Consider the following 129,163-nt stretch of genomic DNA (forward strand, 5'->3'; position numbering starts at 1 on the left):
GACAAATCTCAGAAGTCAGAACTACCTTTCAGACAAAAGACATGAAAAACTACATTTATTCTCCTACAAGTTTTCACATACACAGAATTACCAAACTTGAGATCCAAGCAAACCCTTTTTATAGTAATTCCAGTACTCAATAATATTTATTTTTCAGGTATAGCTTATCTTTCTGTCTAAGGTTACAACAGTATACTAATTAAAGATGTGCCTATATATATATACACGTATAATAACTTGTGTTACTTTTGTAATGCATGTGCTTTCGGGGCAGAAGCCTGTGCGAGGAGAATCTCTCATGGGTAGTTGAACTTGTGGCTTCTCGCATGCAAGGAGATACCACAATTAACTTCATCATCCCAACCAAAACTCTTCTCATGTTAACAGACCAACTGTACAAAGATTATTCTTACAGCATTAGTTGTTCTAACACACTTGATACTATATTCTTTTATTATTCTCGCTACGTCATCTGGCCGAGTTTAGCATTATTTGCATGTTTTCATTATAAAAATGCAGAAATGGATCTAAATAAACTATGGCAAATCAATTGCAGAAAATGATCAAGTCTATTGTCTTGAACATGCAACTACAAGAACTCGATCGATCACAGTGAAAACTGCCTCTCATTTAGATCTCATATTTTGCCTGTGCTGCCAACAAATACCCAAGAAAAGTTTTCTTCCTGAAAATGTAATCACAGAGAATGTAGAAGTATAGCTAATGTACACATTGTGGTACTTGACGTTACTGTCTCTGAAGGACAAGTTTTTTGTAAAGATCAAGAATGTCTTTCTTCTTGGGCCTCTTCAGCTCAAGCAACTCAGAAACAAAACCATGTTTCATGAGCTCTTGCCACAGTTCAGTCACAGTAAACTTGGTGTAATCTCCTGAATGAGACTTCTGGCTTTCACTTTTATCTTCATTTGTCATAATTGGAGAATTCATGTCTGCTACAATCGTACATCTCCGAGGGGTCATTGCCCTCTTGGGCCTTTTTGATTGCTCAACCTTTTCTTCATCAGAATCCATGCAGACAAAATCAGAAAATACTTTAGGAGACCTCAAACGTTTTCCATCAGAGTTACTTCTCTGCTCAGAATCCAGAAGAGTTTCATTTTTAGAGTTGGTACTCAACTCCTGCTGAAGTAACTTGACTTCTCCCTGCACGGAATAAGGCTGATCGGATGGGGCTTCCCTCATCTCATTTGCCACTGAGTACGCTGCACATTCAGGCCCTGAGCTACTCTTAAGATTTTGAAGTGAGCCAACCCCATTCTCATTTATTAATTTCAATAAACTCTTTATTTCCTCTTCTCTCTCCTTGACCTTTACTTCCAGTAATGCAGCCTTAGATATGGCACTCTCTTCTGAGACTCGGCATCTATCAACTTCACTAGCCAGGGGCCTGTTTTCTCTCTCCAGGCTTTCAATACGCAATTGTGTTTTTTCAACATGGGCAAGCCTTTCTACTGCCGGCTGTTGAACACCAACTGCTTCAATATCACTAGCAAAATCCTTTTTGGGTGCAGTGCCTATAAGTTCACTTTCTACCCTCACTTCCTTTCCTGAAGCTTTACACCTTTCATGAGCTTCTGCAGACCTTTCTAACTCGGAGTGGTATTTCTGCTCTAGATAGTTTTTCTCCTTTTCAAGCATTGTGGCTTGTTTCTTCAATGTTTGAGCAGAAGTGTTGACAATTTCATACTTGTCAACCAACTCTTTTATTTGAAGCTTCAAAGCGGATGACTCCGATTCATAGTTCTTTATTCTTGATTCTGCAGCCTGCATATAGTAATAGCGCAAGAAAATATGAAAACTCACATGCATGCCAGCAACAAGGTAGTTTTCCTTAAGAGTCCATATGGTAATGACTCGCGGAGCACACTCACAGATGCTCACCTCTAACTCCAAACTCAGAGTGGCCACACGTTGCTCAGCGTGCTCAAGCTTTGCTACCTTGTCCTTAATTTCGGTATCCTGTCACTCCAACAACCATTGAAAATAGCTCAGTACAGGTAATATAAAAAGAGAACACAGCCAAAGATAATGAACTGGGGGTGGTGTGCAAAGAGAAAGATATATACCACCTTCTCTGCCAAGGAGTTGAAGAATACTGTCCTCAGAGAATCTTCTCTGCTCTGTGCCTCCATAGTTGAGCTTTCCTGATCAATGGCGACCTTCTGCAAAGAAGCCTTGGCTTCTTCAACAGCAGCTTCATATTTGTTTTTCCACTCATCCACCTCCTTTTGCGCTGACTGGGACTGTTCATTAGCTGCAGCAACTCTTACTTCAGCGAGAGAGATCCTGGACTTGAGAACTGCTATTTCTGTGTTAAACTGATTGTCAGTAGCTTTCTCCTTAGTCAACTCCTCCTCATACTTGGTTTTCCACTGCAAGGTTTCCTGTGCCACAGAGTCGAGCAATTTTAACAAAGAAGAACACCTCTCCTCCGATGATTTAAATCTGTTCTCCAATTCCGTAACTCGGCTCCTATATGGATCAGAGAGCTTTTTGATGTCATTAATGGCATCCTCATAACATTTCTGATATTCATTATTAAGTTTTACACTTGATTCCAGCCTTTTGGTCAGGAGTTCCATTTTATCTTCAATTGAACGGCATTTCAATATGAGGTCATTATTCTCTGATGAAACTTCTTCGATTTTCTTCTTGGCATGCTGGAGTATGGGACCTTGCAAACTGAGATTCAGCAGCTTTAGATATCAGTTAGCTCAACTCGATCAGAGACTTTACAAACACTAGATTTCCCAAATGCATATGGTAATACATAAGATGGAAGGACTAAGAGTTTCATTTTACCAGACCGGATTATTGCCAGTTTGCCACATAATTGGAAACAAACAGCACATGGAGCACAAGACATTATGTTGTAACATGCATTCCAGTGGCATCAATTGACTGATATACAAGAGTTGTGGCATAGGATTAATGCTTCGGCCCACCCTTCCTAACTGCACAACAGCCCTGCTCCTGCCCCCAAACACCCCAACAAGGAAAAGAAAAACAAAGAAAAGAACAAAAATTAACCTTTGTTGCATGAAGGACGAAAGATTCAGGCATTTTGAGGGACCATGAACTGAAGCTTCAAACTCTGACAGCAGACTATCAAGAACCTGGGAAGTGTTATGATGACCAAGCATGAATAATAGATATGCTGAAAACTGAATGTAGACTTGCGAAAGATAAGACAGTGTTGGGTCTAAATTAACCTTACTAGCAAGTGTACTAGTCGGCGACTACAGCACAATGATAAGCAAGGGTCGAATCCACAGGGACGGTGTTATGTTTAATCCAAATGTCTATTTGTATGTATATATGGACAATGCAATCAAAAGTAAAATTCAACTCAAGATTGTTTGGTTTGGTAATTAAACTAAAACAAGCAAAGAGCAAAGTGTTTTTGGTATTTTCTTAGAATTAGGATGCAACTAATGCAAATGAGATGATTTAACAAATATGAGATGAACACCAAGGCTTCGGAATCCCCCTTGGGAAATGACTTGGAATGACATAAATTCACACACATATTTGCTAATTCGGGCATAACGAATCCGTACCTAAGTCGGTTTTAGCGCACTTAAGCCAAATCTCCCTAAAATCGATTACTAGCCATCTTATTGGTCTAGGTCGGATATTCCTAAATACATTCTAGCCATCTTATTGGTCTAAACATGCATAGGAATTTATGGAGTTCTATGGAGATTAGGATTCATACAAAATTGTCACCTAATTAAAGGGAGACACATTCATAATCAAGTGTTTCAAGAAGCATAATCTACTTGACATATTATTGTCTAAGCAAATTCTCCAAACAATTTCATCCAAAAACCTAAAGTGTTGGCCAAACACCACAAGCATGAAGAAATTGCAATCAAACATAGAAACACAAGATTTATACCCAAATCAACTCATATATATGTAAATCAAGTCATAAACAAAGTCATCAAACCCAAGGCTTCATCCTAGCCTTGGCACAAGAGATTTAGTTACACATAATGAGAGAAAAAACACAAAAGGAGAGATGAGAAAATCATGAATAAACCCAATTAGTTGAGTAGATCCAAGTTGAGCTGAAGAATCTCTCCTCCTAGCTCCAAGAATCGCCTTCCCCCTCTGGTTTCGCTCCCCAGAAAATCAGTTCTAGGTTCAAAAGTGTCCTGCGGCTCGGCAAGTTCGCGAATTAAAACATCCCAAAAAACTGTCTTGTGCGCCTAGGCGCGTTGTATTCACGCCTAGGCGCACCACGCCTAGGCGCACGCCTAGGCGCACGCCTAGGCGCACGCCTAGGCGCAATCCTAGGCGTGCACAACTTCAAATTCACGCCCCAACTCGCTGGACTGGGCGTGCACAAGTGATACTGGGCGTGCACAAATATTGCGCCTAGGCGTGGAATGCTTCCAAAATCTCCATACGACGTCCGATTTGCACGATTTTAGCGTCTACGGAAAGCTTGAGATGTCTAGTTTCCAAAGCCTTTTATTTCGCTTGATTCCGATAACGTGACAAAAAGTTATAAGTATTTGAACACACGAAGGTCGGTGGACATTTTCTTCAGTTCAGCCCTTTTTTTCATCACTTTTCATCCAAACCGCAATCAACCTATCAAAAAATACAAATCAAAACATAAATACACTCATTATTTATTTAAATGAAGCTTAAGAGGGGGAGATTCCTACCAAAAACAATAGGTATTATCACACCTATCAAACACCCCACACTTAAACCTTACTTGTCCTCAAGTAAAACTAGATTAAGTACATGTACCACTAACATCTTAACTCACTAACGCAGGAATCGCGGTTGCATTTAGCATATGCAACAAGCCTTTAAACCCCTAGGTGTCCCTAGTGGAGGAGTTGTGTCTCCTGAGGGCTTACAAGAACGACACCCACAAACGTTTCAGTCCCAAGATATCAAACACCCCACACTTCATCCGCATGATATACTCATGGAAAATTTTCAGCCTACTCAATTAAATATTTTTTTTTTTTTTTAGATGGCATGCAGTGCTAAGAGGAAATGCATAAAAATGTGGCTTCCAAGAGTTTACACATGCTAAACATAGTCACATTCCAAGAATCCCAAGAACAACCAAACAATGATACCAAGGCACATTTATTTATATACATACTACTCTGTCTAAAGGTTTTCTCTTTTTTTTTTTATCTAGAACCGTGCAATGCTCACTCCATTAAACTTTCTAGTCAACCCATGTAGCGAGTTCTCAACCAATGACTCCCAACCAGTAGGTTTAGGGCATTAGGTGACAAAGCACCCCTCGGATCAATTTCTCGAGTTGACAAGGTTTCGAAGTTAAGCAGGCCTAGTATGTTCATCATGACTGCCTCACCTTTTTACGCGAAACTCAAGTTGGTTAGACAAGAGCCCCGGTTACTCAGCAAAAACACATGAGCGGAACATGATTTTCATCATTTTCAAGCTTTTTTTTTTTTTTTTTTTTTTTTTTTTTTTTTTTTTTTTTTTTTACTTGTATACAAATAACTAGTGCCAATGATATTACTGAAATGATGTTCTAGCTCATCTAAGAGAAAATCCACATTCAACACATATATCCAACCAAGTCATACCCCACTACATTTCAATGCAAGTGAATCAATTTCGTAAATAATCAAGTAGGCATCAATGATTCCTCAAGCATATAAGGGGACAAGATGGGTTCGCAACTTAAATATGAAACATAAGGGAGTCCATCCACGCACAGATTAACAGAAAATAAGAGGGCATCATCCATAGTACTTGACCTTAATAACAGCAGCATAAAATAAGACTACCCAACCACCCCACTGTTAGAACAAGCTTTGTCCTCAAAGCATAAGAGAGGAATAATCGGGACAAAATAAAATGGATGACAAGCGTAGAACAATACAACCTGCAGGGGAAACTACTGAGTGGGTCCACCAGAGGTCTTGCGGCGAACATAAGTGAGATTTTTGTCGCGCCGCATCTCCTGGAGCATGGATAGGACATCAGTAATCTGCTGACCCTGAGTCTGGAACTGCTGCTGGACATACTCAGCATGAGACTGGAAAGTGTGCTCAAGACGAGTCAGCTGGTCGCTCATCTCCTTGATCCGAGTATCATGATCAGCAGCATCGGCATCACTCGGAGCGGTATCCTCCTCCTCGCCATCCTCGTCCTCCTCCGCAAACTGCTGCACACCCGGAGCATATCGAGCTCTCCCAGCAGGGGCAGAGCGAATACGAGCTATACTAATACGCCAGTTGCTCAAATCATACGCCTCCATGGGAAGAGAGACAGACTGCAGAGTCAGAGGTAGCACCTGGAGATATGTCAGCAAGCGAGTGATGATCCGCGGCAGAAAGAGCCTCTTCACCTTGACTTTGGTGTCCTCCACGCTCCTACGGATAGCCAAAAAGGACTGAATATAATAGTGGCCAAGATCAAACCAAGTACCAGTCCAGATACAATAAAGAATCTCCAAGGCCTCCTCCCTCCTCTCACTCTGGTGCCCAGTTGGCCATAAGTTACCATGCACTAGCCGGTCCACAAGATACATAACCTGCGGAAGAGCAGATTTCCGAACAAATTTTCCCCGCCGACCAGTAAAATGTTGGACCATCCACTCATGATCCTCCAGCTGGGCAGAAGGAATAGGTGGCTGGAAACCACTATCAGGAGGCTGGGAAGTAGGATGTCCAATACTGGCACTAACATCAGCAGCAGAAAAAGTAATCATCCCGGAAGGCAATATAGCTTGGTAGAGGCCAGGCCCTGTTGCTTCCACGGTGCGATAGAATGCACGCACCAGGCTTGGATAGACCGGAACATCAGCAGCAGAAGAAACATCCGGGGTAGCAATGAAAGAACAAAAGTGGCGGAGCCGGCCGAAAGGCTCACTTCTTACCCCAACCTTGTTCAACAGATCAGCAGATAAATATACCTCCGGCACAAGAGTAGCAATGTCAAAGTAATCAATGGCAGCTCCAGAAGTAGACCCCTCTGTTGCAGGAGGTGGCTGAGGTGTTGTGAACCGAGAAGTGCGCTTCTTGCGCATGGATGCCACTAGCTTTTGACGCGGCATAATTACTGCAAAAGCAATGTAAAACAATTAAGAATAGCAGGGATAATCATTAACGCAATACTGCACAGAAAGATGACAAAAGATGGTATGAGATAAGACCAACTCACGCCTAGGCGTGAGTGAACCACGCCTAGGCGAACTCACGCCTAGGCGTGAGTGAACCACGCCTAGGCGAACTCACGCCTAGGCGAACTCACGCCTAGGCGTGAGGGAACCACGCCTAGGCGTGGTCCCTTCTTCCCCAACACGCACGGGTTGCCATGGCAACCCGAGCTTCAAGCACCAAATCCCACACTTTGTACACAAAAACAGCAGATCAGGCAACCAATATGTCCTACATGACTCAGAATGAGAGAATCAACCAAGATATCCCATACTTTAGCCCTAAACTTCCAAAAATTAGGAGATGCCATTGCCAAACTTTGCAATTCTCTCACTTCAATTCTTGCTTGGAATAGAGCAAGCATAGAGAAACTATTACATACCTGATGCGCTTAGATTGTCGCTTAGGCGAGGATTGGAGAGGTGCGCCTAGGCACGCGGTAGAGATAAAGCTCGGCGTGGGTATGTGACTGTGTACAGATTGTGTGGTATATAATGAAGAGTTTTTTTTTTTTTTTTTTTTTTTTTTTTTTTTTTTTTTTTTTTTTTTTTTAAATAGACACGCCCAGGCGTGGATTGTCCACGCCTAGGCGTGGTGATAAGTTGCGCCTAGGCGTGGATATGCACGCCTAGGCGTGGTCTGGCTGTAACATATTGCCCAGAAATTTCAATTTTCCTGCAGCCAGATTTCAGCACATGCAAACTAACATCCACACAAAATTTTTGCCAATAAAAATAGAATGATAAAGAAGAAAAGGATACACAAAAGGATATACTGCATTGGGTTGCCTCCCAAATAGCGCTAAGTTTAATGTCTTCAGCCAGACGTGGCGGTGCTAAGATCTTCAAAGGGATGGAGGATCTTCCAAGCGTAACTTGTACTTTTCCATATCAAAAGAGGTCTCAAAATAGGGCTTGAGGCGGTGACCATTTACTTGCTGCTCAAAACTTGTGCGAGGGTCCTTGATAAATACAGAGCCATAAGGAAGAACTTTAATCACCTCATACGGACCACTCCACCTTGATCGAAGCTTTCCCGGAAAAAATCGAAGGCGAGCATTATACAGCAAGACTTTTTGACCTGCTTCAAATACCTTCCTTGAGATATGTTTATCATGAAAGAGTTTGGTCTTTTCCTTGTAGATTTTAGCATTCTCATAGGAGTCATTCCGCAGCTCATCAAGCTCATTAAGTTGGAGCTTCCTCATATTGCCAGCTTCCTGGAGATCAAAGTTCAAAACCTTGATTGCCCAGTATGCTCGATGTTGCAGCTCTACCGGTAAATGACAAGGCTTCCCAAAGACTAACCGGTAAGGAGACATGCCAATAGGAGTCTTAAAAGCAGTCCGATAAGCCCAAAGAGCATCATTAAGCTTAATACTCCAGTCCTTTCTACTAGAAGAAACCGTCTTCTCAAGAATATGTTTGATCTCCCGGTTCGATATCTCCACCTGGCCACTCGTTTGCGGGTGGTAAGGTGTAGCAACCTTGTGAGTTACCCCACATTTTTTCATCAACTTCTCAAAGTACTTGTTGCAAAAATGCGATCCACCATCACTAATAATAGCTCTTGGAGTTCCAAACCTTGCAAAGATCATATTTTTCAAGAAATGCAAAACCACACCATGATCATTGGTTTTGCACGGTAGAGCTTCAACCCATTTACTCACATAATCAACCGCCACCAAAATATATAGATTTCCATGGGAATTGGGGAATGGACCCATGAAGTCAATCCCCCACACATCAAATAGCTCAATAGTCAATATGTTGTTCAATGGCATTTGATCTCTTGCTGAAATATTCCCGGTTCGTTGGCATCGATCACACGTCAAACAGAAAGAATGAGCATCTTTGAACAGAGAGGGCCAATAAAATCCACATTGAAGTACCTTGGCAGAAGTTTTCTTCCCCCCAAAATGCCCTCCACACACATGAGAGTGGCAAAAGTGAAGAACACTTTCTTGCTCATTAACCGGAATACATCGTCTGATAATCTGATCAGGACAACATCTGAATAAATAAGGATCATCCCAATAGTAATATTTGATGGAGGATAGAAACTTGTTTTTCTCATGTGTGGTCATACCCGGAGGTAACTTCCGGCTTACCAGATAATTAACGATATCTGCATACCAAGGAACTTCCTCGACCTCAAAAAAATGCTCATCTGGAAAGGTCTCATTGAAATCCATATCTCTTTCACCGTTTTCCTTGATAGCGAGCCGAGAGAGATGATCAGCAACTACATTCTCACACCCCTTTTTATCCCGAATCTCCAAATCAAACTCTTGGAGAAGCAGTACCCAACGAATGAGCCGTGGCTTGGAGTCTTTCTTTGACAATAAATACCGCAATGCTGCATGGTCAGAGTAGACAATCACTTTAGAGCATGCTAAATATTGACGAAACTTGTCCAAGGCAAAAACAATAGCCAACAACTCTTTCTCGGTGGTGGTATAATTGACTTGAGCATCATTGAGTGTTTGGCTTGAATAATATATAACATGAGACTTCTTGTCAACTCGTTGACAAAGCACTGCTCCAATGGCAAAGTCAGAAGCATCGCACATAATTTCAAATGGCAAAGAAAAATCTGGAGGCATCATAATTGGAGCGGTAGTAAGTTTCTCTTTCAACAAATCGAATGCCCTCATACAAGCTTCATCGAATAGAAAAACTGCATCTTTGGCCAAAAGGTTGCATAAAGGCCTAGCAATTTTAGAAAAATCTTGAATGAACCTCCTATAGAACCCTGCATGTCCCAGAAAAGAACGAATTCCTTTCACATTAATCGGAGGAGGAAGCTTCGATATAAGCTCTATCTTTGCCGGATCAACTTCAATCCCATTTTTGGAGATAATATGCCCCAACACATTTCCTCGTTGCACCATAAAGTGGCATTTTTCCCAATTTAGCACCAAATTGGTTTCTTCACATCTCCTCAACACAATAGATAGATTTTGAAGGCAATTGTCAAAACTTGACCCAAAGACAGAAAAATCATCCATAAATATCTCAATAAAACGCTCCACCATGTCAGAGAAGATGCTTATCATGCAACGCTGAAATGTTGCAGGAGCATTGCATAAGCCAAAAGGCATCCGACGGTAAGCAAATGTTCCAAATGGACAAGTGAAAGTAGTCTTGTCTTGATCTTCGGGAGCAATGGCAATTTGGTTATAACCAGAATAACCATCCAGGAAGCAATAATACTCATGCCCTGCCAGTCTCTCAAGCATCTGATCAATAAAAGGTAATGGGAAGTGATCTTTTCGGGTAGCTAAATTCAGTTTCCGATAATCAATACAAACTCGCCATCCCGTGACCTTCCGAGTAGGAATAAGCACATTGTTCTCATTAGCTTCGACAGTAATCCCAGATTTCTTCGGCACAAGATGGACTGGACTCACCCATTTGGAATCAGAAATAGGATAAATAACGCCAACATCCAAGAGCTTCAAAATCTCACTCCGGACAACTTCTTTCATGTTTGGATTTAATCTTCTTTGTCCCTCTCTAGTGGCTTTAGTTCCGTCCTCCATCAAAATGCGATGCATGCACACAGAGGGGCTAATGCCACGAATATCCGCAATGGTCCACCCAATTGCACTCTTGTATTCCCTGAGAACACGGAGCAATTTCTCTTCTTCCAAGAGAGAAAGATTAGAAGAAATAATAACAGGAAGAGTTTTAGAGTTACCTAAGAATGCATATCGCAAATGTGCGGGCAAAGGCTTCAACTCTAGCTCTGGCGGACTCACTATAGATGGTACTAGCTTCTCAAGATTTGGAGAGTCCCTCAAATTTTCAAAGGTCGGACGCCACTTGTGTTGATAACTAGGAGAAGCCTCAAACATGTTTACAACTTCTTGAGTATCATTGTCCAGAGTCCTCTCAATATCTCCCACTAGAAAAGCTTCCAAAGCAATGGTTTTATCATTTCTATGCAGCTCCATGTCGACTCTTCTATCCACCACATCCACCCAAAAACAAGTCTTTGAATCATTAGAATGTCTCATGGCCTCAAAGAGCCGAAACTGAATAGTTTTATCAAAGACTGTCATAGTGAGAACTCCCATCTTGACATCAATGATGGTGTTGGTGGTTGCCATAAAACCGCGGCCTAGAATGATTGGTACATCTTTTCCCGGATTAGGTTCACCCTCCATATCAAGCACTAGAAAATCCACCGGAATAACAAACTCTCCCACCTTCACTAGAACATCTTCAACTAGCCCAAAAGGATGCACTAAAGAGCGATCCGCTAATTGGAGAGTGACTGATGTTGGTTTCAACTCACCGATCTTCAATGTAGTGTAAACAGAATAAGGCATGATATTCACACTCGCACCAAGATCCATCAAGGCTTTTTCAATTTCTTTCTCTCCAATAATACAAGGAATGGTAAAGCTACCCGGATCTTTTAATTTGGGTGGGAGCTTCTTTTGTAAAATAGCACTTGTCTCTTCGGAGAGAAATACTTCTTCATGATCACCAATCTTTCTTTTGTTAGTGCACAACTCCTTCAAAAATTTTGCATATGCGGGAATAGACTTAATTGCCTCAATAAGTGGAATATTAATCTCTACTTTCTTCAAAACTTCAAAAATGTCCCGATTATACTTGTGTTTTTTAGCCGGTGCAAGACGAGATGGAAAAGGCACTGTTGGAATAACCTCTTCTTCCGGCTTTTCCTTCTCAACATGAGGTGTGGTGGGAGCACTCGGTACCACCACTGTAGGTTCATCATGACTCTCACCATCAAGCCCTTTATATTCAATCTTGTTGTCCACCTTTTTCCCACTTCGCAAGACAGTAATAGCATTAGCATCTTCATGCTGTTTAGGATTTACCTCAGGTTGACTTGGAAGCTTTCCCGGTTGTCTTTCACTCAAAGCCTGAGCAAGTTGTCCTACTTGCATTTCAAGCTTTGCGATGGACTGAGTATTGCTGGAAACAGTTTGTTGCAACTGAGTCATTGAATTGCTCATCTCTGCTTGGGAATGCTGCATTGTGACTTGTGATTGAGCAAGTTGGGTGATAAGGTCCTCCATAGCAGACTTCTTTGCATCTTGAGAAGGTGGTCCTTGTCGTGGAGCTTGCCAAGGTCTGGGCCCTTGATTGAAATTCTGGGATGAAGCATAGGAGAAATTTGGGTGATTCTTCCATCCTGGGTTATATGTGTGAGAAAATGGATCATTCTGCTGCCTATGAAAAGGTTGAACTGCATTAACTTCAGCTTCAGGAAATGTCCCACTTCTAGAACATACATGAGTAGGATGATCGGTGCCTCCACAAATGCCACAAGGCTCCAAATTTCTGCTCAGCAAAGTTACTACCGCATCCAATTTCCTAGCCACAGACGCCATCTCTGAATTTGAAGCACTAGCCTCATAAACCATATGTCTAGGAGCATCAAGATCACGATTATCCCATTGTGAGGAATTTGCTACCACAGTCTCAATAATTTCATTGGCTTCAGTCGGTTCCTTAGCCATAATATTTCCTCCAGCAGCTGCATCTAACCTATGGCGGCATTCATCAGCCAGATGTTGGTAAAAGTATGATATAATCTGCCATGGCAAGAATTGATGATGTGGGCAACCAATCAATAAAGTTTTATATCGCTCCCAAGCCTTAAAAAGTGGTTCTCCCTTGTTCTGTCTGAAATGGAAAATCTGATCCCGAAGCCTCTGTGTCCTTGATTGAGTATAGAACTTCTGAATAAACTTAGCAGAAAGTTGATCCCAAGAAGTGATAGAATTTGGTGGCAAAGTCTTGAACCAGATCTTAGCACTTTCCTTAAGAGAAAAAGGAAAAAGCTTCAACCGTATGAATTCTTCAGATATGCCTTGAATTTTTTGAGTGCCACAAATTTCCAGAAAATTATCAATGTGATCACTAGCATCTTGATTTTCCGCTCCTGAGAATGATGGGAGCATGTTAATCACATGACATTTAAGCTCATAAGATAGATTTGGCGGAATGGTTGGTAATATGATGCAAGATTGTCTAGTAGAGAATTGTGGCATAGAGTAGTCCATGATTGTGACCGGAGCATTTGCATTGTTGGCATTATTGCCAACTTCCTCACGATTCTCAGCCATGCTCTCCTGTTCAGAATGTTCTCCCAAAATGTTGTCACTAGATGAACTAGAGCTGGATATAGGAGGAGAGATAGAACGAGTGGAAGATTTCTCCTCAAGAAAATCCTTGTCTTTCTTGTTCCTTCGTGCACGTTCCAAGTCTAGATCGACAGGAAGAATTTCTGTATCTTGAGAACGCCTTCCTTGCATGAACTACAAACAAGAAAGAAAAGTATAAGGATCACTAATTATCAAGTAAGAAAGAGCTAAACTAAGTATGTAAGTATCTATGTATATAAACAAGAATGGATCAAATATAAGCAACCGTCCCCGGCAACGGCGCCATAAACTTGTTGGGTCTAAATTAACCTTACTAGCAAGTGTACTAGTCGGCGACTACAGCACAATGATAAGCAAGGGTCGAATCCACAGGGACGGTGTTATGTTTAATCCAAATGTCTATTTGTATGTATATATGGACAATGCAATCAAAAGTAAAATTCAACTCAAGATTGTTTGGTTTGGTAATTAAACTAAAACAAGCAAAGAGCAAAGTGTTTTTGGTATTTTCTTAGAATTAGGATGCAACTAATGCAAATGAGATGATTTAACAAATATGAGATGAACACCAAGGCTTCGGAATCCCCCTTGGGAAATGACTTGGAATGACATAAATTCACACACATATTTGCTAATTCGGGCATAACGAATCCGTACCTAAGTCGGTTTTAGCGCACTTAAGCCAAATCTCCCTAAAATCGATTACTAGCCATCTTATTGGTCTAGGTCGGATATTCCTAAATACATTCTAGCCATCTTATTGGTCTAAACATGCATAGGAATTTATGGAGTTCTATGGAGATTAGGATTCATACAAAATTGTCACCTAATTAAAGGGAGACACATTCATAATCAAGTGTTTCAAGAAGCATAATCTACTTGACATATTATTGTCTAAGCAAATTCTCCAAACAATTTCATCCAAAAACCTAAAGTGTTGGCCAAACACCACAAGCATGAAGAAATTGCAATCAAACATAGAAACACAAGATTTATACCCAAATCAACTCATATATATGTAAATCAAGTCATAAACAAAGTCATCAAACCCAAGGCTTCATCCTAGCCTTGGCACAAGAGATTTAGTTACACATAATGAGAGAAAAAACACAAAAGGAGAGATGAGAAAATCATGAATAAACCCAATTAGTTGAGTAGATCCAAGTTGAGCTGAAGAATCTCTCCTCCTAGCTCCAAGAATCGCCTTCCCCCTCTGGTTTCGCTCCCCAGAAAATCAGTTCTAGGTTCAAAAGTGTCCTGCGGCTCGGCAAGTTCGCGAATTAAAACATCCCAAAAAACTGTCTTGTGCGCCTAGGCGCGTTGTATTCACGCCTAGGCGCACCACGCCTAGGCGCACGCCTAGGCGCAATCCTAGGCGTGCACAACTTCAAATTCACGCCCCAACTCGCTGGACTGGGCGTGCACAAGTGATACTGGGCGTGCACAAATATTGCGCCTAGGCGTGGAATGCTTCCAAAATCTCCATACGACGTCCGATTTGCACGATTTTAGCGTCTACGGAAAGCTTGAGATGTCTAGTTTCCAAAGCCTTTTATTTCGCTTGATTCCGATAACGTGACAAAAAGTTATAAGTATTTGAACACACGAAGGTCGGTGGACATTTTCTTCAGTTCAGCCCTTTTTTTCATCACTTTTCATCCAAACCGCAATCAACCTATCAAAAAATACAAATCAAAACATAAATACACTCATTATTTATTTAAATGAAGCTTAAGAGGGGGAGATTCCTACCAAAAACAATAGGTATTATCACACCTATCAGACAGCTATTTGCAGATCATGTATTGGTAGGTTCCTGGTAATGAAATCAAACTGATGCAGAGTTTCAGAACTTACCATTGTATTGCCAAAATCTAACAAGTCACTACAACAAAATAAATGCAATAAATTACCGCATTTTTTGAAGCTATGTCTTTTATGCCGCCAGGTAGCAGCTTTAAAGCCAGCTCAAGGTAATCATGAATTGTCATTTTTGTGCCATCACCTGCCAAATCTTGGTAGAAATTCTGCAATTAACAAGTTAAAAACCCATGGTGGATATGAAATTAGTAGATGAAACACCACATTCATGAAATACACAATATATCATTGAGAAAACATCACAAGCAGTCAGCACTGTTTATCTTAAAGTCTTTTGGTTGTACTAGGTTGCATCCCCTTAATGCCATTTAATCTAATAACTTTTTTACTTCCAGAAGAACTTGTAAAAAAAAACCATTTGCAAAGACTTCACCAAGAAAAAAGCATACATAAAGTTTTTACAAATACCAAACAAAATGAAATTAGTAGATGAAACACCACATTCATGAAATACACAATATATCATTGAGAAAACATCACAAGCAGTCAGCAATGTTTATCTTGAAGTCTTTTGGTTGTACTAGGTTGCATCCCCTTAATGCCATTTAATCTAATAACTTTTCTACTTCCAGAAGAACTTGTAAAAAAACAACCATTTGCAAATACTTCACCAAGAAAAAAGCATACATGAAGTTTTTACAAATACCAAACAAAATGCCTGCACTGCAACACGTAATACAAAGAGAAGGAAAATCCAGACCGCTTGATCATAAGCATCGATTCCTTCAGCATCCAGCAGTAATAGATTGGATTCGATTCCATCGTCCAGTGCTGTTGTTTTGAGAGGTACAATCCATATCCAAAGCCCTTTGGAGCATGACAGACGATCTGATGAAATTTGAAAGTCAGTATTCCTGCCAAGAAGCTGCAACAAATTCACACAAAATGCATACTTGAGTTTGGCTTGAAAACACTCATATTCCCAGATACGATCCAACTCAAAACTCAAAAGCAGTGTCATGAAACAAAGGTTACACAATTTGTAAAGTCAAAAACAAAAAGTCTCCATTGGCCAAGAAGTCCGCCTAAAGACTCTGTTTTTAACAGTGCTGTTGTTTGGGTAAAATAGGCGCACATACTAACAAGCTCCGAGAGCTCATACAATGTACAATATCCAGACCCGCCAACAAAAGTTTTCATCTTTAACAACCCCAATACAAACCCAAACCCAAACCCAAGAAAGAAGAAACCCAATTTTGCGAGAAACACTAACAACCCACCAAAACCACAGAATACGTAATGTATTTATAAATAAAAGTTGATCATGGAAAATAGTTGTTGAAGCGAGAGAGGAGAATGGTTACCTGGTTTAGAACATAGCTTTTACCCTGACGATCAGCCCCAGACACAGAGAGCAGGGCAATGGGACCCTTGAATTGCTTGAGCAAATCCACGGCTTCTGGGTTCACCTTGACCTCTCCACTCTCGTCTTCACAGTACACGAGGCGCAGCGGCCCCGCAAAACTCTTCTCCATAGAGTTTACTTTTTCTCTCAGTTTCTTCCTCTATTTTGGTGGTGTTTTTTTTTTTTTTTCCTCCTCCTTCCTTCCTTCTGATTTTGGGTTTCTCTATTCGGTCTCCATAAATTTGGATTGGGAATTAGAAAAGACGAATGACCATCGGTGACTGGTCCTGTCCCTGCCAAGAGCAATAAATGGTAAGTCTCTAATTTCTTGTTCGATTTTTGGAAACGGAGTGATTGCATTGCAATTGGAAGATTTCAGATTTCATAATCGTGAAACCTTCAAATGCACACTTTTTTTTTTAATAACTAAAAGATTGTTTGTGGAATGAACTTGTATGATTAATAGTATGGAAAATTACATTGTAAGTCTTAGTGAAGGGAGTCCTAACTGTAGTGATGGTGTAGTTAACTGTCATCAAAATAGGTTAGATATGAGGCTTTTGTCTTACGGTAGTCGCAACTTTCCAATTGTTTTCCGACAAAATGGACGGGAGTTGGTGGTGACGGAAGGTCGGAGTATGTATGTGTTGATGTGAGCTTTAATTTAGGTTGGATATAAACGGGCAACAATAAGGAGAGAGGAGGGAGAAAGAGAAAGAAGTGTAGTTGTAGTGGGAGAAAGAAGATAAGGGTAAAAAAGTAATTAGTATACTAATGATAGAAAACGTTGTCCAAAAATTTGATAAATGATGAAATTTTCCCTAAAGAGTAAAACACAAGAGAGTAAGAGTGCATTGTGTGTTAGGCCCAACTTTTGAAAGAATGCAAGTTGGGTTTAAGACCACTAAGGCAAAAACAAAGTCAAACTTGGAAGTTTGACCAATCTGACTCTTGGCACATAACCATTCATTATCAATTTTTAACCGAGAACGATATTATACAAACAGTGATATACATGAGTATTTGGGGGTCTGGGCGAACTCTAAAAAATAGGTCTTTTTAAAAAATAATTAAATGTCATATGTTACTTAAATATGTTTAGGACTACTATAACAATGTTATTTTTGCTAAAAAATATGGGACTTGGCAGCCCATGTAGACCCTCACCAAGGATTCTCTTGCATACAAGTTTTCCCTTTAAACATTCAATATGAGTCTAATTCGAGTTGTCAGGCCTGCGCATACTTAAGTTTTTCAATTTACGACAAAATAAATTAGATCAAAACTCAATACGTGACCACAAAAATATTATTTTCGGTGAGAATCTAACCATCCCTTAACCGCTGCTCTAAGAAACCTAACAGCCTAACATGAACTTGTAAGTATCCATCAAACATTTTATTGTTCATTACTTCATTGTAATGAGCCAGAAATAAATCATCACTCATCCCTCTTCCAAAATTCTCTGGTGGGTCTCTCTATATATATAGTCAACTATATTTATGGCTCTGCCACCACTCACCAGTGTAAAAAGTTGAAATGAAACACATATCCTTGTCATTTAGCATTTTTCTGATAGCTATACTTTCACTTTTGCATTGACATTGTACCTCAACAACAATAGACATTATTGGCCACATCAAAAGCCAAAATTTGAAGCCGGAGTGCTGCTTGTCCTGCTTGACAATTTCTTTGGGTGAATATTTTGTAATTTGGATCGTCCACCATACCATGTTTGTTAAATTATGTAAGAAAAAGGGAATCAAATGTAAGAATATAGTTACTTATTTTTTTCTTTGCTTTGTTGTTTCTTTTCCTTGTCTGTATATATACATATACACACAAGAATATTCTCACATGCGGACATCCGTATACGGAAGTTGAAACACAAGGAGTCTTATAGTGAGGTATGGTTCTTGATTTCTGTATACCATGACATTTGTATACAAAAGTTCATATCTAACGGCTGAAACACAGGGAGTCTCATAGTGGAATATGGTTCTTGATTTTTTTGTTCCATGACATTCGTATACGACGTTCGCATCTAACGACTGAAACACAAGGAGTCTCATAATGGGTCTGGTTCTTGATTTTTGTATCGCCATTGATTAAGCAGGGACTATATAAGAAGAATGCAATATGAATGTAACCTATATCGGGATAACTTTCCTAGTAATATTGTCTCAATTGAAAGACTTGAATAGGATGGTGTTCTCTACCATTTAAATTCAGTACAAAATTCTATGTTGAATTGTTAATTACATTCAAATTTTAATTGTTTTAGATATAATAAGACTACCATACAAGATATTTTAGTTTGTATTTAGTCTGAGAGGTTACTTGTGGTTTGCAATATCCTTGTGGTTATGCGTTGGACTTCAACCCAACTTATTCTGTCGACAGGTTTGAAATTTTTATACGCACAGACCTAATGACCCTAATTTAGGTTCATATCGAACATCTAAAGAACAAACTTGTACGGTATCATTCTTAATTAATAAAAAAAGGTTACTTCTGGTTTCACTAGTACTGTATTTAATATATCTGGATATTGACATGAAAATTTGAACAAGACTTAGCAAAAAGGATATAGTGTATTACACAAGTAAGCATGGCAAAAAAAGAAGCTATATTAGTTTATTGGAATAATAGGCTAATTAGGCCTATATGTAGTTTAGCTAAGATTAATCAAGCTTTTTGGCACTAAAGATACTTCTTTTTTAAGTTCAGTTTGACAAACACAACCCACAAACAGAAATTGAACACAAAGCAATAATGGAGCTCAAAAGGAGCTGGCTATGGTCACATTGCCCCCACAACTCCACCTTCTCCTCCTTTTTTTTTTTTTTTTTTGTCAAAATTAAAGCCCTCCACTGTTTCTTAAAGGGATCAACTTTCAGGGCTCAAGAGAATATGCATGAATCTCTTCCCTTCAAACTCTTCAACAGTACAACTTTTCGCCTCTTCAACTCCAGTGCTTTATTTGATCACCTCCAGCTTTGTAAAAACCATGAACCAAAGTGTTTGATGTCAAATCCATCCATTGATTGATGGTGGAGGACGGATTATTTGTACACCAACACCTAGGAAGTCTCTGGTTTGCCCTCCTGGACAATTTTGATCACTCTCTATCCGCCGGCGTTTCACGGCAGCTGCGTGTTGTTGGTTCTCCACTCCATTGCTTCCAAGACTACTAGTGGTTATAGGGCTTGAACCATAAACTAATCCACAGTATTTGCTCCCATGATCTTGAACTTGATTGTTGTTGTTATGGGATTTTAACCCAAAATTGCTTCCTAGGAATGATGGGTCAGTTGAGGTTGCTCCCATTTGGGCAGCTTTTTGTAGCAAAGCTGTGGCTGACATGTTTGGAGAAGGTGTTTGATGGGAATGATTTTGATTGCTGTATAAAGAAGGAACAGTACTGATCACAAGCTGCTCCTTGACATTGCTTAATGGAAGTGAAGTACTTGTCAGCCGTTGATAATGGTGATGATTATCATGATCATGATCAGCACCATTTGATGATGAAGACAACGTATTGTTTCCAAGAATTGGCCAATTTATCTGATAAGCTGCAGATGGTGCAAGAGTTTGATCATCATAAGTAGAACCCAAAGACCCAAGTTGATGATGAATATCATCTTGGATATTGCCATTGCTTCCTTTGTTCATATTCCACAAGGACAGTCCATGCTTTGCTTGATGATCAATTGTTGATTGGTCATTGTTGCTTGATGAGATCACTGGCTTGAAGATAGAAGTGAAATTTTGTGCCATATTTGGTGCTAGTACTGGAATCCCCATCAATTGATGATAATTTGCAGCTAAGTTGATGTTTGATCCAGCATTTATTCTAGCAGTTTCTTCAGCTAAGGCGTCGCAGAACGCTCGATGAGTGATGAAGCTATCTCTCCTGTTCATAAAGAAGGAAATTATACAAGAGGGGAATGACAAAGAAAACAACACCCGACTAACAATCCCAACGCATAAGGAGCCGGGGGAACAACCCGGATCAAAATTACTTGTATTTTTAGGACAAACCTTTTACTTTTTCACAAAATCGAGGCAAATAGATCACTATAGCAAATTAAAATCACTTTCATGCTTCATTTTTTGACTTATCTTCTTTGTTTTGCATGTATAAAGTCATGGATTAATGCCTAATCACCTATATATATATAGAGGAGAGAGAGAGACAAAATTATACCAACTATAGTTAAAATTTACCTTGAAAAAAGAGTGCCACAGTCACATCTATACTCTCTAGTGCCACAAGTCTTGGAGTGAGCTTTCCAATCAGATTGAACAGCATACCTCTTTGAGCATTTCTCACACTTCCACTTCTTCTCTCCATGTTTTCTACAGAAATGCTTCTTAATACCTGTTAAGTCCCCAAGAGCCCTAGATGGGTGATTGTGAACACAAGTCTTTTCAGGACAAACATATACTCTCTTCTTCACTTCCTTGCTACTCCTCTGCTTCAGCTTCCATGGAAGATTGTGGCCTCGCCGATGGAGTTGCAGGTTTTGATCTCGTTGAAACCCTTTGCCGCATATCTCGCACAAGAATCTGTTGGTTGCCATTAGAGTTTTTGGTGATAAGGCTATGACCTCCGCATCAGGATCTGCATATAGAATCAACCAAACTTTGAATATACCATCGGTTGGTTTAAAAAGCTTATTTGTACTATGCTTTCCAAAGAGCAACTCTTATCAAAATAAAAGGTGCTGAGTTGGGATCTCATTCTAACTAAGGATTCTTTTGGTTCCGGAAGATCCAGCTACAGGAGAACCCGGAACGGAAAACTTGCAAAAGAACAATAAAAGAAGAAATTAAAAGAGACTTACCTGGTGTTCCTGGGAGGTTTCTTTTCTTCTTTACAAGAACAGGAACTGGAACAGGAGGATTAATGGATCCACCATCTGGGTTTTGGACGAAACTTCCATTTGAATTCACTGTTTCTTCTGCCATCATGATCTGACACTAATTGATTTCAAAGGCTTTTTTTTTTTGCTCTCCTCAACTTGATTCAAGACTCAATCTTTAAGAAACCCAATAAAGGAAATTTTCATGAGAGAGTGAGTTCTATTAGAGAGAGACTTGTGATTAAGAGAAAAATTAACACAAACAAAATTAATACTACATAGGAATCATGGGTCTCAATCCTCTCAACCCTAACAACATAAGGTGATATATATATATATATATATTCTATGTGCAAAGACTTAATCTTTCTCTGTACTTGCTAATTAAAAAATGGAATAAGGAATTGGTGTAATTTATGAGGGGAGGTGAAAAGTTAAAAGTTGGGATGGAGGGAGAGAGATGGAGAAGAAGGAAGCGAAGGTGCATCATGACACATATGATGAGGTTGATCAGGAGAAAGTTAGTCTACATGCCTTTTCTATTTGGAATGATTATCCCATAATTTGCTTTGCTTTTTGTTTTCTTATTTTTCTAATCAACTAGTCTTTTCATTCACCTTATTTAATAATTATTATGTTTGTAAATATTAAATTATATATTTTCAAGAACCCCACTTATATTAGTTCAAAATTTTTGTGTGACTAGCTAGGTACTATATATTTGGTAGATCTGTTGGTATGCATGTACATATATATATTTTTGTTATTTTAATTTTTTTTTACCAACCATGATATAGATGGAATTGGGACACAAAGACTATGCTGGTCAAAAGATCTCAAAATTAGATACACAACCCATTTTTTTTAACCGAGAATGACCCTTTATTATTTGGACAGTTGACATAAACCTAAACTCGAGAGTTAGAATGTCATATCCGCACGCACATAAATTTCTCATCTGACAACATGGTAAATTGAGGTAAAACCCAACGCATGGCCACAGTCCATATGTAGTTGGCTAGTAATAACACCTATGTATATGATTGATGCAATTATGCAAGTGTCTTGTACACTCAACAATTTGATTTGAATTCTGTTTCTTTTCAATTATTGTCATGGGTAAGATGTGACAAGTTAGTTGTGGTTACAATCTCAAATAATCTCAAGACCCTTAGGTTAACATTATAATTTAGAAGTGAACTAAATCGATAAAGCTAGGTCCAACTAGTAATATGTATAGTCATAGGCTTAATTATATATATATGACTTGCCTTGTATATATATAATCATTTTCAACAAAAGTGAAATCGATCTTTCTTGGTTTCTGCCTAGTCAAAATGAAAGTTTTAGACAAGATTGATGCTTTCATGCATGCCTCATACTAATTAAAGATCATAAATACAAGTGACTCCCTTGAATAATGTAATAATCAGAGAGCTTAATTGATCTTCTTGGATTATGTCGTTTTTTTTACGTACAATTATGTGGTGCACGTGAACCAACTGTCAATGCATGTAAATATCCACAGGAAACGACGAAACAAATCAAATAAAAGAGAATAATCGTCCGGACGACAGTAATCACCATGGCCAACTCCCAACTCATAGTCAATATTTGCTACCCACTAGCCCTATTTCACTATTTGTACTACAAAGTTTCAGATTCTTGAAAAGGATTTAGTAGATGAATTGGAAGTAGATTCACCTTTGATCGGTTGTTCATTCTTTGAAAGGTAGCTATATATGATCAACTTTATTTATACATGCTAGCTAGATTTTCCTGACATGCTTTATATTTGCATAATGTGGGGATTTCTTGCTTCATGTCAAAGCCATGAATCATCTAAAGAAGCGAAAAAGATATACTTCATGGTGTGTGATTGCATTATATATTTATATGTGTTTATGGTTAAGACGATCGATAGCTAGAACCACTCGAATGATAGTCTAATGGTGAATCTCTCTAGGGCCAAATAGTATGCATTCAAAAGGTTCTGATTTTGATTCCTATTAGGAACAATCCTTGTGGCCACAAGTTGTGTTTTGACCCAAGTTACCCTATCACCCGGTGGGACACTTAAGTGGACGTGGGTCTACAGATCGAGTTTAGGTCTATATCGAATGTCTTAAGGACAAACTTGTATATGATTTCATTCTCGGTTAAAAAAAGGGATGGATAACTAGGGTTTACCACTTTAGTAACATTTCTTAAGAAATCATATATGTATAAAATGAAGTTATATATATATATTGTTGAATGTTGTAGTTTTCTATTAATAGTTTTGAATAAGTAATTAACTAATTAAGGGGGGAACATGTTAAAAGACAGAGAGCTGACAAAGGCAGTGAATTTATGGAAATATGGGGGAGTCGTCTCCTTGTGAGCTGACTTTTCCTGCCAACTTCTCCTTTTATTAATCATAATCTAATCATGTTTATTTTTTGGCCTTAAACTTTGTTTAGTATTTTAATTTTGGATTTTAGCTGTTGAACTGTGGCGGCCATGGAATATTCTCTCCTTCTCCAACACCAACACAAAGGCTTCAACTTTCAATGCCCTTATTTTCAGATTCCTCTCTACACACAACCCCCACATCTAAGTTTTTTACTACTCCATAGCTCTCCCTTCCATGCTATAAATATACATATATATGTATGTATGTATAATTATTTATTAATTTTCTAGGATGAGAAACCAGAGGCAATGTTAATACAAGGGTGTGTTGTATTGTATAGGTAGCTAGGGAAAAGCAAACTGTTGTCACCAAGGGTATGTTTGTTTCTTACTTTGTCCTCTTGCTTTGAAACTTCAGCAGGAGGGAGACTAGTTTAATTATCTTATAATTGTTTGTGCTAATCAAGCAAGTATGTCCTAATTTCAAGGCATGAATTTTCTTGATCAGTACTTCAAATAACTCGCACTAAGCTATGCAAAACCTATCTAGTCAAGTTTAATTCATGTGAGATTTGTGTAAGTAGGATCTGAAGGCTCTATAGTTCACCAGAGTCACGAAATCACATCGACTTAGAAGGCGTGTCACATCATTCGATCAAATTTTTTCTACACCAAATCACTATATCATATTATTCCTTCACCGTTAGATGTGAATTACAGAGTTTGTCCATCCGTTTAAGTGATATATGACACATCGCCTTAAATAATTACTGATTATTAAAAATATAATTCCAAACAAATGCATAATTACATTAGGAGAGCATTTATGTCAGATAAGAAATTGATTGGTATTGTTGATTTTTTTTATAATAACCAAAAAAATGTCATAAAAGGTGGAGCAGATTTGGATCTATAGGAATCCAAGGCAGAAAACCACATGCTTTTACTTATCAAAAGTTGGAGAATATATGCCTTTTTTGCAAAATTATAGTTTTTTTATCTGACAATAGAAGTACACATATGTATCCCTCTAATTCACACACACATACAATCCACACACACTCACATAATTCACACAAATGATTGAACTCTTGACCACAAGAATAGGAACCAGTTAGGCTGGCATCCGAGTTGCAAAATTAGTTATTTATGTATATCTTTGTTTCTCTTCCTTGTTCTTTTACTTTTCTATGAATATATATATATATATATATATTGTGAGACAGATGGCGCAATCCTAGAGGGAGTTTATCACAAATATTGACCAAATCTACTTTACAGGAACTCATGGAATATATATGAATATACTTGTGTGGAACTGGCTCTCTCAATTATAATTTGGACTAGATTCATATGGTTTCGAGCCGATGGATCATCTATATCTCTAGGAATGTAAAGAGTGTCCAAGTCTCGACCCCAACCATTAATTTCCTTAAATATGTGTAGTCCTCTCGTCTCACACACACCCGGTAATTACTAGGTTATTTGTTCATAATAACCCAAACATGTTGCATAAAAATATATTAATGCATGAATATATATGTTGGTGAATCTCTCTTGAATCAAACCATGTGGATTCGAGAGTTTCTGAGTTCGATTCTTACTGAGAGCAATAGTAGCCACACGCTCGACTTTGGCCCAATTTACCCTGTTGTCAGGTGAAAAACTTCTGAATGTGCAAATTTGATGCCCGAGTTTAAACCCATATTGAATGTCTAAAAATATAATCTTATATGAGGTGGTTCTCCATTAAACGAAAAAAGTAAAAAGTATTTGATGCAATTGAAACAAAATTCTAAGGTAAAAGTGACAAAAACACGCTCTTCAATTTCCACTTCCATATATATATTCACCTAATATATATGATACTAATATGGAACAATATCTGGTCAACATTAAAAAGAGAGGAGAAGAACACACGTATGAGACTACTACATCTTTTCGTCTCGTACTGTCTTAATTAGTACATTATTGAACAAGACAAAACGCATGGTTGCATGCATGGTTTTGCATGAATTATTGAATGTGGACATTAGTAATGGAAATGATGATGATATAATGATAAGATGAGACTAAAGTGCCCAAGTGTCACCTAGTATAGCTACCTAGCTATATATATCATCTATTGTTTCCCTCCTAAAGCTAATTGACCAAGTCATTAATGAGTCTTAGCTACTCTTCTCTCTCTCTCTCTCTCTCTCTCTCTCTCTCTCCCTCTCATGGACCAGAAGACTCTTGTGAACTTGGAAAGACCAAGTTGTAGAGAAATTGAACTTGTCTTAGCCCACACCATGTCACTGTTGAATGCCACTAAATACAAAAAGAAGAAATTATTGAATGTTTTTTGCCACACCATGTCATATGCTATATGGTGTATCAAAACTAATAGAATTGTGCCACTTCAAGAGCAATTAATAACAATGTATGGGTAATTGAGAATGAAAATAAATAGTTTACAATTCAAATTTGAAAAATACACCAATCACTCCTGAATTGGTATTAATTGTCTCATTGGTTTTAATGCGCCATGTCAACGTATAACGTGGCCTGTTAGGACCACCGAATAGCTAGTGTATTAAGAGACCATCATTTAATGCTCAATCAATTCTTTACGAAATGATAATGTACTCATGCCATCACACGCACACATAGGATATATATATAGATTAAAGATTCTTTTTGGCCATGGAAAGCAAAGTTAAAGCACGCCTCCACTGCCTGTACGTCTCTCATAAAGTGTATGTGTGATACTTAGGTTTCACTGTTTTTCCCTTTTAAGAGAACAGCTTCAGAAGTTGAGAGGGAGAGAGAGCAAGTAATGCCCCAATGAAAGTATTAATTAAGTATTGAAATATAAAACTATATATACACACATATACGTGTGCGTGTGTGTAATTAATTGATCAGGCTAAATTAGTTAAACAAGGTCGCCATCAAAATTTATGCGTAAGCACTAGTGAAGAAGTTCCACTACGAAAAAGAAGTTGAATTTGATATGATAAGAATTTGGTTGATGATCAATATCCAAATATAGCTGTTAATCATTGATCCTTTATGAGACACATATTAGGAAGAAATTGAGAAATGACAAGGCATTGTTCAAAACCTATTCAATAAAGATATATATATATATATTCAAATTAACATTCAAAAGCTAGCTAGAAGGCCCATACATCTTCCACTCGGTTTGTCACAACAATTATTCATAGCTAAAAAGGATGCAATGATTTGCATAAAAAGTTAGATCGGAAGTCATCTTGGGATTTATATATCATAGTGATCATAATATTATTATTTCTGTAATACTTGGTACAATCAAGGAAGATATTTACTTATTAATACGCCATTATCATCATCACAAACATAGAATTATACCGCAATTATTTATATTCCAAAACGATATTAAGAAACATACTCAAATAATCAAAGTAAATATAATTCACAATTAGGGCTTTAAATATCCAAGGAATTACAAGGAAACGAAGCAATTAGAAACCACTACTACACACATACCACAGCCGGGTAAGCGAAGAGTACCGCGTGAATGGACCAAACTTGACATTATCCCAAAAGTTTGGGATCAATTATATGAGAATCCACAAACGTATATTCAAAGTTTTACGTTGATTGTCGACCTACCACAACCCTCCTCCTTTATTCGGGCTTGGGACCGGCTACAGGCGCATGCAGAGTTAAAATTTTTCTCATCTATTAATAAATTAAAAAAATTCAAGAACGAGTTCAGAAATAGGTGAAATGATGTCCTAACGATGCTCATATTACCTTTGCAATGTCGATTACATCATTCAGGTATTCAATAGGCAGCCTCAACCTCCCATCAAGACTTCTTGACAACCATGGTACATCAATTACGAGGTAGTAATAGAATATTCACTGAATCAACTTTCCTCCTCCTTGCTTCCTTTTGATTCTCTTCACCTTCTTTCCGACACCTCCATAAGAAATTGTTCATAGATGAGTTTGCCTTTTGAACCTATGAAGCTCGTGTAAGCAAATATTTTTTTTAAAAACAAACCAAGAAATAAAGGAATGGGACACCAATAGCCCATCAAACGAGGGTACTATATTCGCATTTTCAAACCACAGATCATATAAATTTTTTTTTTTGGCAAAAGATGGGCAATTTACAGACACTAGATTGTGGCCAGAAAATTTTATAAGGTGCTGCAGAAAATATCCTTTCATCATTAGAGAAAAGTTCACTAATTTGGGCCAGCCAAGACAACACTCAACTCTTTTTGTCTAAACCTTCAACTCATTTAGGCGCACCACTGCACTCTTTCAAGAGTGCATGCATTCTGACAATCTTCTTATGGTTAGTTTACTTGTTAAATATTTTGCCCTTTTGCTTTATAGGCTGCCGAAGTCACAATATAACCAATAAATTGGTTTCAAGGGCAAAATATTTAACTTCCGATGCATTGTTGCTTTCAATGCATGCATTCTGACAATCTCTTTATGATATAGTGGACTCATTAAATAGTTTGTCCTCTTGTTGTTATACACGCTCCCCATGTCACAATATAACCAATAAGTTGGTTTCAAGGGCAAAATATTTAACTTCAAATACATTGCTACTTTCAATGCATGCATTCTTACAATCTCCTTATGATTAGTGTACTCGTTAAATATTTTGCCCTTTTTATTTTATAGGCTCCCGATGTCACAATATAACCAATATATTGGTTTCAAGGGCAAAATATTTAACTTCCAATGCATTGTAAGCACGCATTCTGACAATCTCTTTATGGTTTAGTGGAATCATTAAATATTTTGCCCTCTTGCTTTTATAGGCTCCCAATGTCACAATATAACCAATAAATTGGTTTCAAGGGAAAAATATTTAACTTTCAATGCATTGCTGCTTTCAATGCATACATTCAGACAATATCTTATATGGTTTAGTGTACTGATTAAATATTTTGCTCTTTTATTTTCATAGGCTCCTCTTGTCACAATATAACCAACAAATTGATTTCAAGGGCAAAATATTTAACTTGAAATGCATTGCTGCTTTCAATGCATTCATTCTGACAATCTCCATATGGTTTAGCGCACTCGTTAGATATTTTGTCCTTTATCTTTTATAGGCTCCAGATGTCACAATATACCAATAAATTGGTTTCAAGGGCAAAATATTTAACTTCCCATGCATTGCTGCTTTCAATACATGCATTCTGACAATCTCTTTATGGTGGACTCATAAATAGTTTGCCCTTTTACTTTTATAGGCTCCCGACGTCACAATATAACCAATAAATTGGTTTCAAGGGCAAAATATTAACTTCCAATGCATTGCTGCTTTCAATGCATGCATACATACAATCTCTTATATGGTTTACTATACTCATTAAATATTTTACCCTTTTATTTTTATAGGCTCATTGTGTCACAATATAACCAATAAATTGGTTTCAAGAGCAAAATATTTAACTTCCAATGCATTGCTGCTTTCAATGCATGCGTTCTGACAATATCTTATATGGTATTGTGGACTCATTAAAGATTTTACCCTTTTGCTTTTATTTGTCCCTCTTGTCACAATATAACCAATAAATTGGTTTCAAAGGCAAAATATTTAACTTCCAATGCATTACTGCTTTCAATCATCTTGTGTAAACATCATATATTTCATCTGCGAAGCACACATTTTTCAACTCTGTTGGTATGAGCCTCTTTTGAGCCTTTAAACAGGAAAACTAACATATGCATACGGTGAAAGGAAGTATAGTCTCATAAACTGATAGCTTGGTCAATGGATGATACCTGGGATTACATGACCTGGATGTTCTTCATTTGGGTATGGAGCAATGTCTGAACTAGGGCCCGCTTTTCAGGGTAAACAGTGATGCCAAAACACTGTTCTGCAACGGCTACGCATGGAACAACGGTAAGGAGAATTTTTTATCCAGCATAAACTCCTTATTCTTACCCCACATAATGTGGAGAGGCTGTTTGTGAACATGAATAGTAAAGACCCAAAACCAATGTAGGATGATACTTCCAACCAAGCATGTTACTAAAACACCACACGTTTAGTTGAGGACTAGCTTATAAGCTTCAGACAGACCAACAATACAACATTGTAAAATACAGCATACAGTGCCATACCTCCTATGAGGACCAGCCCCAGATGCAACAGTATCACTTACTGTTAGAACAACAACTCTGAATTCAGCATCTTGCAATTTATTTGCAGCAGCATGCTCCTATTTACTTTCTGCTTGAGCAGAAGCACGACGAAATGCTATGGCACTGTCTCATTTATAGCAGCACAACTTAAATCAGAGAGTACAAAGGCCGAGACTGAAGTTCCGGCAGGTATTTCACTACCTGTTGTTGGCAATTCCAACAAGGCATTAGCTGACATCATACTTGAAAGCCGACTGCTCGTTTGATGACCAATACTCTTGAGCAACAAATCTGAAACAAAAATACAGCTGGACGTTGTTAGAATGGACCAACTGAGCAATAATCAAACCAGAAAGAAGAAATTCAACTCCTAAAAATAATCACTCAGAATCCCATGAACCGGAAGATAGAATACCTGAACAGCTCACCCAGAACTGCTTGATCCATCATTGACCTTCCATCTAATGATAGCACGATGAAATTCTGTACGATTTGGACCACAAACAGGGATCCTGTACTCTATATGAAATAAAGGAAGAAAGGACCACAAACAATGAGTCTATGACATTACGTCACATGAATAGCAATTAAAACAGGGGAGAAAGGAGAGAGAAATGGACTTTTTAAATTTTTAATCATCCTTCAGGGATGAGAGTTAGCCCATCCAGAAAGACGATGGATAGCGGGGACCACAAAGAAATGGAAACCAACTATACAACTGAATGGATTTCAGGTAGTCCAAAAGGTAAAAATCATCTTTGACACAATATCATTTGCTGATTTTATGGTCACCTCAACGAATATCAAAGGTTTCTCTAGTTTCATTCGAACCTAAACCAAAATCAATGTTGGACTAAGATAAGAAAAAAAAAATTATTGAGAAACACTACCCATCCCAAAATCTTAATCTGACATAAATGCCAAACTTTTGTAATTGAATTATTAATTCTATCTCTCCCCCCATAAAAAAAATACGCAGACAGACATACACACACACACACATTGGGAAGTCACCGTCAATCAGGGAGGAAAAACAAGTAAAATTATTTTACTTGGTAATTGTCAAGTTATGAATACAGGACTTGACACCAGCAAGTGCTCAAATACAAATGTCAAATATCTCAAAAGCTAAAACAAATTGGGTTTGTGAGATTTGTATAATTCATTTAATACTACATCAGAGCACACGCACTTAACTCAATAGTCAATACATCCTCAAAAAGGACAATCCAGTCGAACAACCAATGGCTGGTAGTATTCGACCAACATATACAGTTATGCAGGTTTGTGAGATTTGTATAATTCATTTAATACTACATCAGAGCACACACACTTAACTCAATAGTCAATACATCCTCATAAAGGACAATCTAGTCGAACAACCAATGGCTGGTAGCATTCGACCAACATATCCAGTTATGCGAAAAGTTAAACTTCTACGACAGAGTGATATGAATGAAAGAACATCAAAAGGCTCAGCAACTAACCTTGTCAAAATGTACAGTCCCTCTCTTTCAAGCAATGGCTTGACAAAACCCTTGTCCCCCATGGAAACACCTCCAGATGTGAGAAGAATGTCGATCCTAGAAGAAAAGGCACTCTCCAGGATCCTCTTGAGACCTTCTTGATAATCTTTAGCAATACCAAGATCAAGAACTCTGCATTGCTGATGCAATTATCATTGCACGATTCGAGTGCCTGATCTACACACAAGCTGAATTCAACTATAAGAGCCGCATAAACTAAATGGCATAGACAAAACAAACTTTGATGCAAATTTTGAGCGACGTCCATGATGAGGATTATTGGAAAACTATGATCCTCCATGACATCGTTGGTATGGAAAAAATTATGTTCATGTTGTTGTCTACACTTCCTCAATAATATCTTAGGGGAATCATGGCTCTTGTTAACTTTTATTTGTTCTGAGCAATTCACAAATAGGTAGGTAAAAAAAACTAAAACTCTAAGGCAATTTTCAAGACCATAAATTTGTTTTGGTTGCGCAGTATAGATGTCATTGCAGAAAGAACATTCATAAAAACAGATGCTGACTCATTAAATTCTCATAATAAAACTTCAGAGGATTGCAAGGCTTATCCAAGAACTGCATATACCAGTCCTCCAAGAACTGCAAATACCAGTCCTAAATACTTTTTAAAGAAATTCACAAAGCCTGGTAAATGAAATGATAAGAAGAAAACAACGCACCATACGCAATGCAAACTATACTTGCCCACGCCTTAGACGTGTAGTTGCTGGCTCCACGAGCTCATCTCCAGTAGAAAGCACAACAATTATTTGTTTAGGATGTACCTGAGTAAAAGCATTATATATTATCGGATCATTCTGTATTAAATAAGCGCAAATGAGCAACATCACCATCAGTACACCCACAGTAGCAAGTAGGCCAATTTCAGCAAGACCAACTCTTTCTCCAGATTTTGACACTATCATCTTTCTCAATGTCACATCCTTGGCAAACAGAAACTTGTATGCGAATCTAAGCTACAGCAATGAAAGAGATGTTAGAATGTAATGAGCAGCCAACAGGAGTTTTGAGTCAATTGAAATTTTCAGAGCCAGACACTAAGGGCATAAAAAATTAAGAAAGCACATGGTAAATATGTAAGGTAACAGGAAGATCTTGCCAGAAGCGTCTTCAAAAATTTTGCAGGGCTCCTTCAGAAGCATCATTGACTACCAACACAAGTACACGGTCCATTACCAAGACCTACAAGGCCAAAATAAAAAAATGATATACAATAATACAACTACAATTAAATACAATGCTTAAATAGGATTCCACATGATATTCATCATGGTCGTGGTACTCTTTCAATAAAGTGCTCATAATATGATGTTCACGTTGTTGTCTACGCTTCTTTAACAATATCTTAAGGGAATCATGGCTTTTGTTAAATTTTATTTATTCTGAGCAATTCACAAATAGGGAAGAAAAAAACTGTAAGGAGATTTTAAAAGACCATAAATTTCTTTTGGTTATGCAATATACATGTCGTTGCAAAAAGAACATTCATAAAAACAGATGTTGACATATATTAAATTCTCATAATAAAACTTCTATTAACTGCACATTCAGAGGACCTCAAGGCTTATCCCAAAACTGCATATACCAGTCCTAAATCCCTTTATAAGATTTTTACCAAGATTTCATAAATGAAATGATAAATAAGAAAATAACACACCATACGCAATGCACCTTTCTTATGTACAAACTATACCTGTCTACGACTTAGACGTGTATAGTTGCTGCCTGCTGGCTCCATGAGCTCATTATACAAAAGCCATAGGCTAGGTAGCCAATGGCATTGACGCGCACAAAAGATGGGAGGGTCGGTGGGAGGGGAGGGACCACAGTAGGCTATACTATCCTTGCATGGAAAATGAAACATAATTCAACCCCAGTTTTCACATCTCTCTCTTAAATGAGCACAGATTGAGCGAGTCAGGGCCAATCTACCACATTATTCGAGAGCCATAGGCTCAGTAGCCCAATGGCATTGACGCGCACAAAACATGGGAGGGTCGGAGGGAGGGGAGGAACCACAGTAGGCCATGAACTTTTCTTGCATGGAAAATGAAATTTAATAAAAGGGGACATAATCCAACCCCAGTTTTCACATCTATCTCTTAAATGAGCACAGATTAAGCGAGTCAGGGCCAATCTACCACGTTATTCGAGAGCAAAAGGCTTAGTAGCCCAATGGCATTGACGCGCACGACTGATTCTTCGGGTCCATAGTCAAGATTGAAGCAAACATGGTCTAAGACATTGAAAGCAAAATTACAATGCACACTAGCAATGAGTATGTAATATGTGGCCAGAAAGAGCAGGAAGGAGTGACTAACAGATGAGCATCACCTCAAGAACACATCGCCCACTTCTTGGCTGCTTGCCAGGATACTGCCTTGAGTGGACCCTTTATTATATTACTCGGGCACACTTGCATTAAAAGACCATCTTAAAAGTCATGGAGATGACTAGTTAAATGGTTTTGCAAATATTGAGACGGAGAGTAGTACTTCCCATTTTTATCACTTTGACAATGAGTAAATCAACTTTGCTCTTTTGCTTTGGCATCAATTAAGTGACCTCTCAGAAACAGTGATTCAAAGAGGAGTATCCAGATGCACCAAGTTAGGATACAGAAATTTGTATCTCCTCATAGAGGTAATACCACCATAAGATCAAAGCATATATATTATAGCAAAGCATTCACCCCATTTCATATCTAACTTTGATAAGGGGAACATCAATTTTGCTTTCACTTTGGCATCCACAAAGTGACCTCAAATAAGATGATTTTGACAATAAGCAGTTAACATTTTTCTTTTTGGACAGCTTTGGAACCTGTCCAAGGTTGAGCCACGTTGGACCATACCTGTAGAGTAGACTCTGGATTCTAACAGTCACCCACAGATGACTAGAATCACTTTAAATCAAAGGTGCTCCAGGAGAGATTCGAACCAAGGATCTCGAAGTTTACCAATGGTATTAGATTCTCATTCTCAAGCCACATATTATGTAATTTTTTTCTCAAAACAGGGGCAATTTAGAGACACTAGAATGTGGCCAGACCATTTTATAAGGTAACTGCCGCAGAAAATTTCCATACAACAACAGAGCAAAATTCATTAATTTGGGCCAGCGAAGACAACACTTTGCTCTTTTTGTCTTGCCCTTCAACTCATTTAGGTGCATGCACTCCTTCAAGAGGCCAACTAACAACCCCAATACTCTAATTGCCTTTTCAGGGACCAAAATTCACATATCTTACCCCCAATCCACCAAAAAAAATCTTTTCAAGGTAAACACGCATGGTGAAGAATAAGAAAAAGAAAACGGGTTTCGCTTTTAGGGTTTACCTTGACTGAAGTCGGTTAAAGAGGCAAAGGGTTCAGGCGCAAGAATATTCTCCGGCAAAACCAAGGCGAGAGCATCGTGGAGGGGAACCGTAACACTCGGCAAACGCTGGGCCAGTCGCAGTACAATCTCGAGAGCCTCTTCAGGCGAGATCATCGTCGGCATGGTGGTACTAGGAGTCGTTGATCGCACTAGGAACCATCTGAAACAGTGAGCAAGGAAATCGGGGCCACAAAGAGGCGGTTGTTCGTATTTCTGTTTTACTAAAACGACAAAAATAAAATAAAAAAGAGAGTGACGAGTAAAAAATTTGGGCCACTTCGGTTGATCGAGTTTCGGGCCTCACTTTTATCGAGAGATGATCATGGGCCAGATATTCATTCGGAGCTAGGGAATTTCTTTTCCCTGCAATTTTAATTCTCTATATTGGTCTCATACTCTCATTCGTTTAATTTTTTTTTTATTTCCAATGTCAACAACCAATGCATTTGTTGTTTTCGGAACAATTTTCAGGTGGGTACTGATCCGTGCACACAGCTTGGCTTCTCAAAGGAGGTCTGGACAAACTCTTTTTTAGATGTGAATTCAATTATTTTTAGTCTTTTTCTTAGTGGGTGGAACTGAATTTGAGAGAGAACTTATCGATTGATACATTGGCAGCTTTATTCGTGTGGTACGGAGCAATATATGTTTGGATTCACAAACTGAAAATAGTAATTATTAGATTCGCGGACCTTACCCCTAGATGTCCAATCAACTGCTGCGCTTGCATTTCGGGGAGAACCACAACTCATCCACTGATTCTTCAACATCAATCGGTTCGGACCTCCACTTAGTTTCATCCTGGTCATGGATAGATCTTGGGTTCGTCCATAGCTGGCATAATCAATTCTTAGTGCTTTGTCCAGGAAGTGGACCAAATCTGAGACTCATGCATAGACTACTTTATGCACCAAATAAATATGCTTCATATGAAGCTGATGCCCAGCTAGCATATTTGTCCTGTCCAGCATTGAGACAGCTAAAGGTAGAATAGCAGATGTAATTTGTGCAATGTGTGTGGGCATTTACCTTTCAATATCTATATGCTTCTCAAGGAAATCCATTCCTTTAAATAGCTTTGCCTGAGAAATATGCTTTTATAGTCTCTATGAGAATGACATCCAGAACTAGGCTCTACAGCACAATTAATTTACATCCCCAATGCTTAGTGCCAGTGGACATTCCATCATCACTGTCCATTTTCATCATGCACTTAGTGTAAAAATGCATTCACTTTATTGGCAGCTATATGTACTATATACTATGATCACAGATTTTACGTAATGTGCTGTACGCATCGTATATTTCATCTTCGAAGCACGCCATTTTCAACTTTGTTGGCATGAGCTTCTTTTGAGCCTTTAAACAGGAAAACTAACATATGCATATGGTGAAAGGAAGTATGGTTCTCATAAACTTATATCTTGGGTCACTGGATGATACCTGGGATTACAGGACCTGGATGTTCTTCATTTGGGTATGGAGCAATGTCTGAACTAGGGCCCGCCTTTCAGAATAAACAGTGCGCCAAAACACTGTTTCGCAATGTCCACGTATGGAACAACGGTCAGGAGAATTTCCTTCTCTAGCATAAACTCCTTATTCTTACTCTTCATTTCTACAATATTAGAAATCACTCGCACTGTTTTGGTGATCAATGTGTGTGTAGCATAAACAGTTGTATGTAGCAAATATTTTTTTACCTTGCAATGTCTGTATCCTTCTCAAGGAAATCCACTTCTTTAAATAACTTTGCCTGAGAAATTTGCTTTTGTAGTCTCTCTCTATGAGAATGACATCCAGAACTAGGCTGCCTATATTGCTACAGCACAATGAATTTACACCCCCAATGCTTAGTGGACATTCCATCATTATTGTCCATTAATCCATTTCATAATGCAGTTACAGTAAAAATGCATTCACTTTATGCCGGCTATATTTACTACATACTATGATCACAGATTTTACATGATGTGCACATCATCATCTTGTGTAAACATTGTATATTTCACCTGCGAAGCACACATTTTTCAACTCTGTTGGCATGAGCCTCTTTTGAGCCTTTAAACAGCGAAACTAACATATGCATATGGTGAAAGAAAATATAGTCTCATAAACTTATAGCTCGGTCAATGGATGATACCTGGCATAAGTTGATAACAGGACCTGGATGTTCTTCATTTGGGTATGGAGCAATGTCTAAACTAGGGCCCGCCTTTTCGGATAAATAGTGACGCCAAAATACTGTTCCGCAATGTCTATGCATGGATCAATGGTAAGGAAAATTTCCTTATCTAGCATAAACTCCTTGTTCTTACTCTTCGTTTCTACAATATTAGAAAATCACTCGCACTGTTTAACTGATCAATGGCAGTGGCAAATATAATATTCAATGAATCATCAGCAGGGATAAGCTATTCTTATTCAAATTCCCCATCTAACTATAACCACACCGGAGATAAAAGTGCCCCAGATGATGCCTACACCTTTCTTAGTCAACTGGCTAGAAAGGTGCCCCCAATACAAAATTCAAGCCTTTTACATAACAGGAGAGAGCTATGCTAGTCATTATGCGACTCAGCTTGCATATACCATTATACTCAACAACAAAAACACGAAACAAACTTTCATTATACCATTATGCATTATTGAGCAGCAAAATGATCAAGAACTGGACTGACAGCCCATCAAAAAGGGTACAAGATTCTCATTCTCAAACCACAGGTTATATATATATATATATATTTCAAATGATGCGCGATTGTGGTCAAAAAATTTTATAAGGTAACTGCTGCAGAAAATTTACTTTCAACATCAGAGAAAAGTTCACTAATTTGGGCCAGCCAAGACAACACTTACCCTTCATCTCATTTAGGTGCACCATTGCACTCCTTCAAGAGACCAACCAACAACCCACATACTCTAATTGCCTTCTCAGGGACCAAATTTACATTACTTACACATAGACACAGTCCACCAAAAAAATTGTTTCAATAGAGGATCTATCCAGAAATAGACCACTTTTCTCCAGAATAACAAATTTAACTCGCTCTCATATCAATTTGTTGCCCAATAGTGGGCTGCCAACAACTGTAAATACAACGCATTATCTATAACCCATGAAACATTAAGCCACATGGTACAGGACAAAAATAGTAAAGAAAAGGTCTGAGGAATATATGCTTATTTCTTATATGGTTTAGTGTACTCATTAAATATTTTGCCCTTTTAATTTTATTGGCTCCTCTTGTCACAATATAACCGATAAATTGGTTTCAATGACCAAATATTTATCTTCTAATGCATTGATGCTTTCAATGCATGCATTCTGACAATCTCCTTATGGTTAGTTTACTTGTTACATATTTTGCCCTTTTGCTTTATAGGCTCCCGACATCACAATATAACTAATAAATTGGTTTCAAGGGCAAATTATTTAACTTCCGATGCATTGCTGCTTTCAATGCATGCATTCTGACAATCTCTTTATGGTTTAGTGGACTCATTAAATGGTTTGCCCTCTTGCTGTTATAGGCTCCCGATGTCACAATATAACCAATAAGTTGGTTTCAAGGGCAAAATATATAACTTCCAATGCATTGCTGCTTTCAATGCATGCATTCTGACAATCTCCTTATGGTTAGTGTACTCGTTAAATATTTTGCCCTTTTGCTTTTATAAACTCCCGATGTCACAATATAACCAATAAATTGGTTTCAAGGGCAAAATATTTAACTTCCAATGCATTGCTGCTTTTAATACATGTATTTTGACAATCTCTTTATGGTTTAGTGGACTAATTAAATATTTTGCCCTCTTGCTTTTATAGGCTCCCGATGTCACAATATAACCAATAAATTGGTTCAAGGGAAAAATATTTAACTTCCAATGCATTGCTTCTTTCAATGCATGCATTCAGACAATATCTTATATGGTTTAGTATACTCATTAAATATTTTGCCCTTTTATTTTCATAGGCTTCTCTTGTCACAATATAACCAATAAATTGGTTTCAAGGGCAAAATATTTAACTTGCAATGCATTGCTGCTTTCAATGCATGCATTATGACAATCTCCTTTTGGTTTAGTGGACTCTTTAAATAATTTGCCCCTTTGCTTTTATAGGCTCCCGATGTCACAATATAACCAATAAATTGGTTTCAAGGGCAAAATATTTAACTTCCAATGCATTGCTGCTTTCAATGCATGCATCCTGACAATCTCTTTATGGTTTAGTGGACTCATTAAATGTTTAGCCCTCTTGCTTTTATAGGCTCCCGATGTCACAATATAACCAATAAATTGGTTTCAAGGGAAAAATATTTAACTTCCAATGCATTGTTGCTTTCAATGCATGCATTCAGACAATACTTTGTATGGTTTAGTATACTCATTAAATATTTTGTCCTTTTATTTTTATAAGCTTCTCTTGTCACAATAAAACCAATAAATTGGTTTCATGGGTAAAATATTTAACTTGCAATGCATTGCTGCTTTCAATGCATGCATTCTGACAATCTCCTTTTGGTTTAGTGGACTTGTTAAATCATTTGCCCCTTTGCTTTTATAGGCTCCCAATGGCACCATATAACCAAAAGGGCAAAATATTTAACTTCTAATGCATTGTTGCTTTCAATACATGCATTCTGACAATCTCTTTATGGTTTAGTGGATTCATTAAATAGTTTGCCCTTTTACTTTTATAGGCTCCTGACGTCACAATATAACCAATAAATTGGTTTCAAGGGCAAAATACTAACTTCCAATGCATTGCTGCTTTCAATGCATGCATTCAGACAATCTCTTATATGGTTTACTGTAGTAGTTAAATATTTTGCCATTTTATTTTTATAGGTTCCTCTCGTCACAATATAACCAATAATTTGGTTTCAAGGGCAAAATATTTAACTTCCAATGCATTGCTGCTTTCAATGCATGCATTCAGACAATCTCTTATATTTTGTTGAATATGAAAGCCTCTAGAGCACAAATTCCAGGTGGTTTACTGTACTCGTTAAATATTTTGCCATTTTATTTTTATAGGCTCCTCTCGTCACAATATAACCAATAATTTGGTTTCAAGGGCAAAATATTTAACTTTTAATGCATTGCTGCTTTCAATGCATGCATTAATCTCTTATATGGTTTAGTGGGCTCGTTAAATATTTTACCCTTCTGCTTTTATAGGCTCCTCTTGTCACAATATAACCAATAAATTGGTTTCAAGGGCGTAAACGGTTTAGTGTAACTGCAACTTCCAATGCATTGCTTTCAATGCATGCATTATGATGTCAAAGCCCTACCGATTAAACGACCAGTCAAGATTGATTCGAGATATGTGGATGCAAACTGAAATAGTGTTCACTCTATTTTGTGATGAAGGGTAACTGCAACTTCTATTTTTAGTTTGCCTATTTCACATTCAGACTCCAATTATAAATCAACCAAGGATTCAGTCAGGCCTGTTGATTTCAGTGCTAAAGTTAACTTGGACAATCCCACAATCTCATCAATTTACTACTTATAGTTATAGGTCATACCTATAGAAGGGCAATTGATGGCCCTGGTGGAGCAATTACAGTCTACGACTTTGTAAGTTGGACTTTCATTAAGCGAGCCCATAGAACTTCAAGATAGTGAACAAAGGACACAAGTTTACCATCACTGAGAAACAAAAAGAAAATGCAATTTCAACATACAAATCTTTATACCATCAAAGCAATTCAGCCAACATGCAAAACCAAACATTAGAATTCGACGTAATTATACTCTCAAAATACACAAATTACCTGTTGATATCTGCAATCAATTGAGTCGCATAAATGCTAGAAGTCTAGAACTAACTTCCTTTTGCCATATAAGCTCTAGATTCCTGGGCACTGTGTATTCAGCAACGCATTCTCATCTCTACACACCAAAAACAGACAAAGAGTAATTATCCCAACACATCCACACAAAGTCCAATTGAGTCAAATGATTTTCAAAACTAACACTATTAGACTAACTCATCAGGAATTCGAACATTGAACAATAAATCAAGATCAAAATAGACTCACAAATCGGGACAACCGGGGGCATCATCAGTCACCTCCCGGGATTTATTCGACGGGGAGTCCTCGCCATGAACGAAATCCAAGAAGGAATAAATACTCCTCACCCGATATGCACGTCAATATGCACATAACGCATATTTTTATTCTGCCAATTTGAATGCACTCAATAAGTGAGAACAATATCCAAGAAAAAGAGAATATTACTGAAAAAGAAAATGGGTCTCTTTTAGGGTTTACCTTGACTGAAGTAGAGTAAAGGAGGCAAAGAGTAGAGCATCGTCGGGGGCACCGTAATAGGCGGAAAACGCGCGGCCAATTCTGAAACATCAGTATACGAATTATAAAGCACCAACTAAATGGATTATGGAGAGGCGACTGGATAGAGCGAAATTTGTACGTTTATACAACGTTGTTTTGACGCAGGCACAGGGAAATCTAGGGTTTCCTAAAACCCAGACTGAGGAGAGTGGCTTCGTGAAGGTAATGTAGCGTCAGATGAAAGCTTTGTTAAAACAATAAAGAAAAAAACAAAAAACATGAAGGCGTTGTTTGCACGAACAATAAAACGGTTTCCTAAAAGCTTATTTCTGTTTTACGAAAACGACAAAAAATAAAAAATAAATTTACACCTTTTGCTTTGGAGAATTGGAGGTTCGATATTCGAACCTATCTTCCATTCTTCCTTTTACCTTCATTGAAACCCATTTATCGGCCTCTAACGCTTATTTGGAAGGAACCCATGTTTTGCTCGATCTGCTCTGATCTTTCATCAGATTCCTTTATTTGATAGATGCCAATTGCTTCTTGAGAGACATTTTCTGTTCTGCCTTCTTTCATCATCGAGCTTTCTTGAGGTAATAACTATGCAATCATGCATTAACCGTTTGATCCATATTCCTTTACGAATTCAGTTCATTGTTGTTTGGTATTCTCTTTTCAATTTGTATATAAATATAAGAGTCATAGCTCTGGATTTGTAAGAGACTTGTCTTTTTGCTATTCTGGGTTATGGATCACCTCAAATATTGATGATGTACTTGACAATTTACTTGAGGAAACATCCAATCATAACCCTTCTTCTTCGTCTCTGTCTAAGTCTAAAGTGTTGGAAGATTTTGATTTACGGTTGGATACTATTTGATTACTCTTATACTAAATCTCCTCCCCGTGTAACATTCTTTGCTGTGCTAATTACTTGTTTGGATGTAACTTCCATTTCTAGCCCCTTCTCTGGATTCTGAACTTTAAGGAGTCGAAATTCCCATTGACGGGTCTAGTGTTTTTATTGGCTATCATATGATGTGCCTGCATTTGTCTTTCACATTTTATAACGTAGAATCAGTAGTAATTTGTATTAGCAACCACTTTGCGATAAAACTAGTTGGTTATCTCTCTGGACTTAGACCTATAATGTCCGAGATCATGAGTTCGAACCAACCAACTGTGATATTTCTTTTTGGAATCTTGGTTCTGTGGATTTGTCACACTTTCGAGCCCTTACTCGCATGAGCTTTGGTCTAGTCTTATCTGTCGTTAGTATGGTGTGGACTGTTTTGACGACTCGAGGTTTACCCCCACTCAATTATGAAATGATACGTTGGGTTGGGTGATTTCTTGAATTATTTTTTTTTAAAAAGAGTTATCTTTCAGATGCTCCTTGTGAGGAGTTTTGGCTTGTAAAATAATTCATTTTGACTTGGAAAATCTCTTTTTTATTTTTTATTTTTTCATTCTCCACCAGTTAATGTTGATTTTGCTTGCGGATATATGAATTTAATAAACGATGTCGTTTTGAGGTTCAATCAACTAAAGAATAGAGGTAAACAGACGAAGCAGACGGGCTGGGCTGAATCTCAAACATTTGAACAGCCCATTGTTTCAACGGGCCGTATGCAGAATGGTGTTTGGAGGCCTTGGCGTAACCCAAGTTGCGTGGGCTTCGAATTGAGTTTCCGATTCTTAAAACTTTTTATTTTTGGGCCTGAATGGATTATTCTACTTCAATCCTCGCAAGCCCATCTGGCTTACAGACCCATGGGCCATTTCGGATTGTGCCCTGGAGAAGAAGTATCGTTGTACAAAGCGAGAGTCATAAACCCCAAACCAGGAAACTCCTGACTTCTCTACTTTTGAGTAGAAAACAAGGTTTCGTATACAAATATTGATCTCGTATACTCTCGTTTTTCATTACTCGATTATTACTTTTCAAATGTTTGGTTGTTTCTGCAATGTTTTGGATGAAAACGTAAAAGATTCGACTTTGTTGGTTCAAAATTCAATTTCATGGGGATTTCTCTGGTTCGGATTTTTCTTTTCCCTGAAGAACAGCTGCAAGGCTCTATCTTTTTTGTCTAAATTTTTTATTTTTGATGTTCTTAGCGTTTTGGAACATGAATTTCAACAATGTCAAAGTTCCCAAGTTGCCGGGTGGTACTTCTTTGTTGCTCAAGCTTGGAACTATTGGTGGGCTTGGCTTGTATGCAGCTGCTAATAGTCTCTACAATGTTGAAGGAGGGCATCGGGCCATCGTGTTCAATCGCATTGTCGGTGTGAAAGACAAGGTTGCTTTCCTTTTCTCTCTTTCCCTGAGTGATGTCTTCTAAAGATTACTGTGACTGTTTGTATTCTCTTGATATATTTAAGTCAAATCATACTTGAATTTTTTATAGCTGGTTTTGTTGTTTTTTTTCCCCCTTTTGATATTGTTTGATTTTCTATTTCAACTTTATGCTTGGTTGATATGTTGTAGAAAAAAAATCAATATTTTCATGTGGATCATTGTCTCTCATTTGACAAGATATGAGCATAATCCGTAACTGTAAATTAAACACAGGTTTATCCTGAGGGCACACATCTTATAATTCCATGGTTTGAGAGGCCAGTCATCTATGATGTTCGTGCAAGACCCAATCTCGTGGAGTGTACTGCTGGAAGCCGTGATCTTCAGATGGTATATTCCTTTCTGCTTTTTCATTTTCCTGATATCCTTTATTATTTTTCTAAAGGGCATGGTATTGTAAAATTACTTCTTGGTTTTATTTCTGTGCATTGTTCAATTTTATTGAAAGCGCATTTCAGAATTTTAAATCTTGATTGCTATCACAGGTTAAAATTGATCTTCGAGTTCTTACTCGTCCTGTTGCAGACAAGCTACCTTCTGTCTATAGAAGTCTTGGCGAGAACTACAATGAAAGAGTTCTTCCGTCCATCATTCATGAAACTCTGAAAGCTGTGGTGGCACAGTATAATGCCAGCCAGCTAATTACTCAAAGAGAGGTAAGAAGTGAAGCTTCTTTCATGTGTTTAGTCTTGAATGCATTGTATATTAATTTTTTGCATTCGAAAAAAAGAACACATTGGATATTAAAGTCCTTGGAAGAGGGTCATAATGATGAATTAGGAATTATCGTCTGAATCATTGATTTCTTTTTTAATTATGGAAAAAGTTTCACTCTGGTATTTGGTTAAATACTGAAACAATTGAATGAGATGGAAATTCTTTTATCAACAAGTAGGCATTTGCTTCTTCTAGCTAGCTAGGGGGTTGTAGGCCTTTTTGGTGTTTGAGGTTTGAAGAGGCAATAAGCATACTGCTCTTGCTTTTGTAGAATGTTAGCAGGGAAATACGGAAGATACTGACAGAAAGGGCAGCTCAATTCAACATTGCACTGGATGATGTTTCCATTACTGGCTTGACTTTTGGAAAGGAATTTACAGCTGCAATTGAAGCGAAGCAGGTGGCTGCCCAAGAAGCCGAGAGGGCTAAATTTGTTGTGGAAAAGGCTGAGCAAGACAAGAGAAGTGCTGTTATTAGAGCAGAGGTCAGAATACACAAATGCTTTATCTTACAATTAGTATTTACTCCTCTCAAAGTTTGGTTCAGTTTGCAGCTATATTTATGCTTTCTGAACTTTAATCATTTGGAAATGAAAACTAATAATCAAAACTTGTCTAATGTTGAGAAAACGTTTTGGTTTTTTGTTAGATAGTTACAACTTACAAGTAATTCAAGATTCACTGTTCCGGGTTTTGGCAGAAATGAAGGGAGAATCTTGTTTAGCAACTTTATCATTTTTGTAACTTCTGATTAATCAACTTATTGTCGCCTACTTAGCTGTCCATACTGTTGATAATTTTGGCATTTCTTCTTTCAATATATCTATATATATATATATTTTTTCCCCCCTTTCTTGAGCATTTGTTACTTTGTGTTGGAGTGAAAGGAGGGTTGCAAGAGTTCCATTCTGGAAAGCACGGACACTTGCATTGATAGCCAATGCAAGTGTCCGACACTTGATTTTGCACGACACTTGCACGACACTTGCCCGACACGTGTCAGGATACGTGTCCACGTGCCATGCAAAATTTTATTTATTTGAATTTTAAAATTTATTGTCGGACACACGGTGCAAGCGTGTCTGACACTCCAAAACCAAAATATTTAATTTTAAATGGTCAACTTTAAAGTTGACAATTCCTAATCCTATTAAAAATGAATCACAACGACTACTCCTAACCCTTTTAGAAATTGATAAAAAGAACAATATTCTCTTAACCCTTTTAGAACTCCTAACCCTTTTAGAACTCCTAACCCTTTTGGAGTTCTTCAAATAGCCAATTTGCATTTGATGAACTAGAGTTAGAAGATGTTATTTTTGATGACCAAAGGATGGAGAATATTGAAGAAAATCCAATTGAAGATTTAGATGCATGAAATTAATAATTATTTTTGGATCTTTTGATTAATATGATGTTATAATATTTTGATTTATAGTTGGATATTTATATGAATTAAATTTAAAAATATATTTAATTGATATTTATTTGTCGTGTCCTTGACGTGTCGTATCCTTAGAATTTTGAGAATTGCCGTGTCGGCGTATCCGTGCAGTGTCGTGTCCGACACTCGTGTCCGTGTCCGTGCTTCATAGGTTCCATTGAAATATATACTTGGCCTTCTATGTCTTTCGTAGAAGTTCCTCTAATATAATTTAGATTTTAAAAATTTGAGCATCCCAACGAAGCTTACAGTCATTCACATTGGTTCATCCTGCTGTTTTTCCTATCGAGTAATATATTGTCTTTCTTCTCGGTTTTGATAGGGTGAAGCCAAGAGTGCTCAGCTGATCGGTCAAGCTATAGCCAGTAACCCAGCATTCATCACACTAAGGAGGATTGAGGCGGCAAGAGAAATCGCTCGCACCCTCTCAAATGCAGCTAACAAGGTTTTCCTGAATTCAGATGATTTATTGCTGAACCTCCATGATGGGAATTTGGATGCCAACAAGATATAGTGATGTTGGGTTGAAATCATTTGGTTCAATTGTGAGAATAAATTTTGATATAAATTGTTATTCAGCAACTACTTCTTTTCATTCCTAACAAAAAATATTTGGGCAGTTTTATTGATTTGTTCAATCAACCCAAGCAATATGGTTTATAAGGAAAGCCTCACTTCCTCTCCTCCAGCAATTGTCTTTTCTTTGGGTCTATGTACCTGTAATTTTGACGTGCAGCCCAAGAATCAGTACCTGTTGATTTTCTGAGTTTGAATAGCAAAGGGTTTGCGTAGTATGGTATTGTTGCTTGGCAACAAGGAAATCTGGGTTTCTAAAAAGATTGAAGCTTGGTTTGCGAACAGACCTGAATGGCGGCATAAGGGACTTCGCTGGAATTCTTGTGAACGGTGGCTGACCTTTCTGGGATCTGAAATTTGAGTTGAGATTTTGGGGGTTTGAAGGTCAAAATTGGTTAGATGGACCAGCAATAATCTAAAGGAAAATTTTAATCACACCTCGACATTTACTAAATATACCCGACTCTTTTTGACTTTGCTTTTACCTTCTCTTTTTTTTTTGCCTAAGCTCTTCACACCCCGGTTTCAACAGAATGGAAAGTTCTCTTCATCTTTATACCTTCTCGGTCGGGCTTGGGGCACGTCTTCGCAAGGCATGACACGATCTTCCGCTGATCTTCGTCAATCTCTGGAAGCTTCGATCGTCTGCTGCGCCATCTCTTTGTGACAAGATCTTCCGCTACTCTTCGTCAACCTATGGAAGCTTCTCTCTTGGTTTAGTGCCCTAAGAGATCTTGTCTATTCTTCTTAAAGACTGATGGATCTTGTGATATGAACTAAATCTATTTGTTTGTTCTACTCTATTTTGGTCCATCTGATGTGACTCGAATTTTTTGGTGAGTTTTGTGATTTTTTATTTGTGGGATTCACGAAGATTGTAAAACTGTGGGGATCGATGCTTATCTTGCTCGGCTAGGCATGCGATGCATACAGAGGCTTGATCAACCCATCGTATTGACTGGGTTCAAGAAGGTCATCTGGGTTTTGTGGATCATCCGTGACCTTTTGTTCTGTTTTGTGCTTGGGGTGTATTTTTAAATTATATGAGATTTTGAGCTTTTGTTTATTTTTGGTGCGATTAATAAAATCTTAAATTTTTAAAGGGTGCAGTTAACAAAGGTGGTGTTTAATAAATAGGGGTGTGACCATGTGATTAAAGTTTTTCTAATCTAAAAGGCCAAAAGCCCATTGATGAAAGCCCAAAGTATTATTTTTTGGGTTGGGCTTTGGTCAAGGCCCACGGGCCCATAGAAAGAACGACAACCTTCTCCCCTGTTCTCTCTCGACTACCAGACCGCCATCTCCATTCTATTTCCCTCTTCCGGCCTCTCTCTCTCTCCCCCGCCCTCTACCTTCTCTCGCGGTCAAATCAGACAGTCCTTTCTCTCGCCATCGTTACTGGTAATCACCTTTTCTCTATGTGCTGAATTTGGATTTGGGTTGTTTTGTTAAGTGGCTTGTTTGATTAATGAAAAATCATCCTTCTATGCCCGCTCTGATATTTCATTAAATTTTACTTCACTGAGTGGGATTGAACTTGTCAAATTTCTTTACTTTTTCAAAAGTTTTTGTTTTTGAAGACATTTAAGTTGAGTTTTTGTGATTTTGGGTAAAGTGAGTTGTCTTTTTATATAACTGGAACGATTTCGGGATGATGAAGAAGGTGCTTGTCTAGTTTACTACTCCATTGAGGTATTGATCTTTACTTTCGACAACTAAAAGATTGACATAAGTTTAGAAGAATTTTGTAAAATGCTCTTCATCACTCCTGACAAAGCAGATGAGGTGAATTACATAGTTAAACATATGTAAGACTGTTTTTTACTGACTTTCTGGTCTAATTGAAAGTATGTACTAAGTGCAGGTTCATGAAAAGCAGATGAGCTGGAGAAATCCACCTTGTCACTTTCTTAAAATCAATACTGAAGCGTGAAGAATACCAGGACCAAATAATTATATTGTTGTTACCTCAATGCTTGCCTATTTTCTTCTATTGTCACCACAATCGCATCTCCATCATTCTCTTATTCTAGAGATGGGGTTGTTGTTGTGAGCACTTGTCACATGTAATGTATTTATTTTGAAGCCCATACCTAGAGAAATAGAGAAAGAAAGTGAGAGAGATGATCCTTCCAGTGGTGAAGCTGGGGACCCTTGCTCTCAAAACTTTCTGCAAACCCATAGCCAGTCGTCTCAAGAAAGAAGCAGGCCTGCATCCAAGGTTCCGCCAGTTCATCATAAACATAGCCCAGGTCCTATTTTCTTGTCTCCACATCTTTATTCAGGTCATGTATTGGTTCATCTTATCTTGGGTTCTTTACATCTTTGCTGCTATGACTGCTGCTTTTTATTTTTCTCTTTCATTAAAAGTTGTGGTATATGGTTGCATTACCTTGAGCTTGTACATGTTCTCATTCATAGTTTTGAATTTTGATCTCGAACATGGTGTGTTTATATGTTTGGCTATTTGCTCATTCATTCTTTTTTTCAGTAATTCCTTTTGTCAAGGACTCAATGGCATTTATCTATATAGTATGTACATGGTGGTGGTATGAGACAGGTTAATAACTTTCCTTTAAATATGTGCATTACCTCTTAAACAATTCATTTGGCCCTAAAGTTATGCATAGATGATGAACAATCTATAAAGGGCTCCAATAAATAATCTTGAATGATCCCTTTCTTAATGCATTCTTGGCGTTGGGTTTGGTACTGTAAAGTGCTTCATCATATTCTAAAGTCTTTATATGTTCATTCCCTTGTAATTTTAACTTTATTCTTCTTCAGATTTGACAACCGATTCGGTATCCAGTAGCATGGTTGCTACTGCCATAAGATTTATCACACTCGTAATGAATGTTTGGAAAATTGATAGCATGGTCATTGGCTTCTATCTGTTTTGTTGTAATTCAATCAACTACTTCCATGATCTTGTAATATGTGATTTGAGATGTCATTCTGTTTTCATAACTTTTTTGTAATGACACATTGATTTGAATCCTAGATGATTAACAAATGCTCATGGTATTGTTGTTTCAGGCAAATCATAGATTCACAACAAATTTGCAAAGACGCGTATATGGTCACGCAACCAATGTTGAAATACGTCCTTTAAATGAGGAGAAGGCTGTACAAGCTGCATCAGATCTTATTGGGGAACTCTTTGTGTTCTCAGTATGATGATTTCTTCACTGCACTTCTTGCTTTCTTTAATGTTACCTAGCATATAAAAAAACTTTCTGCATTCATGTAATCTTGTGGTTGTATTTATTTTTACTTGAAAGCTTTGATGGGCATGTGCTGGCGGCTGTATAATAGGTGCTTGGTTCCAGTGCATAACGACCTTTTCGCTGCATTAGAGCTGACATTTGTCACTAGCGTGATGCCATCCATTAATGAATGCCGACATAATTGAATATTTTTTACTGCGAGTGCTGTATTGAATCCTGAAGTGTAGCAGATAAATTTTCACTTATGACTAGGGATGTTCTTGACCCTGTTTGGGACTTTAACAGCCAAAAACATATGAAGCGTAATAGGGAAACTAGACAAAATAAAAGAAAGGGAACGCCTCTTATGCTATTTGGTGTTCAATGTTTTGTTAAACATTTTTTCAGTTCTAAATTTGGGTCTTCACCTTCTTATGCGACGAGTTTCAATGATCCTGTTCTTCCTGTGTAGGTTGCTGGAGCTGCTGTTATTTTTGAGGTGCAAAGAAGTTCTAAATCAGAAGCAAGAAAGGAGGAGAAGCGCAAACAGGAATTACAAGTAGACAACTCTGTTCTCGTTTTTAGCTTCTGTGACTTTTTATTTTCCCTGCCTGTGTTGGTTTACAGCATTTTTATTTCATTCTATTCTTCATTTATTCTCTACTACTTATGAGTAGCTATGGGGGATACGGAATAGAGGTTGACCTAAAAAGCAGCACATCAGTGTGCCGAAGCCCAACATGAACCTTGGACCGATGGTGTCAAAATTCAAGGCTCGTGTCTTCTATGGCTCTATCCAGTGAATGAGACTAATAGGCTTCTGTTAGTCTAACTAGTTGAAACATTTTTAACATCTTTCATACAAAATCAAGGTTTAGTGCCCTAGCCCAAACTTGACCAATACTGTCTGTTCTTCCCTTCACTTGTCGGTCCGGGTCAAGCTCACCATGTGGAACCAAGAGTCACACATGTACAACAAGTTGTAAATTCTCTACATTTGCAACTTGATAAATGAGTTGCATATAGGTTCATGCATATTCTTGTTTAGTTACATGCACTTGTTTAGTTATGAGTTGTTAATTATTTATCCATTGTTTTAGGCAATAAAACAAAGAGATGAAGAATTAGCTAGAGAAATCGAGCTTGTCAAACAGAAAGTTGCAGAGTTGGAACAACATGCCAAAGCACGAGGGGTCGCAGGATTATTCAACTTCAGGCAAGCTCATACTGCAGAAGATGAAAAGGCAAAACATGTTTGATTCATTTGTAGTTCATGAAAAGCACATCCTCTTGTGCCAGATTATAGCTATCCTGTTGTAGTCTTGTAACAGTTTCTAATCACGGAGAGTGATAATTAAATGAAAACTTGTTCTTATTTAATGTTTTAGGGGCCATGAGCTCTACACCATTCTAGTTGGTTGTCTATATAGCACTTGGGCATTTATCATGCCATATGGATAGTTTCCTGTCAATAAAAGCATTTGATGTTATTCTGTATTTGATTTGATTAGTGTAATGCATATCCAACATGATAATGATTTAAGCTGTGGGTCACTGAGAAAGAACAAAGAACACTTTGCAAGCTTCACAATCTGGACAACTGCAGCATGCATTATAAATGGATGAAAGAACATGATGGAAGATACATTTTCCGATGAAAAAAGTCTTTTAAATACATACAAGGCAAAAGAATTATAACAAAGGCAAGATTGGAACATAATCCTTGCCTCCAAACACAGTTCCAAATAAACAGTAAAAATCACACAATTACATTTTACACATTCTACATGTTATTTATTCTTCGAGTCTTTTCTATAAACAGAATGGAGTCAAGTAGTCAACTAGCCAGCAATAGAGCTGTTTTGTTCGAAAGCCTCTTGCTTGATATAGCGCTTCAAGCTCCGACTTTGATCCAAAAGGCAATGCTAACTTCAATTCTATCTTCCAGTAATTAAAACACTACAGATGTTACAGGAGATTAAGGCCAAAAAACAGTAAACTCATCCTGGTAAAAGAATCCATCTTGAGTTTGAGGAGGTCTTAACTTTCATCGTGGGATAAGAGGTCGATACTTCGGATCTGATCTGTGAATTTTTCCCAAGTGAGTTAAATCCAAGAGAAGTTACCAAAACTGAAACTCAAGGTAAAGTAGCGGTAAAACATGTAAACTGTGGGGAACAAAGCATAACAAGCAGCACTCTACTCATCGATTTAAATATAAATAATACATATCATGAGAAACTTCTTCGTCATCCAGTGCAATATATATATTACATGTCATGGGAACTGTATTAACATTCTTATGCTTCGGCACATAGATATCAAGCACAAGTACGTAAAACAGCATAGCTCAATATCTCTGACCACAGTAAAGAATACATGGACAACAACTCTGCTACAATCTCTAAATACAAAGAATCGGCATGTATCTCTTGCACATGTTCAAGTCAAATGCATAAACAGAACACAGGACTATGCAGAAAACTACTATTGTAGGCCACCTACAGTAGGGCAGCATAACTCATCTTTATCAGTTAATTGATGGCACATCACTCATAAACCACTCTTCTAGAATCTCTATCTATGTAATTCTTGAGAGCAACAAAACTTAATGTTATCTTAAATGCTCAGGCATGGTAATGCATGCTTTCCTAATGAACTTCAAATGTCACCTTTTGTAGTGCGTGGAAGGTGACGGGTCATTTCTCAGTCCCACACCGCATAGGCTCATGAAGTGCTTTATATGGGTAGGCACATCCTTCACTTGCATGACGCTCAAAGAGAACAATATTGTGCTAGTGGGTTTGGGCCTGCATCAGTTTGGTATCGGAGCAAGATTTGATGTAGTTTTACAATTGAGCGAACCAGAAACCTTAACCTCAAATTTATCCCGAAATCAAGAACCTGGGACAGAAATTCTAACCTCCTAGATGTCTTAAAACTGAAACCTTCCCCTCTGAGTCTCAACGAGTTCGTTATTACACATTTACTTCAAAGCACAACCCCATGAGTCAACAATACAATAAAGACAATTCATTTATTCATAATCTAGATTCTAGAATCCCAAACTAAATATTTTACCACATGAACAACAATGAATATGCTAGCCAAAATTACTGGTCGATCAACCATCAGATACTATATGTTAAACGAGCCAAGGAATAAAAGGATGAATCAAGACATCGAGATAGAAACCAAACAGCTAAACTCAACTCAAATCGGAAGAAAAAGACGTACCATCCGCTGGAATTTGGTCGGTTTCCGCTCGATCTGGGTCGACTAGCCAACCCCAGAGTTGACTCGCCAACCCTCATTCTCTCATACCCACCTGACTTGGGCCGCCCATTCTCATTATTCCCTCCCGGAGTCCCGAAATTTCCCTGCTGCCTCTGACTCGGTTCTCTCGCCCGGAAAACTTCAGGTCCAGGCCTCTCTTCCTTGCCCACAAACCCAGGTCTAAGATGCGGCGGTACAAACCGATTCGGCTTCGATGACCCCACCACCGCACCCTCCTCTTTCTCTTTAGTCTGACCAAGGACCGGCGCAGAAATCCCCGAACCCGATCCTGTCCGACCCAAAGGACGCAAAGATATGGAGTCCGGTTCAGATCGGGGCTGATCTGGAACCTTCTGCTGTGGCAGCTGGGTCGATGGGGCCTGTGGGGAAGGAGAGAGTGGAGGCGTGGTTATTGGTTTGGATGTGGGTCTGGTCAGGACAAGCATACGGCCATGGGTCCGGGTCGTGGCGTTATTAAAACCGTTAGGAGAGGAAACTGCAGAGTACAAAGAGGAAGCCGAGGACGTTCGGTGTTTCGTTGGATTGGTATTGTTGTTGGAGAGATCCTTGTCGTAGATGTGATTGAAGTTTATGGAGGTGTACTTGTTGGCTCTTGCCATCCACCACCGCCCTCCGTCGGAGAGAGTTTGTCGATATGCGTGTAGGAGGGAGATGATGATGCGGGATTTCGGTTTCGTTCGTTGCGGGTAGTTGGCAGTGGTTCGTTATAAATTTATTAATTGGAACTCTCGGCCCGTTTGAGATGGAAATGGTATCACAGTGGGCCCGATATGGGCCCTCAGGCCCATTATTGATCTACACAATTCAGTTGTTTGAACCAATACTCCAATAGGATCTGCAATTTCAATTTGTATGGGTCAAATCTGCAATTAAGCCCTCAAGCGACGAAACAAGATAGGCCCATGGTCTGGAAGACGTCCAACAGGCAGACTTGAGCTAGAAAATTTACGGATCCATGGCAGGATGGCACAGAACTCACAGAAGAATCCCAACAGGTCCATGGGCTGGGGTAGAAGACCTACAGGCCCACGGCCTAGGTTGCCGAATCAACAACCAATTCAAACCTTCATTTTTTCAAAGGAAACTTTAATCACACCCTGGTTTTTATTAAAGACACCCCAATTTAAGTTGATCATTCCTTATAAAAATCAATTGACGATGTCTTTAATAAAAACCAAGGTGTACCTAAAGTTTCCTTTTTTTCAAATTCCTTCAAAGGCCCAAGGCCTAGTCAAAATTTCAAATCCTCCGACAGGTCTCATAATCGGAATGGACAAACATAGGTCTAAAATTTCATCAAGCTCAGTACCACGTATCATTGGTGGGTCACGCGAGTCAAATGTTTATAAATACTAAGATGCTACCACCATGTGGAGGATCCCGTTCGTGGAGGTATTAATTGCTCTCTTGAATTACATTCTCTGACAATTTACATGAAAATAAAGTAGATGGTTTTATTGAAGTAGCATAAATGGTGACTGAAATCGATTATTGCTTTATTTCTACTTTCCAAATACAACACTCAGTTATTTCACAGTTCCAGAATAATATATGTTTCCTAACATGCCACCTAAATTGTGGTTACACAAAGAATAATAGTACAAATTTGCCTCTTCAGGCACAATAAATAACGAGGTATGAAGTCACAAAATTGTATGCAGAATTGCAGAGTTAAAATCTCACTCCTTTGGTCTTTTACTCATGCTTTTACGCTTGTTGACATCCAGGTATCTCTTTCTTAGCCGAATTGCCTTGGGGGTAACCTACGTGCAGAATACAAGAGCCTTACCATTTAACAGAAACCGAAAGAACTGCCCTAGTAAGTTTCAAGATAATAACATCGAGGAATATACACAAAACTCGTGTTGATGAAGCAAAGGATGCATATTGTGACCAATGCAAGTCCCAAAACCTGTTTTACGAACCCCTCGAAATGAAAACACATGGAACACCTCCCTACTCACTTTTCTCCCACACAAGTGTTCCAATCCTAAACCCAACCCCTCCCAAGCCACCTGAACCCATCTTCCACGCAGAGCCTTAAACGGTTCATCCTTACTTGAATTGATGGAAGAGCCTCAAAATTTTTAAGAGCTTGCCATTTTAGGAAGCAAAAGTGCATTTGATACAAAGACCAAAATTATATTTCATTCTACACAAGTTTAACAGTTCACGAAAGAACCTCCAAAATTTAAGAACTAGAACAAGTTTCACATATTTTTCGCAGAAGGGAGGGAACTTACCTCAATAAGCTCATCGGAAGCTACATATCCAATTGCCTCTTCTAGAGTCATCTGCACAGATATGTATTGAGATGTTAACAAAGTACAAAGGGGATCCAGATAATCACCCAAGAATCTAGCTTCATCTCCCACATTTTGAGTTTTCACTTTTCAGCCGTTGTTACATGAAAAACTTGCAACATGATTTTCAAATTCATCACCCAAAAATAATATTATGTGTTAACATTACCTCTACTGAGTGATAGAGTTAGAGTGCAACACCAATAAAAATTAGTGACTAGTGAGGATGGAGTTTGGTCATAAAATATATTGATAAATATAATTTTCTATTGCGTTTCCATCAGATAAAGTTCCTGCATCCAAAGCACTTTTGACTTTAGTGCATGCGAAAGACCATGCATGATAAAAGCATCAAATAGTCAATGGCAGGACAAGTGTTGGCAGCCAAATATTTTGGTTAAACATAATTCCAAGCAATGAAACCAACAAACAAAAGCATGACATTTGCAAAATACATACAAGGCGGGGGGGTGATAGCTTCACGTTCTCATCCTTTCCGGCAGATCGCACATTAGAAAGTTCCTTGCTCCTAACCGGGTTGACCTACAATATGCATATTTTAAAAATCAGTCCCACATTGGACTGATAGAAGGCAAGATATGACTTATGAGAGCAAGAGATGCTACTTACATCAAGGTCACTATCCCGTGAATGCTCACCTACAATCATGCCGTCATATGACTGCAAACCACAAAATGAAAATGAGCTGAATCAATTCAAAGGTCCTTTCACTAAATGAATAGAAAAGATAAGATATTCCAGTATATCTAGCGCAAAGACCATGTAAAAGTCCTCAGCAGTCATATCATATTAGGAGAGGGGATTCACCCATAAAAGTTCATGTTCATTTCTGTTCCTTCTCGACTCTTATCACTAAATTTTCTATAAGACAATATTCAAGAAAGAAAATAAATAAAGCACATGCTTATGATGCAAAAGTAATCTGGCTTTATGCACTTGAATTTAAAAACGATGATAATTATTTATCATCTAGTACAGTTTTATTTGTTGATAAAATCTCTTTATAACTCATAAGAGCTTTTGATATAAAATGCATACCAAATCAATTATTTAACTTTGATGCCATTTCTGGAGGAGTGATGAAAATGTGTTAAAGCCACAGAAAGGAAAGCAAGTCATTTCAAGTGATGGATAATAAAAGATGTGGCAATAACCATTTCAACATATAACTAATCATATGAAAAAAGGTATAACAGCACTAACGTCCATCCCAGGAGTCACAAAGAGAGTTCCACGAGGTTCTAAATTCACCAACGCATAAGCTGTGATTGTACCATAGCCCACTGATACCTGTTCAATAAATGAAAGCAGTTAAGATCACAGACATACATGTCTATAAGTCATTTACATGACCATATCACATAAAATATGATGGGTGAAGGAAATAAAAGTCCATTGGACCATGCACAAAATGATTCAACATGATGCCCCACCCCAGTCCACAATTGAAAACGGAATCCTCTTCCAGATAACTAATTAAAAGAACAGAAAAGTAGCAAGAGAACATACCAATACTCCTTTCCTAACATTTCCAAGTGCACCTCGATGTTTTTCATAAGCTGCACAAAAATAAGGGAAAGAGGAAGTATGAATGTTTCTTTTATACAAAAACGAATGCATGTTTTCTTACAAAGAAAAAAATTAAATTCACTCAACAACAGAGATTGTGTTTCAACTGGGCAAAGCAACAAGAACTGACATTGAATGCAGACACAGATTTCAAGGTCAACACTTTTGAAACCAAAGCACCGAACACGAAATTTCCGATGACATTTATTGACTCATATATTTATCCAAACACACATGCATGTTCATGTGCTGACTGTAGCACAATAAGCATTGACAAAATGAAAACTTGGAAGTCCAGTTTAATCAACACCACATGAAACGGGTATGATGAAAAATGGCAGTATCACATTAAAGAGAAGATGGAAATAGAAGTATCAGTGGCAGAACATGCATACTCAGGAATGCGCGATGCATAAATCCAGTTCCACGTGTGTCACTGCTAAACACACTCCTGTAACCAACCAGTCCCCTGAAGAATAAAGAGACAGCATTGTTTGGGGAAGTTCAATTAAAAAGCCAACAGAATAGATAATATAACCATGGTTCAGAACATTCAGCTACATTTTCACAATGAGTAAAAAAAGTAAAGCACTTCAAAAACTTCACAAAATCACTTATTTGGACTTCGAACTACTAAGGCATAATCTTAAGATATTCTAATCACAGTGGAACTTGATCTGCTAATCAACAGAAAGGCAGTAGACATCACTGTGGATGGAGGAGCAAGAAATACACAGAACTTAAATTTTCACTAACTACAGAGTACAGTCTGATGACCAAAGAAGAACCAATACAATATTATGGCACTGGTGTACAGTCAATAGAATCTGAAACTAGAACATTATATCCACATCATATTGAATAAAATAGAATTCTCCAGTCACTTCAAATAAAGCATGCTCCAAGACAGCCCAGAATGAAGTCAGTTTTGGGCGGACAAGAGAAAGGATAGAAAACTCTCTCTGTGACATAAGAGTATAAATATTCAGCCATGCCAAGTAAAGTATAGTCCATTACCAGTACACCATAGAATGATGACTGTTCTGGGAAGACCAAAAAACGGATAGGAAATTTTCTCAAGATGACTTTCTTTTCATGACAGATAAAAGAAGTTTTAAAAGAAGCACACAATTCTAACAGGACATTTACACTGAAGAAAGAGCAGTAAAAATTGAATGCAAAACGTGGTAACAACTAAAGCCAGAAATTTCCATGTTTCTTTTCTGAAATCAACACAAAATGTCAATATAAGAGGCATTCATAAGAATCATAACAATCTTCATTTTCAATTATTGAAATAATTGGCAAAACAGGGCTACCCTCACACAAGGCCCTCACTTGGGGCAACAACACACACAAAGGCTCACAATTGGGCCAACAACACACACAAAAGCGCACACTTGGGGCAACAATAAATTGTGGGTTATATTGTGGAATCCAAGGTTTGAACCCAAGACCTCCCGCTCCAAAACCACGTTAAGATTAGTTATTTTGCCATTCAACCCAATAAGTTACCTCATTGGGTTGGGACATTTCACATCATTTGTACATATTTTAACACATCTTATGGGAAAAGGCATGACAACCAACCTAGTTATCATAAGTAATACATTAGCCAAAATAGCTATATAAGAGTGAATTATTAACTGAAATAAGGCAATCATATGTAAAAAGGGACAGTATGCACATTTACCTTGATGGACATGTCAAGGACAATCTAGTCCTGCCAAAATTTCCAGCAACAGGACCCATGTCCATAACCTCCGCTCGTCGATGAGATAAAGCTTCCATAACCAACCCCACATGCTCATCATTTACCTGACATAATATGTTAAGATGTAAGGCCCCAAATATATGAAAACGAAAATTCATACAAATAAATTCCAGGATCGTCACCTCAATAGTCACTTCTTCAATTGGCTCCAGCTTCTGACCACTCTCGGTTTTATACCTGATTTATGGCGGGAATATTGCTCAAGTTGTTGACATTAAAAGTTCATGAAAAATAATTGTAATAATAATGATTTTAAAACCAACCCATACCAGTCTAGCACCATAACTATGAAATTAAAAAGAAATAAATGACACTAAACAGTTTCAGTGGAATTTTTTATATGCAGCTTTGTTCAGTTTGTGTAGTCAATCGATATACCACAATTCATCATTTATTTTCCTTAAGGGCTTAAATCTCCAAAGAAGTAGTAGTAGTGTAAATCAATAACTTTCATAAAAAGGCTGACCACAGAGAAGAAGAAACTGGCAACAGATTGATCAATTGCATTCACCAGTGCCGCCAGCAAATAGTCAGCATATATGAGTCAACAAGTAACCAAGGCAGGGGGGAAAATAAAAATAACAACAAAAAACCTCAAAAAACTCACATGACTTTAGGTGGCGACACAGAGAGCTCAAATCCTTCACGCCTCATATTCTCAATTAAGATACCTGTAAGGCATATAAAATCAAAATTATGCTCCGCAGGAGCAGCTTTTACCGAGACAAGCAATGGAAATTTTAATGTCATCAAAAACTTAAGCATGCTCACTTCACGATAAATGTAGTTAAGGCAAATTGAAAGATAATTGCAGTGTTAAGAGGAACAAACCTAGTTGAAGCTCTCCTCTCCCCTGAACCTCAAAAGACTCGGACAAACCCGGAATTACATTTATGGCTAGGTTTGTTTCAGCTTCAGCCATTAACCGATCGCCAATTCTTCCACCAGTCAACTACAATTATAAAGGCAGTACCATGTAAACTTATGCAAAATGGCAGAAATATTATATGGGTGGTCAACTCAGTGATAATAGGAATAATAGAAAGACAGAAAAATCCTTTAACCCATTCCGTACCCCAAGTCACAAACACCAACAAAAACAAGGAACAAATACATAACATGCGAAAAATGGAAATGAAACTCAATGTTACCATCAGAATGTCGGAAACATTTACAGCTCGTAGAAAACAAAAATGTGCAGTTCATGTCATATGCATCAAGTTTGAAATTGAAACCACTTCCATGGCAGAAGATTATGCTAATGAGAAATAAGAACTAATGTGATTGACAGTACCATAGTTGAGATAAAAGAAAGAATAAGAAGAAGACTTAAGTAACTATTTATTTAAGACTTACGTGGGAACCATCACGACCAGCCAATGGAGAGTCATTGACACCAAAGGTCATGGATATTGTTGGAGGGTCCAATTCAACTGTGGGCAACGGAGTCATCACCTGCAGAATGTAATAAAGACTCGATTTTAAGTAGAAATGACAGTCAACTTCTAATAAAGGCGATGCTGAAATACTAAATTTCTCAGCATTAAGAACACATGGTAATGTAGATCATACATGCTGCTTCATAAATAAGTCGAGTCACTTGGATACTCAACAAATTGAAGGAGTCACAAACAGAGAAAGACATTTTAATTTTTATTATTGACCTCTAGCAACATAAAAAATCCAATTATAGCATATAGATAAGAGCAAGACGAATGCCAGTTTGATACAACATATTGTTCTACCACAAAGAAATACATGTAGTCCTTAATGATACTGTAACTTAATTTTGAACGAAGAATAAGCAGATCAGTGAATTTCAAAACATCCAAACAGTAATGCAAAATCAGGTGAAAGTCAATTGACTCACCGTTGAACATTACATAATGCAGCAGTTACATACCTCTGCATTTGCTACTGTATGGCCTATTGATGGATTGGCTAAACCTGCCATTGAAATTATATCACCTGCTCCTGCACTATCTATTAGAACAATGGCCGTCCCTTTCTTCTTCATTAACTTTATAACCTACAAGACAATGGATTGGTCATTATACTTGTGCTAGTGTAATACCAGCATATGTCAATTAGAGTCTTGTTATTGCTACAGAAGAACAACAAAGGAGCCATGAGACAGACTATATCGTGAACATAATGTCTGAAAGACAAATTTTAGGTTGGGTGTCAAGCTATTAAAATTTCCATCTGAGTACTGTTAAAGAGAAATATTAAATCTACCAACACAATCAGTCTCAGCCAACCATATATGTTAAATCCACCTAAATAATCAGCCAACAATATATATTAAATCCACCTAAATAATCAGGCAACCATATGAAGCTCAATTTCAATGAAAAGATGCCTCAGAACCACATGTTCAGTGATAAATGATAATATTGGCCGAGACTAGGGCAGTGTATAACTTTTTAGATTCAATAAGAAAGGCAAATTCCTGCAAAACTCAATCACAAGCTTCAGCGTAAGCCAACAGAAGGATCACAGCTAGATGAGTTTATTGGATGATGAACTGTTACAGAAGACTTTAGGAGATCCAGAACACAGGATGTTGCAGATAAATAATTTTAAACCTGCTAAAAAGGAGCAGAAAAGATGGCAACAATGCACAAATGGTAAAAAGGTAAAACAACACCCGTGCACAAAGCTCCCGCAGTTGGCGGGGTCGGGGACAAACAAAATGTATGCAGATCTTACCCCCCACATAATATGTGGAGAGACTGTTTCCTAAAATCGAACTTGTGACATCTAGGTTGGATCCTGCAACTCTATCACTAGGCCACATGTATGTGTGCGTATGTGTGAGTGTGTGTGTACGCGCGCTTGTATGTATATATGTACGTACGTACATACATACCTATGTGTATTTTTTTTCAAATAGTTGAATAGAAAAGGCATTTAAAAATTTCAGTACACGTCAGAAGTGTTGAACTGCAGGCAGGGATATAAACTAGGAAACCATTATAAACTATTGAGATGATTGAATTCTACTATGGATGTAGTCTTTGGAAAACGGCAAAAAACCTCAAAAACTGAATAACAAAACAACTTCAAAAGCATTTCAAGTGGAAACTGGAAACATTGTACTTTCTATTAAAATCAAGCAATAGTAGACGAACCTTTCCTTCTTCGATTTTCTCAACCCCAGAATCCATTTTACGTATTCCATGTACTTTGTCACCAACACGTATGATCCCAGAAGCAACTCTTCCGGTTAGTATTCGCCCCAGATAAAAATCTCGCTCCATCATTGAAACCTGAAAGGCATTAGAGTCTTTTAGAAAAATTCCCAACTAAAAATGGAAAAGGTGAGTTAGAAGAAGCATGATGGGAGAAGTGTACAGAAAGTATATCAAAGAAAAAGAAAAACAAATAACAAGAATATATACATAGTATGGCAAAAGACTTTCTTCAATTCATTTCTCATCTGACTAATGCAATAATATTGCAAACTTGTAATTGCAGTAGAATCTATCAAGAATAAGAAAGCGAGTCTAATAGTCGAAAGTCATAATTCTCACCCATTCTTAACTAAGAGGCCCAACTCCAAGAAAATATATTAAACAGATGGAAATAGTATGCACAGAAAATTAAAATTTATACCATATCAATTAAATTTTGTTTTCCTAGAACACAAGAATGTCGCACCATTGCAAGCAACAATTGAATATTCGACCAATGTCATACAGAAATATGCATTTATCTACAGTTCCCTTCCCAAAATATGAATTTAAGAGCATATTTAGTCACTTATACTTTGATTGTAATACAGCTAGTTCTCAGCATCTCAACTCAGTCTCAATGGAGTACTAACCAGCATCTGGAAAGGTTCATCTAGGCTTGCTTTTGGCGGTGGAACATGTCTTATAATAGCATCAAGCAACATGGACATATTTTTCGCATCAGCAGGAGGATCCTTCGTGAAGGTGGAAGATGCCCATCCTTCTTTAGCAGAAGCATAGAGAACCGGAAAATCAAGCTGCTCCTCTAAAACAAAAACATCGAGGAAGTTATTATACATAACATTACATCCTAATATAGCAGGTGAAATTCACTATTGATGAGGTCATGTGGTTACTATATGAAAATTTCCAGCTTGCTAAATGTTTTCACCTGTAGCACCGAGATTTGCAAAAAGATCAAAGACTAGGCTCTCAACCTCATTACACCTCTCCTCTGAAACTGAAAACATATAGTAAAGCAAAAATCAGAATACAATGTGCTCATTGCAGGATAATAAATCTATGTTATCTGATCAGGAAATATGAAAGTGAGCGAGAGATACATCCTTAGATACCATTAAAGAGCACAATGCATAGACAGCCTACGGTCTACTATGCATTGTGTTTAGAATATGCAGCCAAAAGCGTACTGAAGATTGTAGGCCTACCTGAAGGCCGGTCTACTTTGTTCAAAAGAAGAATAGGATGCAGCCCATACTTTAGGGCTTTAGCAAGAACAAATTTTGTTTGTGCAAGCGGGCCTTCACCAGCATCCACAACTAAAACTGCTCCTTCAACCATCCCAACAACCCTTTCAACCTATAATCCAGAAAAAAAAATTGTGAAACATCAATGGCATATCCCCCACAACCACAAGATATTGAACCATGGCAGGTTGCTATCTAATTTAGAGTGCAAAGCTTTGACCTTCCTCCTTGAATTACAATTAATATTCATTAACCACTTCTAACCCTGGAATAGGAAACTTCAAACTATCCAAATCTTAGTTGACCATCTCTGTAATTGACACATTTACTCATAAAGTTGTTTTTCTTATACAATTAAAGGACATGACACCATCAAATTTGCACAACAATAAGTACAAAAAATTCACTGGTTCCCATATCATGATTCCAACTTCCAGAACAATTGCAATCTTGCAAATTAGTTGTTTAACAGATCAGTGCCTTCATGTTTTTATCAAAACTTTATCTTTTTAGGTGCCCTTTAAAAGTGGGGCCATCATCTACTTATCACCATTCATTTGAATATTTAGCATCCCAAATTCCCAACCTGAACTATACATGGGTACAAGCAAGGACTTACTTCACCACCAAAATCAGCATGTCCAGGTGTATCAACCATGTTTAGTTCATTTTCCTTCCACGAGATTGAAGTAACCTGCAAGCAGCATTTTTGCATGAAATACATCAAGTTAGAGCAAGCAAAATAAATTAATACTGCTCATTTAAGCAACACAAATACATCATCAAAATTAAGAATAGGATATGCACAACAAAAATAAATATAGTGTTTTAGAGTAAATAAAGAAAAAACCTAAACGCCCACAATAGGTACTTTGTCATATATCTAGGTAATCAGGATCAAATGAGACCATTAACTTACTAGCTAGAATACAAAGTCTAGATCCTATAAGGCTATTAATTATAGCAAAATATCATTGGATTAAAAGTAAAGATTCTGGTTCAAATTCTTGAACCATCTCAGGTTCGGGGAGAAAGTTAGTATTTCACCTTGGAAGCTATGGTGATACCGCGCTCGCGCTCCAGGCTGATGGAGTCCATGGCCCGCTCGTGAGGGATGTCGGCGCCGCACTGGCGGAGAAGGCGGTCCATGAGCGTCGTCTTCCCATGATCGACGTGCGCGATCACTGCCACGTTCCTGAGCCGGCTGGGGTCCAGAAAACTGCTTGGTGCAGTTGAGGCGGTAACTGCCGATGCAGTAGAGAAGGCGCGTGGGGAAAAGCTACGGTTGGAGGATCTTCTGGTGGTGGCGGACCAGAGGGAGCGAAGCAAAGGACCAGCCACCATTTCTCTATTCAATTGGAATCCTCGAGACTTGTGAGTTGTGAGTGAAATTGGAGGTTTAAGGTCCGAATAAGCTCCATATGTGGGGGTTTAAGCTTCCGAGGGTTTAATGGCGCTGGTAAACTTTCAGTTGCATTTCCTTTTCAGTTTTTCGTTCCTTCGATATAAGTTGGGCCAAAGCCCTTCCTTTTCAGTTTTTCTTTCCTTAAGTTGGGCCAAGCCCACGCACATCAATAATACCAATTCCCGGCCACCTTCCCCCTATCCCTTCTGTTTAGAGGTGGGATCCACCCAAGAACAACCAGTCTCGTGGTGGTACAGAAGGCACGGACTGCGCGAACGTCCCGTGCCCCCTTTACTACTACGGAAAGCAAGCTTCGACCAAAATCGTAGATACATCGAATTCACACGTCTTTGTTCATCTTGACTTTGTCACTTAATGGTGTACTAATCCTGTAGCATTACTCTTTCTTATAAGCCGTATAGTTTTGAGTTTATCAAACCGAGGTTGGATGTTTAACACTCCCTCATACTTATGGGCTAAGTTATGTCAGACTCAACGAAATTGTCCGTTTTAGATTTATCAATTCTCGTGAATATATCGAGTTTGCACGACTTTGTTCTTCCTAAATTGTCGTACTTGAGCCGAAAAAAAATTTTCATGAGGAATAGAAACATGGGTTTTCTTATAAATCATATGGTTTGAGTTTACCGAGTCAGATATTATAACAATACTAATTTTTTTAATTTGCAAACTAGATATGTTTAGAACCACAACTACCAAAGTAATTCAATTTGTTAAGAAGTTAATTACTTGATAAGTATATCTAGACTGGAAACCATTAAGAGAACATTCTTGCTTGGGTGCACGTGTGACTATATACGCCAAGAGTAGTTAGTTATGTCCTGTTTGGCCTCAAACATGTTTGATTACCTTGTTATATTATATGTCACGTGTCACATGAAATCTCCTATCCTAAGTTAATAGTGTTTGGATATGTTAACGATTCTTCATATGATCTACCTAATTAAATCCTATAAATTCCTACACAAATAACCCTTTAGTGTTTCTTTACTATAGCCAATCTTTACATGTAACATAGACAAACCCAATCTTCTTGTTTCCACAAACTTTGATGGGTTTTCATTGATTTCTTTGTTCAAGATATTATTTACATAAACAAGTTGAATGACATATAGATATATTGTTCTTCTTCTTCTGGTTTCATATCTATATATAGCAGATCTAAGATGCTCAGGAACAGCAACAATAAGGAAAGTAATGGCTCTGAGGGAGCAGCAGCAGCAGCAGCACAACCGGCGTGCGCTGCATGCAAGCATCAGAGGAAGAAGTGCAAAAGAGAGTGCATACTGGCACCATATTTTCCTGCTGATAAAAGCAAGGAATTCCAAGCTGTTCACAAAGTCTTTGGTGTTAGCAATTTAGGGAAACTTATGAGTAGTGTCAAGGAGGTGGATAGAAAGAAGGCGTCGGAATCGTTCATATGGGAAGCTAATTGCAGGCTAAAAGATCCAGCTTTAGGTCCTCGAGGAGAGTACCTGAAAGTTTGTGAGGAATTGAAGAGATACCAGAAACTCTGCGAAGATCTGAACCGGACAGTGCAATTATACAGAACGACAACACGACCGGGGGGTGTCGCTGGATGGAATGGGAATAATGGGATGGGGAATGGAATCATGAATAGCAGTCATAATGCATTCAACTACAACAACAATAACGGTAATAACTTGATGGCAGATTTGAGCTCCCATGGTTTTCAGTCACATTATGTTCAGAATCCAGATGAAGTACTAAAGCAACAAAAAGATGTTGGCCCTATTGTTGTTCCATACCAACAGCAACAGCAACAGCAGCAGAATTCACTATATGCCGGATATCATCAGCGGTACCATCTTCCTGCAGGTAAGGATTTAATTTTGTGTACATTAATTTACACATAAACAACATGTATTGGCAGCATGACTAAGTAATTGGTAATTGGCTAATTGCTATGCCTGATTTTCCAATGACAGAGCTTGTAAGCAATGTACCCTCCTAGACAATTTTCAGTATGAGCTAAAAAGTACTGAAATATCAATCATTGTCAGTTATCGAAACACGGTAGTTAGGATTTTTTTTTTCCCCTTTGAGAAGGTGAAAATTTTGGCATCATCACAAGATGTACTAAACTTACAGAGCCTTCCTAGATTTGAGTCCTCATATAAATGATGCACTAAGATGCTCAAATGAAACAATCTTTCATCACTAATCATGTTCGGTGACTTATCAAGCAACGCATCACTAATCATGGCCGGTGACTTATCAAGCAACGCATACATAAATATCCCAAACATGCATCTAAAACAGAATGCTAAGTCACCCTAACACATCTTCAATATATTGGCAAGTTAGAGATTGTGATGTTTTCATCTTAGCTTAGAGTAAATACATGATACTCTAGTATTTGTACCTGTGTTGCAGGTCAATATGGTTCGATGAATGCCACGACAATGGATGGTACAATATGGGAAGACCAATCCTAGCTGGTTGCGCCGGAGTTGAACTACATCTTGTCTTTCAGTTTGGGTACTTGCTTAAATTATTTACAGTTTTTTGCTTCCTGGGTCTATGGGAGTTTATTTCAAAAGAACATTGTGATCCTTTTGTACTGCATTTACATCTGCATATGTTATCATATTTATAAATAAAATTAAGACAAGATTCTTCAACCCTGAATATTTAGGGCCATCAACATTGATCTAAGACAAGATTCTTCAACCTAATCTCTCAATATATTGTTTAATTCCAAATTCCTATGGAAACTATCAGCAGGTAGCAGTTCGATCAAGCTTGTTCTGTTTTTTCTTCATAAAATTTATTCTCATACGTAGAAATTAATGCCTAAAATTGGGCACCATACCTTGCCACAGTCGTTCAGGAAGAAGGCCTGCATGGCCTGGTGGAGCTCCTCGTTCAGCCTCAGCCCTGACCGTCTCACAGACCATTTATCGAACACCTGTCGTGCTTGCTAAATATGAAATAGCCATTCCCAACACAGGATCGACGTCCACACAATAACAGACATACAAGTCACTTCCAGCTTGCAGTCTTGTTGCCGAGGGTCATGGTCTCCCTGCTCTGCATTGCAAAGAGAGATGAAAAAGAGAGTCTTGTATTGTATGCTAGTCCTCAAACATGTAATTTCTGATAAGCTAAATAGCTAGCTTAATGGCTAATGCCAAAAAAAAAAGGGGATAACTCAACCTTAAAAATCATTCTCATCACAATCCTAATACAAAAACCTATTATTTATGAGTGCATATATTTTCTTATAGTTATAAAAACAACATATAATAGATACAATCTAACATGTATACTATCAATCACTTGAGTTATACCTTATTTGGTGATTCTCTTTAGTGTCAAATCGTATGAACTCAAAATATCTCAAGTTTAAATGCATATTAGATGTCACATGCTAAACTTTAACCCAACTTATTTCTGTGCGCGAAAGCTAATGACACGAATTTAGGTCTATATCGGGAATATGACGTCCGAAATTTAGATACACATAAAATATTCAAAGGATTCAAAGGGTAAATATGTATGTTGTTAATGTATACCATCAATATTAGTGGTAAAGATTAACAAAATATATACTTCTTAAATTACACTCATTTTGGCATCGTAACCAAAGTACCAAACTAAAAAACCAGGCAATCGAGCGAACAATGTCGTAAGGACCAATCCTGCTACAACCCATGGGAACGACGTGTGCTCTTTTTTTCGATCTCCTAATCGTCAGTTTCTGCATCTTCATCGATTCTGTTCACGCACTGTCGCCTCTCCTCGGAGTCCACCCTTTGGGTACCTCTGTCTCTTCCTCTCGACCAATAATTTCGAGCTTCTATACCTACCATGGCAAAACCCAGATCACCAATTTGTGAGATTGGTGTTGATTAGGTGTGTATCTTTGCAGATGATAAGTACTATGCTTCTAAGATCATCAAGTGCAAGGATGGCTCCAAGTCCTTCGCCAGGGACCGTCTCAACGATAATTTCTGCGATTGTGCCGATGGAACCGATGAGCCCGGTAATGCCAATTTCCCATTACTTGATTATTTTAACCGTCTGAATTTTTTTTGATCAATGTTGATAATTCAAAAATTAGGCTCTGGGTTAAATGAACTTTGATTTTAGCCAACTACTTGATTTGGAGTTTAATTCTTGGGTTTAATTGTCCGTTTAGAATGAGGAATATATGATGAAAAAAGGGTATAATTGTTTCATGAATTGGGGGCTCATTGAAGTTGGAAGTAAGTTATAAAGATGGGTAATGGAGGCCGTACATTTGGTACTAATTTCTTGCTATAAATGGTGATGTTGTTGTGCAAAAACTGTTAAACTATACATTTGGAGTTAATGTTGCCTATTGGCAGCTTGGCTGAGGAGCCTTCCTTGGCCACCAAATCCACAGAGTATTATGGAGGGATACCAGGATCCTATTTTAAGATGTCAAGATTAGAATCTAATAGTCATACTCCGGACGAAAACTCGAGAGATTTGCCTGATCATTTTATTTATGTCTTCACTCCCGAAAGTCTAGACGCAGTCGCTTCCACAATAGCTAATAGACGAGAGTATCAGTTATCATATGATTCATTCACTGAAGATACACTACCTTAGATTTGTAACCCCTTGCTGTGCGCGGGTGTCGTTTACCTATGTTAGCAATTATGGCTTGTCTTATAAAACTGAGATTAAATCATAGAGAGTGGGATGCGTTAGCGGGACCCTGATTTGTTCTTGCCTTTCTACAATGTTACCATGGAGGGGAGGGATATTGTTATTTCAGCTCAATTTCTTAAATGGTCATGCAGATTCGATAGACAAAATGACTGATATTTTTTCTCTGTTTATGTCCTGGACCCCTGGTGATTCATTTGCCGTACTTTTTTTGTTTATACAGGAACTTCAGCCTGCCCTGCAGGCAAATTTTACTGTAGGAATGTAGGAAGTACTCCTCAATTCATTTTTTCATCTCGTGTTAACGATCTTATTTGTGGTAAGTGGTAGTACCAGTTAGCCATAATTCCTTTTATTCCGTTTCATACAGAACTGTCGTTACTTATTTGATATGTATTTTCACTGGCATGTCCATTTTTACATTGATCTTAATGGCTAGTCAATGCTGTTGACAGAACTGCCTGCTAGTTTCCACTCATGCTTAGATCTCATTTTAGATCTCAAGGCATCTATGTTGTACCCTTTCTATCTTGCATCAAATCAAAATTTTCTCAGGTACATCGAAAACTTCATTTTGTTAGTCTTCCATTCTGAATATCCGTTTTCATAATTCGCAGATTGCTGTGATGGAAGTGATGAGTATGATGGTCATATTAATTGCCCAAACACATGTGTCATGGGTGGGAATTTGGAGTACAAGGCTGGACACTATATCTCAACGATTCGTGATCTCGGCTCCGTTGACATTACTGAGTCCAAAACTGGAGTTATTTTGCCAGACTTTATCCTTAAGGTTAAAGGTACTGTACTGTTTTTGATTTTTCCTCATTGCAGCCAAAAACAATTGCTTCTGAAAAAGCTTGGCCTTGGTTATTCCAGGTTTGAAGATCATAATAATCGTACAGGTCCTCATTAGTTGTGTTGTGATCTACCGGATATACCATCGTCGTGCTAGATCTAGAAACAGGCATTACCATTGAAGAGGGACCCATCGAAGTGCTGCCATGCTCTTGGTAAAATTCTCTAGAGAAATACTGCATAGTGCATCATTGTCAAGCAAGGAAGAGAAGAACTAACAGTCTTGTCATCTGATGACTGTAGATACACTATACATTCCTTCAGGCACAAGAAAGTATTAAGATTTTATCACAACAGGACTATATTGCCTAGTCTCAATGATTGTGTAGATTTTGGGAAGCTGTATTTTGCTTTAAATGTCATATGAATAAATTTAAATACCATGGTTACGGATCAGTTTTTTGATTGCAGATCGGTTGTGGACACCTGTATATGGCAGACACTTAATTTCTTTCGTTCACTTTTTTTTTTCCTCTTCTGCAAGTTGTCTACGGCATTAGACAGGAATAGTAGGTATAAGATAGCTGTTGGGACTGCGAGGGAATTGATGCATGGGCTAAAACCGTACCAGCACTTGTTTAAAGCACTCAGCAGAGCTCACGGCATATATTGTCGAGCCCAACAGGCCGACGATCGCGACAGCAAGTTGCAACTAACTCAGCAAAGATTCATGGCCTCCAGGCCCTCCACAGTCATCCTACAAGGCCACTACCTCCATGAAAGCCCAATAGGTCCATGGCCTGGGCATTAGTTGACCAAAAAGGGTCCTGTGGCCAGAAAAAAATTCCTCCGCAAACTCATGATCTAACCAAGCAGAGGCCCATACTCATACGCACAGGAATCAGGATGATGAGCTGGGTCAAAACTCAACGCGTGATCAAAAATATATTTATTGTCTTACAAATAAATTTCATATAAAGTCATGATTAGTCCGCCAAACTTTTGATGCATATAATTATATTGTAATACGCGACAGCCTCATAGAATTTCTCTATTGCCTCCTAAAGACTGTATGGACAAAACAGAGAGGTTTGAATGATAATGCATGTCAAAGGGCAAATTAAAGCTACACAGAAGAGATCAAACTAAAGCTACACCACTTGCCATTTTCATTCAATGTATTCACATAAAGATGCTTGAATAATTTCCACTATATATATATATATATGCTAACTCTATAAAAATTACAATAATCCAAACCTGTCTCTCTAATCATAGTTAGTGCTTCCAACATGTACACAAACTTGTATTAATAAAGACAATTACATAATACAGTGGTAGCTGGCTAGATAGATAAAAGAGGATAAACAAATCTTGCCCCACATGTGAATATGGTTTGGAGACGAAGCAAAAGAAAGCTTAGAGTACGCAAACAATTCACATGGCTTGACATGAACATGATTCTTCCCCTGCAAAACCCACATTTTCTTCTTTCTTTCACAGCTCATATAACACCATAATCTATCAAATGGTGATGACCCATTTAAGTTTGGGTTGATGGGTTGTGATCAATTTTGATCTGACGGTTGTTGGGGATATGGGATTTGGGTGGGGGTTGAATCATGAATGTAGAGGAATGTTTTTGATATATAATTAATAATAATGAGACTATAATAAGGTGATAGGTAGTATCCCCACTAAAAGGAAGGTCACAAGGGCACGTGGTGGTCTGATTCCCTCTTGGTTATTAAAACTTTCCAGTAACACCGTTGAGAAGACCCCGCCACCCCAACCACAAGTCCTCAACCCTCCTCCTCAATCCCATCCAGCTGTTTCATAGCTGTCCAATACTCCAATCTCAATCTCCCCCCATGTGACCCCACTCCACCACACCACATAACTCTAAAGTATAATAACAATTGTACGTATCTCAATGTTTTTGTCCCAACGATCTCAAATGTTGATATAAACGCATACATTTTATATAAATCATACGGGGATCACGATTTTCACATGGATCATATATGTCAATCTCAGTATTTGAGGTAGTTGAGACAAAAAAAACATTGACATCTTTATCGATTTTTAAAGTATAAAGTGAATATTGGGATTCTCAAAGCCCACTTTGATGCTCTCCTTCTCCCCATGATCATGATTATGTCCTTGTTCTGCCTCTCTCTTGTTCTCTCAAACATATATATAACATAATTAACAATCCCATCTCTTAGTGTCCTCGTTTAAGTACATATAAGAAGGGGATTGTGTCTTTTGATTTGGTTTAGTTGTTCTTGTTGTTTGGTTATTCTTCTCATTCATTCTTTCCAAGTCTCCTCCTTTTGTGGTGTGTACATAATATAATTGCAACCTTTTTTCTGCTACCTTTTGAGTTGGGTTTTTCAGTTTTTCTGGTTATAGATGGCGCAATTACCTCCCAAAATCCCAAATTGGCCTGATTTTTCTCACCAAAGAATACCTTCAATGGGTGCATTACCACCACCCAATAATGCAACCACCACCACTAAAACCGCCGCACAAAACCCTTCATGGGTGGACGAATTCCTCGACTTCTCGTCGGTGAGACGCGGGACCCACCGACGATCCGCCAGCGACTCCATTGCCTTCCTTGAGTCTCCAATGCTAGACGAATGTCGCCGGAACGGTACACCATATCATCCTCCGGCGGGGAATTCTAATCAGAATAATCATCATGAGTTTGATAAATTTGATGATGATCAGTTCATGTCAATGTTCAACGATGATTTATCCAGCGCTGTGGCCCCCACTATGTCGTCGTCGAACCCGTCCTCACCGTCTGATCGGGATAGTATTAATGATGAGAAGGAAACCACACCGTCCGATCGGAAGCACCAAATAAGGCATGAATCCGATGAGGTGCAAAGCCAAGAGGAGTCCGAGACACTGGGGTTCGCGAATAATTCCACACCAGGTCCAGGAGCTACTCCAACTTCTTCAAATGATCGAATTTTCGACCCTAAAAGAGTCAAGAGGTAACCTGCATGCATATGCATACATATATACATATATCGCATGTATATCGTGGAACCTCTCCAAGACAGGATCCTTTGTACTTATCACGGTAGAGTAAATCCTGGATCTGTACACCACACTTTCAGAAGTTTTTCTACACGGGATCAGGGTACCTCGCCGATATTTTATTTGGAGTGTGGTCCTAAAGTGTTTGCGAGAGGCATGACTTTATTGTTAATTACATTACATGAAACATGAGTCATATATATCTGATAATTATGTTTTTTTTGTTTTGTTTTTTGTATTAGAATCTTGGCAAATAGACAGTCTGCACAAAGGTCACGGGTGAGGAAGCTACAATATATATCAGAACTTGAACGAAGTGTAACATCATTACAAGTATGTAATTTTAATTATATTAATTATTAAGATTTTTGATTAATATTCATGTGTGTTTTTGAGACTAATATTGTCCTAATTATTGTGTTGTTTTGATTTTGATTTTGATTTTGATTTTGATTATGTTGTGTAAATATTGAAGGCTGAAGTTTCAGTTTTGTCACCAAGAGTTGCATTTTTGGATCATCAACGATTGCTTCTGAATGTTGATAATGGAGCTCTTAAGCAAAGAATGGCTGCCTTGGCTCAAGATAAGATCTTCAAAGATGGTAATTTACATTCATCTTTTGTTTCTATAGCATGTGATTTGAATTCAATTATATATATACATACATATATATATATATATATATATATATTCCCATATTTGTTTATTTTTTCTGAAAATAATATATGGGATTATATTGTTTACTTTTTTTAAGTGATATTTTGTATTGCCTTCATATTGATTACTTTCAAAGTATCTTCCTTTAAATTGAGAAAAAAAATTGATACTTAACCTACTCCACTGCAAAGCATTTATTCTCTCGAGAGTAAAGGTTGTATATATATGGATTTAAAATACGGACCTAAAATGCAGATTTTAGTTTTCACCATTGATTTGGAATGTGATACCTAAAGCAGTGACCCACTTGTTATTTCACTTATCCACACTCTAAGAAAGTTGTCCGTATTTTAAGTCTGCACTTTAAATCCGATCGAAGAGAAGAATTTTCACACACATATATATATATATATCATTTTATGAGAGTGAGAATCTAATTTGAGGGTCAATTTTATTAATGCAGCTCATCAAGAAGCACTGAAGAGGGAAATAGAGAGACTGAGGCAGGTTTACCACCAACAGAACCTCAAGAAGATAGAAAATGGAGCACCATCAACTGAATCCAACCCTCATAATACTAATCAGAAAGATCAACAGCTTCTCCAAGTTTGACTCCAATCCGATGAATAATATTCTCTAAAGTTGAACAATGAATAATATGATTAATGAAGTAGCTAGAGATGGGGGCTTAAATCAAAATTTTATTTTAACATGAAAATCTTTGAAAAGCTTCAATCTTTTTTCATGGCATGCTCATTTCAGGTTTTGGGTATCCAGAATTTTAGATTTTTATTTATTTATTAGTCAAGAAGTTATTGATGAATATACATATTCATCGGAAAGGAGTCACATGCGTTAAGGGCTCGTACAGTAGAAGTCACTGCAATTTTTCTGTAATTTTAATCACAGATGTCCAATCTATTCATTAATGTAGCTGTGTGGAGCTCACTCCAATGACTTCTACTGCAGCATCATCGTCTCGTCATATATATTCATGTTAAAGAAACCAATGGTGTGGCTCTCTTAGACTCTGTACAGCTGTAGAACATGTGGCATTCACGTGATGTGTTGCATCTGATAATGAGGGAGGACCACTCAAGATTGAGAAGATTGGATTGCAGAGCAAGAACATGTGTAACTGAGTGGATGTCATAGAAGAAACAAAAAAAAATAATTAGGGTTTTCGGTTGTGTTTGCTTTTAACAGATTGATTTTATGGAGGCTTGTGAAGTTTGATTCTTTTAACATGTTTTTTAGTGGGTTTGTATTGGATTGTCTGAAAGAAGGGGTGGTGGTTGTCAGGGACAGTGTGTCTGGTTCTGGTACTTTTGATTGTCCCATTGTTGTACTTTCTTCTCATTGCTGCTTCTTGTTGTAACCTTTCTTATTGTCATATTCCAATTAAGATCAATTGTAAATATCAGTTTGTGTTGTGATTGAAAAATGATTGTAATTTGTTCTTTACTCTATTTACCATCCCAAGTTTCTCTCAAGATAGTTGGAGTCCGACTCGAGTTCTATATGGTAAAGCGACCCCCAATGCCTCTAATCATTGACTTTAGTAAAACCAATGATTAGAGGCATTGGAGGCGCAACGCCCTCGACCTATTCTCAAACTTTATATAGATAAGATGATGCAGCTATTTCGTTGAGCCGTGCCACGGAATTGAGAATTCCAAGTGGGCCATTTTTGGTAAGTAGAATTGGAGATGCGGGAAGCAATGAAAGCGGGTTACGTTACCCAACTACGCGCTAACCTAGAACCCACAAAATGTGTTGGTTGATTAAGATAATAGGATCTGGTCATGGAAGTCAAAATCCGTTAAGGATTGTGTAACAACTCTACCGAATCAACTAGTCTAGAAAATGGATGGCGCTTAAGAGTGTGACCTACACCCGATCGTCGGGGTCTACAGCAGCGTGACATGGATCCTCTTTTGCACTTGCATCAACTTCCTGCCACAATCACTCGCTGGGTGGCCTTTCGCAGCCACAACTCTCTTAACAAATCATGTTCTGTAGATGATTATGCACAATGCATATCATGTGTTCATAAATGGAAGCTGTGTTGTTCCCAGCAAAATAAGGTTGTTCGAATGCTCTTCAAAACATCTCCCCCGAGCAGGCTAGCCACAGTGATATATATGCATATTTTTCAGCAGCAAATGGAACATTTGATAGTGTTTCAGAGATTTCAGTATCTTTAACTCCATAAGACACCAATATCAACACCAAACACCCATAAATATTCATGAAGTTTAGCCAAACGAAGAGTAATGAATATTTCTCTGCACGAAGGAATAACCATATAATGCAACAAACCAAGCCTCAGAATCTCATGTAGAAAATTTCTTCCTACTCTCCCAAGTTACAACTATGAACTATTTTAACCCCATGTTCGATTCAATGCCGAAGGAGACATAAGAAAGAATGATTTAAGAACAATTATATGCCTTTGCAAGTTACAAATGCAATCTCAACCCTATAGCACAGGCTTCCACAATTATTTCATTTCATTTTAAAGAAAATTAAGTACGGCTCAAATAAAACAAGTCTTAAGATTTCCAACGTATAGCACGCCAGAAATGTTAGCAAATCAAACCATGAGCAAGAACAGATCGCCAGTAGTTTAACAAGAGGTATACGTAAACTTTGCTCACCTATGGACTTACTGCTAAATGCTTCATGCAAAAGGGGATCAACACTTATTGTCTAAGTTGTTGAATCACATTTCCATTACCTTGACATCGTGAGTTCAAGTACCCCAAAAAGGGCTCATGCACCCATCCCAACTACTTAAATCAGTCTTTCCTAGATAAAGCATAAATTTATAAGAGAAACAACAACAGATGTTCTCTTCCACATTTCTTCACTCTGCTTTCTTAAACACTGAGAAATTGAGCAGTTATTCATAAATTTACAAGCAAAACGATAAACATTCTAAAGCAGAAATTATGAAATGCATGTGTATCAGGAGGTTGATGCATAAGCAGAAAGTTTATCACAATCTATAAAGTATAAATGCAGAGGGGAGCAAATTATCATCAATTACCGCATCTTGAATTTTCAAAAGTAGAATTGATAGGCTACTATATATATGTTTTAAAAATGGGATAGGCTACACATATCATTAGGTTTCAAGATATAAAGACGTGCTCTACTTTGATCACATTGAAGAGATGCAAATTCCTTAAATCATTTGCGTATCTTGAAGAGCGAAGACTTACTGATCACTTCCTCCCTCATTTGCATCACTTTCCACCATTTCCGACACACTCTCCCCTTCATTTGCAACACTTTCCACCATTTCTGATACAATTCCCCCCTCATTTGCAACACTTTCTACCCTTTCTGATAACTTACGTTTTGTGATGGCATCTTTCACATGTACCAGCTCCTTCTCAACCTCCCACAACTTGTTCCCTAGAAAACCTATCCCCTTTTCATGTAAATCAAATTTAGCACTCCAATCAGCTTCAAAGTCTTTAATCTTCTTCTCAATCAGTAATCGATTCATCCTCTCTTCTTCTTCTTGCTTCATGCGCAGTTTTTCCAGTTCCCATTTGCTCAGAACAAGACCACCTGACCCAGCATCCTTGTACAGCGGTTCCTCAGGTATAGGACATTGAGCTCTGTATTCAGAAAATGCCTTATGTGTCTCCTTCAAAGCCTTTCTATATCCCTCTAAGAGATTCCTCATCATATAAAGTTCGTGTTCCAACCGGTATACATCCACTTGTCTTTTCTGCTGCTCTTCATGATGAGCCTTCCGTAGATATTCAATCAAATCAGCTCGCTGCTGCATCTCAGAAAGCAGGCATTGTTGATTCACACTCATAACGTCATAATCTCGCTTCTTTGCTAAATGCATCATCCTAGCTTTTCCTATCCATTCCTGTGCTTGATCCATACAAGTGCCTAAATCATCTGAATCTGTATCCCAAGGTCCCTCAGTTCTCAAACGCTTATTACTATCATTAAGTGACTGGTGAGACATATCATTCTCTTGCTCAATCACTCCTTTGTTGCTACCATTGCCAAAAAGCATTGAGCTACCAGGAACCAAATGTGTACTAACCTTAGAAACAAGAAACTCCCCTGACGGGCCATTGTCATCAAGAAGTTGCAGCCCTGAACTGAAAGGCTCAGACTGCATAGCTTCCATTGTGGCAATGAGATTCGCAGATGTTACAGTCTCCAAAGCATCCTCTTCCGGAGAAAAATGAAAACCCATATCCTGCACTTCCTCATTTCCCTCTTGCCCTTCTATCTCTTCCTCTCCATGCCCATCTTCCTCTCCCTCTCCTCCTCCTTTCTTCTCTTCAAACATGCCCCCAATGTTACCGACATCACCAATATTACACCGCCGCAAAAACAGTCCATATGTGCCCACGTTGCTCTTCCCATCCCCAACCCACTGCCCACATTCCTCCCCTTTAGTTTCCTCGATATCCATTGGTTCCTCATTGCCATCATGCTCCTTTTCATCCATTAGATCATCTATGCCAACATGCTCCTTTGAAGCCTCCTCTTTCGATGTATTATCTTGACCAAGACTAAGTTCAATATCCTTCTCTTCTATCTTTTCAGGTCCCCGAGTATCATCAGCCACCTTCAAGTCCCCACTACAACCCTCATCCTCTTTTGTATCAATTTCTATTTTAGGCTCTTCTTCCCTCAGTAGCGCCTCTCTTTGGCAAGTTATCAAGCACAGCATGTGCGATGCGTAGTAGCAGTCACCCAATTGTGGGGCTGCCAACAACTCCTTCTCCAACATGAACCACATCAACAAGGCCCAATCAACCTTCTCAAAATGACCTTCCTTGATCAACTTAGTCCAGTTCATCATCTCAGTTGGCATCATCCACATGTCCTCATGCAATAGCATCCAATTTGACACCAATTCCTCAATGAAAGTAATTGCATCCTCAGTCTCATCAACCACCGGTGCATTCTCCGGCGCAGTACCAGCCTTCTCCTTCCTTACTGGCAATCTCAACGCTCGTGCCAAATCTGCACGATTCACCTTGATCCTTACCCCATTCACGTAGCTGCAACGCGATAAAGGGCTGTAATTTGCAATCAATTGGGCAATTAGATCAGAACGAATATTACGGTCGAACTCCAAATGAACAAAATCCCACAACCCAAGTCGCTTGAGCAGCTCCTCGTGAGAAGAGAAATCTAGGATTTTTATGGGTACGAAAGGTATGGGATTTAGATTTTCCAAAAGGATCTCGAGCTTCTTTTGCGATTTCTTCTCATGAGCAGCCCGTCGCTTCTGATTCAACTTCTTCCTTTTCGGGCCGCCGCCAGTTCCTCCGCGGCGAGAGTAGGTAGCTAGAGGAGAAAAGTTGGTAACTTCTTCTAGATCATCCTGCATTTGTTCTTCCACTTCGACTGGCGGATCTTGTGGTGGTGGTGGAGAGTTTTGGGTATCTGGGTCTTCTTCTTCGAGGATTAGGGTTTTAGATGAATGGGGATATTGATTCTCTGGCAATGACTGGGTAATACATAACCCTTCAGGGATTCTAGGCTCTTGAGGGGGAAAATTTGGGTCTGGAATCACTCGATTGTCTGGAGAGAGATTCATCTTCGATATCCTGCAGTGTTATTTGCCGAGTGGTATATAATCAAACTTGTAAAACACGAGAGGAAATGTTGGATTAGTTTCTAATTATCGGTTCGGGGGCCTACAGTAGAAGTCAACTGCAGGGCATGTGGTTTAAATAAGAGCCGTGTCAATTATTTATCATCGTGGCGCCCACATAATCTTAGCTCAATTCCCATGTCACACGATTGTATGTTTTATCGTAGCCTTTGTAATTCGATTTCACTGCAGAACCTCTTAATATTCTAATGGACAATATCCCAAAATTTGAGCCCTCAAAACTCTCACAAATCTATGTGTCATTAAAATAACCGTTGATTAAAAACACACATGTAGTATCCACTTCACATCCAACACTTCATATTAAATGGGGGTCTTTTGGGATCACTTTTTGAGAGTTTCAAACATTATCCTATTCTAATTATATAAAACTAGGGATTTGATATAAAAATTTTACAACATACCCGCTCTAAATGAATTACAACACAATATAAATTTTTTATTTTTTATAAAAAAAAACATGATTGTGTTTTGATAGGGATTACGAATCCAATTTCGTCCCAAAAAATAAAATCAAAAATGAAAAACATGTGAAATTTTTGATATGAATTTGATTTTTTTTGGAAAAAAAATCATTTAAAATGTGTCTTAATTCATTTACAGCGCTCAAAATATTTTAGGCAGACCCCTGACACTCCTAATTACACTATCTTTATGGATTTACATAATGAAATTATAAAAATAATTCTATCCTGCCACGTCAACAAAAGTGTTAAGTGGGACCCAGGAATGCTATCCTTTAATAAGGTCATGTAGTTTTTCTATTTTTCAGAGGATAATTTTTGTAGGGACATATTTTCAAGTTCATGAGATGATCTTCCTTGCTTGACTTTTTTTTTTTTTGGGTTTTATAATCTTTTTTGCTTGAGTACACCCAACAACTTGTTATCTTTCAACAAGCAACTTAAAGATTTCCTTGACATTACTTAGAATGTTAGAAACCAATTTTTGTATATTTTACTAGAAATTTTGAGAAAGCAAGTTTTGTATTTAACATCAAAACCCTATTTAACACTTGATACGGATGAGAAAGCTTTGTCATTCAACAAACTCTCAAATTTATATTTAACGGTGTAAAAATAAACTGGGAGAGTGATATAATGTAGAAAAAAATCTGTCAAGTGATGTGGCACGCCTCTTAAACCTTTGAATGCAATTCCAAAATATGGAGAATTGTAGAGTACCGAATCCACTTGATACAACGCATAAAAGCGAAAATACGTTGTTTAATTTATTTGAACATCAAGTACAAGGTGCTAGACTTTGAGTTATTTTAGTGTCAAGGTTTTTCGTATTGGTTTCTTCTCTTCTATTGCTTTCCTTATTACTTCATTGTAGACCTAAAATCAATCCTAGTTTTCTTGTCTTGCAATCATTTCCTTCGTCTTGCTTCTTACCTACAAATCACAAGCTTTAAGCCTCAATTTTGGACAAGCTCCCCTATTCAAGCTTAAGTAAATGCAGAACCTGGTCATGGCAAAGAAACATGTCCTCGTTTCTGTATTCATCTTCCTTATTGTTACAACCTGCCCCGGCCAGAGTCGAATTATACGAAACGACACTTTCTCCTCTTTGGTTTCTGATGGAGCCAACAATCTTGAGAAACAAACATTTATTGGTTACAAGTACTTGATTTCAATGGATTCCTGCAGCCAGACATATGGGTTCTTGCCATGCACTTCAACTGTCCTGGGAAACATATTCCTTATTGTTGTGTATGGTTACTTGATGTTCTTAGGTGCCAAGTTGTTGTCTAATGGAAGTGAGATTTTGCTGCAAATTCTTGGTCCTGGTATCATTGGTGGTCTCGTCTTACCGGTTTTGAGCTCGGTTCCTGATGCAACAATCATCCTTGGTATGTTTGATCAACTCTCACTTCATCTGCTTTGTTCCTGATGCAATATAATGTTAGACAGTCTGAAAGTCTTGAGTTTCTAGTTCGGTTTCGTTATACTTTATCAATCTATAGACTTCACTTAGAATTGAGACTTATCAGTGGAAGATGAGAGTAAATTGCATAATGTTTCAGTCCATATATTCTCTAGCAGAATAAAATTTTCATTTTCTGTGTTGAATTTTAGTATTTTACACCTACGTACTTAATCATCGATTGAATCAACGATTATCGACATGAAGTGATTTGTGAGCTTATACGATGATATTCTCTTTGATGGTTTTAAAGCATCTGGTTTATCTGGAATCAAAGAAGATGCTCAAAATCAGGTATCAGTAGGAATAGGTCTGCTTGCTGGATCAACCGTTATGCTTCTAACAGTACTATGGGGATCCTGCCTTATAGTTGGCAAGTGTGACCTCGACGGTTCTGTCGCCATGGATTTACAGGATACCAGACCGTTTAGCTTAACAGGTACTTCTCTATCCCTCTTGCTAATATTGCTCCATTAAACAGCAATTTGCAGTTAATCTCGGCTGCTATACTGATAAGCGTTTTCGTTCTGCATTTTGAGACATAATTTGACATAGATGTGTATGTATGGACATGACATGAATGCAGGCTCTGGGGTAAGTACAGATATTTGGACTAGCTATGCTGCAAGAATCATGGTTATTTCAATTATTCCTTTCCTTTTAGTCCAACTTTCTCAATTTCTTGGCACGAAATCTCAACGCCGCATAGGAATTATGATCTCTCTGATTGTGTCCATCACTTTAGTGCTTGCTTATAGCCTTTATCAGGTAAATACTTTTTCTTCAATTATCAAAACCTTGTCAGTCTTTTCTCCATTGACGCGTATTTCATTTGCAAACTTCTGATGCAGGTGCTTCAGCCATGGATTCAGAAGAGAAAAATCGCGTACGCAAAGCATAAGCAAGTAGTCTCTGGAGTTCTAAAAGAGTTAAAAATGCATTCATTGGGAAAAATTCTTATGGACAATGGAGAACCTGATGTAGATGTCATAAAAAAGTTGGTGAACAAAGCTTTCATTTTTTACCTTACTATGTCAAATGCAATGAACCAAAGACTTAATGGATATACTGAAAAGATCTACTTGGTTGTCTTGAAGGTTGTTTAGGGCACTTGATCGAAATTCCGACGGAAATCTTTCAACAGCAGAGTTGAGAGCTTTGATTGTAGGAATCCAGTTTGATGAAACAGTTATGGATATTGATAATACTGTTGAGGAATTATTGAAGGAATTCGACAAGTCGCGCAATTCTCTTGTCGATGAGGATGAATTTGTCTATGGAATCTCAGGATGGCTGAACGAGGCAAAGCGTTCTACGCTACACGGTCACGACAGCAATCACAGGACTGTAAGAATTTTGAGCAAATGGTTTCTTCCAGTGCAAACCCTGCATCTAATTTCATTTATTAATGAAAATGCAGCAAACAAAGAAGCAACAAGGTCTATTAGGTGACCGGAGCGATGAAGATGTGGGAACGTTCGGGGATCGAAAAACGAATATTACTATTAGATATATTATCTTATAATCTGTATTTACTGTGTATACTTGCTATTAGTTTACCAGCTGTACACCAGCTGTCTTTGGTCTGTATAAGTAAGATACTTTCTGTATTGTTCAATTTCAACAAGTCAATATTATACTCAATCTTCATGGTATCAGAGGTTCATTAGGGTTCCTATAACTATGGCTTCCGCCGCCTCTCAGATCTCGTCTTCTTCAACGGGATCACCTTCTCTAACTACTACAGACATTGGAAGTCCCAATTTGACTCAACCTATACCTTTTCCTTCCAGGATCCTCCTCCACAACACATCCCTTTCTCTCCTCCATCAGCCTTACCTCTATCTTCTACAAACTCATCTGTCCAGAACAAGACAATCCCTTCCTCATTGACACATACCACTTCTCCATCTTCTGAACCTCCTTTCCCCCTTCCCATCACCTCAGATTTTCCTACTTCCACATCCTCTGAACCTCAATCTTCACTGCCACCTACCATTTCTTCATCTTCTGGTTCTTCTCTCAATATTCCAGTCACTTCATTCAATTCCTCTCATTCTTCTGTTCATTCCATGATAACTCGTTCCAAGTCTGGTATCTCCAAACCCAAATTCATTCCCCTTGTATCTCCAGTCAAGGTTTTATGTGATAACATCAGTGCCACTTATCTCACAACCAATCCTATCCTTCATGAACGCACCAAACATATTGATGTTGATTATCACTTTGTTCGTGAGAGGATCTTGCAACGAGACATTCTCGTCCAATATCTTCCGTCTCGGGATCAACTTGCTGACATATTTACCAAGGGACTTGCTTCATCTCGTTTTGAATATCTGCGTTCCAATCTGTCCATTACTCCGCCCTGTCCAGATTGAGGGGGTGTATTAGATATATTATCTTATAATCTGTATTTACTGTGTATACTTGCTATTAGTTTACCAGCTGTACACCAGCTGTCTTTGGTCTGTAGAAGTAAGATACTTTTTGCTATTAGTTTACCAGCTGTACACCAGCTGTCTTTGGTCTGTATAAGTAAGATACTTTCTGTATTGTTCAATTTCAACAAGTCAATATTATACTCAATCTTCATGGTATTGTACAGCTGGTAAACTAATAGCAAGTATACACAGTAAATACAGATTATAAGATAATATATCTAATAATTACCAAAGCAGTACTGATGTTGCTTTTGGGAACTACTGTTGCTGCTGTTTTTGCTGATCCCCTTGTAGATGCTGTCGACAACTTCTCAACTGCTTCAAGCATTCCTTCCTTCTTCGTCTCGTTCGTCATTTTGCCTTTCGCTAGCTCCAGCGAGGTCGTTTCGACCATGATTTTCGCCAGCAGGAAGAAATTGAGAACTGCATCATTAACGTACTCTGAGGTTTGCTTCTTATGCTGCTATACCTGTTGCACAAGTAACTTTGTGAGGTTAATTACATTGTTTGTGTGGGTGCAGATATACGGATCGGTGACAATGAGCAACATATTGTCATTGTCAGTGTTCTTGGGTCTCGTTTATTTCCGCGAATTGGATTGGAACTTCTCATCTGAAGTGGTGACAATCCTAATTGTCTGCATTGTGATGGGCATGATCGCCAGTTTCCGCACCACATTCCCTCTTTGGATGTGCTTTCTGGCATTTCCAATCTATCCATTTTCTCTCTTGCTGGTTTATGTTCTTAACAATGTTCTTGGATTGCCCTAGTCCGTAAGCCGCCTTCTTGTATCGTAAACAATGTTTGAATAGCATCATCACCAGTTGAGGCTTATTGGAGTTACTTGATTCGTTTTGTTCTACCTCTATTGCATCATTCACTACTCATTAGCATTGTTTCACGCTTGTAAATAGCAAGAAATTTTCTTATAACTAGTGTAAGTCCTTGTCCATTGCAGAAACCATCACAATCCATACATAAATGCGGAGGTGTAAAACGGGCCGTTGGCCCAGAATGGCCAATGTGTCATGCTAGGCCCGGGCCAACACCTCTTAACGGGCTATGCTGGGGTTTTTGGCCTGGCCTGATTTTTTTAAAAAAATTATAGTTAAATAGGGGGAATAGTCATCACAAATGAAGTTGTGGGCGTAGTGGTTGGGAGTTACATCCATTGAGGTATCCCTCTGTGTTAGTTCGAGTAGGCGTAGGGGGAGTGTTAGAGACCAGTGGCTCACATCGAAAGATTGTGGGCATACAATCTTAGCTTATAAATATAGACCCATCACCTTGGCTCTAATAAAATGCGCATTTTCTAATAAAATGACAAAGACGTGTGTTTTCGATGTATCCACAGAAATCGAACAACTCAAAAGTGATAAATTTGATAATACTCTGGTTTGGCTCTAGACCCATCACCTTGGCTCTAATAAAATGCGCATTTTCTAATAAAATGACAAAATCGAACAACTCAAAAGTGATAATACTCTGGTTTGGCTCTAGACCCATCACCTTGGCTCTAATAAAATGCGCATTTTCTAATAAAATGACAAAGGCGTGTGTTTTCGATGTATCCACAAAAACCGAACAACTCAAAACTGATAATACTCTGGTTTGGCTCTAATAAAATGCGCATTTTCTAATAAAATGACAAAGGCATGTGTTTTCGATGTATCCACAGAAACCGAACAACTCAAAACTGATAATACTCTGGTGAGGGAGTGGAATAATTTTCCTGAAATAAAACCGTGTAGGAAATCCTTTTCTAATAAAGTGACAAAGTCTTGTAGACTCGATGTATCCACTGGAACCGAACAACCCAAAACAGATAATACCTCTGGAGGATTGGGTTGAGCCAAATTATAAGAGGGAACGAAATAATTTTCCTAAAATAAAACCGTGTAGGAAAACCATAAAGGTACCCTAAAACAGACAATCGCTTAAATGCAAAAGTACATCCACACTAGATAACATTAACACAATCCAAAAAAAAAGGCTTTATTTATTGTCTGTATTATAAACTGAAAACAGAGCTATTCAAAAAAAAAAAAAAAACTCGAGATATTAAGAAGAACAATAAATATTACCAAACTTCACTGTCTTTCTAAATCTACTGGATAATCTTCCTGAAGTCTCCGAGAAGATTGATCTCTGCTCAACATTCTTGGAAACGAATTCAACGGCAAGCTCGAGCCATTCAATTTAGCTCCTCCATCAGACTCCGATGATCCTTCAATGCATACCAATGCACGATCCAACCGTGGCGCTGACGCAGCCTTCCCCTCTGGGCCCTCCCGGGGCTCCAGTTGCAGCATCTGGGGCTCGGCCTCGGTCCGACAAATCGGGCATGTAGAATGTGATGCTAACCACTTGTCTATACACTCTGCATGGAAAGTATGCCTACAGTTTGGTAACCGCCGAGCCATCTCTTGCTCCTCTAACGAACTCAAACACACAGCACAATCTACTGTATGATCTTGACCGTCCGTTTGTTTGACTACGAATATAGGGAGCAAAGCGATGACCGTTGGATCAAGGCCCTTGGGTGGATCGTGGGCTTGGTTTAAGGTTAGGCCCAATCCATGAAACGCGGCCCGGCGTCTTAGAAAGCACCTTGCATAAACGTGAAGCGCCACGACGATTACAATAACGATTAACAGGGATGTTATGGCTGTGAGAATAATTTTCATGTTGATGTTGATGTAGTAAGGATTCTTGTAACAGTCGTCGTTATAATCGCCGGAGAAGCTCATGGCGGAGACTGGAGAGATCACTTGGAGGAGGAGGAGGAGGAGACAGAGAGAGGGAGAGATGTTATTGTATATAACTTATATATATGTATATGTATATATATATATATATATTGGAGTTGTGGGTTGCAAGAGGGGGGGAATTGAGTTTTGGTTTCAATTTGGAAAATTTTATGGGAGAAGGAAGCAATGCAATTTCAAAGGGAATTGACTGTTGAATGTTGACTTTATGGGTCTTTTGTCCACTTGGTTTTGGTATGTTTCGTGGATGAAAATTGAATTTTACCTGCCAAGATATGCGTAATTGGAAGACTTGAATATAATGCTAATGGGTTTTCTATGACCAGGGAGTCAGGGAATGTATAACTTGTCATGGAAGGCATGACGATTTAGGGCTTATGCGTGATTTTGCTTGACTGAATATAGTCCATAGATGTGATCCAACGGCCATAAATGGAGTCCGTATATGACACCGAGATTAAGAAATACAGAACCAATCACACCTTTCGTTAAGTACTTTTCTGAAAACAGAGTGATATGCCAATTATATTCATATAATTGTGCATCCTTTTACATGAAATCTTGCATTGTTTAAGAGTTAATTCGAATTATATGCTGCTTAAAGAATGTTATTTGCACATTTCAGGTTCCGGAGCATAAATGGAAGAAAAGCAGCTTAATGGATAGGAATGAGCAAGAAATTGGACCCGGAGGGAAAAATCCGATCGATCGGCCCAAATATCCGATCGATCGGATGCTGATTTAGCTGAATTGGACAGTGGGAAATTCCGATCGATCGGGCCAAAAACCGATCGATCGGCCAGAGTAGTCTCGCGAATTTTTAGGCCTTTAATTGTCCGAAATTAACCTAAAGTCAAGGAAGACCAGCTCAAAACGACATAATCCCGTGAGATAAACGACTCTGGGTCGTGGGGAGTATAAAAGGAATAAGTTGCTAGGTCTTGAGGGTGGTTGGAACTTTGGAGAAATTCTCTCAAGCTTGGACGGCAACCCTTGGGAGCTCAAGCTGGAATTTCAGGGGTTTCATCTAATTTCTTCTCATTTCTTGTATTAAATGACTGCTAGTATGGATTTCAAGTTGTATTTCGTGATTATGAGGAACTAATCCTCTAACTGGGGGTCCTAATGGAACCCCTCTTTGAATGTTGAATGAACTTGATTTTTAGTCTTTAATCTCTCTTATTGTTGTTGATTTTCTATGGATACACTTATTGCTTTCAAATGCTTGATCACCATTTGAATGATTTTTAGTTTGAGTTGAGTCCGGAAGGATAGGCCTAAGGTTGCAAGAATCCATAGAAAACATAAGTTGAATGAACCATAGAAATATAGGTTTATGACTTATGCAATTGTTAAGTGATTTCCATTGATCTTAATGGGTTTACAATGTACTAATCCGAGTGTTAGGAATAACCCGGATTTATGTTGAAAACACATTCGATGTATCTAGGAATAGAACATTGAATAGAGTGGGAAATTGATTGTCAACAACTAATTTGAGAATTGAGAGTTAAAGAATCAATGGAGTTCAATTGGATGAGAGGTGGTGAAATTAGGAACCCTAGTGTTTAACTTTCTTGGAAATTAAATTGTCGTTTGTTGTTAGTTAATTGTTCAATTTGTTACTTACTTAGTGATTTTGCAGTTGCTTGTTAGCTTTGAATGACCACAATCACAATTCGCATTACCAATTAGTGTAATAATTGCTTGAATTGACTTTGAAGTTGAATTTGCCAAAATATCCTCGTGGGAACGATACTCTACTCATTCTTTATTACTTGTGCGACTTGTCCGCTTGCGAATAATTTCACAACACAGAGCCACAACCAGCTTAGAAATAGCTCTCAATCAATTACTCTCAATTGATTTGATCAAGAAAAGACTAACCGAAGAGATGGGAAGGATAAGAAGCACAAATGCTTCAATATAGCCGGCGGCCAATATTCTTCAACAAGAGTTTGAAAACTACTTGTACACACACTAGGGTAAAGATAAAGAACATCAGCACGTCAAAGTACTAAGATACCCCCAAAATAAAATACAACGAACTAACACAGATTTAAGCAATATATGTATCATAAGCATCATTATTGTATAGAAATAGGAACACCCGTGTCAGTATAGGAGAAAAATCATATATATATTCCCTAACCATGTGTAACAGAGATTATTCACATGGTTGTCACTAAAAATAAATTACTAATGATATCATATGATCATAGATGTTATATACAATAATGATGCTTATGATACATCTATTTAATTAATTGCCAAAATGGGTTTTGATTAGTGGAAATCCTACACACGAGGATGCAATAAATTATACTCTTATTGACTTGTGTCTATGTATTAGTCAAGTTAATGGAGTAAGAGAAGGGAAGTCAGTCTTCCAGCAATAATTAGATTAAGGTGGCCAACAAACAGCGTGAAAATTGGGAAACAAATTTGGTTTCTTCTCTTAAATTAAATTAATGTTAATAAAGTCAATTCCAATGACTGGAAAAGATGAGATTTCCGGTGATGACCGTCTTTGTGTTTTTTTTAGTCATCTTCGTTGTACTCCATCATTATGGTGGCCCGAGTGCATACGAGCCTTAATTACCTAATTTATTGGGTAACTTAATATAATCATGTGTATGACTTTTTTTAAAAAAAAGAAAAGAAAAGATGAGATTTCGTATAAAATAAGGCCACCTTATGTATAATTGGAAGAGATTTTATGAATTATATATAGATTTTTCTTCCTCTTGACCATATGTATGCTTTAGTTTATACTTACGGATGGAGTAACTCTCTAATTCCAAAGATTCTCTAATTCGTATCTAACGGTGTACAAATAATCTGTTAGAGTGACGTGGTGCAAATAAAATTTGGAAGAATGATGTGGTACACCTCCCAAATTGTTGGACGTGAATTCCATTCCAGACTCGGAAAAATTGCAAAGCCTCTAAATCCTAATACTTTATGCATGGACAGTGAACTCCATCTATACAGATGGAGAAGAACAACTGAACATTGCCTTACTTATTTTTTTTAATGGAAGGCTGTGATTCAACAGCCTTTTTGCTTATTCTGCTCAACTCAATATCCCCACCTTTGAAAGACAAACTGAAGCACAGTTGACTTGTTAATAGTAACACTCACAATATATACATTCTGACCCAAAACAGATTTAGAATGTTTAAAAATAAAAACGGGAAGGGACATGTGAATCCTAGTCATCAGGGTGATACACATCATCCTTATCATTCCAACTAGTGGCTCGAGTGTAACATATTAGAATGTTGAAAACACAAATGATCAATAAAATAAAAAAGAGGAATGAAATCCAAATCAATACAACTTGCATTCTAATGTAATTGAAACTTAATGACCATAACATCAGAATCCAAAAACTAACAGCAATATCATAACAATCCAAAACAAAGTTGAATCAAAATAGCAAGTAAATAAAGGAACAATCAAGCATGGATTCATCTTAACCATGTAGGAACTAACCATTAACTTGTCTGGAATTTCTCCTTCAATGTCTTCAATTCGACCATCATTGACAGTCTTTTGAAACTGCATCAATTTGTTCATAGTATCAGTTCACAGAATTTGACAGCATAAGAGGAGTGGCAATTAAACTTACACTCAACGGTGAGAATTGGGAGAAGAGGAGGATGGTCTATCTGAAACAAAATTGTGCTCTTCGCCGTGAATTCTTGCCGGAATACTGAATCCTGACATTCCATCCGATGCAAACCTGGTGCCAAAGATTGAAGATTGCTCCATTGCTTGCCTTCTATGATGTTCACTAGCAAGATCATCCAAGCTGCGGATGGATTGTAAAAAACTGGACTGAAGGGGTCCCCTCTGTGAAAATGCTGAGTTATGGCCCAGCAAATGTTGCTGTTCTTGTGGTGGCAATGCTGGCGAATTAAATAAAAACCCGCCGCCGTTGCCGCCTCTGTGTTCTGTTCCAGAGTGAGTGTTCCAGGGCATCATTCTGTGAAAATTGGCCTCAAACCCAACTGGAGCTGAACCTGCAAAAAGGGTCTGACCAGTTGGGTTTGTGTGGGTTGTCTCTCCTTGTGAATGGCCATGAATTAGACCGGGGTCCTGGAAACTATGGAGAGACAAGCCAAGATCTTCAGTGTGGTTTTGATTTCTTGAGATGATATCAGGTGGGTAGCTCTGGAAATTGATTGATGAGGTTGTGGAACTTGTTGGGAAGAAAGATTTCATGGTATCAATACCAATATTAGGATCTAAATGAGGCGCGATAAACGATTCATGATCATTTCCTGGATGATTATTATTGTTGTTGTTGTTATCGCTTAATTGCCTTTGAAGTTGAAAACTATACCCGGAAAACTCCGATTGCTCTCCCATTGGCATGTCACTATTACCACCATCTTGGTCTGCTGCTGCATTAGTACCAATATTCGGGTGCCATGGAGGTAACTCAGCAAGCTTGTCAATGGCGTTTTTCGCCTTCTTGATTAGCCAATCTACAGCTTTACTCGGTCTGTCATAGCCTAGCCGATCTTGAACATCGTAGAATTGAATCGCGGTGTGTGCTGATAATCGAACCCTGCGGTCTCTTGGACCTTTTGCAGTATAGACCTTGCTGTGCCGATCTTTACGCCCCGTTGAGCGCACAATGTGGCCTCCTTGGACTTGCACAATCTCTCCTCCAGCGCTACTCCTCATTACCTTTCTATCTCTGTGTTTCGCATACTCTATGATGTTGTGTCCCGGACTTTGTTCTGTTCCGTAAGAATTTAAGGCCGCGCCATGCTGCTGGTTTTGGAGAAACTGTTGTTGTTCTTGTGTTTCTTGTATAATTTGGTGGATGGGCTTCTGTGGATTGTCCAGATTTATATGGAAATCCGTGAACCAAACGACACCTTAATCTGCTTCTTGGTTTGCTCTTCCAAAAGTTATTGCTTGATTTTTAGCACTAGTTTCCTTGTAATAATCAAAAGCTCTTGGTGATGGTGTTGTTGTCCCTAGTTGTTCTTCATCTGCAGCCTGAAATCTGATATTCCTGCCACTTCTGCTGCTGCTGTTGCTGATCCCAAAAACCCCTGAACCACAATATCCCCAATCCAAGAAACCCTAAAAATTTTCAATTTGAAAGCAATTCCTTCGATAACTACCTTTCTTTTGATAATTTGTAAGGGAAGGATGAAGAGAAAGGTAGGAAGAATGAATATGAGAGAAAAATCCTAACTTGGGACCTATTAGGGCTGCTTTGATGCTTCTGTAGAGGGTGGCAGAGTTTGGTCAGAGAAGAGATTTAAAGATCTTTGGTCATCACCAGCCCCACAATAAAAACTCAAGTGTTGTGTAACAGTAACACTCAACTCCACACAACCAACAACTCTATCTAGTTATAGTGTTCTACACCACCTTTTTTTTTTTTTTTTTTTGTTAACGGGGAGAACGACATTATATAAGTTTACTCTTTGGACATTCGATATGAGTCTAAAGTCGGGTCATCAAGTCCGCGCGTACAGAAGTTTCCTACTTGAGACAAGATAAGTTAGGTACAAACCCATCGCATGACCATAAAGGTATTGTTGAAAGTGGAAATCAAACTTAGGACTTTCCGAGTTAATTGATACAGCTCCACACATCCGCCATCGCTAACACACTCTCTCTCATATTTAAAACGTTTAATTAAATAACATGTTAATCATAATTGGTGGTGGTAAAGTTATGATTAATGTCGAAATGGCCATTACTTCTTTGAAGGCCCTTGACAATGATATCTAACAGCTTTTTTCTGGTTACTTTCCTATCTATCTGTACTCTTTGTACACATACATACATACACACACACATACATATATATATATATATATATATATCAGCCAACAAATTTAAGTTTTTTTCAGTAAAAAGAAACGACAAACATCCCTTGTTGCAACGCACAGAGCATAATTTTGGACTCTTTTTGTACTAACACTCCAGTTTTGATTAAACCAAGATCTGCAACCATAACTAGTCCTGCTTAACTTTGTTTAATAAAGAAGAGAGAATATAGTTTGGCTTGTTGTTTTCCAATCTGGTCTCTTTTTAGCAAGCATATATGGTTTGTAGACCAGTTGCATCCACCGTCCTCCTAGTTAGCTACTTTAGAGTATATCAAGAATTTACTGAATTAGTCTACTAAGCTTTGATGATAAAAAGGATGGTAGGTACTGACCGACACCAAAGTGTGTGTGTGTACTTACCCCAAGTGTAGGGTATCGTCAAGTAATAAACCGGTGAGTCCGGTATCGATCCACGAGGAAGCAATGCAAATTTGAAGTGAATGATATGCAAATGACTAGCTAACACTAATAAACACAATGAATATCAAATAAAAGCAAGTAAAAGAAATGGGCCGAATGACTCGGTAGCATGAGCGATTTTGTAATCAAAGTAAGCACAAATTGGATTTAAAACAATTAATTAAAAACCTAGTCTCTAATCCGTCCCGGTGGTTACTCGGTTCTCATACTCAAGGTATCATTGCAAACACACACAACCATACACAATGCATTGTGTGATACTATCAATCATGCATATGCAAAGAGAATTGGGATATAAGACTTCAATTCATACATGTAGGCCATCGGGTCTCTTAATCTACGATGAACGCAAAGGGATAAGCACCTAATATTATGGATTAATGTTCCCCCTTGGGGCTCGGCTTGGCTAACACCCTAGTTTCACACTCAAAGATCAATTAACCATAACTCTCCCATGCACATTCCTAAATTAACCCAAAACCCCATCATCAATACACATAATTAATAGCTATGCAATGGAAAACTCAATTAATTAAGGAAATCATGCAATGGATTTAACAATTCTCAATCTAACACATTAGATGCAATCCCTAGACTAGACAATCTAAGAATACAATCAAATATGTCATTCTCATATATCCAATCACACAACTATCACGAAATTAAAAGAGAAGGATCGAAACTACGACCCTTTGAGCATACCTTGAGTAATCGAAACCTTGCATCCACCTTTCGGGATTAGAAACTAGAGAAGAGAACTACCCACTCATGATTATTGCAATAAACATCCAATCTATTGTCATCTAAATCAGAGTTTATACAAAATCAAGAGAAAGCACCAAAAAACAACAAAGAAAACTTAGAGAGAGAAACTAGATCTACACTACTCCTATGATGGCTTCATGTTGGAGAAGTGAATGAATAATCATTAAATCTCAACCTTGCAATATGTAGCCGTTGCACTTGCATTATTTTCCAAGTCTAGCTTTGCAAGATTTGAGTTGTCATGTGCACTTGCAGCCATCTTTGACCATTTGATTAAACTTGCACCAAATCTTGACCTTGGTATCTCCAACAATTTTGTCATCTTTGACCATTTGATCAAACTTGCACCAAATCTTGGCATTGGTATCTCCAACAATTTCCTTTTAAATGTGTAGCAACTTGCAGCCATCTTTGACTCCAAAAATCAAGTAAGATCTTCTTTTAAGTCAAAAATTGCAAGCAAGAATGTTGTCTTATGCACAACCATTGGATTCACCTTTAAATGATCATCTTAACCCTTCAAGTCTTGTTGTAATCTAATCCATTCATAATTCAAAACAATTCAATCTCGGCCATAGATTAGTGTACCGTTGGAGCTTGTAGTCTTCAAGAATATCTTCATAATCTAAGTCCCGACACCTCACAGCAAAAAGTGCCCAAAAAGTGCTCCAACTTGCCCGAACAAGGTCCGATTCCTACAAAACCAAGGGGAAACATTTGTAAGTGTAAAATTAAGCTAAAATGCAATCAAATACATTAACTAAGTGCTAGAACATCCTAATTAAAGGACATTAGAACCTCAAAATAGAGGTCCAATCACACCCCCCAACTTAGACGTTGCTAGTCCCTAGCAATGCAACCACTACCTAAAACTAAAATTTGCTAAATAAAATCCTAACTCACTGACGTAGGCATCACGGTTGCATTTAGCGCATGCAACAAGCCTTTAAACCCCTAGGTCACCCTAGTGGACGAGTTGTAGTCTCGTGAGGGCTTATCAGAGCGATACCCACAAACACTTGCCAAGGGACCACTATTACTTTGAAAGCACCATAAATGATTCTTAAATTCTCACATGCAAGAAATAGAGCTAATCTTCTAATTCCCCCGCTAGTCGAAAACATGCAAAATCTTTGGACAACCAATCTTAATCTCCTCAAAGATGGCTAAGAACATTTTATACTATGTAAAATATATGTGCAATCACGCAAGGCAACTCAACACATTCACACAAGTAAAACCTTGTTATGGAACCTTTTGGTGTTCATAAATCCCCAATCCCAAATGTACACAAAAACATAAAAGCATTGTGCTAAGTGAATGACTTACACAATTGGATTAAATGTATGTGTTTATGAAAGATAATTTTGGATGGGCATAGCTTTGAGAAAGAAATCACCTACAAGAGCAATTAATGCATCCGCCAACTCGCTTGCTTACCTTGAATCAAATTCATCAAAAGGTTAAATGGTTTGCAATGTGGCTAAGGGACAAGGTAGAAAGAATTTGGAACTAGGTGACAAGTTGCAAGGTTAAGTTCAAACATGTGAGCTAAATTCTCATTTTGTCACCCCTTCCATTGTACCACAATTTCAAAGACTTCTCCTTCTTTACACACAAAAGATTCTTTATTGCATACATTTTTTTTTCTTTTTCCTTTTTTTTTCTTTCTTTTTTTTTCTTTTTTTTTTTTAGAATAAACAACATTTATACAACAACCCTCAATTTTTTTTCAACATAAGAAAGGGTAATATCACTACCGACTTATCTTTTTCAAGCTCATACTCAACCTTGCAACCAAAGGTGGGAAGTATTTAAGGAAGTGGTTCACACAAGGCTTGTAAGTGAACTAAAAAGGCTTAAAGAAATTTAGGGCTTATAATCACTCACAAATGGATAGGCTAAGCTCAAATCTCTCAACCTAGTGAATCTTTCAATCCTAAGTTCACAAGCAAGTGGCAAAATACAAAAATCACACTTCTCAGTAATCAAATGTAATGTTTACAAAGCTATTGAAGAACACGCGCTAAGATGTCAAATGAATATCAATGAAAAGAATCACCCAAAACCCAATGTATATCAATGAAGAATGGCTCAAAGGAATGAGAAGGGTAAAAAGGTAATTTTTCAGGCAAAAGAATCCAAAAACGCAGTCATACAAATGCTTCAATGCCAAGATGTTTGCTTAACTACACAATTTTATATCAAACTAGGTCTCAATCATCCCAAGAAAGATTGATTATAATTATCTCACTCAATCACATGCATCGATTTAGCAAAAGAAACCAAGGAACCTACTCTACACTTGCACGTGTGAACAAGAATAAGAAATTAACAGTCAAATTGGTGGTGAATCCCAAAAGCATCTACCCTTCCCTTCCTAAAGTCCATCTAGCATGTATGAACAACAAAGCATAACACAATAGGATAGAGGGTAGGAAATCATACCATACTCTTCAAAAGTGATCGGAATCATGAGAAACGAAGCGTATCCTGAAAAAGTTAATACCAACCACACTATCCAAGCATGACACAACAAGACTTTTTCTTTTCTTTTCTTTTCTTTTTTTTCAAAATTTTCAAATTTTTGATATTCACAAAAGCACACCAAAATAAAGCAAGTTTCACAATGAATTCACAATTCCCTCACCCCCCAACTTAAATGAGATATTGTCCCCAATGTCAAGAATGGAAAACAAGGCAAGAACAAATTGTGAAATGCATTGTGAACATACAAAAACACACCAAAATTGAAATCAAATCAAAACTAATCACAACCATACTATGGTACAAGGGTGGAGTCTAACCATGACACATGGGAGAATTGGGATCCTTGAGATCCCAAGAACATCCTCATAATCACTACTCCCATGTTGAGGAACATGACGGACCACGCATGATTCGGTCCCTTTTTCCCGAAACTCACATGGAAAAAATTGTAATTGGGATTTGGGACGCCATACTTTTTTAATTTCTGTAAAAAATTTCTGTGCAAAGTAGCATTTAGAGGACTTTTTAAATCCACTTGGTAAAGGTATTTTTTTTGGTTTTTGAGGATGCACTTGGTATGATTCAACTTTGAGTGGGGAAGGCTCTAAAGCTCCTAAAAGAGAGGACAAAAATCCCACACCGTAAATAGTTAAGGATTTCAAAACTCCTTTCATAGCATCTCCCTCAATCAAAAGTTTACTACCTTTCTCAACCAATGCTAGTACAACCTCAATTGAATCATGTGCAAGTGTCAACTTTAATTTGTCCTCAACATGAGAGTGAATATAAAGCTTAGGGACGTACTCAATTTCCCTCCCAAGGTCTAAATTGTTCCCCTTTTTTCTCACTTTATTTTCCTCTTTCTCTTCATTTCTCTTATCTTCGCTCTTTTCCTCAACCTTTTCAACTTGAGCATTGTCCTTGTCTCGACATGATCTATCTCCAACTATAACATTTTTCACCTCACCACCCACTTCTTCCACTAATTTCTCATCCTCACTTACCTTAGGAGTCATGGTATTGTCAATTACTATCCCACTCCTTGAGGTAATGATGGGTTGTTCTTGTTCTTGCACATTCAACCCCTCACTTGAAGTTTCGAATTGAAATTCTAATGTTTGAGTGATCTTTGTCAATTGGCTTCTTAAATCTTCCAAGGCTCTATTGGTTTGCTCACGAAATTCAAATCTCCTTTGATTAACCTCCAATTGAGCTTCCATGAATATTTGAAGCGTATCCTCAAGTGATCTCTCTTGGGGTGGGGTGCATGGTTGGTAAGATGGTGGAGCTATACATTGGTGTGAAGATTGTGCTTGCCTAAAGGGTTGGTACTCATGTGCATGAATGTAGTCAAAAGGAGGAGGTGCATGTAAATTTTGTCCGAAGGGAGCATATTGTGGCACTTGTGGCATTTGATAATACATAGGTGGGTAGACATTTTGTGGGGCAAATTGCGCCGCATTGTCTTGTTGAAGTGGTTGATGTGCATTTTGCAAAGCATGCTCAACTTGAACATTTTGCAAATTTTGGGCATTGTCAATTTGGACATCTTGCCCTTGCACCGGATTCATCAACTCATCAATATTCACATGTTGCAAAAGACGACGCAATGCATCAAGATTCATATCACCCCCATGTACACTCCCCGCATCACTCACATTTATATCACCACCTATCCCATCTCTATTAGACCCATGCCCACTAACACTATCTCTAAGATGAGACATGATGGCAAACAAAGCTATCAAATAACACGAAAGATGGCAACCAACCAAGTCAAGTAACACCAGATTTTTCAATCAACAAACAACCAAGAACAATGTCAAGCAAGAACAAGAGCAAAGATAGGAATAGAATGACAATCAACCTCAGGAACAATTACACACCAAGAAGTAGCAAGTAGTGATAGAAAGAAAAATGCGCAAAGCTCTCTCAAACAACGTATCACTACCAAGCAGCAAACAAGGTGGCATCCATCGCCCACAGGAATCTAAGTTAGCCCCATCCGCCAAGTTCTTCTCACAACTTTTTTTTTTTTTTGTTTTTTTTTTTTTTGTTTGTTTTTTTTTTGTTTGTTTTTTTTTTTTCAGCAACTACACAAGAAAGCAAGTAAAAGGGAGGAACGAAGTTACCCTTGAAGCGTGACCGTGCTCCTTCCTTATTTGATGACGTTTAATAGCATAAAGCTAGCATCTACAAGCCACCCAGCTCCGTCTTTGACACTCACTTCCCCGGCAACGGCGCCAAAAACTTGACCGACACCAAAGTGTGTGTGTGTACTTACCCCAAGTGTAGGGTATCGTCAAGTAATAAACCGGTGAGTCCGGTATCGATCCACGAGGAAGCAATGCAAATTTGAAGTGAATGATATGCAAATGACTAGCTAACACTAATAAACACAATGAATATCAAATAAAAGCAAGTAAAAGAAATGGGCCGAATGACTCGGTAGCATGAGCGATTTTGTAATCAAAGTAAGCACAAATTGGATTTAAAACAATTAATTAAAAACCTAGTCTCTAATCCGTCCCGGTGGTTACTCGGTTCTCATACTCAAGGTATCATTGCAAACACACACAACCATACACAATGCATTGTGTGATACTATCAATCATGCATATGCAAAGAGAATTGGGATATAAGACTTCAATTCATACATGTAGGCCATCGGGTCTCTTAATCTACGATGAACGCAAAGGGATAAGCACCTAATATTATGGATTAATGTTCCCCCTTGGGGCTCGGCTTGGCTAACACCCTAGTTTCACACTCAAAGATCAATTAACCATAACTCTCCCATGCACATTCCTAAATTAACCCAAAACCCCATCATCAATACACATAATTAATAGCTATGCAATGGAAAACTCAATTAATTAAGGAAATCATGCAATGGATTTAACAATTCTCAATCTAACACATTAGATGCAATCCCTAGACTAGACAATCTAAGAATACAATCAAATATGTCATTCTCATATATCCAATCACACAACTATCACGAAATTAAAAGAGAAGGATCGAAACTACGACCCTTTGAGCATACCTTGAGTAATCGAAACCTTGCATCCACCTTTCGGGATTAGAAACTAGAGAAGAGAACTACCCACTCATGATTATTGCAATAAACATCCAATCTATTGTCATCTAAATCAGAGTTTATACAAAATCAAGAGAAAGCACCAAAAAACAACAAAGAAAACTTAGAGAGAGAAACTAGATCTACACTACTCCTATGATGGCTTCATGTTGGAGAAGTGAATGAATAATCATTAAATCTCAACCTTGCAATATGTAGCCGTTGCACTTGCATTATTTTCCAAGTCTAGCTTTGCAAGATTTGAGTTGTCATGTGCACTTGCAGCCATCTTTGACCATTTGATTAAACTTGCACCAAATCTTGACCTTGGTATCTCCAACAATTTTGTCATCTTTGACCATTTGATCAAACTTGCACCAAATCTTGGCATTGGTATCTCCAACAATTTCCTTTTAAATGTGTAGCAACTTGCAGCCATCTTTGACTCCAAAAATCAAGTAAGATCTTCTTTTAAGTCAAAAATTGCAAGCAAGAATGTTGTCTTATGCACAACCATTGGATTCACCTTTAAATGATCATCTTAACCCTTCAAGTCTTGTTGTAATCTAATCCATTCATAATTCAAAACAATTCAATCTCGGCCATAGATTAGTGTACCGTTGGAGCTTGTAGTCTTCAAGAATATCTTCATAATCTAAGTCCCGACACCTCACAGCAAAAAGTGCCCAAAAAGTGCTCCAACTTGCCCGAACAAGGTCCGATTCCTACAAAACCAAGGGGAAACATTTGTAAGTGTAAAATTAAGCTAAAATGCAATCAAATACATTAACTAAGTGCTAGAACATCCTAATTAAAGGACATTAGAACCTCAAAATAGAGGTCCAATCAGGTACCAGCCTAGTTAATGTGCATACCTAAACCACCATTAATATCTATCACCTATGAATTAAATGCTTAGATTACCATAGAAATTAGTTGAAGTAATTTGCAGTCTTGTTTACAACTAATCCAACCGTCGTAAATATCAAATGTATCGCAAGAGAGACACAAAATGTTTTGAATTTATACCCAACGGTTCAAAGTTGTCATGTCTTATTCATTGTGAATTTGATTTTGTTTCGGATTATAGAAATTCTGGGCCCCCATTGTCTTCCTCCTAAAAGGCCTATTAGAGGGAAGGAGGGCTTGCTATTATATACAGGATTTTTGCTGGGTTATTACCCGATGTGGGACTTTTGTCCAACACACCCCCGCACTCGTGGGCTGGGTATCTCTGCCCAATGCCCAACGAGTGGACTTTTTATCGAGGACGAGTGCACACCTGATTACCCGATGTGGGACTTTTGTCCAACACACCCCCGCACTCGTGGGCTGGGTATCTCTGCCCAAGGCCCAACGAGTGGACTTTTTATCGAGGACGAGTGCACACCTGCTCCGATACCATGTAGAAATTTTGGGCCCCCATTGTCTTCCCCCTAAAAGGCTTTTTAGAGGGAAGGAGGGCTTGCTATTATATACAGACGGATAAAAAAATATATATCGTTAGATTTGTGAAATTAATCAAAACATAAATATGATATTGCGATCCAAAATGGACTACAACCGAGAGCGTAGAGGGCTCAAACAATATGGGTTTGTTTGGTAATACGTATACGCTAGCTTATAACTTAGTATAGATCGATGTCTGTGATAGACTGCTTTACCAAACGCACCATATAAATTAGCGTTTACACTTTAGTTGGTTGGCATCTTGTTAAGGGAAGAAAAGGCTGAACTTGAATCTGCCTCTAAAGAGGCAGCAAGGTGCGCTGCGCCACTCTCCTAGCTACCTTTACATTACCTAATTAAACAAACTTAGAAAAGAAAAAGTAATACACCAATTAGTGTCACATTTCATAACAAAGTATATTTAGTGTCATCTTCTTAGATTCCTTTCAATTGTATATGATGGACAAATTTATACATAATTGGCCGCCCATATCACTCAATTTAGACACGTAGAGCCTACCTTTAAAATCCAAAGGAGAATGCACTTATATATGGATGGATTCCAACGTTTTTTGTTCTAACTATCTCAAATGTTGAGACGGATGCACACGATTTATATGAATCATGTTAGACAAGTGCCGCTCATCATATATTTCACATGTATCATGTACGTCTATTTCCATATTTTGGGTATATAGCCGAGACAAAAGATACTGGGATATCAATGTTTAGCATTTTCGTTTGGGTGTTATGTTAATTATGATGATACCCTCCAAAATAAAGTGTTGTGATGTGTACTCCCCGAGTCTCCCTCATATGTTAGGCAGGCATGATAAATTTGGGACAAAAAGGTCTCTCAAAAGAGATTGGAAATCGTGAAAGCAAAGTGAATAAATAAGATAAAGGAAGAGAAAGAACCCAAAAAAAATAGGGTTTTGGGTCACTTGCAATTGCATGCTAGTATATAGTACTACTCATATACAGTGACCTTATTGAGACTCATCATATACAGCAATCATGTTCTCCTCACATGCCTCCTCTGAATCCATACTTAAAAGAGGGAGACCCAGATGTATTTAATTATTAACATTTCATTTACTATAACTATTAGGGTTAGTTCATTTTTTAAATTTCTAGTTGAAAGGAAGAATTATTTGTGGATCAGTCTACAATTAATGAAAATATGCACAAATTCTTGGTAAATTAGGGTTTTCTATCCTTTACAGCTGTATGCTGAGAGTTTTTTTGTCTTTAATTTCCTTTAGAGTTGCAGCAACAAATACAATAACAGTACTAGACTTGGTTGGCAATTGTGGATAAGTACAAAGGCGATATTAGGTTGTCATGAATGTTCATGTAAGTGGCATCTTTGCCTTTCCAAAAGACAGAAAGTAATGGTAACATCTTTGATGTTACATCATATATGTAACAAAGCAATAGGATGAGAAATTTTTGTGTGCGTGGATCTGACGGTTTGAATTCCAATCCATACTAACATGGTCGGAGGGAGGGGAACTACACTGGACCATAGCCCAGTTCTTTTTAAATATACTTAACCTAATTTTTTAAATACACTTAATGTTATTTATGCTATAAGTTTATCTTACTCGATTCATATAAGGCCCAATACTTTGGGTACATATTGAAATTTGAGCTAAAGTCTGCCTCTTTTGATGGCACATCTAAGTGCTTAAATATAACCTATGATATGTTTCTACTCATTAAGCCCTTAATGCGCATCACGGGTTCGTCTGGGTTTTTGTTCCTGAACTAACCTTCAAATCTTATATAATAAACAGTAACTCTTGATCCAGTGAGATGGACCAGAAGATTTTTCTGATCCATATATTTTAATTAATAGATGGATCAATTCAATTAAGTGGCCATGCCAAGTTTTTATTGATATATAGTGCGGCGGTTGCTAATTAAAATAGGGTCTGACCAATGGATTTTGTGAATTATAGATGAGACTGACAAATAAAACAGCACAAATCCGCAACTTTAAAAGCATTTTCATGTGACTCACATTAATGAATTCACCAGGTTATAAATTTTTTGAAACAATTTTCCACTTTAATATATATAACGGACATATATGTATTTTCATCGATAAAATCATTTCACTTAGTTGTGTTATTGTAAATCGCCTAAAAAATTCTATTTCTTATCTCCACAATAATGTACCAACTTGTATGGTGTCGTGAAGTAGGAGGGGCATTCTATCAAGACATTTGTAAAGTAGCAACTATGTTAGTAGAAATGATGATAGTAGAAATGCTGGACAATTTTAGTAGCAGATATGCTGCATGAATGTTTGGTGGTGTTTGGTTTGAACTTTTGCTAGTAACAATTATACTGTGTAGCATATTGTGATAAATTATGTGCAATGGTATTATGCATTTTAGTTGTACTAGAGACATATAAATGTATTTAGAAATAAAATTTAATTTATAAAATAAAAATAATTAACTTATTAAAAACAAAAATAATTAATTAATTTTGTTCTAACATATAATTAAGTAATTAATTAATTTATAAAAATAACGATATTTAATAAATAGTTAGGGTATAATAGGAATAAGCTTGGTTGTTCTTGCGTTAACAATAGTCGGGGCATAATAGAAATAAGAACAAATAATGGGGATAAAAGAGACAAATATCATGCAAATGCTTGAAATTTGTAGCATTTAAAACAGACAATAAAATATTAGGCAAAATCTCTCGAATTATGTGTATGAAAAATATTGTTTTGATGAGTCATAGCATTTATACTAATAAAGACTATAAATACTTGAAAAAAGCCTTACCAAACGCCCTAAGCCTTAATATATTTAACACTTTCCCATCAGTTGTTGTTTGTGGTTGTGTGTGTATTTTTTCTTTTCTTTTTGATTGATTGATTGAGGTGGTCATAAATGTATGGGAATTTCTTCATCGTCTACATAGCTGCAGCCCAAATAATGAGTTATGAATCCCATCGAGAAGAGGAGCAATTAATGTGTAACTTAATGTGCAAGCAGTCGTAGAAAAGGACAATGGCATGAAAGGATGAAAGCCACCAATCAGGCTCGTGATCCAAGAAGATGATTCAATTTGTCCTGTCACACACAGAGAGGTTATGTTATATATTCTTGGTGTTTGCATGCAATTTATGACAATTACAGCAACTGCGTGCTAAGTTGTCACACACACAAACACATATATATAATATGTATGTATATCTATATGTATTGTTGTTGTTGTTTGTCCTACCATGGATTGCACTTGTACCCTCTTCCACTTTTATTCTGAAGAATTGAATGTCTTTCAATAAAGAATAAGAGGAAGATGCAGCGATTTTTTTCCTGAAAATCCCCAACGAAAATTACACTCTATTTGTGGTGCACAATTTCGTGGAATGTGGGTAGTGGTTACGATCTATTCGATGGGAAATAATTCCGAGTATCCTACTTTCACGTAATTTATAGGGTTCAAAATTAAAGGCAATCGATACTTTTATATATTTATTGAGATTTGAATGATGCTACTTAGTGCTTGAAAGAAATTCCAAAATCAAATCAATATATATATATACACACACATATAGTAGCCTTTTTTCATTGATAATTGATTGCGCATGGTTGCAGGACCCACCATTAAAAAGTGATAGCTCCAGGCCTAATAGTGTAAACATCTAACATATTAAGGAGGAGGAGACCAAGAAGACAACTACCTTTAGATTTTATTATTTGATGTTCTGAAGAAATCTCAACAGTATAGCAGTAAAAAAAGCATGACAAAAACATTTGATAAAATATTTTTTTTTTGAAAAAGGAAGAAAAAAAAAAAGAGGCATCTACAACACACACATGCATGTCTAGTTGCTTTCATGCATTGGGAGTGAGATAAATGAAAAGAAAGGAAAGATAGCATTTAAGTCCAACATGTGCCCATGTACCCATCAAAAGATACTTGTTTTGTTTCATTCCATACCAATCCAAATCCAACCCTAGCTCATATTAAGACTTAGATAGAATACCACATCAATTGGGAATATTTCAACCGAGTGGTTAATAAGAAAAGCCCACCCCTTTACAAACCAACAAGGCTTTTTTCTACCCTAAATGAGTTGGATTTTAATCCATAGAAACTGGGCTAAGATTTGATTTATTCATGGGAATCGGATAATTTAAAGCGAATCAAAGCGGATAATATTATTGACAGGGATAGGAGTGTGGAATTATGATATATAACTAGGGTTAATAAGTCATCTATAAGATTAATTCCATAAATATTTCAATATTTATGAAAAGATGTTGAGATAGATGCCATATATGTGTTAATTTGGTGGGTGTATGTCAACTTTGTGGATTGATATTGAAAAGCAGTCCAATTATCAAAGAAAAATGTGTATGAGAGAAAAGTGTATGTCCACTGCTTTCCTTTCTTTTCTTTTTTCTATGCAAGTATGTGCTGCAAAGTGGGTCCCAGGCCAGTACTTCCTTACTCTTCTAGACTTCTACTAGTGACCAAGACTTAACCAGTGGAGCAAAAAGTGTGTCAATGTCAATAGTTTCCAGCCATATATATATTAGTAACGGAGAATGACACTATATAAATATATTATTAAGACATCTGATATGTGTTTAAATTCGGGCTATCAGGTATGCGCGTACTGAAGTTTTCATTTGACGATATGATAAATTGGACAAAAATATTTATAAAAAAAGTTAAACAAAAACTCATCACATCACCACATTGGTATTATTTTTAATGGTTATATATCAAACTCAGAATCTTCCAAGTCATACAATTTAGATTCAAAAAAATTCACCACTACACTATGAATCAATTGATTCTCCTTAGTCCTTACTCTCTATATGTTCTTTAAATTTACACAACTTTCCAACATTCTTATGTTCCTCCCCTAAAAGCAATTTCTCCCCTTCTCACACAGTATTAGTTCCTATTATAGAACAAGAGTAATCATACCTCAACACTTAGAAAAGCAAATTGTGATTATATACTCATATATATATATATATAATTTTTCTATAGTTATTATGTGTCATGAAACATTTGGATCTCCCAATTTTCCTGGAAAAGAGATTCTATGCAATCACAATTTAGTGAGAGAATTAACACCCAAATGTGATTATGATCTCCCAATAAGAAGAAAAAAAAAGAAGTGAGGTCATTGCTTAGCCAATCTTTGTAATGCAGCCACCCAAACTTTTTTGTGCATGATATTCCAAGCAAAGAGTGATAAAGCAATGAAGGAAATCCATGGAAAGTCGTATTCCTTTCTTTACGTGCTATTCTCTTTCTGTCTCTTTCCCTCTTGAGCTGTATATATACACATACACACACATACATATATATGATCATCTGTAGTCTGTACTCATTGTGTGTACAAGTTGCCCCACTTGATATCCAATATTTTTTAGAAAAGATATCTTTTTTGTTTTTTTTTTTGGTAACGTGATACCCAATAAATCTCGAGTCACGCGGAAGATCTTACCATCCCTGCTAATAGAACAGTTGAGATCTAGATCGAGGCCCAGTTCAGGAGATAATGCAGAGTGGTATTCGCACATGCTGGGCTGAGCAATAGCTCATCTCTCAAATTACGATAATAGAAACACTCATACGATTTGAACTCACGACTCCCGCTTACTCTAAAAATTACCATGATCAAGTTCACAATCTCAGCTACCAAGTCATTGTTACCTTTTTGTTTCTCTGTCAGCCACTTTCACAATTTTCCATTAAATATATATTACGGTGCGAATAACGGGCATCGCATCAGTATACGTTATAAAAATATCGTCATGGGCTATAAAAGAGGATACCATCATGGGCCTTCCGTGTTGACCATGCAATGCAGGGGCAGTTAGTGGGCCTCAGAATCATGTCTTAGAAGTCTGATAACCTTCAAGGGAGTCCATGGGCTTCATCTGAAAGGGCATTGTTAACAGGCCCAAGCTAAATACGTGGGGCAATGCCCATCAGTGAATCTCATCATAGTCTGCCCGACTCTGACAAAAGGTATAGAAGCCCATGGGCTCCGAAGACTCGCAGAATAGTTCACGATATTCATTCATTAGTTAGACTTAGCCACTTAGCGGTTCGGCATTTCTTTACGATAATCAAAGATGGCAATGCCTTGGAAACAGGCCCACGTCCTAAAGCCCAAAGAGCATATGGCCTAGGCAAACAGACCCATGGTCCCATCAGCAAGCAACCACGGGCCCAAGACCTAATCGGCTAATTCAACTCAACGTCCCATGAAGGCCCATAGGCTTGGCTTGGCCTAGCGGCAAAATGATACGGAATCACATTTTCCCTTATTGTATTTTTTTTCCAAAAAACATATTATGGTATCTCAAAACTAATATTTTTTCACTTCGAGTTATCCGATATTCGTGTATATATTGAGCCTGCACGGCCTTGTTCTTCCCGAGCCATCATATTTAATGATACTTATAATCAAGGAAAAGGCCTTGAAAGTGTGAGAGAGTATAGGTCTTTATTTATAAATCACATCATTTGAAGTTCCGAAACGACGTGAGACTATAGCCTTGACATAATGGTGTATAAATCGACAGATAAGTAAGCATAGGATAGAGACGGATAACAGCATACAATTGAACTCCAGAAAGGAAATAATTAATTTCATTACGCAATAAGCTAAGTTGCAAGACTATACGTCTATTATTTTATTCAGTACTCAAAATTTATGGATTCCAATAATATTGCATATTCATTCATATATGCAATTAATAATATTCTAGTTTCTTGGATCTTCTTGGAGCAACCCAGCCATGGCAGCTTCTGCAGTTAAGGTTATCTCCATGTTGGTGCACTGGCATGAGTGAGTCTTTTTCTCGCAAATGCACGCCGGACAACTAGGAGAACAAGCTCCCGCCGATATTTTGCAGTCATTGTCATTCTTGCAGTCATCTGGCGTTCTTCTTGCTCCTGCTCCCACCATACTTCCTGCTATCACCGTAATATTATGTTAATCACACATACAAATATATACAAGGATTCTCTTGTGCGGATTTAAAAGTAAGAACTTAAAATACATGTTCCAAATAAACGGTGAAACCTATTGCTTTGGATCCCAGACATACCCTATTTATATATATAAACAGAGAGAGAATAAATATCATAGATAGATATGTATGATTGAGTAATACTAGGAGCAAAGGGAAGAGGGTATTATTAATCACCACCTGCGACGAGGAGGACCAATATGAGGAAGAAACCAAGCTTGATAGAACCCTTCTCCATTTCTTAAAGAAGGGGAAATTGAATGAAATTAGTTGTTTTGTGTGTGTTTTTGGTTCTTGTATACACAGATTTGCTTTGATATCTCCTTTATTTATAGGTGAAAGGGCTAAAAAAAATTCCATTTTAAGAGATTATGAGCCCATATACATTTCCTTATAATTTTCTTGCTACTTAATATACATATATATGTATGTAATCACAACCTCCAATGATAGAAGTAGTAAAAGGAAATTAATTATAGTTTCCCTGGAATGGTGATTAAATTTATTATATTTCCTTTTATTAATTTGTGGAAAAAGAGATTGAAGAGAAACAAATTGGTATTGTATCTTTTTTTATTTTCGTATTACAGACCTATCATGTATATATGTATAGAATGACAGTATATCTCTTCTTAATTACATATATTTCTCTCCTTAAAGACAGCAACGGCTATCCCTTGATTAAGCGTAAAGATATATACATCATAACTAATAGGAATGAATTCTGTGTGAATGAAATCTTGGGTTTGACTTCCGTATCCTCCAATATAATTTATATGTTTTTAATTTATTTTTTTTTACCTGCAAAGACGGAACTTGGGTCGGCCCATTGTATATGGGCTCTTGGCCCCAAAAAACCAGGTGTTATCTCAAAATTTCATATCTCATCTTTGACTATTGAAATCTACAAATTATTAAACATGAAAGATTTAACTTGAGACTTTCAACTCCCTCCTTCTAACACAAAATGAACAAAACCCAAAATTTAAATTTCAAGAACAAATCCAAAAATAAAAAATAAACATCTTGAAATTTTCTTTTTCTTTTTTCATAGATTGTTTGAGGTTGACTTCTTATCAGCCTTGAAATGGTCAAAGATATGATCAATGATATTGTTACCATACAAAGATCTGATAAATCATATTAATTACCATATATACCGGGCATAATTGACAATATATATATTTGTGTCTTATAAATTTGTACCTGAATCAATCATTTAATTTCTTGCTTCTTATATACATGATATGGAATCACATTTTCCCATTGACCAAAAATGGAATTGCGGTTGCCTTGAAAAGGTCGCTCTTTTTCTTTTTCTTTTTTAAAATCGTAAACGTGTGATATATTTGACCTAACGAATCCAACGATATATTTTTTGTTTGAAACACAAATCAAATTCACTGCAGTCGATACATCAAATGTTATTAATTTATATTCGATGGTCTAAAATTGTTATGTCTTTTCATGTTGAATTTGATTTTTATTTCGAATAAAAAATACGTCATTGGATTCATTAGACTAAATACTGCACGCTATTACAGCGGGCATACTATGATAACATTACGACGGGCAGATGAATAATTAAGCATAGGATAGCAAATAGATGGATAACGCATAAAATTGAACTCAAGAAAGGAAATGAGAAATCATTTTCATTATGCAATAGCAAATAGGCAAATTAAGTTGCAAGAGTAGCATGTGTAAATGTCTCCTAATGCAAACTATTATTTTATTTATTACTCCAAATCTATGGGTTTAATTAATATTGCATATCATTCATTCATATATGCAATAACATTCTAGTTTCTTGCATTTTCTTGGAGCAAGCCAGCCATGGCAGCTTCTGCAGTCAAGGTTGTCTCGGTGTTGGTGCATGTGCATGAGTGAGTTGTTGTGGCGCAAATGCACCTCGGACAACCAGGATAACAAGCTCCCGCCGATATTTGGCAGTCGTCGTCACTGTCGCAGTGATCTGGCACTTTTCTTGCTCCTGATCCCACCATCATTCCTGCTATCACACACGTATATATACTGCATGGTCGAAAACGTAAGAATAAGTCTAAAACATGAGAAATTGGAATCTTCCAGAGGATGAGCAATCTCAAAATATTTTTATAAGTCGTTGAATGAATTCTTAAGAGATTATAACCCTAAGTAAATAGGAAATTGAATACTTAATAAGCAAGAAAACTAAAATAAATGAAACTGCGAAAAAACTTTAAAAATAATAAAATGTTAATTTGAAAGCCTAAATAGTGGAATTTGACTAAAGTAGCGTAGAGCTAGTGACAAAGCTACTAGTCTTGACGACCACACCAAATCGAGTTACCATGCAAATTTCACACAATTTTGAACTCGCAACTTTTGTTCGATTCTACTAAACGATATTTTTGAACTCGCAACTTTTGTTCGATTCTACTAAACGATATTCAAGTACATGATAGTATTCCTACATCATATATATATAAATAGAGAGAGAGAGAGAGACATGTATGATTGAGTAATATCAGGAGCAAAGGGAGGAGGAGGGTATTAATCACCACCTGCGATGAGGAGGACCATGAGGAAGAAACCAAGCTTGAAAGAACCCTTCTCCATTTCTTAAAGAATGGGAAATTGAATTATATTTGTTGTATTGTGTGTTTGTGTATATTATTTTGCTTGTAGGATACAAAGATTTGCTCTGATATCTCCTTTATTTATAGATGAAAGGGCTAAATTTTTTGCCTTTTAAGAGATTACGAGCCATGATGCATTTCCTCTATAGGAAGGTATAGTTGACCTAATAAGAATACATTTCGATTTTTTACCATTACCGTATATATATATATATATATATATATTGCCATTTACAATTTTCTTTTTTAAGAAAGCATGAATTTGTTTTGATTAGGTTTACAATATACGATATTTTTTTTGCCCCAAATAAAAATTAAATTCATATCGAAAGAGACATAGAAAGTTTTGAGTTTATATTCAACGACTCAAAATTATCATGACATTTTCATATTCTATCTGATTTTCATTTTGGATAAAAATATATGATTGGATTTGTAAAGACGTTCAAAATAAAAATACAAATTTTTGAAATAAAAACTTTATTTAATATTGTATTAGAATTACAGCGGGGTAGCAGCCCCTGTCAACCCTCATTGAATTAGTAATTTACCAATGGTTCTTTCTTGTTTTAATAAAAAAATTTAATAATTTTTAACATGAGAGAAGATTCATGTTCGAAATTCTGAAAGAAGCTCTATCGATTCGTACTTGCTTTAGACCCAGATCCGTAAGGAAGTAGGCTACTTGACCTAGACATAAATCCGGACCCCGACCCAAACCCGATGTGTATATATAATTTAAAATTTTTATTATAATTTCCCTTTGAAGTAGTGGTAAAAACTATCTGTTTTTTCCTTTCTAATTTGTTGGCATAAATTTAACCGACTGATTGGTTATTGTCGATTTGTTTTTCATTTTTTGATCAGTTCTTTAAAGAAATATGTAAATTTGTTTAGTCAAAAATTGACTATTCAATCGATTAACCAAAAGGTTCGTTTTTTCACAGCTACTTTGTAGGATTAACCTGCTAAGAATTCATCAGTTTGATTTGTTGGTCTCACTTTACGGTGTTGGATTATTCAGTTGAAATGGATTTGAACTGTTCTTGGAAGAAAACGATGGTCAACACGGGGATGCTTAGTAAATTAGAAGATAGTGGATGATAAAGCGACAACTAGAAATTCAACGCCATGAGACCATATTTGGTGCAATTGCGCAAATCAATGCTCCTCAAACGTGGTTTTTTTGGAGTATTTCCTATTATGTTAGTGGTTAATCTGTTCCACTTCATTTTCAAGAGTTATTCTGTAATATAACCAGTTCGGCCAGGTGGGCGTGTCATAAGTTTCTGCAGTGTCAAGTTTGACAGTGCTGAGGAAAGTACTACCGAGTGGCGAGAAACTTAATTAGCTAAAATATTATATATGTCCTTAGACTATCACATTTTTCTTGATTATGTCTTTAAACTATTTTTTTTCTTCATTCTATCCTTAAACTATTGTTTTACACATCATTTCTGTCTCAAGTCAATATTCCGGCGTTGACTCAGGTAAAACTACTGATATGGCATCCAATTTCCGACGAACATTACACATGGACCGATGATGTGGCAAAATAAATTTTTTGTAATTCATTTCTTTCCACATGTTAAATTTTTTTTAAAAAAAAAAAAACTTACAAATCAAAGTAGAGACTATTCCCGAAGAACACGAGAGGATCGAAGATGAAGATGTGAATGGCACCACACCCCTTGGCAGAGGAAGATCACATCAGCCATGGCTTCCTTTCTCTTTCATCTACTTATGTTGATTCTCTGCCTCAATCTTCTAACCTCCAAAGCCGACCTACACAAAACCCAAATCAATACTACACCTTCTTCAATCACTTACTTTGAAGTGACAAACCAATTAAGGTCCTCAAGACCAAACCTTGCACACATCTAATTCTCCAAAAATCATGACTTTGGCTCCACCTACGGAAAACCCCCTACTATTACAAAATCACACCTTGGGTCTGCCGTCGAAGCCGCTGAAAGGCAGTGCATGGATTCTCTCCGAAGCTGTCGAAGAGGGCAAGGGAAGGAATCGGTTGCAATTCTCTGCGATTTCTGGTTTTCGTTCTGGAGCATCCACCTTCTTAGGGTTATTGATTTGGTTCCATTACGCCGAATTGCGTGATGCCTCATCTCTGAACAATTATAGTAGAGATCTGCCTGGTGCCATTACACCGAATTCCAATAGAGAATCTGGTTCAAAATCAAAACATAGTAGAGATCTGGCTGGTGCCAAATTTTCATCAAATAAAAATCATTTCTCATTTTTTTAATTAAATATACACGTGTTAAACAAATTTTATTTCATTTATTTTTTTTATCAACTGGGTGATGCCAAATTAGCAATTTCGCCGGAGTCAATACCGGAAAATTGACTCGGGATAGAAACGATGTGCAAAAAAATAGTTTAAGGATAGAATGAAGAAAAAAAATAGTTTAAGGACATAATCGAGAAAAATATGATAGTCTAAGGACATATATAATATTTTAATCAAACTTAATTAGTGTTCTAAGATTCATGTTATCCAATGGAAGAAATGAAGTGCGTAATATAATAGGTCAAATTTCTTAACTAGTAACAAAAGTTTTTCTTATTCTCAAACTAGTATGGACTGATACTGAGTCTAAAAAGACAAAATCATACAAGTAAATATGGACCAATCCAAAGTGGATAAAGTGTTACTATTGTGATATCTCGTTTGAGATTTCGTATTCTTTGGTTGCTCTTTTAACTTTTCTACAACGACCTTAACAACCGAAAGTGGCTCTTAATATCAATAATTTATGCAGGGGGGTCAAAGTTTGTAGGTGGCGAATCGGGAGATCATGATTCTAAAAAAAAAATAAAAATCAATCCCATGGGAGATGCTGCTCTAGTGTATATAGAACAAAAGGTACGTATATTATATATACAACATAATATAATGGGGTGTTTCTCAACTCTGTGTGTGTGCGTGTATATATATGTATATATATTATATAACCGTCCAAGTTAAGGTTTGGCCATTTAAGACAAGGGATATCACTAGACTGTTTTGCCTTATTATTGGTAGGCTCTTCAATAGGGTTGGAGAAGTGTCCAAAGAGAATGATATTAGTGGTGTATTTGTCTTCTTTGAGAGGAACCTTTCATTTATAAAATGATTCAAAATAAAAGGTTTCAGAGAAACAAACCATATCTGACTCGAGTATCTCCACTACCACTATGTTTTCACTTTTACATTTATTCATGTAATCATGTATATACGGATGGTCAAGTTGGTTGAAAATGAATTTTTCTGAAACCCTAATTTAACTCGTCATATGGACACCCTACGACTTGCCTAAATTCTTGGAGAGAGTATGACGATTCAAGTACCATGTAGTTATGTAAGAAGGAAAATACTAGAGGTGTAAAATGAGTCGGTCTGTGGCATTCGTGGGCCAGGCTTCTGACCTGTTTGTCACCTCTAGAAAATACTATAAATATATGCATTTGGGTAGCTAAGTCATTCATCTCTAGTTGCTCAAGCTACTATATCTAGCTCTCTACTAATCTAGGGTTTGTTCAAGACACCCAAATACTGCTAACATTCCAAGCAAGGTACGTATAACATTCAATGGCTAAATCAACAGCAGCAAGAGTGCTTGTTTTGCTTTTGATTAGTTTCATGATACTTGCCACGGACTCAGAGGCAAGAGTTCTTGTGAAGAAGACCAAAACCATGGGTACCATCTCTTACTTGAATTAGGCTACACCAAATCAAAACTGAAACTGAATTTATTAATTGAAACTGAATTTACTCGTATGTAAGTTTACACAGTTATATATATGTGTGTGTGTGCACGGTTTAAATTTATTGAATTAAAGTTTTGATATGTATATTTGTTTATTATTGGTACAGAACTTGTCATATTTATTTGTGATAATTGAGCGCCGTTTTAACGGAAGGCCCCCTCTTACCTGGAAACGACCTGGTCACTATAAATACAACGTCACAAATTTTATTAAATATATTTGTGCATTATTTGTGATAAGTGTTCTTTGAATTGTAGTGAAAATGACAAATGTCATTGAGAAATCCACCGTCCTTCCTAGAGGTGATGAGAATACCACTGGTGGTCTAACCCCAGTTGGTCATGTTGCCCAAGATGGCGTGACTAAGTTGATTACTCAAGTTAGCACTGCTCTTCCTACCAACGTGACTGGTATGGTTGGCCCTAGTGGCGTTGGTGTGACCACTCCGATGGCACCCATTGTGGGGACAACTGATCCCGTGACTGGTTATGTGACTTCTGTGGTTTTGGGAGAAAAATCAGAGAAATTTAGTGGTACTAATTTCAAGAGGTGGGAACAAAAGATGCAGTTCTATTTGTCCACTTGTGGGCTTGCCAAATACCTCACAGAAGTGTGTCCTGCCATAAGTGCAGATGAGTCGGATCCTTCGACTGTTGCTGTGTGCAAGCATGGATTTATGGAGACTATCTACGCAAAAACCATGTCCTTAATGGATTGGTGAACTCGCTCTACGATGTGTATTGCAAGATACCCATCGCTAAGAAATTGTGGGAAGCTCTTCACAAGAAGTACAAGACCGAGGATGCCTGCACAAAGAAATTGGTGGTGAGCCGGTTTTATGATTTCAAGATGGTAGACTCAAAGTCTGTCGTTGCACAAATGGAATAGTTTCAGCTTCTCCTACATGAAATTGAAGCAGAAGGAATGAATTTGAGTGATGCTTTCCTAGTAGGAACAGTCATGGAGAAATTACCTCCTGGGTGGAGCGACTACAAGAATCGCTTGATGCACAAAACCAAGGAGATGAATATGGAGGATCTAAGCCTTCATCTGAGGCTTGAAGAGGAAAATATGAAGAAGAGTGGTAAACTTCCGAGGGTGCCTAAGGCAAATTTGGTAGAAACTTCCAAGCCCAAGTTCGATGGGAAAAGGAAACGAGACTACCAAGCCAAGCGCGAACAGTCACAAAAGTTTCAGGGCAACTGCTATGTCTGCAACAAACCCTGACATAGAGCCAAAAACTATAGAAAGCGCCCAAACAACAACAAGGGAAAGGGCAAGGGAAAACCTGCCAATCAAGCTCATTTGACCAAGCAAAAAGGTAAAGAAAATGATGAGATGTTGTGTGATGTGGTCTCCCAGGTGAATCTGGTGGTAAATACCAAAGGTTGGTATGTGGACACAAGTGCAACTACTCACATTTGCACCGACAAGAATCTCTTTGCCTCCTATGAAAAGAAAGATGATGGAGAGAAGATCTACATGGCTAATGGTGTTCCTGCCACTATAGAGGGAACGGGTAAGGTGATCCTAAAGTTCACATCGGGGAAATCCTTGGCCCTAATGAACGTGCTTCATGTTCCAGAGGTTCGCAAGAATCTGATCTCAGTCTCTGTCCTGATCAAGAAGGGATTCAAGATGGTGTTTGAATCCGACATGTTCACTACTAGGAAGGGTGAAATGTATATGGGAAGGGGTTATGCTAGTGATGGCCTTTTTAAGGCTTGTGTTGCTGTAATGGATGAAAAATCCAAATTTATGTACCCGAAGGCTGTTATTACCAATAATAATAAAGCAGAGTCTTCAGTTTGCTTTGTTGTTTCTCCTTGTCTATGGCATGGTAGATTAGGACATGTAAACTATGGTAATAGCAAACTTGAGGCTAATTCCCAAATTGAATTTGGATGACAACCATAAATGTGAAACATGTGTTGAAGCAAAGTTTGCTAAAAAACCCTTTCACTCAATTGATAGAAGCACTGAGCCTCTAGCATTAATCCACAGTGATTATGCGATTTGAAATTTATTCAAAGTAGAGGTGGAAAAAAATACTTCATCACTTTCACAGATAATTGTACTCGGTTTTGCTATGTCTATTTATTAGCAAGCAAAAATGAAGCTTTAGACGCTTTTATCAAGTATAAAAATGAGGTAGAAACTCAACTTGATAAAAATATCAAATCTCTTAGGTCCGATATAGGTGGAGAATATGATTCTGCCTCATTTGATAAGTTATATGCAAATTTTGGATAATCCACGAAACTACTGCACCATACACTCCTCAGCAAAATGGGATTGCTGAAAGAAAAAACAGGACATTAAAGGAGATGGTTAATGCCATGTTAATAAGTTCTGGTTTACCTCAAAACTTGTGGGGGGAAGCAGTTTTAACTGCTAATTATATTCTTAACAAAATTCCCCACAAAAAGACAGGTAGTATTCCATATGAAATGTGAAAAGGAAGAACACCTTCTTTCAAATACTTAAAAGTGTGGGGGTGTCTTGCTAAGGTGGCAGTACCTCCACCAAAGCAAGTCAACCTTGGACCTAAGACAATTGACTGCATATTTATAGGATATGCACAAAATAGTAGTGCATTCAGATTTTTGGTACACAAATCTGAAATTGATGACATCCATGTTAATACAATCATGGAAACAAGAGATGCTGAATTTTTTGAGGAAACATTTCCTTATAAAAATACAGAAAACTCTCAGAAAAGGGTTAGAGAATCGAATTCTGAGAATGAGAATCAAGAGGCTGATGAAATAGAACGAAGGAGGAGCAAGAGATCAAAAATCTCTAAATCCTTTAGTTCAAACTATCTAACATACATGATAGATAGTGAGCCTCAGACATTCAATAAGGCAATGTCAACTCCAGAAGCTCCATTATGGAAAGAAGCTGTAAACAGTGAAATAGAATCCATTCTAAGTAATCATACTTGGGAATTGGTTGATCTCCCTCCGGGGAATAAACCAATTGGATGTAAATGGATTTTCAAAATGAAGCTTAAAGCTAATGGTTCCGTAGATAAGTACAAAGCAAGGCTTGTAGCCATAGGGTTTAGACAAAAAGAGGGTCTAGACTACTTTGATACTTATCCATAGCCTCGCTATATAAATTGCAGATACATCAAATGGACGTAAAAACAACATTCTTGAACGGTGAACTCGATGAGAAGATCTATATAGAACAACCTGAAGGGTTTAAGGTCAAAGGACAAGAACACAAAGTGTGTAGGCTTGTCAAGTCATTAGATGGACTTAAACAAGCTCCTAAACAATGGCATGAGAAATTTGACCAAGTGATAATACGGAACGGATTCCAAATCAATGAGTGTGACAAATGTGTTTACACCAAAGTTGTTAACAACGAATGTGTAATCGTTTGTCTATACGTCGATGATATGCTAATTCTTGGACGTAATATTGAGATAATCATTACTACCAAGAAAATCCTATCAAAGAATTTTGATATGAAAGACTTGGGTGAAACTGATGTGATATTAGGCATTAAAATTTCCAGAAATTTGGAAAGCCTAGCTTTATCTCAATCACATTATATTGAGAAAGTGATTGAAAGGTTTAAAAGACATGGCATCAAGGATGCTAATAATCCTTTTCTCCCTCATCTAGTCTTACATAAAAATATTGGTAACAGTATTGAATAGTTAGAATACTCTCGAGTTATACGCAGTCTCATGTATATTATGAACTACACGAGGCCAGACATTGCGTACTCTGTCAATAAACTAAGCAGGTATACAAGCAATCCTGGATATGAGCATTGGAAAGCTCTATTAAGAGTATTAGGGTATTTGAATAAAACCAAGGAGAATGCTTTGCATTATGGTAAATACCCGGCTGTTCTAGAAGGGTATAGTGATGCTAATTGGGTTTCAGATTCCGAGGAGTTGAAATCAACTAGCGGCTATGTATTCACCCTAGAGGGTGCGGCAATATCTTGGAAATCCTTAAAACAAACGTGCATAGCACGATCAACGATGGAATCGGAGTTCATCGCTTTGGATAAAGCTGGTGAAGAAGTGATAAATGTACAAAAATCTATATATAAGTAGTGTTATATAGATATATGTTTATATTAATAGTTATATATATAGATATATATGTGTGTATATATATATATGCCCAAGTCCAACGTAATAGTAATATATATATATGTGTGTGTGTGTATTTATATAGAATATATATACATATTACGTTTAAGTCAAAAAGTGAATAGTGTTATATATATATATATATATGTATAATTGTCTAACATCTGTATTGATTTTCATGTAGGCGGCACAACTTTTATCCGAAAGTCTTCAAAACACAGCGCTAAAGGAAATCATGTGAAGACTATCCTCAGTATTTTCAATCTCACCAGTATATTTTCACTACTATAAAGGAGGAAGAGGGATCACGGATACAGAAAACAAAAACATCACAAAACCAGAGAAGAAATCAAGGAGGAAGAGGAGAAAGAAATCAAGGAGTGAGTTCTTGAGTTTTATTTTCTCTTTTACAGCAATTTGCTCACATATTCTTTCTAGAATTTTGTGAGATTAATTGTTGGTTTTGTAAACCTAGTATGAGGAACTAATCCTCTTACTAGGGTGATGATGGATCCACTCTATTGTATCTAAATAAATTTGGTTTGATTAATTATTAGTTTATTTATGCTATGTCAAGTGTTAATTAGCTATTTTTTATTGATAATTAAATCTTGATGCTTAGCTACCATCTAGGTTCGATTACCATGATGCAAATTGAGACAAATGCCCATGTCCAATTTGAGACAAGCTTCTTGCAATTAATACCGGAGTTACCTAGACATAAATGCCATATGCTAGGATCTTTGTGATCGCTACATAAGTTACCATAAATCCTAATGCATTCTTGATTGTCCTAGCCAATCCAAATGCCCATGGATGGTTGCAATTGAGAATAGACGTGGTAAGTCAGATGCCCATGACTATTACATAAATTAGGGGACTTGATCTTTGACATGCATGAATGAAATGATAATTGTCGGCTAAATAATTTAAATACAATAGAGTTGGTGAAATCGGATCCCTAGTGTTTGTTTATTTGTATTAATCCTTGTTTATTTTGTTTCCATTGATAATTACAAGAGTTTGAATTGCAGATATTTAATATTCAGTCCCTGTGGGTACGACACTCGTATTTGCCACTTCTATACTACAATTGATTCGTGCACTTGCGAGTATAATTTGGGTTTATAATCGCTATACTTTTAGCGGGTACTAAACCCCACATCAAGTTTTTGGCGCCGTTGCCGGGGACTGATTTAATATATTGTTATCTAACTCTTGTATATATGTATATATGTATATATTAATATTAGTATACTACACCTCCTTAATGGAAGGTTTTTCATTTTTCATTTCATTTTATTTATTTATTTATTTTGTGGATGGCTTTACCGCCTCATCTAACTATATATTATTGGCTGGTTCTACTGCTACCGCCTATATCTGTTTATAATAACTGTCACTAACATTTACTAACTTATTAACATTTATTCATTTATACAGTATTATTTATATTTGTGGTTGGCTTTACACTGCCCCACCTGTATATATATACTTATATGGTCGGCTAAGCCGCCTACTATATAACTTTTTATTTCTGTTAATACTTATGGTTGGCCTTTATGCCCCATTTTACTGTCTTTTTTATTAATTTTTATTTTGTGTATATTAACTCTTTTAATTTTGTTGAAAAAAAAAACTGCAGGTTCACCTTGCATAAAAAATTTTAAAAAAAAATTAAATTTTAAAATTAAATTTTTTTTTTTTTCATTTTGGCCTTTCCACCATCATTCTCTAATGATTGCCCAGACAATAAATATAGCGCTTATGGGAGACAACCCATATTTCTTTTTCATTTATTTTTTTTTCATTTTCATTTTTATTATTATTTTTTATATATTATCTGATTAAAAAAAAACAAAAGAAAAAAAAAAAGTCGTCCTCGAGCGTGATATTGAGCCGCAAAGCGTGACTGTAAAGCGAGTACTGATGTGACAAGCACCACGAATTTCTTAATATATGTACGTTTTTCTTTATTGTCTCGATCAGTTTTCATCTCCATCTCACTCATTTTCTGGCAAGAGTGTGTTTTCTCTCTAACAGAGATCAGAAACCATGCCGAGACGACCACGCACCATCGTATCACAATTGCAGTCCAGGCTTGCGTTGTTCAATAAAGCTGAAATAATTCCGGAGTGTCAAATTGACAAAACGATACAACGAGAAGCCATCAACAGATGGGCAATGAACTACTTGAGGGAGCATTCTTTGTTGTTTCTCGTAGATCCAGATCCAGAAAATAACTTACTGGTGTATCCTCAGATCATTCGCTCTTTCTATCACACTCTCATCGAGTTACCACGAAGCGAGTGGACTAGGGATCAACTGGTTTATCAGGTTATCATTGTTGGTGTGAAAGTTCAATTCACAACAGCAGATCTGTGTTGCTGCTTAGGGTATCCACCAACAGATGATGAGCCCACTGGATCTCGACAACCAATCTATGCATCAAAGCAAAAAATGATTGATGATATGTGCGGTGGAAAGAGGAATAAACATAATAACGCTGCACGCCGCGCCTACTTGCCATCAAAGATGTGGTTGTTGGATGATGCTATTAGGAAAAATCTTTGTCCTATAGGCCATGAGCAAGAACGACGGGGAAAATTCTTGTCTGTTTTATACTATCTGTATAAAGGGTGTTGGTTTGATATTGGAAAAATCTATCTGGCCATGATCTGCAAAGCCAAATATTTTGTTGAGAAGAAGCCAACAAAGGTGGGGAAGTTATTTTTCCCACGGCTTATCACAAGGTTGCTTTTGTTCAAAAGCATTCGACCTCCTCGGCCTCAAGCATCTTTGGGTTATCAGGTCACCATGCTGGAAAAATGGACATGGCGTCAGAGCATCAGCCATTTGAAAACAACTTCTGCTAGACAAAAGCAGACCCAAGAAGATCCTTCAACATCACCACCTGGAGATTCCTCATCAGGTGTTGTAGTGTCTCCACAATCAGATCACATGAGTGCAGCGATAGCCCGGCTAGAGATGGGGCTACAAACACTAGAGGATGGACAACACAGACTGGAGCACATGATGGCCGCACTCATGGATATGATACGAAAGTGAAAACATAGCCATCCAACGGTCAGAATTGTTTTTGTGTCAGGTTGTATTTCTCTGAACCATAGCTTTGCATATGTACTTTTCAAATTTTCCTATTTTTATTTTTTATTTTCTTTATTTTTATTTTTATTTTCTATTTTATTTTTCTTTTCCCATTGAGGACAATGCAAGATTTTAAGAGGGGGAGGAATTGGTTTGATATTTAAAGAAAGAAAAAATGGTAGCTAGAGGAGGCAAGTGCTGTGCTACCTTAGGTGCAAGCTTGAAACACTTGTAGTTGATCTCTTAGAGGGATGCCAACTCAACCAGCTAAGTAATTAGTAGTTTGTCCAGGAAACAACCACCGATAAGGTATTTGGGAGTCCTAAGCATGGACTGGACGAAATGTCCATAATTGTAAAGCCCCAAAGTGGAGATACAAAGGACTGTTGACCTTGGCTTGGGTTCTATTGAGCCGACCAGAAACTCTTAGAGAATGACAACCTATTGTAAGGCCTTGTTAGCCTTTTGCCCTTGCTACGGGGTACATCTCTTTAGTTAGGTTGATAGTAACCTAGTATCCAGTCTCAAGGATCCTGGTGTTGAGACAAATTCCGTTTGTTTACGGTGCTTTGGGAATATTGAGTCTTAGAACCGTTTGTTTGTTAAATATCTATTCTGTTTAATGATTGCTAAAAAAAATAAATAAATAAATAAAAATTGTGATTTGGAAGTCATGTTCTTATCATATTTCTAAATTGGTTTGAATATCTCTGAAGTGTGGATAACAATTTGAGTTGAATACCCATAATCACTTGTGGATTTTTTTTCTGACTTTAAGTTTTGTCTCACCTATTCTATTTAATAATTGGATCAATTGCACAGAATTACATATTTGTGAGGTATGATATTTAAGATTAATTATGAATACTGTGATTTTCTTGAGTTGAATTAGAATTCTTTGAATATTAATATCTTGGGATACATGTATATATTCATATTTATATTAAAAAGAAAAAAAAATAAATACATTATGAATAAATGGGAGTGTTTGTAACTTTTTCTGCTGAGTAACCGGGCCTCTTGCCTCAGTAAGCAGTGAGTGTTCGCGTAAAAAGGTAGAAAAATCAAGACATCAACCCATGTGACAAGCAAAGTTTTGTAGCCTTTTTGACTCGAGTTATTAAACCCGTTGGGGTGTCTTTACACCTAATGCCCTGAGCCAACTGGATTGGGAGTCATTGGTTGAACGCTTGTTACAAGGGTCATTTAGAAAGCTTAATAAGACCGAGCATTGCACAAGTCACATATATAAAAAATAAAAAAAAAAGTCAATAAATAAAATCCCTTGATATTAATTATTCATTGAATCTGATGATTCTTGTGATATTATAGTGTTTGTGTTAATATTAAATTAAAGCCACGTATTTATGTTAAATTCGCTACGCACTACACATCACGCTAAGATAGAATGGGTGATATGAGATTTAGTCAGAATAATTTGTTCTAGTGATAGTGGGTGGTGAATTCTTGAATATATTCATACTAATGAGATAATTGGATTATTTACATATATGACATGAATTTTCCGATCGCTTGCATTACTAGAGACTAGCAATAAGCTGGTTGGGGGTTGTGATAAACGTACAAAAATCTATATATAAGTAGTGTTATATAGATATATGTTTAGATTAATAGTTATATATATAGATATATATGTGTGTGTATATATATATATGTCCAAGTCCAACGTAATAGTAATATATATATATATATGTGTGTGTATTTATATAGAATATATATACATATTACGTTTAAGTCAAAAAGTGAATAGTATTTTATATATATATATATATGTATAATTGTCTAACATCTGTATTGATTTTCATGTAGGGGCACAACTTTTATCCGAAAGTCTTCAAAACACAGCGCTAAAGGAAATCATGTGAAGACTATCCTCAGTATTTTCAATCTCACCAGTATATTTTCACTACTATAAAGGAGGAAGAGGGATCACGGATACAGAAAACAAAAACATCATAAAACCAGAGAAGAAATCAAGGAGGAAGAGGAGAAAGAAATCTAGGAGTGAGTTCTTGAGTTTTATTTTCTCTTTTACAGCAATTTGCTCACATATTCTTTCTAGAATTTTGTGAGATTAATTGTTGGTTTTGTAAACCTAGTATGAGGAACTAATCCTCTTACTAGGGTGATGATGGATCCACTCTATTGTATCTAAATAAATTTGGTTTGATTAATTATTAGTTTATTTATGCTATGTCAAGTGTTAATTAGCTATTTTTTATTGATAATTAAATCTTGATGCTTAGCTACCATCTAGGTTCGATTACCATGATGCAAATTGAGACAAATGCCCATGTCCAATTTGAGACAAGCTTCTTGCAATTAATACCGGAGTTACCTAGACATAAATGCCATATGCTAGGATCTTTGTGATCGCTACATAAGTTACCATAAATCCTAATGCATTCTTGATTGTCCTAGCCAATCCAAATGCCCATGGATGGTTGCAATTGAGAATAGACGTGGTAAGTCAGATGCCCATGACTATTACATAAATTAGGGGACTTGATCTTTGACATGCATGAATGAAATGATAATTGTCGGCTAAATAATTTAAATACAATAGAGTTGGTGAAATCGGATCCCTAGTGTTTGTTTATTTGTATTAATCCTTGTTTATTTTGTTTCCATTGATAATTACAAGAGTTTGAATTGCAGATATTTAATATTCAGTCCCTGTGGGTACGACACTCGTATTTGCCACTTCTATACTACAATTGATTCGTGCACTTGCGAGTATAATTTGGGTTTATAATCGCTATACTTTTAGCGGGTACTAAACCCCACATCTAGTACCCGCTAAAAGTATAGCGATTATAAACCCAAATTATACTCGCAAGTGCACGAATCAATTTTAGCGGGTACTAAACCCCACATCTAGTACCCGCTAAAAGTATAGCGATTATAAACCCAAATTATACTCGCAAGTGCACGAATCAATTGTAGTATAGAAGTGGCAAATACGAGTGTCGTACCCACAGGGACTGAATATTAAATATCTGCAATTCAAACTCTTGTAATTATCAATGGAAACAAAATAAACAAGGATTAATACAAATAAACAAACACTAGGGATCCGATTTCACCAACTCTATTGTATTTAAATTATTTAGCCGACAATTATCATTTCATTCATGCATGTCAAAGATCAAGTCCCCTAATTTATGTAATAGTCATGGGCATCTGACTTACCACGTCTATTCTCAATTGCAACCATCCATGGGCATTTGGATTGGCTAGGACAATCAAGAATGCATTAGGATTTATGGTAACTTATGTAGCGATCACAAAGATCCTAGCATATGGCATTTATGTCTAGGTAACTCCGGTATTAATTGCAAGAAGCTTGTCTCAAATTGGACATGGGCATTTGTCTCAATTTGCATCATGGTAATCGAACCTAGATGGTAGCTAAGCATCAAGATTTAATTATCAATAAAGAATAGCTAATTAACACTTGACATAGCATAAATAAACTAATAATTAATCAAACCAAATTTATTTAGATACAATAGAGTGGATCCATCATCACCCTAGTAAGAGGATTAGTTCCTCATACTAGGTTTACAAAACCAACAATTAATCTCACAAAATTCTAGAAAGAATATGTGAGCAAATTGCTGTAAAAGAGAAAATAAAACTCAAGAACTCACTCCTTGATTTCTTTCTCCTCTTCCTCCTTGATTTCTTCTCTGGTTTTGTGATGTTTTTGTTTTCTGTATCCGTGATCCCTCTTCCTCCTTTATAGTAGTGAAAATATACTGGTGAGATTGAAAATACTGAGGATAGTCTTCACATGATTTCCTTTAGCGCTGTGTTTTGAAGACTTTCGGATAAAAGTTATGCCGCCTACATGAAAATCAATACAGATGTTAGACAATTATACATATATATATATATATATATAAAACACTATTCACTTTTTGACTTAAACGTAATATGTATATATATTCTATATAAATACACACATATATATATATATATATATTACTATTACGTTGGACTTGGGCATATATATATATACACACATATATATCTATATATATAACTATTAATATAAACATATATCTATATAACACTACTTATATATAGATTTTTGTACGTTTATCAAGAAGCAAAGTGGCTTCGCCACTTTTTAGAGGATATTCCAGTATGGCCAAAACCCGTTCCTGCAATTCGCATTCACTGTGATAATCAAGCTGCAATTGCAAGGGCACAAAATATGATATATAATGGTAAGTCTAGACATATTCGTCATAGACATAATACCGTTAGGCAGTTGCTCTCAAATGGAAGAATTTCCATAGACTTTGTGAAGTCTAAAGACAATTTAGCGGATCCGTTTACTAAGGGGTTGAGTAGAGAGCAAATAGATTGTGCTTCGAAGGGGATGGGTTTGAAAGCCTTGATTAAATAAGTTACCTTGATGGAAACCTAACCTAGTGATTGGAGATCCCAGGGACTAGGTTCAATAGGACAACACAAGTTGGGTGTAACTTAAGTGTGAGCATTATAGAGTTTTACTCCAACCCATTCCTAAGATGCACAAAGTGCTGCTAGAATGTGTATATAAGGTTAAGCTATGCTTTTAATGATTTCTATATCATGTGATAAACAAGTGGAGTATTAGAGGATACTCCTGATAGGAAATCACCTATGTGAGTGAAAAGTATGGTCGACTCTATGAAAATATTTTAAGGCGATATTTTCTAAAGTACTCACTGAACCCAAGACGTTTATGGCTGAAATAATGTACACAACCGAGAACCAATTTGAAATTGGATTAGTATTGTGTGAGGTCTATTGATTGGGCTTACATAAACAACTGGCAGTTCAAGGCATCAGTCCACTGACTAGTTAAATGGGTCCGATAGATCTTCACTAGGGAAGGTTCAAAGCCAAAAGCTATCTATCTCAAAGCAGTATTTTTCCTATTGTACTCTCAGATTTAATTCGTGTCTGAATTATCGTCTATTCTCATTCATGTGGGGGACTGTTTGAAAAAACAACAAGGTTGAATGTGAATAGACATGGTATACCACTCAAGATATCATGGGCTGTTGAAGTTCCTATTTACAAGGTCAACCAAGCAGATTTCGTGGGATAGTTGGGCTGGTGTAGGTCCTACTATTTTGGAGTCAATGTTTGTTGTAGAGTAGGTCCATTAAATCAACAACAAACCTGATTTTTTTGGGCCAATTGTTGGGCTCTATCACTATATATAGAGCCCCCCATTAACCAGCAAAACGGACCTGAAATACTCCTCTCTTCTCTACACACTACTATTCGTTTTCTGTGTTCTTCCAATTGGAGTGTCTGTGTTTTCAAAGCCTTCCTCTTGTTATATTCTTGAGTTCATACCTGAGAGTACTTTTTGAATTGGTTCGATGGTACTACTTGTTTTGAAGTGTCTCTAACAAGCGGTGAAGGAGTGTTGTATCTTGGGAGGTGTTCGTCCGAAGAAAGCTAAGACACCTGTGGCTGGGCGTAAATCACCTTAAGGAGATTCGGCTATATCATACCTCACTCCATCCGATCAGTCATCAAATTTTTGTATTTTGTAAGTGTGCTCTTGTCCTAAATTGTTTAATAAATTGATTATTGTTTCATGTGCTTGTATGTGCTTACAGTATTTGATTCGATGAAATGAAAGAATGCATGCAGTCTGTGCACATGTATGATCATTTGCAAGTTGATATATTCCTACATTGAGTTCCTTGAATTCAAAATCAAGCACCCTTTTGCGACCCAATCCAATTTTTGACTACAACCCATATATATTAGCATAGTTTTCTGTATTGGGTTTGTGTTTTTAACATCAAATTACTGTTCTTCATCATCAAGTTTGTGTCTTTTTTTGGAACAAAAGCTTGATGATTAATATCTTAATCTTGATGTTTGAGATTCATGTGTCCAATTCTCATTGAAATCCTCCTTGTAATCTTGAAATCGGTAGAGGAGAGAGGACGGGACAATGGTGTATTTTTGGTTAAAATGTGTGTAGACTTAACAACATCATATATAATATTTTACAAGTCAAGGACATTTTGGTCTACTCAATAAATTTTGTGTGTAAACTTATAATATTATAATAAATAGTGTAAACTCAATATTTTAGTGGTGTGCAAATAAAATTTCTATTGTTTAATATGTATGTTGTTCACTTGTTTGTTAAAGCTGTCAAGGATATCCAAATCCCATGTGGCCCATTTCAAACCAATGTAGCCGAATGACATCAAGGCATAACGAGCCAAAAGCCCATAAACAAGGACTTTTGTTCAGTTACATTACAACTGAGCCCGGCCCACTAAATTGAAAACAACGGTTCATGGAAATGGATTCTCCAACATTATTATCATCAACGGACAAGATTACAGACCAAAAACATTGTCTCATATATATTGGCCTGCTAGCTCTGCGAAGCAAACTAAACGCAAGGATGTCACGATTTTGTTCAAACATGGACATGTCTTCCTTGCATAACGCCACCCAAGCTTCAACCCCTTCACCATCAATGGTGTTCACTAGAATAACCCTATTACTGAATTGTGGAACAACAGCGATTCAAACAGGCTTTCCGTACCCAAACTCACATTTTATAACTCATTTTCATAAAATAGGCACAACATGCTTCTGTTGGTTTTTGACCAAATTTCAACGTCTAGGCCTTCAAATCCACAATTTACAGTTATTTTGGTTTTGGGAGACTTTTTTGGTATCACTATTTTTATTTTTCATTTTGAGTTGTTTTTTTTCCCAGTTGATTAGGGTTTTATCCCGTTTACTATTTAAAGTTGTAATCCTCATTAAAGGAAGATAATTTTGAGTTGAATAAAAGTTACAAAGACAAGCCGTCTTTCATTTCCAACAACTTAATTTGGTATTCTTTTAGAATCAACAAAGTGTCGAAGCCTTAAATCTGATATTCTTTAGTCGAAACAACAAATTCAAGCACGCTTCCCTGCATCAAGTCCACTCCCTTGAGTTTTAGAGCCCATATCACTGTCTAGAAAATGGACTGAATATATTTAGCTCCTAGTAGCTTCACTTTTTCCATGGTTTTAAAATTTGTCCATTTAGTGATTGTTACTCTTACCTATATGAAAGAGAAGTTGATCTGTAATGGAAATAAGGCTTCCTGGGGCATCACACACCTTTTGCGCTAGTTTCTGAGTGGGAAGAGAGATTGATTTTTCTCCCTTTGAAATGTCTACTTTGACCAAACATTTTGTCTGACCATGTGGAAAGTTAGGCCACCAGGCTTGCCTTTTCCTTCATTTTTGTGTTTTGGATGGGGCCCAATAAGATCACGTTTGTCAATACAAGTACAAAGATAAAGGATAGACTATAGAGGTGACATACCTGAATAAGGTGCGGCTTAACCTATCGCTTACGTTAAACAGGTTGAGTTGGTGGGTCGAGTTTAAAATTGGTTTAATTATTTGGGGAGCATGTTGGAATGGGGAAACCATGTGCCTGTTTGGCCCAACGGCTTGCAAAGCGGGTCCGCTAACGATCCCACTTTGCAGAACCGCCGTGCCAAGTGCCAGCGGAAACGCTGGCTATGCAACGGCGTTTCCTTTGGCATTTCATCCCCTCCCAATGGGAGCTTCTGAAGGCGGAAATGCCTTCTTCTTTGTTTTTTTTTTTTTTAAGTTCACGTGGGGCCCACATTGGCCCCACAGTTTGTACTTAAATAAAATTTTTAAAAGTTAACAGTGGGGCGCATACTGACCCACTGTTTGTAAGAAAACTGTAATTTATTTTTTAAAAATTAAATACAATTTATTCAGCTTTAAACTTTTATAATAATTAATGTGGACCCCACAATTTTAATAATATATATTTCTACTTAATATTATAAAATTATTTTTTAAGAAGAATTATAAAATTAAATTTAATATTTATAATTAATTAATATTTACAAAATTAAATTAAATGATTAAAAATATATGAAAAATTATTATTAAAAATAATTTATATTATTATTCCCACTTGTATCATATTAAAATATTTAATTAATAAAAAATATGCTTAAAATTAATTTAAATAAGAATTATATTTATTATATTA

General features: G+C 37.3%; 13 protein-coding genes, 1 long non-coding RNA gene, 1 other non-coding gene and 1 pseudogene across 49 annotated transcripts; 7 read left to right on the top strand and 9 right to left on the bottom strand.

Annotated features, from left to right (window-relative positions):
* Positions 1-550: 550 nt before the first annotated feature.
* Positions 551-17,001, bottom strand: LOC120004517 (guanylate-binding protein 3-like). Of its 7 annotated transcripts, none has more exons than XM_038853877.1 (7): positions 16,524-17,001; positions 15,920-16,084; positions 15,252-15,365; positions 2,824-3,137; positions 2,088-2,703; positions 1,903-1,980; positions 551-1,785 (listed from the first exon to the last, which is right to left on the bottom strand). In XM_038853877.1, exons 1-7 carry the CDS (start codon positions 16,692-16,694, stop codon positions 748-750), a joined length of 2,496 nt encoding a protein of 831 aa, XP_038709805.1. In that variant the 5' UTR covers positions 16,695-17,001; the 3' UTR covers positions 551-747. The 7 variants fall into 7 exon arrangements, with proteins under 7 accessions (XP_038709805.1, XP_038709806.1, XP_038709808.1 ...); XM_038853878.1 differs by having other exon boundaries at positions 2,091-2,703; positions 16,524-17,000; XM_038853880.1 differs by having other exon boundaries at positions 3,052-3,137; positions 16,524-16,999.
* On the bottom strand, positions 5,618-7,860 carry LOC120004519. The gene is made up of 2 exons (XM_038853884.1): positions 7,573-7,860; positions 5,618-7,092 (listed from the first exon to the last, which is right to left on the bottom strand). Exon 2 carries the CDS (start codon positions 7,085-7,087, stop codon positions 5,927-5,929), a length of 1,161 nt encoding a protein of 386 aa, XP_038709812.1. The 5' UTR covers positions 7,088-7,092; positions 7,573-7,860; the 3' UTR covers positions 5,618-5,926.
* Positions 12,779-12,885, top strand: LOC120004636. The gene has a single exon (XR_005469566.1). It is a non-coding gene; the product is annotated as a small nucleolar RNA R71 (small nucleolar RNA).
* Positions 17,002-19,357: 2,356 nt separating the features above from the next.
* Positions 19,358-21,947, bottom strand: LOC120003809 (annotated as a pseudogene).
* A 5,490-nt stretch (positions 21,948-27,437) lies between these two features.
* On the bottom strand, positions 27,438-41,485 carry LOC120004030. 21 transcript variants are annotated; one of them, XR_005469431.1, is made up of 13 exons: positions 41,200-41,485; positions 40,966-41,107; positions 40,699-40,816; positions 36,613-37,236; positions 36,353-36,527; positions 35,607-35,743; positions 34,870-35,069; positions 32,191-32,713; positions 31,467-31,693; positions 30,395-30,498; positions 29,614-30,270; positions 27,610-27,820; positions 27,438-27,534 (listed from the first exon to the last, which is right to left on the bottom strand). It is a non-coding gene; the product is annotated as an uncharacterized LOC120004030 (long non-coding RNA). The 21 variants fall into 21 exon arrangements; XR_005469432.1 differs by having other exon boundaries at positions 27,476-27,500; XR_005469435.1 differs by lacking the exon at positions 27,438-27,534 and having other exon boundaries at positions 27,584-27,820; positions 36,613-36,731; positions 37,053-37,236.
* Positions 41,486-41,660: 175 nt separating this feature from the next.
* Positions 41,661-46,430, top strand: LOC120004373 (prohibitin-1, mitochondrial-like). 4 transcript variants are annotated; one of them, XM_038853710.1, is made up of 6 exons: positions 41,661-41,816; positions 43,342-43,523; positions 43,796-43,912; positions 44,068-44,238; positions 44,571-44,783; positions 46,065-46,430. In XM_038853710.1, the coding sequence occupies exons 2-6, from the start codon at positions 43,353-43,355 to the stop codon at positions 46,254-46,256; spliced, it is 864 nt and encodes a 287-aa protein (XP_038709638.1). In that variant the 5' UTR covers positions 41,661-41,816; positions 43,342-43,352; the 3' UTR covers positions 46,257-46,430. The 4 variants fall into 4 exon arrangements, with proteins under 4 accessions (XP_038709638.1, XP_038709637.1, XP_038709639.1 ...); XM_038853709.1 differs by lacking the exon at positions 41,661-41,816 and adding an exon at positions 42,933-43,107; XM_038853711.1 differs by lacking the exon at positions 41,661-41,816 and adding an exon at positions 43,068-43,131.
* A 1,184-nt stretch (positions 46,431-47,614) lies between these two features.
* On the top strand, positions 47,615-51,024 carry LOC120004375 (OPA3-like protein). 2 transcript variants are annotated; one of them, XM_038853714.1, is made up of 5 exons: positions 47,615-47,719; positions 48,183-48,570; positions 49,358-49,492; positions 50,000-50,086; positions 50,628-51,024. In XM_038853714.1, the coding sequence occupies exons 2-5, from the start codon at positions 48,442-48,444 to the stop codon at positions 50,784-50,786; spliced, it is 510 nt and encodes a 169-aa protein (XP_038709642.1). In that variant the 5' UTR covers positions 47,615-47,719; positions 48,183-48,441; the 3' UTR covers positions 50,787-51,024. The 2 variants fall into 2 exon arrangements, with proteins under 2 accessions (XP_038709642.1, XP_038709641.1); XM_038853713.1 differs by lacking the exon at positions 47,615-47,719 and adding an exon at positions 47,981-48,010.
* A 122-nt stretch (positions 51,025-51,146) lies between these two features.
* LOC120003294 (translation initiation factor IF-2-like) lies at positions 51,147-53,528 on the bottom strand. 2 transcript variants are annotated; one of them, XM_038852221.1, is made up of 2 exons: positions 52,765-53,528; positions 51,147-51,606 (listed from the first exon to the last, which is right to left on the bottom strand). In XM_038852221.1, coding segments are annotated over exons 1-2 (660 nt in total). In that variant the 5' UTR covers positions 53,424-53,528; the 3' UTR covers positions 51,147-51,605. The 2 variants fall into 2 exon arrangements, with proteins under 2 accessions (XP_038708149.1, XP_038708148.1); XM_038852220.1 differs by having other exon boundaries at positions 51,147-51,611.
* A 768-nt stretch (positions 53,529-54,296) lies between these two features.
* Positions 54,297-64,426, bottom strand: LOC120003211 (50S ribosomal subunit assembly factor BipA-like). The gene is made up of 19 exons (XM_038852089.1): positions 63,983-64,426; positions 63,555-63,629; positions 62,897-63,047; positions 62,620-62,688; positions 62,321-62,493; positions 61,626-61,763; positions 60,395-60,520; positions 59,848-59,946; positions 59,323-59,443; positions 59,099-59,162; positions 58,614-58,668; positions 58,411-58,535; positions 57,113-57,186; positions 56,658-56,707; positions 56,352-56,438; positions 55,758-55,808; positions 55,587-55,670; positions 55,068-55,118; positions 54,297-54,587 (listed from the first exon to the last, which is right to left on the bottom strand). Exons 1-19 carry the CDS (start codon positions 64,277-64,279, stop codon positions 54,504-54,506), a joined length of 1,974 nt encoding a protein of 657 aa, XP_038708017.1. The 5' UTR covers positions 64,280-64,426; the 3' UTR covers positions 54,297-54,503.
* A 1,101-nt stretch (positions 64,427-65,527) lies between these two features.
* On the top strand, positions 65,528-66,776 carry LOC120003625 (LOB domain-containing protein 2-like). Its single transcript, XM_038852643.1, has 3 exons — positions 65,528-66,183; positions 66,311-66,398; positions 66,759-66,776. Exons 1-3 carry the CDS (start codon positions 65,528-65,530, stop codon positions 66,774-66,776), a joined length of 762 nt encoding a protein of 253 aa, XP_038708571.1.
* Positions 66,777-67,949: 1,173 nt separating this feature from the next.
* LOC120004240 (glucosidase 2 subunit beta-like) lies at positions 67,950-70,291 on the top strand. Of its 3 annotated transcripts, none has more exons than XM_038853517.1 (5): positions 67,950-68,144; positions 68,257-68,370; positions 69,247-69,342; positions 69,641-69,816; positions 69,903-70,291. In XM_038853517.1, the coding sequence occupies exons 1-5, from the start codon at positions 68,039-68,041 to the stop codon at positions 69,906-69,908; spliced, it is 498 nt and encodes a 165-aa protein (XP_038709445.1). In that variant the 5' UTR covers positions 67,950-68,038; the 3' UTR covers positions 69,909-70,291. The 3 variants fall into 3 exon arrangements, with proteins under 3 accessions (XP_038709445.1, XP_038709443.1, XP_038709444.1); XM_038853515.1 differs by having other exon boundaries at positions 67,952-68,144; positions 69,641-69,823; XM_038853516.1 differs by lacking the exon at positions 69,247-69,342 and having other exon boundaries at positions 67,952-68,144; positions 69,641-69,823.
* A 1,679-nt stretch (positions 70,292-71,970) lies between these two features.
* LOC120004520 (basic leucine zipper 61-like) lies at positions 71,971-74,880 on the top strand. Its single transcript, XM_038853885.1, has 4 exons — positions 71,971-72,829; positions 73,118-73,208; positions 73,351-73,477; positions 73,997-74,880. The coding sequence occupies exons 1-4, from the start codon at positions 72,237-72,239 to the stop codon at positions 74,143-74,145; spliced, it is 960 nt and encodes a 319-aa protein (XP_038709813.1). The 5' UTR covers positions 71,971-72,236; the 3' UTR covers positions 74,146-74,880.
* Positions 74,881-76,493: 1,613 nt separating this feature from the next.
* LOC120004288 lies at positions 76,494-79,228 on the bottom strand. The gene has a single exon (XM_038853589.1). It carries the CDS (start codon positions 79,124-79,126, stop codon positions 76,757-76,759), a length of 2,370 nt encoding a protein of 789 aa, XP_038709517.1. The 5' UTR covers positions 79,127-79,228; the 3' UTR covers positions 76,494-76,756.
* Positions 79,229-80,481: 1,253 nt separating this feature from the next.
* LOC120003672 (sodium/calcium exchanger NCL-like) lies at positions 80,482-84,436 on the top strand. Of its 2 annotated transcripts, none has more exons than XM_038852687.1 (8): positions 80,482-81,059; positions 81,387-81,572; positions 81,720-81,901; positions 81,985-82,130; positions 82,231-82,510; positions 82,554-82,631; positions 83,799-84,020; positions 84,096-84,436. In XM_038852687.1, exons 1-8 carry the CDS (start codon positions 80,663-80,665, stop codon positions 84,342-84,344), a joined length of 1,740 nt encoding a protein of 579 aa, XP_038708615.1. In that variant the 5' UTR covers positions 80,482-80,662; the 3' UTR covers positions 84,345-84,436. The 2 variants fall into 2 exon arrangements, with proteins under 2 accessions (XP_038708615.1, XP_038708614.1); XM_038852686.1 differs by having other exon boundaries at positions 82,231-82,480.
* Positions 84,437-85,599: 1,163 nt separating this feature from the next.
* LOC120003230 (E3 ubiquitin-protein ligase ATL41-like) lies at positions 85,600-86,360 on the bottom strand. Its single transcript, XM_038852117.1, has one exon. It carries the CDS (start codon positions 86,322-86,324, stop codon positions 85,665-85,667), a length of 660 nt encoding a protein of 219 aa, XP_038708045.1. The 5' UTR covers positions 86,325-86,360; the 3' UTR covers positions 85,600-85,664.
* Positions 86,361-89,679: 3,319 nt separating this feature from the next.
* LOC120003819 (transcription factor TCP4-like) lies at positions 89,680-91,677 on the bottom strand. Its single transcript, XM_038852926.1, has 2 exons — positions 89,977-91,677; positions 89,680-89,906 (listed from the first exon to the last, which is right to left on the bottom strand). The coding sequence occupies exon 1, from the start codon at positions 91,038-91,040 to the stop codon at positions 89,979-89,981; it is 1,062 nt and encodes a 353-aa protein (XP_038708854.1). The 5' UTR covers positions 91,041-91,677; the 3' UTR covers positions 89,680-89,906; positions 89,977-89,978.
* Positions 91,678-129,163: the final 37,486 nt, after the last annotated feature.

Source organism: Tripterygium wilfordii, chromosome 8 (genome assembly GCF_013401445.1).
Source record: "Tripterygium wilfordii isolate XIE 37 chromosome 8, ASM1340144v1, whole genome shotgun sequence".
Classification (NCBI taxonomy): domain Eukaryota; kingdom Viridiplantae; phylum Streptophyta; class Magnoliopsida; order Celastrales; family Celastraceae; genus Tripterygium; species Tripterygium wilfordii.

Coding starts and splice junctions, on each gene's coding strand:
- LOC120004519 (XM_038853884.1), bottom strand. CDS start 7,087: ATGCCGCGTCAAAAGCTAGTGGCATCCATGCGCAAGAAGCGCACTTCT.
- LOC120004517 (XM_038853877.1), bottom strand. CDS start 16,694: ATGGAGAAGAGTTTTGCGGGGCCGCTGCGCCTCGTGTACTGTGAAGAC. Junction 3,138..15,251: donor ACATAGCTTCAAAAAATGCG/GTAATTTATTGC, acceptor AACACTTCCCAG/GTTCTTGATAGTCTGCTGTC. Junction 2,704..2,823: donor ACTGGCAATAATCCGGTCTG/GTAAAATGAAAC, acceptor GCTGAATCTCAG/TTTGCAAGGTCCCATACTCC.
- LOC120004373 (XM_038853709.1), top strand. CDS start 42,948: ATGGATTATTCTACTTCAATCCTCGCAAGCCCATCTGGCTTACAGACC. Junction 43,108..43,341: donor ACTTTTGAGTAGAAAACAAG/GTTTCGTATACA, acceptor TGATGTTCTTAG/CGTTTTGGAACATGAATTTC. Junction 44,784..46,064: donor GTGCTGTTATTAGAGCAGAG/GTCAGAATACAC, acceptor CGGTTTTGATAG/GGTGAAGCCAAGAGTGCTCA.
- LOC120004375 (XM_038853714.1), top strand. CDS start 48,442: ATGATCCTTCCAGTGGTGAAGCTGGGGACCCTTGCTCTCAAAACTTTC. Junction 48,571..49,357: donor TCATCATAAACATAGCCCAG/GTCCTATTTTCT, acceptor TTGTTGTTTCAG/GCAAATCATAGATTCACAAC. Junction 50,087..50,627: donor AGCGCAAACAGGAATTACAA/GTAGACAACTCT, acceptor CCATTGTTTTAG/GCAATAAAACAAAGAGATGA.
- LOC120003294 (XM_038852221.1), bottom strand. CDS start 53,423: ATGGCAAGAGCCAACAAGTACACCTCCATAAACTTCAATCACATCTAC.
- LOC120003211 (XM_038852089.1), bottom strand. CDS start 64,279: ATGGTGGCTGGTCCTTTGCTTCGCTCCCTCTGGTCCGCCACCACCAGA. Junction 63,630..63,982: donor GTATCACCATAGCTTCCAAG/GTGAAATACTAA, acceptor TGCTGCTTGCAG/GTTACTTCAATCTCGTGGAA. Junction 55,809..56,351: donor TTGTGACTCCTGGGATGGAC/GTTAGTGCTGTT, acceptor TGTGGTTTGCAG/TCATATGACGGCATGATTGT.
- LOC120003625 (XM_038852643.1), top strand. CDS start 65,528: ATGCTCAGGAACAGCAACAATAAGGAAAGTAATGGCTCTGAGGGAGCA. Junction 66,184..66,310: donor TATGCCGGATATCATCAGCG/GTACCATCTTCC, acceptor TTCCAATGACAG/AGCTTGTAAGCAATGTACCC.
- LOC120004240 (XM_038853515.1), top strand. CDS start 68,039: ATGGGAACGACGTGTGCTCTTTTTTTCGATCTCCTAATCGTCAGTTTC. Junction 68,145..68,256: donor CCTCGGAGTCCACCCTTTGG/GTACCTCTGTCT, acceptor GTATCTTTGCAG/ATGATAAGTACTATGCTTCT. Junction 68,371..69,246: donor CGATGGAACCGATGAGCCCG/GTAATGCCAATT, acceptor TTGTTTATACAG/GAACTTCAGCCTGCCCTGCA.
- LOC120004520 (XM_038853885.1), top strand. CDS start 72,237: ATGGCGCAATTACCTCCCAAAATCCCAAATTGGCCTGATTTTTCTCAC. Junction 72,830..73,117: donor GACCCTAAAAGAGTCAAGAG/GTAACCTGCATG, acceptor TTTTTGTATTAG/AATCTTGGCAAATAGACAGT. Junction 73,209..73,350: donor GAAGTGTAACATCATTACAA/GTATGTAATTTT, acceptor TAAATATTGAAG/GCTGAAGTTTCAGTTTTGTC.
- LOC120004288 (XM_038853589.1), bottom strand. CDS start 79,126: ATGAATCTCTCTCCAGACAATCGAGTGATTCCAGACCCAAATTTTCCC.
- LOC120003672 (XM_038852687.1), top strand. CDS start 80,663: ATGCAGAACCTGGTCATGGCAAAGAAACATGTCCTCGTTTCTGTATTC. Junction 82,131..82,230: donor GATGTAGATGTCATAAAAAA/GTTGGTGAACAA, acceptor GTTGTCTTGAAG/GTTGTTTAGGGCACTTGATC. Junction 82,511..82,553: donor TGAGCAAATGGTTTCTTCCA/GTGCAAACCCTG, acceptor ATGAAAATGCAG/CAAACAAAGAAGCAACAAGG.
- LOC120003230 (XM_038852117.1), bottom strand. CDS start 86,324: ATGAGCTTCTCCGGCGATTATAACGACGACTGTTACAAGAATCCTTAC.
- LOC120003819 (XM_038852926.1), bottom strand. CDS start 91,040: ATGAGGAGTAGCGCTGGAGGAGAGATTGTGCAAGTCCAAGGAGGCCAC.